Genomic DNA, 144,179 nt, shown 5'->3' on the forward strand with positions numbered 1-144,179 from the left:
TGTTAAGAATGTGTGGGCAACAGGTGCACCGGTAGGAGGATGCCCAGTTAAGGGGATTAATTGTGGTTCATCCTGGATATGGGGAAGGCCTAATACTAAGACAGTAGCAGTGGGGTAAATAAACAGGGACAGATTTACTAGCTATTAAGAATGTGTGGCTTTTTAATACCTTATAGTGATAAAGAATATATACATATATTTATAACTGAATCAATATGCTGTATACCAGAAACTAACACAACATTGTAAATCAACTATACTTCAATAAAAAAGACAAGAAAGAATGTATGGCTGTCTTGGGCCCATACAGCTCCTCTTGTCCTGCCCCTGACCCTACCCAGCTGTATTGCGTGATAAATCACTTCTCGGTCGTCAAGGGCTTTGTAGTTAACAGATACTGTTTAATAATCATTAGGACCTGGTGGACTCTCTGCTTTCTTAGTCCCCAAGTAATGCTGAAGACCTTCACTGACATATTCCCAGTGCCCAGGAGACTAGTTGCCCATCCACAAATCTTGACTTAGGAATGCACTTCCTGCTCCCAAACACCACTCCCATACCCTAGGTTAACTATAAAATTATCCCAATAGCCCCTCAGCCGTGTGGAGTGCGGCTGTGAAGGCTTCTGGATCATTGCCCTCCCCATCCCATCCTGTAAGTTACTGTATTATAAACTGATCCATTGATTATGTGGAGCTTCCTGCCTCATTTTCTCAGTCTCAAGATAACTTCTAAGTTTGATGGGCACTTTTCCTCACCCCTGTCCTCCACCAAAGAGGCAGCAACGTCAAGTCTTAGTGACTGGGGTGTATGTGTGTAGGGGGAGGGATCGAGTTATGAAGGAGGAGTTTCACGCAACTTACCTTGGTGCTAGGAGCAAGTTACGGAAAAGCCCTTAGAATAATGAGGTGAGAGGGGAGATAACTCCCGGGGAAGCTCCTCTGCACCCCCAGCCCATCCTCCTGGTAAGTAGCCCTGGAATAGCTAGGTGAATTTGAAAATGTCCTCCACAGATGGGTAACTAGGGACCCTCCCTCAACCTGGATTTCATTCTCCTAAGGATTTCCTGAGAACCTAATAAAATAGAGGCCCCTTTTTGGCCTAGCCGGTGAGAAGTACCTGACAGAAATCTGAAGAGAGGTCTCCAAGTGGGGAAGGAGGCACGCGGCAGATAACTACTAACACCATAGGATACTAATTACTGATGTCGAGGGATGGGGTATTGACTTAAAAAAAAAAAAAAAAACAAAAACTGCATTGAGCAGAATTTTAAAGTAAAGTAGAGCGGGTGGAGAACGAGCTGTTCAGTAAATTGATTCTTTCCTTTGCGAGGCTGGAAAATTCCTTTTAAAATATGGCCAGGCCGACCTGGGCACAGATTTGGAGGATAGGAGACTGGTGGCCGGGCTTACGGAGGAAAACCCAGAGGGGCGGGCGACCACGTCAACGCCTTCTCCCATCCAGCACTCCAGCAGCAGCGACAGACGCACGAAGAGCTGGAAGCCGGGTGTCTTCCTCGCCTTTCCTGACCGAGGACAGGGGCGCGGTTCCAGCCTTTGCGCTTGCGCAGCGCCAGACGGCGCGCCTGGGAGGGCCCCGGGAAGTTCCACGACTACCTCCTCAGACCCCGCCCCTTCCTCAGAATCAAGGGGGTGGAGTGTCGCGCGCTCTCTGAAGCCCCGCCCCCAACTCCTGCCTCTGGCTCTCTTCCATTGCTTCGCCCCACCCCACATACCTCTGCCCCGGACCCATTTCGGAGGCGCGGCCGACGCGCCGTGCAGTCTGGGCCACGAGTACGAGCGCGTGCGTACGACAGCGCGCGCCCGCCCAGTCGCGAGGACGCCCCGCCTTCCTGCCCCGCCCCCGCCGGCCTCCCTCCTCCGGCTACCTCCTGGTGCTGAGAATCCCGGCACCCGCGCCCGCTGTGTAGCCATGGAGGTCCCCGGTAGCCTGTGCAAGAAAGTCAAGCTGAGCAATAGCGCGCAGAACTGGGTGAGTCGGAGCAGAGGTGCGGAGGAGGCTCTGGGAGGCTTCGGCTGCGGCTCGTTTCAGAGCCGCTGCCTCCTTACCGCCTCCTCCGCATCCTCCCTGGAGAGCCGGGAGTGGTACCCGAGGCCGGGCGCCATCCAGCTGGGGCGGTGGGTGGTGCCGCGCGGAGTGGCCTGGAGGGGGCGGGGGTCTCGGGCTGGGTGCGGTCCGATCCACGGTCCGTGGGAAGAACGCCGCCTTCTCCAGCTCCTCGCCTGGATGAGACCTCGGGGAGGATCTTTCGGGAGTGAGCTGGCAGCTGCTGAAACCTGCACCGCCGAGGGGGAGCTGCCAGCATCCTCTGGAGTGGCCTGAAGATCTGCAGAGGAGGCAGAGACAGGCACCTTTGGTGCGTTACTGGCTTTTCTTGGCTCTGCCAGTGCTGTTAGCCCAGGTTTGGGTCCATCCCCATGCCTTTCCATTTCTGAGTTTCAGCGTGAAGGGAGAGTACCCAACAATGTGGCCATTCATGAGTTGAGACTGCCCTGAACTGAGGTTCTTTGTGACTCGGTGTTAAATTGGAATATCTAACAAATAACATGGAGACTAAAGTGTGGGAAAACTAATGTTTTATAACGTTTAGCAAGGACTGCCAGTTGGCTTTGATGGTTAAGTGTTGTGTCCTCAGAAGGTTGCTTCCTTCCTTAATTATTCTTTGGTAAGAAACAGCCTTAAGGTAAGATTTTGTAAGTTCAGAGAGGGGCGGAGTGGAGGAGGTGTTGTCCAGCTTTGGAGTCCAGAAGGCAGTGGTTTTACATTTGAATGGAAAATTTTATTTCACAGTACAAGATCATGAGGTTTAAATGTAGACTTGTAAATCATCATTCCCCTTGGTGAGTCGAAGAAAAATAAAGAAGCCATTTCAGGCAAATGTTCATTTCATGTCATTAATTTACCGTATCTGTTGTTACGAAGGATTCTCACCCGTTCCTTTCTCCTCTTAGTTATTTAACTCTTCCTTAGATGATAAGAAGAGAGAGGAGATAAAAGGTGAATTAGTACATTGGAAAGAGCACTGGACTACTGGCCTGATCTCTGGTTCCAGTTTTGCCAATTAGTAGCTGTGTGATCTTGAGGAAAAACAGTCTACTTCTTTAGACCTCAGTTGACTGAAAGGTGTAATAGTGTGTATTTCACTGGATTGTTTTGAAGGGTAAGGAAGATAATGAACTGGAAAGTGCAATGACACCTCTGCCAGGGAACTACTGATACTGTTCCTGTTACCTTGAGGTATTTTCTGGTTAGGGAAATAAGGTTGGCTAAATTAGAGTACTTACAGGTCATTTCAGCTACACTGTCTGTAACTCATTTGCCAAATAAGTGCATGTTCTTTGTAGGGGCACATGCTACTCATGGAGAATATGAGAAATGAGGGGCTCAGTGCTTGCCTTCCAGTTGCTCATGGCCTGGTTGGGGTTGTAATGGGCATTTGCCAGGTGATGAATATATCATTACAGACCCCAGTGAGTTGTGTACAACATTTGTTTTATCACAGTTTAGAGGAGAGATTAATTTAGCCTGTATGTTTTGGGGAGGGTTTTAGGACGAAAAATGTGCTCAGATTTCTGAGGCAGAGGGGATCTGTATGAATAAGGCCTAGGAATAAAAATAAAATAAAAATAAAAATAAATAATAATAATAATAATAATAATTTACTCCAGGAGTAATGAGAAGATCTATTTAACCACTCTAGGGGAGTTTTTGTTGGTTGGAGATAAGATTGAATAAACAGGATGGGGCTAGGTTATGCAGTTGTTAATGTTTGGCTGCTGAGTTGAGACTTTATATACTCTGGGAGATTTTTTTTAGGTTAAAAAATGGGTTTTTTTTTTGCATTCTTTAGTCAATTTCTGGTGTACAGCATAATGTTTCAGTCATAAATATACATACAGAACAGATAGGGTTATAGAGAGGTTTAAATGTATTAATAGAGTTGACGCTTGCTTGATACATGAGTTTTTCTTGTTGTTACTGTTATTAATTCATCTAGTGTGAGGGTGTGAAGTATGGGGTTAAGATGGTGCTGGGAACAGCGTAATAGATGCATTACAAGCATTCAAGGAAGAGTAAGAAGGACCTGACTTGAGTTAGGGGATGAAAGAGGGAGATGTGTTAATAATGATCCTGAGGTTTTAATACTGGGAAATGAGGAGAAAGGTTGTGAAATGCAGGGGAAATTGGGAAGTAGGTTGAGGGCTGGAGTGGGGGTGATAATAGTTAAACACCAAAGGAGAGTTTACTGTGTGCTAGGTACTATTTGAAATGTTTTCCCTAAATTAACTTACTGAATTTCTGTTACATTTTTGAGGTGGGTATCAGAGAGACAGCGGTTTCAAGTGAGGACTCTGGAACTGACTGCCTCTACTGGAACGTGGGCTCCACTATTTACTAACCATGTAACCTTTGGCTAGTCACTTAAATTCTCTGTGCCTTGGTTTACTCATCTATAAAATGGGAGTGATATCCTCACAGAGATATTGTAACGATTAAAGGAGTTAATATATGAAAAATACTTAGAACTATGTCTGGCCTATAGTATGTGTTGTGTCTGTGTTAGCTCTTATTAAGTATTGTGTGTCAGATCTTACTGTTATAGTTATCCTCTTTATTATAAATAGTAGCACCATTTTATAGATGAAGAAACTGAGACACAGAGATGTCACAGAGCCTGTGGGTAGTGGATCCAGTTTTAAGCATGCTGCATGTGAGGGATGGCTTTAGTAGAGGTAGTCTGTAGAGCAAGACTATCTAATAGAAATATAATGTGAGCCACATAATGTAATTTAAATTTTTCTAGAGGTCACATTAAAAAAAGTAAAAAGAAACAGATTGAAATGAATTTTAATAATTTATTTAACCCAGTATATCGAAAGTACTGTCATCTCAATATAAAAAAGAGTTCAGTACTATCATAATATAAAATTGTTAAGATTTTACCTAAGTGTATATTTTACACTTAGCACACATCTCAATTCAGACTCACCAAATTTTAAAAATTCAGCAGGAACATGTGGACAGCACAGCTATAGGGACTGAGTTAGGTTAAAGTTGGAAATAAAGATTTGATGGTTAAATTTCAGTTAGAGATTATAAAGAGAGAAAAATGAGAGACCAAGTACTAAGCAGACTTAGACCAAGTACTAACTAATGTCTCCTGTTAAGGAGCAGATCAAAGAAGTGGCTTCATGGGAGATACAGACAGGGAGATAGGAAAAGGTAGTGGCATGGCGCTGGGGAACGCTGTTCATTTCCGCAGTAGGGTGTCTCCATATTTCTACAAGAATAGTAAGGAAAATCAAGAATGAACATCGCCCTTTAGCCTCCTCTTCTCTCAGTCTGACAAAGCATCGGATGTAATGAATGTCATTCTCCATCTGACTGAACCTTTCTCCAGGGGTCCAGTTTCCGTCTGCCTTGGGAGTGTGTTAGTTGGACTCCGGGGAATATGGGGCGCTCAGTTCAGACCCAGGTGTCACTCATCCATTTAATAGAATCATGTTGGGCCGAATCCCTGGCTTGGACCCACTTTACAGTGGAGTTGATCCTGCTGAAATCTAGCGTGGTATTCAGAGGCGCAGACAGTCTCACTCTGGTTGGCCATTCCATTCCCCTCTCTCCTCCACTCCCCACATTTTCATAGCTCTGTATCTCCAGGCCCAACTTTCTTTCCAGACCTTACATGCTCAGGGTGTTACACAAGCCTTTCTTTCTGCCTAGGATGCCTTCTGCCTAGGATGCCTGTTCTCCTGACTTGCGGAGATCTTCAGAGTCTCGGGCCCCTTTACCATAGCAGTGTGGCCCTCCTGCGTCCACATGCTCACACGTGGGCTGAATTGTTTGTGCACCTCCATATTATGTTGCACTCTGCTGTTATATGTTGTGGAATCATATTTTATTATAGATGTTTTGTCTCTGCCCTGAGCGTCTCCTAATATAACAGGATGGGGATAGAGGGCAGGGTGCAGAGTAAGCTTGGGTACTTATGATATTAAAAGCCTTAAATAACTTACTATTAGCACAGCTTAAGAAGGAGAATAAGCTCCATATGTGGTAGGATTGAAATTACAATTTTATCACTTCCTGTGTGACCTTGGTCATGTTACCTAACTCCTCTGTGCCTCAGTGTCTTCAGATGCAATAATGTGGGTAATAAAACATACCTTGTAGTGAAGATAATAGTGTATACCTCATAGGGTTCTTGTGAGGTTTAAGTAAGTTAATATATTTAAAGCACTACAGTGTGGCACATGAGCACTCTAAAGTGTTCTTATTTACTAATTCATCAAATACTTAACAACAACTTTGTACCTTTGTTCCAGGTGCTGGGGATGCAGTGGTAAAAGGAAAGAAAAGGGTCCTGTGCTCATGGATGTTACATTCTATCTGGGAGAGCGTTAATTAAAAAGCAAATAAATGAATGAGATAATTTCCCATTTGTCAGTTCTACCTTTTCCGAACAGTTTGTCCCTCATACCGTTTGACCCCTTTCATAGAAGGCCAGCAGCGCATGGTGGATTTTGGGGAAGCCTGAGGTGGTACAAAAGTGAAACAAGCAGGCAGAAATGGAACACATGGTGTATGAAAAGCAGTATTTTCATTCATTCAGGGCATTGACCTGCCTGTGGGCAGGGGCAGGGTTTGAGTTTCTTACCTTAGAAGCTAGGGAGGTGCTGCTGGAAAAATTGCCCAAAGGAGAGGGAAAGCTGGAATTCTACCAAGAATGTACTCTTTAACATTGACAATGATAACGAGAAGGATGACAGCAGCGTCTAGATCTGCAGTGTCCAATTTGGATGTCCCTAGCCACCTGTGGTAACTTAAAGTTAGCTACAGTAAGATGAAAAATTCTGTTCCTTTGTTGCACTGGCCATGTTTCAAGTGTTACATGGCCACTGTATTGGACAGTGCAATATAGAACATTTTCATCATCTCAGAAAGTTCTTTTTTAAAAATTTTTATTTTTGGGGGGGTAGTAATTAGGTTTATTTATTTATTGTTATTTGTTATTTAACTGATGTGCTGGGGATCGGAACCCATGACCTCGTGCATGCGCACTACCACTGAGCTATATCCTCCCCCCCATCTCAGAAAGTTCTGTTGGACAGGGCAGGTCTAGTTGGTAACTTTGGGATGGCTGCTGACATTTGTTTCTACTTATCTGTGTACTTAGGTATTCATGTATTCGTTTTTACTTTCTTCCTTGGGGAAGAAAATGTCGAGAGATAGAGGCTATTTTGGAATCATGGTTTGGGGTGGTTGTGCAGCCCTGACTCTGGCAGGGTACCCAGCAATCAGTGTTAGGCTCCCCTGAGAAGAGCTGCTTCTCTAAAGTTGAAATGTGAAATAAGATTCCCCCGTGTGTCTCTTATTTTGACTTTTGAGGAGTAGTTTTTCTCCTCCAGTGGTTCTCAACCAGGTAAAAGTTTGCCACCGCCACCCCCAGCAAGGAGGCATGGTATTTGGCAATATCTGGAGAGATTTTTTTGGTTGTTATATTTGTATCTACTAGCCTGGAAGTTACCCATCTTTTGCTCTTTGATCGATCAAGTACCCATAGCATACCAACAACAAAACAGTAAAACTCCAACCCTGAATTGTTTTGAAAGCATATTATTACTAAGTAATTAGTTTAAATGAAGAGAGTAAGTTTTCTTTTTGGTGTTCAGCTAAGCAGTAATTATTTCTGTGAAATATCCTTTCCTAAGGACATGGTTCTTTACTAAGTAAGTTTTAACTGAGTAAAAGTAGTGGAACCATTCGACATTATGTATAGAAGTGCAGCTTCTAATTGTGGATGGATGCAGCATTGTTCTTCTCTCTAGTTTCTTTGATGCTTGCGTCCCTTTCCTCTTTCTCTCTCATGCTTAAATATTCAGTTTATTTTTTTTTTAGTATATTCAGTTTTTAAGAATTTTTTAAAAATTGAAGTATAGTTGATTCACAGTGTTAGTTTTAGCTGTATAGCAAAGTGATTGAGTTATATATATATATTTCAGATTCTTTTCCATTATAAGTTATTATATGGTTTTGAATATAGTTCTGTGCAATACAGTAGATCCTGTTGTTTATTTTTATATAGTAGTATGTATCTGTTAATCCCAAACTCCTAATTCCTTCCCCCTAGTATATTCGCAACTTACAACCATCACCAATATCTAATTTTAGAACACTTTCATCACTCCTGAAAGAAACCCTGTACCCATCAGCAGTCATTCCCTGTTCTTCCCCTTTCCATGTCTCTAGCCCCTGACAACAAATAATCTACTTTTTGTCTCTGAATTTCCCGATTCTAGACTTTCCTATAAATGGAATCATACAGTATATGGCCTTTAGTGTCTGGCGTCTTTAACTTAGCATAATTTTTCAAGGTTCATCCACTGTTGTAGCATGTATCAATGCATCATTCCTTTATATGGTTGAATAATATTCTATTTTATGTATATAACACATTTTGGTTCTCCATCAGTTGATGGACGTTTGAGTTGTTTCTACCCTTTGGCTGCTATGAATAATACTGCTATCAACATTCATGTTCAAGTGTTGTGTGTACTCTCATATGGTTTTAATAGTCAATTTCCACTTCTGAGGTGGACATTAGTGTATTTTTGGCTGCCTGCCTCTGAACTGCCTTCATACATGTAGCAAATGCCTGGCTGTCACCATGGTGGGAGGCATGGGCTTGTCCCAGTGTGAAGATTTATCTGTTGTTTGTCTCCTTCCCTGAAATGTTTTTGATCCGTTTTATCCCCCATGTCTAGGAGGGATTAGTCAACAAGTAATGAGTGAACAGGTAGTCTCAGACTCATTTCTGACTTCAAGGAATCTGTTGGCTGGGCTTCCCAACTGGAGGTCACACAGGGGACCTTCCATGAAAGGGTTGATAGTTTAAAGGGTGCATCAAATTTAAGGATTTAAATGCTCTTTAACCTTTAAAACAGAGTAGTTGGAGAGCCATAATGTATATGCAGAATGCATGCCAGTCAGTACCTTAGTTCTGATTCCGGACGTCTGGGGTAGGCCTGAGTCCCTGACAGGTAATCAGGTCATGGCCAGTGTCGCTGTGCACCATGCTTTGTAGCAGCAAGGTTTTACATTGTAGCCTTTTCAAGTGGTTTTCTTAATCCCCAGGAATGTATGAGCTTCCCTATGGCTGTTTGTCTTTGGCTTGTTAATGTTCAAAAGATTAATTTCAGTTACCAGTAACTCTGTGAACTAAAGCTTTCTTCTCATTGTACTCCACCATCTCTCCAGTTTATCCACAGTATGTCTTGTGACATAAAAGAAACGTGCCTGTTACCATTTCGGGTATTCTCTTCGGAGAAATACACTGTTTGACAGCCAGTTTAAGATGGGTGGTGATAGATGGGAAGTCCAGAATCATGCTTGATATTTGGTATATGCTCTGTGCCTTTGCAAATTTCACTTAAAAATGCAGAGTTCTTCATAAAATCATAATAAACCCACAAACTGTGGAATTCTTTAAATAGCATCGTAGGAGAAGTTAATTTGTGCCAAAGGGAAGTGGATAAAAGAACAAAACAGCCATGTGGAAATTAAGGTGGATCTCAAAAGGGACATAGGGCCGCTTGTGTGGGTGTTGAGAACAGCAGTTTGTAGAGTGTGTAGGAAATGTACACCACAAATATGAGAGGCCACCTGATGGTACCTGGTAACAGGACTGATAGTCATTTAGCCCCAGTCATAGGAAGCGAGTGAATTCCCTTGAAATGAATTGTCCCAGTTCTGCTAGACTTAAGATTTCTGAATGTCAGTCATTATTTCATTTGCAAATTATACAGAGAAAAGAAATCACACTTTATAATAAATGCCTTATATCTAATTTTTACTAAGCACTTACCAGGCACAAGAAAAGAGATCGAGTGTTGTGAAGAATGCAAAGAACAATAACTCATAGTGCTTGACCTACCCTCCCAATGAAGTCAAAATGTGTACATGCAAAAACATACCTCAAAGTATAAAATGGTCCATAAGTGACAGATGAATCATAAGAGCGGTAAATATTGCAAGGACTACCTGGTATATGTACATCAAGCCATGTATTTCTACAAACCACCCAGACTGTTAGGAAAGAATAAGCCTGATTTCACTGTTTCTGTGGACAGAAAGAAACTAGGCCATTGCAGACTCTGAGAATAGGAATGTAGAGTCGGATGGAAAAACTCTGTTGGCCCTTAGTCACTGCTGTCATGTTTTTCCAGCAGAATTACAGGAAAGATTCGGCTAGAGTGGGTGGTAACTGAAGATAAAGGGGCAAGGGGAACTAGAAAATTGCATGTAGAAGTCGCCTTTAGATTTTTAGTAAATTCAGGCATAACACCCACCACCTTGCAATTTACAATAGTTTTAAAATGTGCTCTTTGATTTACTCTGAAAATCTGGGAGGTTAGAGATTGTGGCAAAATTTTTTTTTAAGTTTGTTCTTCAATGTGAAAAATATCAATCATACATAAACAATAAGCCTTTTTATACCCAGACTTCCATATTTGCTGCCAGATTTTTTTTTTAATGTAGGAGGCAAGACCCCAAGGGAACACACTTTTCTAGTGATTAAAGCAGTCTGCTTATCCTAGATCATATCCTCAGCAGTTTATAGCTTCAGATAGTTTTTGTACATTCTCCTCAATTTAAAAAGAAAAGCAGCGGATAGTTTATGGTGCCAAAATGAATTAAAATTCATTAGATACGTGTTTCTTCTTGCACCAAAGCAAAGTAACTAGGAAAAAAATCCCAAAACCAAATGACCAAGTTAGACAGGTTCTACAGGTGTCAGCAGCTCACTTGTGTATTCCCCTTCCGGCCCCCTCAGCTCCCCTCTCCTCCCAGCTGGCCTGGTTCGAGCTGAAAATGGGAAGAAATTGAGAAGAAATGGGTTGGGAGACCCATATTAGAACTTTTCGTGGTTTTTGAACATATGAAAGCATGATTTTATTGGAAATACATCTGTTAATGATTTGGTTAGTGGGACAGGCATGCAGCTTTTTTGGTGCGCCTGTGGCAAGAATGGTCAGATGGTCCCTTCGGCTCCTGTGGATCCCTGCCTGCACCCCGTGCAGGGCAGTGAGTGATGGTCAGATGCAGGTGGGCAGAGACGCTTTCTCCTGTACTCTCAGAGTCTTGTGCAGGGGGAGGTGGGAAAAGAGGCGCTGAACCTCAGGCACCTTCTTGAGTGGACGTGTTTTAGAAAAGGGTACATCTGGAAGTTGAAGACCTGGATGGAAATACGTCCCTTTACAAAGTCCATATTTGCATTCTTATGAGGATATTTGTTCCCGTTTTGAAGACCTCTGGGCCAAACCACAGCCCTGGTTGAATCTGTCTCTGACTGTTCCATGCCTCAGCCGGAGCCACTCATGTGGCTGTGGAAAATACCGCTGGTCATACCAATGGCCACTGTTCTTGCTTTAAATGTGTGATTGTTGCCTCCAAATGGCTTGTTCGGACTGCCCAGCAGTCATTCTGGATTTCCCCAGTTCTTTTATCACTTTCCTTTGCACTCGCTGTTTCCTGTCTGGAAGGGGCTTCCCTCAGAGATCTTAAATGTCCTCTTTTTGGTGAAGCCTTCCCTGGACCCCCTGTCTAAACATCACCCCTAGTCGGATATTCAAATTTTTTGCTTTATTTACTTTTTCCACCTCTTTAGTACTTATTTCCAACTTACATAATTTCCTTTTTTATCTTGGTGTTTTCTTTTCCCTCCCCTGTTTCTCCAAGTACTCCAGTGCTTCTCAAACTTGAACTGGCATCTGAATCATTGGGAGGGCTTTAAAACACAGATTCTTGGGCTCCACCCTATAGTGTCTGCCTTAGTTGGCCCAGGGCAGGGCCTGATCACTGGCATTTCTAACAGTTCCCAGGAGATGCCAAAGCTGCTGGTTAGGGGCCACGCTTTGAGAACTGCTGCCCTGGGAGGGAGGACTAGAGAAGCCCCATGAGGACAGTGATTTTATTGGTATTGTGCACTTCTGTTTCATCAGCACCCAGGAGAATGTCAAGCATGTAGTGTGCATTCAGTAAATATTTTTGAATGAATGATGAATAAAACTGTCTTGAAAAATAAGAGCTGTAAGCAGTATCGAATACAAACACTATCAAAAGAATGCTGACACGTACCTATTTTATAAAGGTATACATTGTTGGAAAGAACCTAAATTATGTTTATGCTTCATAGGGAAAATAGAGGCTATATAGTTCATTATTTTAGAAAGAAGCTTTATTGAGATGATTTACATACCATTCAATTCACCCACTTAAAATGTACAATTTGGTCGTTTTTAGCATATTTACAGAATTGTGCAACCATCACTACTATTAATTTTAGAGCATTTTGATCACCCCCAAAAAAGAATTTCATAACCCATTAGTAGTCACTCCCCATAGATTTTCCTGTTCTGGACAGTTCATGTAAATGGAATTACACAGTATGTGGCCTTTGTGACTGGCTTCTTTACCTTAGCATAATGTTTTTGAGGTGATTCATCTGTGTTGTAGAATGTATCAGTGCTTCATTCCTTTTTATTACCAAATAATATTCCATTGTATGGGTATACCATACAGTTTAAAAAGTATTTTGTTTATCTGATTATCAGTTGATGGGCAGTTGGGTTGTTTCCACCTTTTGGCTTTCATGAATCATGCTGCTAGAACATACGGTTTTGTGTGGACATATTTTCATTTCTTGTGAGTATATGTCTAAGAGTATGAATCGTTTGGTCATATGATTACTCAATGTTTAACGTTTTGCAGAACTGCTGTTTTCCAAAGTGGCTGTCCTATTTTACGTTCATGTTAGCAAATGTATGGGATTTCAGTTTCTTTGTATCCTCAGTAACGCTTGTTATTGTCTGTCTATTTGGTTATAGCCATTCTAGTGGGTGTGCAGAGGTATCTCATGGTTTTGGTTTGCATTTCTCTGATGGCTAATGACATCCAGTGTCTTTTAATGTGCTCATTCTCCATTTATGTTTTTTCTTATAGAAATATTTATTCAGATCCTTTGAGGCCTATGTAATTTTGTGCTCTTTTTGTTTAAGAAGAACATTTGGGGGAACAACAGTTACATTCCACTTTTCTCACCATGCATTTCATGATACCCGCAGACATCCCTTCCACACTTCATTCAGGAACCTGCTCGGATGCCACTTTCTCAGAGTTTTTTTCTGATCATGCTGTCTAAAGAGGCACTTACCCCTCTCTCTCTTTCCAGTCATGCCGTGCTTTATTTTCACAGTGCACTTGTCACTCTCTGATTTAATAATTAAGTTTTATTGGTTTGTCTCCCCCAGTGGAATGGAAGCTCTGGGAGGGAAGACTGAGGGTAGGAGCCTTGTTTTACTCACTTGGTGTACTAGTAGGGCCTCAGGAACCACTGGTTGAATGAATGATTGAATGAATGAATGAATGAGAGAGAAGACTGGATTCTGGAGTCCACCACTCACTAGTTAATCGGAACTGGGGCAAGTTATTTAACTTCTCAGGTTTAACCTTCATCTGGCAATCACAGTAGTAAGAATTTGTGCAACCCTGGAGAGCTGTGCAGACTAAATTAATTGGTGCATGTAAAGAACTGAACACCGTACCAGGTACTCTAAAGGATGAAAAAGCTGTTTTAATCTTTCTCCTTGCTTTTAGCATGTTGCATGGAATAGTTACCATAAGTTTGCAAAGAATATGTGTTTACCTTTTAAGGGACTCAGATAAACTAGAATTCTTTCTTTTTTTTTCCAGGGGATGCAGAGAGCAACTAATGTCACCTATCAGGCTCACCATGTCAGCAGGAACAAGAGAGGTCAGGTGGTGGGGACCAGAGGTGGCTTTCGTGGTTGCACAGTTTGGCTAACAGGTATGGTCCAGAGAGCTAAACCAGTTTATTGGTTTAGCTTATTTATTTATTTCAAAAGCAGTGTTTATAGACAGCCCTGAACTAAGAGTAAGCATGTATAAATTATGAGCACTATTCTTTTATCTAGAGCATCATAACATGTAATTGACAAAGTTGCTTAATAATAACATAATAACATAATCCCTTTTGTTTGTTACAAAATTGCCTTAAAGGAGAAAAATTAGAATGCATCTAAAAACTACTTTCTAGTTGTTAACTACATTGCATTCTATAAACTTCTGCATGCAAGTAAGACATGGATTCTGCCTTCAACAACTAATAATGTAGACCATATGAAGGGAAAGAATGAGGATGAAGAATTTCACAGAATAAGTTTCTATCATTCTTCTTTTGCTTTGTCCTCTGATTGATTCTTGTGTTGATTCTCCCAGAGTCTCTCTTTGAGAAGGTTAATTGATCCAGGCTTGTAGTTTTAAAAATGATGGATCTTTTCACTTCTAGGAATTTTATTTAAAATTTTGATACATCTTGCCACATTACGCATGTTGGAGGATAGAGGGAATGAAAAATGCCCACCAAACTGAGAAGTTATCTTGAGACCAAAAAAATGAGGCAGGCAGCTCCATATAATCAATGGTTCATTTTATTGTAGAGTAAGTTACAAGGTGGAAGCGGTTGGACAATGATTTGAAAACATTTGTTGCTGCTCTCTGCACTGCCAGGGGTCCATTGGGACAATTTTGTAGTTAACCTAAGGGATGGGGTATGTGCCTGGAAATATTCCTGCGTCAAGTGCATTCCAAAGTCAAGATTTATGAATGGATAACTAGTCTTATGGGTGCTAAGAATACATCAGCAAAGGTCTTCATTGTTGTTTGGGGACTCACGGAGCATAGAGGACACCTGGACCTAACAATCATTAAACGGTGTCTGCTAACATCAAAGCCCTTGGTGACACAGAAGTGATTTACTGCACAGTGTAGTCCTGAGTAGGGTCAGTGGAAGGACTGGAGAAACTGTAAGGGCCCAAGATGGTGTCAATTATGCTAACACCCATACAGCCCACTACAGTTTATACCTATTTATTTTCCTATTGTGGGAGAGGATCCACTTCCAGTATCTTTGTCAACATGGATATTACCAATCCTTAACATTTTTGCTGATTGCCAAAAAACAGCATTCCCATTTTCTCTTTTTATAAATTAAATGTATCAACTGTAGATAGGTCTGTGTGTTTCTGTATGAAAGAAGACATCACTTTAACATTCTTCCCACCTCCTCGTTCTTCAGTCTATATTGATGTTAAATTGTTATGTTTACATTGTCTAGGCTTGACACACATTCTATTCTCAAGTCTTACATTTCCATAATTGTTTGTATTTGAGTTCTGTAAGTAAATTGATTCAGCCTTACCACCTCATATGTCAGTTCTTTTATTATGGCATGTCCACACATGGGCTCTTTCTTAGGGTCAAGTTTTAATGGTCTATATTTTTTATTAAGTGATTTTTATAAGATGGCTTTCTGTTGGTTCTGAATTCTCTGAGTTTTTATGTTTGAGAATGTTTTCCTACCTTTTACAACAACTTGGCTGGGTAAAATATATATTTGGTTCATACTTTCTTTGTCTTGGAATTCTTAACATTACTCCATTTTCTTCTGTGAAATGTTGTGAAGACTTGTGAGACTAATCATTTTTTTTTTCTCCTTAGGAGCTTTCCTTTATTCATCTGCATACCTGAAGAATTATTGCTTTTATTTTATTTTCCTTTAGAAGTTTTGCTTTTCTCATTTAGGCCCTTTATTCATCTGCAGTTGATTTTTATGTATAGTGTGAGGGTGAGATCCATTTTCTTTTTTTCCTGTATGGATAATGAGAGACTGTTGATGAGGGTGTCCTTTTTCTCTGGTCTCTGTGCCAGCTGTCACAGGTCAGGTTTCTGCTTACGTGTGTGTGTTCTAGGTGCTCTAATCTATCCCGCTGGTATACTTGTCTTTTCCTCTCTTATTGCTGCATTGTCTTAATTACTATACACTTATAAAGTCTTGAAATCCTGTGGAGTAAGTCCTTTTACCTTATTCTTCATTAGAAGTGTGTACATTTTTGGGGTTTTTTTGGCTCTTTATATTATTGTATAAATTTTGTTATCCATTTAAGCAATTCCTCCAAAAATCCTGTTGGGATTTGGTTTGGGGTTATATCTAAAGATCAGTTTTGGGGAGAACTGATCTTTTGAATAGTGGGTACTCTTTTTCTTGAACATGATATATTCCTTTTATTTTACCACTAATGAAGCTTATAAATACTGTTTATCAAATTTTTGGGCACTTTATGGTCTGGGATCTAATCAGATTCATAAATGTGAATTTTTTTTAATAGACTTTATTCTTTTAGAGCAGTTTCAGGTTCACAGCAGAATTGAGCAGAAAATACAGAGTTCGCATATATGTGTATTTGAAAAAAAATGTATTTCCCTGATGTGTACAATATTCTATATATGTTCACTCAATCAAGATTGTTAATTATGTTGTCTAATCTATAACAATCTTTTTTTGTGTGTATGATGATGTTGTTGGAAATGGAAGTCATGATTTCTTTCTTTTTCTTGCAACTCAGTAGCTTTACCAGATCTGTCCAGGTATAGAGTAGTTTGTATGCCATTTTCTTGGAATGCTGTCTTTTCTCAGATTTTATTTCAAATAAACTTTCTTATTTTGTATTTCTATGTTGGTTGGTATATTAATTTCCCAGGGCCACTGTAACAAATTACTACGAATTGGGTGGCTTCAAACAACAGAAATTTGTTCTCTTACAGTTCAGGAGGCTAAAAGACTGAAATCAAGGTTGATTCCCTCTGTCGGCTCTGAAGAAAAATCTGTTCCATGCCTCTCTCCTACTGTCCCGGCTTGCTGGCAATCCTTTGCGTTCCTCAGCTTTTAGACGTATTACTCCAGCCCCTGATTTCGCATTTACGTGGCCTTGTAATAACGACAACAGATTTAGTGCCTAACCTAGTCCCATGTGACCTCATTTTAATTTAACTAATTCAGTGCACAGAGACCTTGGTCACTTTCTGAGGTTCCAGGTGTACATGAATTTTGAGGGGACATTATTCTATCTAGTACTTTGATTTCTCTTTGGTATACCAGTTTTCCTTATCTTAGTTTTGGCTTATCTGTCTTGCGTTATCTATTGATTTTCTCTAGCTGCTTTGGCTTTCTTTCCTTTTTGCCTGTATTCACTGTAATCATCTCAGTGAAACTTTCTGTGTCAGTAATTCAGTTTTCAGCAGTGTCTAGTCTTTGTTTTCAAATTAAATATATACGTAAAACATATGTACACGTGTATGTATAAAGATACTTTAATTGTAATTAGGTTGTCTTTGTTGTATAAAAAGTTTGCGTTTTTAGGTTTTACCCCCCAATACCTAGTGTTCAGTGGGTAGTTAGAAACAACAATAACAAAGAATAGAAAAATGCAGTCTCCCCAGCCTCCATCTCTTTGTTCAGTTATTGTTGTGTAACAGATTACCCAAAACCTAGTGGTGTAAAACAACCATTTTAATTATTAACCACTTGTGGGTAAGGAATTCGGGAGGGCTTGGCTGGGCAGTTTCCCCTTGGGTCTTGCTTGGTTGCAGTCGTGCTGGCTTGGGCTACAGTCAACTGAAGCCACCACTGGCAGGGTGTCTGTGATAATTTCCTCAGTTGACACTGCTTATCAGCTGGGATCTTCGCTGGTTGAGGCTGTAGGCTGGAACGCCTACTTCTGATTTCTCCAGCATGGTGGGCTCAGGGTACTTAACAGCTGGCTTCTTCTGAATTAAATATCCAAAGAGAAGCTGCAGAGCCTTTCACAACCCAGCCTTGGAAAGCATACATTGCCGTTTTCACTGTATTCTTTTGGCTACAGGGGAGTCATATTCTAGCCCAGATTCAAGGGCAGGGAATTAAACTCTGCTTCTGGATGTGACAGTGGCAACATCTCAGTGTAAATGAGCTTCCAGGCCATCTTTGGAAAATATTACCTGCTCTACTCCTGTTAATGTACATTTTTAATGTAGAAGAGATCTAACACTATACTGATCCTCATCCTTTTTTCTATTTAATTTTCAGTTAGCTTCTGTCTAACATGTCAAGAGTATCAGTACATTAGACCAGTATTTTATCTCTTGCCTCATAGCCACCTCAAGTATTAGCGCCTAAATGTACCCTTTCCCTTTCCTTTATTCCTCATTGTTTAGTGACTAAACATCATAGGTAGAGGAAGGTGAATTGAAATAAGGATATTCTTTCAAGGTTAATTATATTATAAATTGGATTACCAGATACTTTTATCATGGTAACCTATGAGAGCTGTTGATCCTAGGATATAGAGGTAACTTTCTAATATTATTTCACTTAGTTTTGTCCTTTGTTTTTCTTCCCTCACCAGAAATCATTTGGGCATATAATTTTGTTTTAAAATTGGATATGAAAGTGAATATATGTATGTACATGCATGACTGGGACATTGTGCTGTACACCAGAGACTGACACATTGTAATTAACTGTACTTCAATGAAAAAAAATTGGCATGCCACTTTATAATAGTAGTAATGAGAAGACAAAGCGAGTATCTACCCAACCATGTCTAATATTAAAAGTGGCTAAGCCTTTGCAGCTCCATGATTTATAGGATACCTCTGGGCATAGATGGGAGTTATTAAAAACATAAATGTTTATTATATTTAAACTACAGATGTTTTTCTTGCTAAGAGGTAGTAAATCTCACAGAGAAATATTAGATAAGAATGTTACTAAGAGAATGCTCTGAGTAATGAATGTAATTAAGCCTGGACTAAAATTATTACTAAGTAGTTGTCCTTCTAACTTTATATATGGAATCTGGACTGTTCACTTTTAGGCTTATCTGGAGCAGGGAAGACCACCGTAAGCATGGCGTTGGAGGAGTACTTGGTTTGCCATGGTATTCCATGCTACACTTTGGATGGTGACAACATTCGTCAAGGCCTCAATAAAAATCTTGGCTTTAGTCCTGAAGACAGAGAAGAGAATGTTCGGCGCATTGCGGAAGTTGCTAAGCTGTTTGCAGATGCTGGCTTAGTGTGCATCACAAGTTTTATATCACCTTACACTCAGGTATGTGGCTTTTGTGCCATTGCTGTTCTAATTATGTGTATTGAGAATATGGTATCAGGAAAAGCAAATAATTTAAACATTGACATGTACTTTGAGGCTAAATCCAAATTAAACCAGTTAACTTACAGCATTTCTGAGTAAATTCACTTTTGAAAAGGCTGCTATAACCCACTCACCCCTGCCTCCCACCACGGCCAAAGTATAACCAAAGCTGTTGAACAGGCCAGTGGCCAACTTATTTCAAGTTTGACTTTTCAATTCAAAAACCTATAGTAAATGCTCAACATGTGTCAGACACCAGGGAAAATCTTAGGTTTCTTAACATGTGTCCTATCGTGGCTTCTTTGCTCACAATTCTTGAGTCTCATCTTTCATCACAGTGTTTCTTATTTTAGAGACCATAGCAGCACTAATTCACTTTCTTGTATTTCTCTGAAAAAAATCATGTTGTTTCTCATGATGAAATTTTTGTTTCATCTGCTTAGAAGGCACTCTTCTCTTTTCTCCTTGTCTCGTCTTGGCATCAGCTGACACCTGTTCATGCTTTGAGACTCAGGTATCTCCCCATCCTATGTCCCTCAGGCTTTGTTGGGTACCTGTCTTTGGTGCCCTTATAATTGTACCATAACGCATTGTTTTATTATAAATACTAGTTTTTTGATTGGTGGTGCTAATAGCAGCAGCAGTAATAATAATAATGATAATAGTAATAGCAGCTAACATTTATCGAACACTTACTGTGTACTGGTAACAGTTTTAAAGTACTTTAATATTAGCTCACTTAGTTCTCATCAGCCAATGAGGAAGATGGAGCTGAGAAAACAGGTGTAAATTACTCAAGCTCGTACACTATGTATTTGTGTGCACAGCAAGGGTTTGCACTCAGAGAGTGTCACCGGAACCCGTGCTCTCGCCCACTGTGCTTTGCTGTCTCTAAACCCCGCTGGCTCCTTGAAGGCTGGGACTACATCCTATTTATCTTTATAACCTTGATGGCCAAGCCCAGATCCTGGAACATAGCAGATATTTAGTATTTGTTAAATGTGATTGTATAGCCCCTTAGGAAGTCCAAATATAAAAGAACAGGCGAGTTAGTGTTGTGGTTAAAGAGCGGCCTTGAAGCCAGAAACAGGAGGCCAAAATCTTGACTCTGCTTGTTACTGTTAGGACCTTGGCCAATTTACTTCACCTTCCATGCTCAGATAATGCCTACCTCGTAGGGTTGCTCTGAGGATTAGGTAAGTCATGCATTCAAAGCTCACAGTGCCTGATGTGTGATAAGTATTCAGTACATCGAATAAATAATAACACAATTCTAATATTGTATCATAATTCTGGATGGTTACTTAGACTTTTTTATTAAAAAACGAAAACAAAATTTGAGCTGTAAGCTCTGTAGAGAAGTGTGAGAGTGTTAATATACAGGCTCATTTATTTGAACTCTGACAGGAGTCCTAAAAGATTCTTTGAGAACTAGCTACTTTTTATTCTCCTGAAACATTGGAATCAGTGTCAATACATCAGTTTAAAGTATCCTGGATAATGAAGTGTATAAGAGAATGAGAGCTGTTAGAGTTCCTGAATCCTTGGACATAAACATTTTTCACAGTAATATAATAACAGTGGTATTCTTTCACCTTTTGGGAATATTTGTAAAAAGAAAGTCATTAACACCTCATTTGGAGAGCTCGCAGCTGAGACCTGGGTATCTGAAAGTATATGCTGATCTGTTCTTTGGCTCCCTTGTTTTCATAGTGTAGAGCAATACTTCTGTTGATCTCACCCTGAAAGCACTAAGAATGAGGTTCAGACTATGCTTGGGGCATGTCACAATCCATGAAATATTTGGACCATATCATATAGGATGTGCGGTTTTTTTTTGGTTTATTGATAATTTTAATTTGATTCATTTAAACTGTCTCAATTACCCGTTATTTCAACATATTCTATTTCTTATATTTAAAAATAAAGAACAGAATATTAAAGCCTGAATCATTTCAATGAGATCAATACCAGAGTCTTAAAAATCTCATCGTATCATCCAGAATCATATAGAACAGATTTTAAAATATACAGTGGGATACTGAAAGTGCCAAATTGAAAACTAAAATACATATGAAGTTTAAACTCCTTTGAAAAGCAGATATGCAATTCTCAAAAATAGAATTTCCATGTCTCATTAATACATCTAAAATATTTCAATTTCTGACTACAAACCTTAACTTGAGAAAGCTGGTTTGAATACTCTCTACCATGTTATTTTGGATTTAAAAATACCTAAAAATTGAGGGCTGGGAGTAATTATAGTTAACATTTTTCCTTCATTCACTGGGCTTATGTGGTAAAGGTCTGGCAGTGAAAAGTATCTTTTCAACTGGGTAGATTAAAATATTAACAGCGCAACAAGAACCTGGGCTGGTAGATTGTCTGGTGGGAACATAGAGATGCGAACAGTTGCAGAATCTTAAGTCAGGTGGTTAGGTGCATGCATATAAAGGTGCTGTGGAGGATTCACAGAGGAGATCCTGTTTGAAATGAGTCATGAGGGATGAATCAGTATACCAGTCAGACCGGAGGGAGGAAGCTGTTTCAGTCAGAAGAGACATTACAGTAATTGCGAAAGTATGGAAATGTGAGGGAGTTAGGTCTTTGGGGGAACTGTAGGTTGTTTGTTTTGGCTGTTCTGCAGGATGAACGTGAGGGGAGATGAAGCTGGAGTGATTTGCAGAGGTCTCATGGTGAACTCCGACTGTTCGGGACTTTGCCCCTTGGGTGGTCGATAGTTTGAGATTGATTGTACTGGGGAATGGTGTCTCTGGGTTTGTGTTTTAGTGGGGTCACCCTTCAAGCCTGGAATGAGAATGGTCTGGAGATAGGAGACTATCTGGGGGCTTTTGGAGTGAACTCAAACAGTGGCCATGGGAGTAGAAAAGATGGGGCATGTTTGAGGGCTCTTGAGCCTGTAGCATCGGTAGGATATGGTGCCTGCGTTGATTGCTGGATTTGAGAGTGAACATGAAGGACGATGCTTTCTGAGTAGAAGATGGTATGATTGAGTTAGAAAATATAGGGTAGGAAGAGAGGAGAGGATTATTTTATTTTAGATGGGTTAGGTTTGAAATGCTAGTGGAGTGTCTAAATGGAGATGACCACTGGGTCATTGGGAAATTGGTTCTGGAGCTCAGGAACGTTGTATAGAATTGAGATAGAGATTTTGGGAATCATTAACTTGATTGGTTGAAACCTAGATGTAGTTGAGCATACAGAAGAGGGTATAGAATGAGAAGAGAGTCACTGATAGAAACTTGGGAACACCTTCATTTGAAAGGACCGTTGGACTAGTAGGATCACAACTTAATCGCTCTGCCAGATACTAAGGTTCTAAAGCTAAAGAAACTGGCTCAATGTATTGGGATAAGATCTGTGACAGAGGTCTGTAGTGGGTGTTCTGAGAACCCAGAGGCAGTGAGGCCCTCAGTCAGCCTGGGCTTGCCAGGTAGGCTTCCTGGAGGACTTACCGTGGAGCTGTGCTGTGAGGGAGCACATTGCTGTACCCAGAGGAGAGGGGTGGAGTGTTTTTGGGAGAGCATATGGGAAAGGGATGAGGCCCAAACAGCCTGGTAGACCAGGCGGGTATTAATTATTACTAGAACATCAAGTGCAGGACTGAGAATGGTGGGGCCAGGTAGGGAAGGCCTCAAGGGTCACACTTAGAAGCTTGCATTTTACCCTGATGCTGGTGGGGAGTCTCTGAAGAGTTTAGTGACGTGGTTGAATTTGCATTTTCTACTGTCCTGGGGACATTGCAGAGTATCACTTTGAGCAGATCAAAGCTGGAAGGCAGCAGACTGATTAAAAGGGTATTGCAGTTGTCCAGGCAGGAGAACTGAGATTGAACCAGGGAAGTAGGGAAGAAGCATGGGCTGGGTTAGTGTGATATTTATAGGTAGAATCTGATTCCACCTCCAATTTTTATCAAGCACTTGCTATGTGGTGTACATAGCATTAAATATTTTACAAGCATGAGCTCTTTGAATGTTATCCCATAATGTCTTATGTATAGCTCCATTACTGCCCTTGCCAAATTTAAAAAAAGATTGTCTGCTTAAATGGGTAGTGTAAGAACTTTGGGAATCTGGAGAAGGGGATGACCATGAACAGCTACAGTTGGGAGGACTGCTGTGTACAGTTGGCCACAGTGAGTTGGTCTCAGAGGATGAACACTGATGGAAGCCTACAGAGTGCAATTTTTTTTTTTAAATCAATTTCTTGAGAGACACACGCTTTCTAAAAATAATCTAATTTCTTTTTTTAAGCTTATTTTGCGGGGGGGTGGGTAATTAGACTTATCTTTCTTTTTTTTTAATGGAGGTACTGAGGATTGAACCCAGGACCTCTTGAATGCTAAGCATGCTGTCTACCACTGAGCTGTACCCTCTCCCCAAAGAGTGCAATGGTTTGAAGGGAACTTTGGGTGAAGGACTTTGTGACAAAATGCACAAGGTCGGGCAGCAAAAGGAAGGAACCAGAACAGCTCTGGGGTTCTGGGTAAATAGTATTATCATCCCTTGATTTGGACAGTACAGCTGGGAATGCAAGCTTGAGAGAAAAGAATGGGTTCAGTTTTGTATGTGTTAAGTTCAAGATAACCTGGAGGAAGTTGGAAGGGTGTGTGTAATTGCAGGAGAGAGGACAGAGTTCAGGCTTGAGTAAGGGTATCTGTGTTGTAATTCACACTGTGAAAGCAGATGAGAACAGTGCTCGGGGTGTGTGCAGCAGGCTTCCGCTGGAATTTTGGGCGATACCGGTGTTCAGGGATGGGGGAAGTGAGAGGAGCCCAGGGAGCTGCATGGGAGTGATCACTACTACCCTGTGTACCACTATTGGAGAACATAAGGTTAGTAGTGTGAAATGTGGCAAAAAGACTGGAAAGTCCTCATGATTAAGGGAATTTTTGTACAATTTGTTAGTTCACCTGTTCTTAAAGGGTGAGAGTCTTGTATTTGTTTGCTGCCAGGGGAGAAGGAAGAGGTTCAGGATTTCAGATGGAGCAGGGATAATGGGTTGAGCAAGGTCCTTTGGAGGCAAGGGGATTTGGCATCGTGTAGAGAGGAGTGACAAGAGGGAGGGAGACAGAGATTGGGATGTGGGTCTATTTATATGGCAGAGGAGAGATTGAGAGCATTTGTGCCTGGGGATTTTCTTTTTGAAATAAGAAGTGTGATCGTCTGGTATGAGTGGAAGCAGCATGGTTTGTTGGAGGGGTCCTAAGAAAGGTGGTGAATGAGAAAATGATCTCTGTGGGGCTAGGATGGAGGAAGTTGCAGGGACTAGCTTTGAAAATGTTGGCACTGCCTTGTGTACAGAGTGTGGATGTTGAGCCTACACTTGAGAACGGGAAGATGATGAATCCTTAAGGGAGAACCTGGTTTTAGTTAAGACCAGAAAGGAGTTGACTTATAAAGGGAACAGTGTTCCAGAGGACAGCGTGGAGAGCTTTTAGACTGAGTGGTGAAGGTATTACCAGAGTTGGGGGTTAGGAGCTGTGCAGAAAAATGAAGTTTTGGGACTGCTAGAGATATGAAGTGGCTGCAGGGGGTTGTATTTGGCAAGTGAATAAACTAGCCTGAGGGTTCTGAGTTGATCTCTTGTGAAGTTACTTTCATTCCAGCCCAGGCTCTGGTTAACCATGTTATTGAGAGAGCGGCCTGATGACATCTGCATTCGAGCTGGGCCAGGGCTCAGTTTCCTCATAAAATTTAGGTGAAAGTTTTTATGGGGCACCCGTTATTCTCCTTCCCGGAACTCTCCAGTATCTCAGATTTTTAGAAGAGTAGGCCTTTTAAAATTTTTAATGAAGAATGTGTGTGATAACCTAATTATTTCTTGGATTTATTTTTGTTTGTTTGTTTCAGTTTATATTTTCAAAACGTAAGTCAAACTTTGTCAAATATATCTTCCGCTAACTCAGCTGCAAAGCACTTTGACCCATCCTTGATGTTAAGATAAGACCCTTGAGTCACATGAGCACTTTTTATTGTTTCTGTACACATCTTTTTTTCTAAGGATCGCAATAATGCAAGGCGAATTCATGAGGGTGCAAGTTTACCTTTTTTTGAAGTATTTGTTGATGCTCCCCTGCATGTTTGTGAACAGAGGGATGTCAAAGGACTCTACAAAAAAGCACGGGCTGGAGAAATTAAGGGTGAGTAATATTTTTTTTCCTAGTTTCTCTTTCCATAGATGTTTCATCTTACTATATCTGAGACTGATAATCTTTTCTAAGAGATGGAAGTATTCAAACAACTTGGAGCTCCTGAGAAGAGACAGTGGGTCTTACGACAATGCTGTTATCTCTCAGTAGTATCTGACAGTGTGTACGCTCAACATCATTGACCAGGCTGCAATCCTACTCAGAAGACAGTTTGAGTATTGGGACTTTGGGAGCTGGTGGAAAGAAACCTGTTTGGTCTAATTAGGTGCCTAGCATTAGGTTGGCTATCAGTTGCTCATTGCTGCCACTTCTCTTTGTTCCAGTGAAAACATAGGGAATTCCATAGCTAATGGGAAAAATGTCTGAATTATAAGCATCTTGAGAGCAAGGGCAATGTCTCATTCTTCTTTATAATATCGTGCTTGGAAAGGTCTGACATTCATTCTGTGTATGTTTGTTGTACATATCTGTGATTTTATCAAAATACTTACAACTTGGTTTTTAGGTTTTTGGTCTGCTCCCAGGGTTTCAACTGTGATGAAAATTTGGACGTAGAAAGACATTTAGAACCTGTCTGCTGTGCTCTTTGATACCAATTATATCACTTATCTTCTAGACATCCTTTGATGTGAGCCCTGATCGATTATTATTAACAGTAACAGACGGCATGCCAGCATTGAAAAAAAAAGATCAAAGGTAGATTACTCAGGCAGCGTTGTTTAGGGATCAATTCATGCTGGTAACTTGTTTGCTTTCCCATCAGGCAATGTGATAGCCTGGGACTATCAGGAGCTCCCAGGAACTCTGTGAATTTGGCACCAGCTTGTGGCCCTGAAAAGGAAAAGGTGGAACAGAAAGGAAAATGCTTGTTATTCTGGGCTTTTCATATTTGGATTGGGAAGCCCATTAGCAGTTGGGACGTGTTTCACTGGCTGTAGTGAATCTGGTTCCTTGGGCAGGGCTCATGTGGTCTTGCCCCCGTGGAGACTCAGTTTCACCCATTAAGCCTGCACTTTCTTGACTCAGTAACAACAGGCTGCCTGACTTGGATAATTTATGAGAACAGGAGGGAAACCAGTGTAGCCATTTAACTTGTGGATCACTCTCTCTCTGTTGATGGCCAGTTTTCACTTCTTTTGTTTGTGTGTTTGTGTGTGTTTTTTTCTTTTTTTTTAATTAAAGTATAGTTGATTTATAATGTGTTAGTTTCAGGTGTACAACAAAGTGATTCTCTTATATGTATATATTCAGTTATATATATGTGTAAATATATATTTTCAGATTATTTTCCATTATAGATTATTCCAAGATACTGAATATAGTTCCCTGTGCTAAATAGTAAATCCTGTTGCTTATGTATTTTAAGGATAGTAGTTTGTATCTGTTAATCCCAAACTCCCAATTTATCCCTCCTCTTCACTTTTGTTTTTTGAAATAGAGATTTGGCAAAGAGAACTAAAATGTCTGGGATCCTGAAGTCTGAATCTTTTACTTATTTTAGCTGTAGTTGGTTTTGTTGTTTTGCAGGGATGGATTGGTGAGGGAGGTAGATTTGTCTGCCCAGCTAGAGTAAGCACCCTGAGAGCAGGGACAATATCTTTACCATTTTTTTTGTGTTTTTAGAATTTAGTACAGAGCATGGCTCAAAGCATGGTACTTGGCACACACACAGTAAATGCCTGCTGGATAGATTAGAAGCGGGAGTGGAAATCAGATGTTCAGCACATGATCAATGCTTTCTATTTGCAAGATTTGAGTTATTTCCTTTTTGTGGGGTGGGTAATGAGGTTTACTTATTTATTTTTGGAGGAGGTACTGAGGATTGAACCCAGGACCTTGTGTATGCCAAACATGTGCTCTACAACTTGAGCTATACCCTCCCCTATTTGCAAGGTTTATAATTGATACTGAGGATGCAAGGATGGATAATAAGACCACATTCACAATACCTTGAATCATTTACAGTTTGCTATATCTGGGAGTGTGTCTCTATCAGTTCAGTTTTCTGTGTGTTACTTGTTTGCCAAGTGTTTCTTAATGACTCTGAATAGACGTTGATAAAGTGTTCCTTAGATTAATGTATGACTGTGTGCATGTGTGTACACACATTTATTTATTTTAGGTTTGCCATGGTACTAGTGTTCCTGACTGTACAGTTTTTAAAAATCATTTACTCATTGTCAGAATGGTGCTTAAAAAGTTTCCTATTGATGCTGTTTCAGAGCCATGATGGTAAACATTCAAGGGCAGGTGACATTGCATACATTCAGCAGGCTTCAGGCTGTTACAGGCCTTTATATGGCACTTACTAAACTGTAAATGGATGCCTGCGTCAGCTGGTCTAATACTAGGTTATTTTCATGATTATTGTTCAAGTAGTTATTATCTACTTAAATATAAATATTTCACTTACAGTGTACATTTATTATAATCACTTAGGGGATAAACTAATTAGGAAGAGAATTCCTGGGCTTTTAAAATGTTAAACCAAGTCTTCTCCACAGTTGTCCTCAGGCTTTGCTGCACAAAAGTATTACCTGGGGAAACTTTAAAAAATCCAGTGCCAAGGCTGTAACCCGGACCAGTGAAATCAGGATCTCTTGAGGGTGGGACCCAGTGATTCCAACATAGCTACATTTGAGAATCAGAGCTTAAGAACTAGCATCTAACCAGATTTGTTTTTTACCCACCTATTTTATTGCGACTCATCACTAGAACTGTAGGAAATATTGGTAATGGGAAGTTTTTTCTTGGGTTCAGGACTTCATGTGATACTTAGAAATATGAAATAGGAAAAAAATGAAATCGGTGGGCTGTAGACTTATAGTGTTAAAGTTTTTTTGATACCTTTACCTCTTAACAGTAATGATTTCAAATTCATGCTTACCATTCTAACCTGGGGATGACTTGGCATTCCAATGCAGACGGGCTGTGAAGGACTTATGTACGGGATAATGTCCTCAGCTCAGCCAGCCCATTCTGTGGTGACGTCGTGTATTCTTTCTCCTGGCAGTTACACGGTAACCACATATATGGTAGGGAAAATCTAAATAGTAGTTAATATCTAAATTGATTATATTGGATTGTAGAACATCTTTGGTGATACAACAGGATTACCCTCCTTAGTTATGTTTTGCTTAAGCTAATAGTAGTTAATCTGTCTTGCCTGAACACTTAATCTGATGGCAGAAGAAGCCTGCAGAGCTTCAGCTTGGCTACAGATAATCCTGGTGAATATAATGGGCAGATGTACTTGCATCAGTTTTTGCATTGAGAGGAAGAAAAACCTTGTTGAGCTTGGTTTTATGCCCAGGGCGTAGGCATTGTATCCTGTATTCCTGTGGAGAAACTGAGATGCTCTGGATCACTTGGTATTCATGCCTGTTTCTTCACAGGTAGTTTAGGCATTTATGTATAAGAAAAAAGGAAGAGTGATGGAAGTATTGTCCATCCTTGTTATCTGAAGACTCCAGATTTACAGATGTGCCTGCTCAGTAAAATGTATTTGTAATCTCTATGTCAGTGTACCCATGGTACTTTGGTTGTCACTTGTGGACATGTGCAGAGCAGCAAAATTGTAGTCACCTGAAGTGCACATCCCTAGCTGAAGTTGAACAAGGCCTTTCAGTTCTCATGCTGTAAGTGTCCTTGTGATGGCCTATTTAGTGCCATGTTTGGGGGCATTTTTTAATTGTTTGCTTTTTGTTGGTGATTTTGCTGTTCACAGTGGCCCCAGGCAGAGTGCTGAAGTGCTTCTGGTGTTCCTAAGCACAGAAAGACTGACCTGCCTTGTGGAGAAAATAGACATGTTAGATAAGTGATGCTCAGATGTGAGTTCTCGTGTTCTTGGCCCTGAGTTCAGCATTAATGAATAAACAGTGCCTATAAAATAAGATCTTTAAACAGAAACACTCATAAAACAAAGTTATATATTAATCAATTGACAAAAATTTGGTGACAAGAGGCTCACAGGAACCCAACCCCACATTGCTCCTCTGAGCAGTGAGTGATTCAGGATTCACTAATTTCATGTTTGTGGCAACTTATTGAACATGACTTCCGCAGATAATGAGAATCGACTGTGTTCAAAAAAGAAACAAAAGTTTAATTAGAAATCCTCCAAGAAAGAAGTTTCTATATTGTAACCTTGTAACTTAGAAGGGGCAGCATAAATATGAACTTCAGCATAGCAGAGACTTGCACTGAAGGAACAAACCTATTTTAATTTTAATTTCTACCCCCTTTTATAGGTTTCACTGGAATTGATTCTGAGTATGAAAAACCAGAGGCCCCTGAACTGGTGCTGAAAACAGACTCCTGTGATGTAAACGACTGTGTCCAGCAGGTTGTGGAACTTCTCCAGGAGCGGGTAAGAGGAGGTCAAAGACGGACTCATCAGAGAATAATTATATCCATGTCACAACATTCCCCTCCCAAAAAAAAGGTGGTGCTAGTATAGAGAAACATTTGTGCTTCAAATTCTTTTTTTTCCTTCCAGTTTTATGGAGATATAATTGACAGACCACACTGTACAAGTTTAAGGTGCACAAGCATAATGACTTGACCTACATACATCATGAAATGATTATCATAGTAAGTTTAGTGAGCATCCATCATCTCATTTAGGAACAAAATTAAAGAAATAGAAAAAAGTTTGGTTTTTTTTTGTGATGAGAACTCTTAGGATTTACTCTCTTAATGACTTTCATATATAACATACTGCAGTGTTAATTATATTTAGCATGTTGTACATTACATCTCTAGTACTCACTTACAACTGGAAGTTTATACCTCTTGACTGCCTTCATCCAATTCACCCACCCCCTACCCATGCCTCTCGTAACCACAAGTCTGATCCCTTTTTCTATGAGTCTGTTTGTTTTTGAAGATAATGACCTGCAACACTATGTTCCTGTTACACAGTGTAGTGATATTTTTTCCTGTATATTTCAAAATGATCACAATGGTAAGTGTAGTTACGATGTCACCACAAAGATATTATTTAGTTATTGAGTATATTCCCCACACTGTATATTTCATACCCATACCTCATTTATTTTGCAACTGGGAGTTTGTATCTCTTATCTCACTAACCTATTTCTTTCCTCCCCCAACTCCCTCTCCTCTGGTAACGACCTTTGTGTTCTCTATATCTGTAACTCTCTGTTTTGCTGTTTGTTCATTTGTTTTGTTTTTTAGATTCCGCATATAAGTGAAAGCAAAAGCAGTGTTTGTTTTTCTCTTTCTGACTTACTTCACTTAGCATAATACTCTCTAGGTCCATTTGTGTTGTTGCAGATGGCAAGATTTCATTTCTTTTATGACTGAGTAATATTTCATCATATATATATATATATATCACATCTTCTTTAGCCATTTATCTATTGATGAGCACTTGGGTTGTAGCCATATCTTGGTTATTGTAAATAATGCTGCTATGAACATAGGGGTGCATATATCTTTTCTAATTAGTGTTTTTGTTTTCTTTGGATAAATACCCAGGCAAGGTATTGCTGGATTATATGGTAGTTCTATTTTTAATTTTATGAGCAATCTCCATACTCTTTTCCACGGTGGAAATTTACATTCCTACCAACAGTGCACAAAGGCTCCCTTTTCCACATATCCTTGATGATATTTGTTATTTGTTTTTTTTTCATAATAACCATTCTGTGAGGTGATACCATGTTGTGGTTTTGATTTGTATTTTCCTGATGATCAGTGATGTTGAGCACTTTTTCATGTGCCTTTTGGCCAACTGTATGTCTTCTTTGGAAGAATGTCTATTCAGACCCTCTGCCCATTTTTTAATATTTTTGTTTTTTTTTTTTAATATCAGTTGTATGAGTTCTTTGTATATTTTAGATGTTAACCCTTTGCCAGATATATCATTTGCAAATATATTTTCCCATTTAGTAGGTGGCCTTTTTTTTGTTGTTGTTGGTAGTTTGTTTTGCTGTGCAAAGGCTTTTTAGTTTGATGTAGTCCCGTTTGTTTACTTTTGCATTTGTTTCCCTTGCCTGAGGAGACATATCCCCTCAAAATATTGTTAAGACTGATGTCAAGGAGCATACTGCCTATGTTTTCTTATAGAAGTTTCATGGTTTCAGGTCTTACATTTAAATCTTCAACCTATTTTGAATTTATTTTTATGCATGTGTGAGACAGCAGTCCAGTTTGATTCTTTTGGATGTAGCTGTCCAGTTTTTCCAACCCATTTATTGAAGAGGCTGTCGTTTCCTTATTGTATATTCTTGCTTCCTTCGTTGTAGATTAATTGCTCATATAAGTGTGGGTTCATTTCTGGGCTCTCTGTTGTGTTCCATTGATCCATGTGTCTGTTTTTGTGCCAGTACCATACTGTTTTGATGAATGTAACTTTGTACTATAGTACTATAGTTTGAAATCTGGAAGTGTGATACCTTCAGGTTTGTACTTCTTTCTCAGATTGTTTTGGCTCTTTGGGATCTTTTGTGTTTCCATACAAATTTTGGAATTATTTGTTATAGTTTTGTGAAAAATGCCATTAGTATTTTGTTAGGGATTGCATTGAATCTGTAGATTGCCTTGGGTAGTATGTTGTTTTAACAATATTAATTCTTCTAGTCCATTAACATGGTACATCTTTTCATCTGTTTGTGTCATCTTCAATTTTTTTCATCAGTGTCTTACAGTTTTCTGAAGATAGATCTTTTACTTTCTTAGTTAGATTTATTCCTAGATATTTTATTCTTTTTGATGAGGTTGTAAATGAGATTTTTTTCTTACGGTCTCTTTTTGAGACTGTATAGATATGCAACAGAATTCTGTATATTAATTTTGTATCTTGCAACTTTACTGAATTCATTGATGAGCTGTAGTAGTTTTTTGGTAGTGTCTTGAGAATTTTCTATATATAGTATCATGTTATCTGCAGTGACAGTTTTACTTCTTCCTTTCCAATTTGGATGCCTTTTATTTCTTGTCTGATTGCTGTGACTAGAACTTCCAATACTGTGTTGGAGTGGTGAGAGTGTCTTGTTCCTGATTTTAGAGGAAATGCTTTCAGCTTTTCACTGTTCAGTGTGATATCAGCTGAGAGCTTATCATATGTGGCCTTTATTATGTCAAAATATGTTCCCTCTGTACCCACTTTGTTGGAGCTTTTATCATAAATGGATGTTGAATTTTGTTAGAAGCTTTTTCTGCATCTGTTGAGATAATCATGATTTTTATTCTTCAGTTTGTTAATGTGGTATCACATTGATTTATGAATATTGAAAAATCTTTGCATCCCTGGGATAAATCCCATTTGATCTAGGTGTATGATCCTTTTAATATATTATTGAATACATTAATCATATATATTGATTATTGGATACAATTTATTTTAAATTCTTTATGGTGCTAACAGCTTTCTGTGCATGTATGTCACTGTGTTAGGTGTTGTGGGGGCATCATATATGTACCACATATGAAATACCCCAGTCAGTGTAAACCACAGGAGGCTTCAGAGACAAATAATCTTCTAATAATTTTAACAGATCAATACATAATAGAGAAAATTCAACCTTGATTATTCAGCTCTACAACTTGGCATCAATATATTTTTAAGTTGAATTGTATAATGTTGTTAACTTTTCATAGAGACTGCACAGATTTTCCCTCTGATAACTTGATGACATCTTATGATTGAATTTTAGGGAGGGAAGGGTTCTGGGGCTAAGGACCTTTCTCTGGTTCCTTAGCAGATGGAAACATTAAAGAGGCATAATGTTACCCAGAGTACTCAGGCCCACTAGGTACATGAGTCTCTCAGAGTTTAGTTTAATCTGTTTTTAGAAGTTACTTTTCTTTCCTTCTTGGCTCCTTTTTCCATATGTCTCCTGTTCGTTCCAGTAGAGGGTCACTTGCTCACTTAGCTGGAGAGGATCTGGCCTTCATGTGGGTGAGTAGTTCTTCTCTCCCCATCATGGTGTCCCTCCCTTTGCTGATCAGTGCCATGCAGGGACTTCTGATACAGCAGTTACACCTTCAGTGATGCACTGGTGCTCCTAATTCTGTCCTAACTGTGACTTACAGTGTCCCAGCCTCCTCCTGATTTTTAAAATTCTAGTACCATAAACCCTTTTCATCTAGTATCTCTTACTGGATATATTAGACATACAGTTAAAAGAAAACCTATGTCTGAATATATTACAAATGTTTAGCCTTTGAATGTTTCCACATTATAAAATGTCTGCTGATAATTAACCTGGGACCCAACTTCTTAATTTATTTCCCTTATCTAAACCTTTTAACTCAACAAATAGAGATAAAATGAATTGATAACTACCCTGCTCTGATGTTTGTCTGTACTGATGTACTATCTGCAGGACGATAAGACCTCATCCCAGGAGGTTTTGTACTTCATCTTTCTGCTGTTCTTTTTTCTGTTGGTTAATAGGTTTTCTATTAACCAGCTTCTGAGCTCTTGTGCTAGTCCTGTTGCTCTGCCTCTGGCCTTCCTTCTCATCTGCTTTATCTGTTCTTTCATCATCCATTATCAATCAGACATCTGTTAAAAGCCCATGACTGTAGTTAGTCACAGTCCAGGGTACTGGCACTACAGAGATAACAAGCTGTGTTTGTCCTTGAGGGATTTAGGTTGTAGGTGATAGACACAGAAGTTAGAGTCTAAACTCCAAGAAGGTATCTTATAAACCAGATTCAGTGTGTACATAGCATACTGGGAGGCACAGATGATTGAGTTTGGAGAGGTTTTATATCAGATCTTTCTCATCTGTTTCTTTATTTTAAAAAGATATTTTCACTGTCATAGAATTCTGGATTGACAGGGTTTTTTTTCTTTTAGTACTTTAAAGGTGCTCCATAGTCCTTTTGTTTACATTGTTTCTGAAGAGAAGTCTGATTTAATTCTTTTTTTTTTTTGTCCCTCTCTTGTAGTGTTTTCTTTTTCTCTTTGTGACTTTTTCTTTCCTGCTTGACTTCAACATTTTCCCTTAATCTCTATTTTTTAGCAGTTTTAGTATAGATCTACATCTTTCAGAATATTTAGGTCTGTTTCTTTCAGTTTAGAGTTCTTTGATTTTCTTGGGTTGGTGGTTTGCTTTTTTATTGGTTTTTGAAAACTCTTGTCCGTTATCTCTTCAGATATTTCTTTTGCCCTGTTCTCCCTCCTTCTTCTGGAACTCCAGTTACATATATTCTAGACAATATAATATTGTCCCACAGCCAAAAGATACTTGTCCTTTCACTCTTTTTTGTTTTAACTTTTCAGCTTTAGTAATTTATCTTCACTTATTTTCAAGTTTACTGATTCCTAAGCTGCATCCAATATATTGATTTGCCCATGAGAGAGAATTTTAAAACTCTGATAATTAAAAAAATTCTATTACCATTTGGCTGACTTAAAAAATTTTAATATAGCGTCCACTTCTCTGTTGAAATCTTCTGTCTTTTCATGAACATTTTCCACTTTTGCGTTAGATCTCTTAACATAGTAATTGTAATTTTAAAGCCCTGACTGACACAGACAGTTCTTACCTCTGGGTCTTTTCTGGATCTTGCTGAATTTCTTAACAGTGGTGGTGTTTCTTGCTCTTTTTAGTATAATGTAATTTTTTTTTTTTGAATGCTGCATGTTGTGTCTGGACGAACAATAGAGATTTTTGAGGTAATTAGTAGTTATGCTTTGGGCATTTATTTTCTTTTTTTCTGTCATACTGTTAGTGTAATGAGTTAATTTAGTCAATAGCTTAGCTGGGTTTGGGTTTCCTTATTCTGTGGTTACTCTTCATGCACCGCCAGCTTCAAGCTTGTCCAGTGATGGGCTGTTCTACCTTGTGTTTAGTGTGGGATCTGCTGCTGGAGAGTTTTCCCCAGAGTTTCTACTCAGCCGTCAGCTGTCAGCTTTCCCTGCGTACCTGCCCTGTGGAAGGGATCTCTCTCCAGGCTCTTGCTCCTCTCTTGGCAGTGAACTGCTGTTGATTATTTGTTGGTGCTAGGCTCATGATGGGGGAGCAGTGGTGGTTCTCAGTTCTGCCAGTCCAGCTTGAAGCTTAGGAGGACCTAAGCTCCTGAGTCTTGATATGGTCTTTCTCAATGTCCCTTCCCCTCCCACATATTAGCCAGCCTCTGCTTGGATCCTGGGAGGTCTTGGAGGGTGAGTGTTTTTGCTCCTCACTTGTGCTAGCAGATCCTTGTTTTTGATCAGTTCAGAATCCTGGGCCAAGAGTGTTTCCTCCACCTTCCTTCGGCAGACCATATTTGCTTGTACCCTCTCCTCAGAGACAGTGGACTCTGGGAGGGGTTCCTGCCCTCCCCCAACAGCTTAAGGCTTAAGTGATGCAGAAAGTGGGCAGAGCTTTGAGCCTGTGCACCACCAAGGGAGTGCTCTCTGTAGTCCCTGGACCTGCTTCTGATCTTTCTTCTCCGTATCTGTTGTCGGCCTGCTTGTGAGTGTGTGCAGAACTCCTGTGTCTGGGTGCCAGTGATACTAACCTGTCACGCTAGTCCACACTCAGCCTGTAAGAGTTTCTTGCAAACTTTAAGGCAGTTTTCTTCTTCCTGCCTTTATTGTAGCCACCCTTTCCTCCCATGCTTTACTAAAGGGAAGTAGGTCATGTGTCTTGACTTCTCTTAGTGAGACTTGTCACTCTTTGGAAGCAGTTCATGTTACTTCTTTAGGACCTCAGCTCTGTGATGGGCTCAGGGAAGTTTGGTTTTCTAGATTCGCTGGACTTCCCTCTTGTTAGGTGGTGTTCTATTGTGGAATCCCTGTGTTTCATTTACAGTGAATTGTCTATCCTTACTCTGCTCTGTTGAAGTTGTTTAGTTTTCTCATGAATTTATATGAAATTAATAAATATTCTGTCACTTTCATTAAAACTGTGTTTTTAGTATTTTTCCTTTTAATTTTGATTGTAGTTCTGTTTGCATTTTTACTGCATTGAATGTATGTTTAATTAGAGATTTGTCATATCAATGGTAGAAAGTTATACATAGTTTTATTTTCTGTTAATTTGGATTATCTAATTTTATATCTAATTAGTGACTATACAAAACTCAGAAAAATACATATTCTCATATAATTTAAGGGTGCTCATGAATCTGAAGCCATTTATGGCTTTATGGATGACTCCATATGGTTCAGACACTTAGAAAAGACTGTTAAACTTAATGTGTAATAGGTATCCTCTCCTTCCCTTCCTTTTTCCTGCAATTTCTAACCACTTCTTTGGGGCTCAGAATAGCATCCTTTGGGTACGGCACTTTACCTGCATAGAGGATATTTTTAAATTTTTTATTTTATTTTGTTTTTTTTTTTTTTTGCAATGGTCAGGTGATTTTGTTGTTTTTTAAAAACATTTATTTTGAGAAAATTTCGCAACTCTTCTGTAAGTCTATGGTAGTACAGTGAGTTCTTGTCTTTCTTTCACCCAGCTTCCTCTTAGGTTAATAACTTACATGACCATAGACCATTTCTCAAAACTGAGAAACTAACCTTCGTACCAAATCACAATCTTACTTGGATTTCACAAGTTTTTCCACTAATGTCCTTTCCTGTTATAGGATCCCACATGGTATTTAGACTTGTTTTTAACCATGATTGTGTAAAATGAAAATACAGACTCATGTGGTGTCTGCTATGCACAGGACTTTGCTTTTTTCCCCACCTTGTAATGGTAAAAATTGAGAGTTGACCATCACTGTACAGTTTTAGACTCAAACTGCTCGACTGGTCACCGCATCTCTAGTTCTGTATGCCTTTTATTCCATTCCGTATTGTTGGCAGAATCATCTTTCTAAAGTGTAGTCTGGTTCTTTGCTTTTTTTTACTCTAAAACATTTATTGATTTTCCCATTGTTTATAGAATTAAGGTAATTTGTGTTCAAGGTTCTCTGTAGTTTGTTTCCAGGCTGCATTTTTTCTTATTATTGTCCTTATGTTTTTCACCATGGTGTTTGTTTGTTTTTTTAATGCTGTTACTTACCTAGTAGTCTCTGGCCTTAATTAATGCTTTGCTCCTAATTTGTTTGCTCCTAATTAATGATTATACCTATTATTCTTCCTTTTATACAGGTATTAGTCTGTGTTACACTTGCTAGACAATCTGATAATTAGACAATTTCATTCAGTGTTTTGAAAAAGAGATAGATAAAGAAACTAACATTTAGTGAATACTTACAAGGGACATATATGTGGGGCTTTGTGTCCTTTAAAATATTTGTTTTGATTGTTAGAACCGAGGGGCCAGTGGTCTTTCTCCTACTTTAGCTTCTAACCACCTCTCACTTGAATTACTATGGTAGCTTCCCCACTTGATCTTTGCGCTGAATACTTTATATGTATTGTCTCATTTTATTCACACAGTAAACCTACAAAGTATTTCAGAGATATTAGCTCACTTGCTCATGAACATATTGGATTCTATACCTAGGATTCTCCTCACACCCCAGGTACAATATAATTCAGTTTATAACCAGAAAGGTATTCTGGTTATATTAGTTTAAAAGAGAGAAATTTTCTTTTGAAAAATTATTTTTATCCTAAAGCTGGGTGGTGACAAAGAAATACAAACACCTCCTTAATGTGTTTGCTTTTTTGGGTACCACCTTTTTTTGGGGAAAAGATTTCAACTACATACTTTCCTAAGTAAGTGACTTCACTTCCCATTGAAAGTACATATTTCTGTGTTGTACTTGTATGATCCTGTTAGTTAATTTAACAGATACTTAGTGCCATACATACTAGGCACTGTTGTCAAACACTGTGGATGTGGCGGTGAATTAAACAATACAAATTCCTGCCTCATGGACCTTAATTTTTGATTCTTACTACCATTATTTATACTTATAGACTAGAATGACTATATAATTCATTTTTTAAATAACATGATGTGGAATTTAAAAATATAATTGAAGGAAGAAATACAAACACAACTACTTCTGTTCTGGCACTTATTCTCCTTTGATTGATTTTCTCACTAAGTTGAATCTCAGATGAGCATGGGGAGACCAGTGGCTACTTGATGTTCAGCTCAAAGTTCATGGTTACTTGGTGATACTTGGAGTTCCTTTGCCTGCTGCACCCTGGGCGCGAGGTGGCTTAGTGTAAAGTGCACTTTTCGTAATAAGCTCCTGCCTAGTGATCCAGTGCAGTTCAGCTTCATTGTCATCACAAAGGCGTTTGTTAGGTTTTCCAAAGGTGGTTATGTGAGCTCACATTGTAGAGCTAATCTCACAAACACAGAGTGAGGAGCGGTAACCACAGCTCCATTGCTTTGTAGTGTGTGTTTTGAGCAGGGATGTGAAGGGTGCAGGTTCCGAGCTGGCCAACATTCTGTGCCAGGGCACCTTAGTAAGTGTGGGGAGGGAGTGGCTGGGCACAGATGGAAACCTGCCACAAGAAGCCCGTCAGCTAGACTCTGACATGTGCAGTCTTTGGTAGTCACTTCAGTAGCATCTTTTCAGTTAATCCGTGTTAAAGTTCTGAGAAGTAATTATAATTTTCCTTACTTGACTGGTGAGGAAACAGATTCAGGGAAGTGAAGTTGTTTGTCTCAGGATAGTTGAGTCAAGGGTATTTAGACACAGTCTGCTGGATTCAACAGCCCACGTGCTCTCTTTATATGATACTGTCTTTCCTAACACCATCTAGATTCTATTTCTAGTTTATTTCTCAAAATTGAATCTTTGCTCTGACATGCTTTCACAATCCATGACCATTGTTTCCTAAGTGGAGTTGGGATTAACAAATCGAGAGGAATGGACCTTAAAGGTTTAGTATTTTTAGAACACTTCAGAACAGATCAAAGACAACACTGTCTGGACTGGAAAGAATGTTTACTGTAAAGAAATAAACTGCCCATGTCTGCCCCTGGTTAGTGTGAAATGTTCTTTGTAGTGTGTAATAAAAGTATGTGGAGGCTATCTAATTTACCTTGGAAGGCTGAGACACATTTTGCCAGATGAGCTATGATTTACTTAAGTTCTAAAACCTAAATCTAAGTGATAAGTGAGTGACTTGGGTTATTATGCCATCTATAATGGAAACTTTGTTTCTAAAATAATAAAGGTCAGTGAATTTTTTCTCTTCTTCAGGCTCAGTTTGTTAGACTTCTGAGGGTTTTTTCCTTACACCAACCAATTCTTTGATTCTCTGACACCGACTGGGTGTTCAGCAATTCAGTTCAGTTCTGACACTAACTATCCAGAAGTTGCTTACGCTCTGCAGGCTAGGGGCTTGGTCTCACAAGACTGCCTCGTCTTCAGATGCCAACTACAGACAGGGTGACCAGGCTACCTGTGTTTCTGTCTGGCTGACTGCAAGTTCAAGAATTCTCCCACCTCCCACCCCAGCGCAGGTTCAAGATTTCAGCTCACAGAAAGCACTGTACTTACAATTACCAGTTGTTTTTTTTATAAAGGATACAGCCCAGAAACAGCCAAGTGGAAGAGCTGTATGAGTGGGGAGGGATAGGGAGAGGCAGGGGCTCCCATGCCCTCTCTGAACACCCCATCCTCATCATATTCATCAACACAGAAGCACTCTGAACCTGTCCTTTGGGGGGGGTTTATGAAGGTTTTTATTGTGTAGGCAGGACTGATCAAATCTTTGATTCATGGTGATTGAGCTCCATTTCCAGCCCCTTCCCCAGCCTAGAGGTCTAGGGGTGGAACCAAAAGTTCCAACCCTCTAATTAAGGCTAGGTTTTTCTGGACAAGCCCCTAAGGCTGGAGTCATATCATTGTCAAACCAAAGATACTCTTATCACTCAGGAGATTCCAAGGGTTTAAGAGCTCTGGTTCCAGGAACCAGAGACAAAAACCAAATATGTACTTCCCATTGTACCACAGCTTTTTAATAGAGCAAAGGGAGAGTATGCTTTGGGACTTTCTAGAGTATGCAGGTGTTTGAGAAGTGCTGCTTCCATGGTAATAAATGGAATTTTTTCTGTCTGACGCTTGGTATTACTTTGGAGAGACTCTTTTGAAATGAATTATACCAGGTATTGATTCTTTAACATTCTTTACTGTTGACGAAAAAATTGACTGATAGGTCGATCTAAGAAAGAAATGGAAAATTTTTTGTGAGCCAAATTGAGGGTTATAGTCCAGGAACAGCCTTTCGGAAAGCTCTGAGGACTATTCGCTCTTGTTAAAGGTCAAAGCACAGTTACATAGTTTTTGAGATGGAAGCCTATACATTAAATCATGTAGAGAGTTTTCACAGTGCAGATCTTTACAAAGTGGTGGGTCGTCATGACCCCTTACAAGATTAAGAAGTTATCTTTTAAGGAGTTGTCTTGCTGATGCTAGGAGGATGTTGCTGTTTATGGTTGAGCAGGTGTTTATGAGGAAGGTTTGGTCGATGCATAAGGCAGATGCACAGTGAGCAGTAGAACAGAGAGGAGGCCAAAGGGCAGAGAAAAATTTTTATGTTTAAATTTTCCTTGACTTGCCCTAGAATTCTAATTTTTATTTCATCATTACTGAGATACAGAACTGGTTTTCACTGTACAAGAAAAAAATATTTTTAGTGTGCTCTGTCATGGGTGTTTTAGGATGATGGGTTTTTTTGATTCTGTCATCTCTGGATTGTCTTTTTTATCTAATTGCCAATGTGGTCATTTATATAAATACTTAATTTCTCAGTATTTTTTCAGAGTATGTTTATTTTCTTAAGGTGCTTCAGTTGGCACATTTTTGTTTGAGAAAATAGAAGACACTGGAGAGTATTGAGGATTTTTTGTTTTTAATTTAAGTTTTTTTCCTAACCCTTGAATGGTCACTAGATGGCCTGCTGGTATTACAGTTTAACTTGGCATGTTATGACATAAGGAAATAGGCTTCTTGCTGATGGTTTTAATCTAACGTGATATTTTAAATACTGTTTTAAAATCTACTAGGAACTCTAGATTTACTAGTGCTATAAATTATTTAAAGGTTTGTCTTTTTATGAAATGGTGGTTTAGTGCTCTAAATGGATTTTATACTGTACTTAAAACCAGACTTTGCAACTCAGTTTTTAAAGTGATGCCAGAATGTCATTTGGTGTTCATGCTTTGGATGCATGTCATTTAGATAATAGAAATTGAATAGTTACATAGAAATATGATTGAGCTCTGATGTTCAAATCTGTTGGGCAGATTTGGCTCAAGAAAAAAGTACAGAAAATACTTGAAGGAAAAAATTTTAATATGAAGTCACTATGTTAACATGTTCACAGTTCTTTAGGAAGGTTAAGAGAAGGCAAGAACTACTATTTTCAGGTAATGAATGTTGTTTGTTCTGCCTGCTAGTGTCAACTGAAATAAATTGCAGAACTCAAAGGCTGAGAGTTATATTTTATTCGGTGGACATTTCTGAGGACTTGAACCCCATGAGCCTGTGGTGACAGCCTCTCAGATCGCTCTGAGGGACTACTCCGAAGAGGTAGAGGAGGAGCCAGGATATACAGGAGCTGTACAACAAAAACCAGGTGTCGGAACATCAAAAGACAACTGTTAATTAAAGAAAACTAGACATCTCAAGTTGAAGAATTTAGCGTTTTTCTGTTTATGGGAAGGAGCAAATGTCTGGGCTCACTGAAATCATTCCATTGATAAGCACCTCGCTATCTAGGGCCAGTATCCTGTGCTTTCACATTATGAGTTCTCTCAGAGGGTAGCGTTGAGGGTGGCTGCAGAGGCTGGGCTGTCTGCCTACCTGCATCCTGAGCTCACGTTTGGTGGTGGCAGCAGCAGCTGATGACTTGATGGCTTCAGCATTCTTTGTTTACTGATATGGCTAGCAGTATTTTTCGTTTACACTAGTTCCCAGGAAAAAACAGTGGACTCTTTGAACAAAGGTATGGATACAACGCATGTTAGATCACAGTCAAGCAAAAAAAAAAAAAAAAAAAAAAAGTTTATCTGTGCTACATTTTAAAATTAAATTATTATTTGAATATTTCTAGACCTATGTCATTAATGGTAGCGTGTGAATTGTTTATTGATCGCCTATTCAGGAGAACTAGGAGCATCCCTGTTTCCCCTTTACTCTTTAAATTCTGGGTGATTTTGAAGGGCTTAAGATTGGAGGTGAGGGGGAGGGTACAGCTCAGTGATAGAGTATGTGCTTAGCATGCAAGAGGTCCTGGGTTCAATCCGCAGTAGCCCCATTAAAAAATAAATAAACCTAATTACCTCCCCCTCAAAAAAATTAATAAAAATATTGTAAGTGAAAGGTTAGGTATGTAAGCACTTGCTCCTGACCTGGCTTGTGATGCATTTTTGTTTTAAAGGAAATTTCCTGAAATACAGGGCTTTTTACATACTGGTTACAGAAGAGCACATTGTTTTCTAATAGCTGACTGTGTCTCTGGGAATCCTAATGAATCCCAAGTAAGATGCGTAGCTCGTATGGCAGGGACTTCACGTTCTGTTGTCCAGATATCTTGTCTCACTTTGAGGTGGTTTTGATCCTGATAGTTGTTCAGTAGTAGTTTTGGAAGCTAAATATATTTGTCAGTAGAATGTGCTAGGAATTGGCTCTGTCAGCATTTTACAAGTTCTTTCTGTCTTTATGATAGAGAGAGTTATCTTCTCTCTAGACAAAAAATCTACAGAGAACTCACTTCCTCTGAGCACATGCTTCATGTTCCTGTTGACTCATTTTAGGTTTGTGTTAATGTCAAAAATATTCACTTTATGTACCTTTTTAGGAGAGAAAAACAGTAGCGACCTCTTGAACCTTTATTTTGCCACTGGTTAGGCATCAGAAGTATTTTATGTCTAAGTTATGAGGCTAAAATTCGTTTTAAAATAATTGATATATATATTCAAAATATGTATATTCAATATATATATATATTCAAAAATAAATTTTGAAAAGGGAAGACTTCTGTGAAATGCTTTTAATGAAAAAAATTTATACTTAAATAATTTTAGTAAAATTTTAATTTTAAATATTGTAATTATTAAAATTTTAAATAATAAACAATTACTTTCTCAAAATAAGAAAAAAGTCCTCCTTTCTTGAAAAGAAAGTGATTATAGCCTCTATGTTCATGCATATAAAGCAGTACATGACTAAAAATGCATTTAGCCTAAAACGATGGCATTATTAGTGCACAAAACATTTAAAAAAATAATTTGATTGGGCTTACAGTATAGATACTACTCTTTCGTGTTCAAACTAGTTTTCTTGGAGACACTTAGATTTGCTCACAAATTGTACGTTTGGTTTTTAACTTAGAGTGTAGTGAGCAGGAACCTCTAGACATGATATATAGAAATATTTGTTGGTTCTCAGTTCTCACTTTGAACAAAGTCTTTTTAAGGGGGAGCAGATTTATACATCCGAGTAACCCGCCAGTGTGGTGGCATTCTGGAGAAGAGGGGGATTCCAGGGTGGAGACAAGGAGGGAACAGACCCCCCCTCCTTGTGCCTGGAGAGGCTCAGTGTGCACTGCTGCTCTTCATTAATATTTGGAGCTGACAATAGTGATGCTGGCTTAGGAAACCAGCTAAACATGCCCTGTTGAATCCATCCATCAGAGATCAAAAGACTTAGTCTGTTGGGTGCACTCCTCTGACCCTCTAAGATTGTTGACAACTATTAGCAGTAAGTGGTGGGAGGGAGGAGAGGAGTCAACACCCACCACAACACAAAAAAGACATCCCATCCTTGCAATAATATCTGCTTCAGAGATGGCAAAGGAAGTTTTATGTAGTTATTAACACAGAAAGATCGCATGCTGATGAGAAACCTGGGAATTGTAAATGTTTAATAAAATCATGAAAATAAAGTAATTTGCGTGACAGAATGTTTCATGACTTAGTTTTCATGGGAGAAACAGTAAAGATATTTGTGGGTTTTTTTTTTTTTTTGGAGAATAATAGTATTGGGACCTCAGTTGAATCCCAGTTCTGACACTTATCAATTAAGTATATGACCTTGGAAAAAATAACCTAATTTCTCTGGCTTTAATGCTCTCATCTGTGAAATGGGAATTAATAATAGTACCTGTCGCAGAATTGTACTGAGGATTCTATTAATATATGTAGAGTCCTTAGAATAGTTTCTGGCATGGAGCAAGCATACTAATTATTATTCATTGAATATTTATTGTGTTAAGTGCACTGGAAGACAGTATAGCAGGGATTTGGGGCAAGTTATTAACTCCTCCTGAGCCTCAATTTCCTCATCTGTTAAAGGAGAATAGAAATTGTTTCTTCTACCTTCATAGGTAGGATTGCATGAAGATTAAACGAACTAATTCATATGAAGTCCCTAGGACATTGCTGGTGGTGTTAGCATCCTGTAAATGTGAGCCCCCACAGTTCACATACTTTAAGTCATTTGTCACAACATTCCTGAACTATATATAGTTGTTGTTGTTGTTGTTGTTGTTGTTATTAAACGGCTGAGAAGGAGACAAGTTGCGAAATGTTAGGTAATCTGCTTGAGGTTGCATGGTTAGAATTGAACTCAGATCTTAGGTACAAAAATCAGAAATAACTGAGCTATAGACCTCTGTTGCTTTCCTATATCTCTTTTTGGGTTTAGGATATTGTGCCTTTAATATTTTGTGATTAATGTAAATATTTCAAGTGTGTTTTATGAAATTTTATCATACTCTTTCTCACAAAAGCACTAACGAATGCCTGAGTGTATGTGTAACTTAATTTTAGCGTTTGTTCCTAGAGTGGAGGGCTTACACATTTTTGCAGCTGCAAAATAATTTATGCCTCAAGGCACCTTTAAGAGCTTCACATGTCCAAGAAGCTAATTGAACATTTAGGGGGTGTGTTCAGTTCACATAATGCGCTTCATGTTGCTCTTCCAGAAAAGCTGATTCTGAATTTTTATTTTCTAGTTGATGGAGTAATAGGCTTTGTATAGGCTGCTGAAACTACCAGTTGCGCTGCAGTATGCCTATTGGTAAAGATATTTGTGGGTTGTCTTTTTTGGAAGGGAATATATAAAAATGACAGTGATAACCATATATAGTGTGATTTGTTTTTCTCACTTCCATATTCTCTTTACTGCTATTTTATAATTTAAAATAAATGTATTAAAAATAACTCCTAGAGTTAGAAGGCACAAAATGGGCTATCTTAAACTATTTCTTTTGCTAGATTTTAAGAAGAGTCTTCTATTATGTGATTTTTCTCTTTAGGTGCACAGTGAAATCAGGTATGATGTATGAATTATGTATGTTTATGTATCACCTCTTTGGCCCCCTTGGCAAAATTTAAGACATGCCCTCTTTAGCTTGGGTTTATGGGAAATAATCTGCCTCATTAATTCACGGTTATGTAGTATTTACATCTGCAAAGAGAAAAGAAAGGCAGCTGGTGGAAGCTGTCTCTCTTCCTTCACCATTTTTCTTTCATATCCTCATGTAGTGTTTATCATTAGTAAACACAACAAATAGCCTTTGGCTGTGGGTGCCTGCTGGATGTTTAGTTGGAGAGGGAGGTCTGGAAGGTTGATGAAATGCCCTGGGCTGTGCAGGGTTTGTGTTTGACACACGTGCTTCCCACTTTCCTGTGAGCCGTGGGACTTTCCTGTGAGCAGTGGGACAGCTCAAGGGACAAAGGGCCTCTAGAAAGTGCCCTTCACACCTTCCCTCCAGGGACAAGCTAGCTGAACTTGGTGTGGGAGCATGCAGTGTTGATTTCTTTTATGTCTTTTAATTTTATTATCTCTTTTTCCTTCATGTTTACTCTTATTTATTCTTGAGCATATCATGAGAGAAATCAAAGGCCTTGAATATACTGGTCGGAGGAGCCTTATTATGGTACATGATTTAGCCAGCGCTGTTCCATCTTTGAGGGAACAGAGTGTTGGAAAACTGTAGGAGAATAATTCTTTCTAGATTCTCAGAACCCAGAGGGGCTGCTTGAGTAGTGGCCCTCAGGCCTTTCATGAGATCATCTAACTTTGAGACACATATCTGACTCTGCTTTTTTCCTCTACTGAAGGTATTAATACAAGTCCAAATATAAGTTGAAGTGTCTTCCCAAACTTACTCCTCAGGAAAAATAGTAGGGAATGTCCTGGTTCTTCCATTAGTACTTCTTTTTAATTACCTTTTTTGTTTTGTTTTGTGTGTGTGTGTGTGTGTGTGTTTTAATGGACTTTATTTTTTAGAGCAGTTTAAAGTTCACAGCAAAACTGAGAGGAAAGTATGGAGAATGAACGCTCATATGCCCCCTGCTCCCCTCCCCACCACGCACAGCCTGTCCTACAGTCAACATCCATCAGCAGAGTGGTACATTTGTCATAATTGATGAACCTATATTGATATATCATTATCATCTATAATTCATAGTTTACATTAGGATTTTACCTTCTGTGGGTTTTGACAAATGTATAATAACATTTATACACCATTGTATCATACAGAGTAGTTTCATTGCCATAGAAAATCCCTGTGTTCTGCCTATTCTTCCTTGCTCTCCCACCACCCCACTCCTGGGCAACCACTGATGTTTTTACTGTGTTCATTAGTTTTGCCTTTTCAGAATGTCACATAGTTGGGATCATACAGTATGTAGCCTTTTCAGAGAATTTATTTTCAGTATCAAATTATTGCTTGGACTTGTATATGATCAGTGCCAGTTTTATATGCTTACAGAAGTTACTTGATATGACTTAAAAAAAGGTTAGTTTAAATACATTTAGTAATTATTCCTAGGTATATTGCGAGTGTTGTATACAGACTTTGTAAAGGTCACTTGATGGGCAGTGTGTAAAAACAGTGCATGAATCTGTGGTAATCACAAGTATATACTCTTAGAATAAATGAGAAAAAGCACCCAGTGTGATATAAGTAAGTATAATTTGGTAAAATTTGGTGAATTTGGATAAAATTTCCAAACTGCATTTCATATGGGATTAAAGAATGCCATTTCTCAAACCACAGTGGTGGGAGTAAAGTGGACATATTCTGAGAGTACTGTGTTGCATGACTGAAAAGGTGGCTTTAGTGACACTGATGATAAAGGGGCTTGGAAGCTGGAATAAAGTGGTTTCATGGTATCTTACAGATGATGTTTTGAGTGATTTTTGTTTGTTTATTTCCAAACTGTTTTTATCATTGTCTCTTACTTGAGGTCACCTCCTCTTTGCAGTTGCCTGATTTTGACATATATGGTACATTCTGGGAATTTCTTTCTCACTAGATATTAGGACATTAGGCTTAATGGTTTCTTGTATGTGGAGTGATAACTGCTTAAGGGTAGACCAGTTGTCATTAGGAGAATTGATTGAGGAGGCACAGCATCAAGTCCCTCTTTCATACTTCTTTTTAAAGTCTCATTTTGAAATGTTAATTTTCTTCATTAAGATATCCTTTGGAGAACTCTAAATTGTTGAATCAAACATTTAAATTGTACTTTTGTGAATGTATAGGATATTGTACCTGTGGATGCCTCTTATGAAGTAAAAGAACTGTATGTGCCAGAAAACAAACTTCATCTGGCAAAAACAGATGCAGAAACATTACCAGCATTGAAAATTAATAAGGTGAGTTCTTTGTTCCTTTTTGCACGGAGTGATTTAATCAATTTAAATATTCCGGTGGGATATGCTAGAAATCTTAAAGTTCAAGAAATAATACAATGTTTGTTAGATGAAGGGCACTTTGTCATTGGTGAGGGTTTTTTGGGGGGGGAATTGTTTTTATCTAAAGTTTGTTTTAGTTTAGGACAGTGGTTTTCAGAGTATAGTTTCCAGACCATCATTGTTAGCATTTTCTGGACACCTGTTAGAAATTCAAATCCTTGTGCCGTACCAACTAAACCAACTAAGTCAGAAACTGTAGGGTGGAGCAGTCTTCATTTAACAAGCCTTCCAGAAGTTTCTTAAACATATTAAAGTTTGAGGACTGCTGTTTTGGGAGATGCTATCCTTATTAGAAATGTTGGGAAGCCTAATGTTACTTAAATTTATTAAGAAAAATGCATATTTTCCTAGTGCTCTAATTGTTTATTAATTTGTTTAGTCTGTAATCATTCTTAAGAAGTTTGTTTTCATTGCTTTCAAAATTAAACTCCAAAAAGCCATTACTGCTTTTGTTCATAAGTACATGAAATTTTTCTTTACTGTCTCATTTACTAGGTGGATATGCAGTGGGTGCAGGTTTTGGCGGAAGGTTGGGCAACCCCGCTGAACGGCTTTATGAGAGAGAGGGAGTACTTGCAATGTCTTCATTTTGATTGTCTTCTGGATGGTAAGACATTTTATATTCAATAGTAATTGAGTGTAGAAGAGAAATTACACAGTTGCAGGAATTCATCACTATTTATAGAAAGTAGAGGTAACATCTTAATGGAGATAGCCTTTTAAGACTAAATTATATCAGTACTCAACATTTTAAATGTATTGTGAGATCTTTTTTCCAGTTTTAGTTTTCCTGATCATGATTTATTGCAGGGGGAGAAGGACAACCTGGGGATGAGGGCTGAAAATGGATTTAAAAAACAAATAAGTTCCCCTGTGACATATCCACCTATCACAGTAGAAAGTCTTTCCCTGGAAAGTGCACACACTTATTAAATTGTGCCATATTAAACTTGTGCTTGCTTAAGCTGAGCATTCTAACAAGGAATCAGGGAGTCCAAGTTAAGGAATCCTGAAATAGGTGGTTTAAAGGATGGTTATTCCTTTTCTTTTAAAACACTAAAAAAAAAAAATTGCCAAAGAAATTGATATTGAGTATATTATAATGACATTCCAACTACCTTAAACTTTCTATACTGTTAGTAAGATTAATTTATTATAATAAAGAAAATATTGCTAAATGTTAATGAACCCTAGTGCCATATGCTCCAGCAGTTCCACTTCTGGGTATTTACCTGAAGAAAACAAAAACACTAACTAGAAAAGATACATGCACCCCTATGTTGATTGCAGCATTATTTACAATAGCCAAGGTGAGGAAGCAACCTGAGTGCCCATCGATAAGTGAACAGATAAAGAAGATACACACACACACACACAAACACACAGAGAGGAATATTACTCAGCTATAAAAAATGAACTTTTGCCATTTGCTGCAATATGAATGGACCTGGAGGGTGTTAGGCTAAATGAAATAAGTCAGATAGAGAAAGACAGATATCATATGATTTCAGTTATATGTGATTTAAAAAACAAAACAGAAGAACAAACATTAACAAAATAGAAACAGACTCATAGAGACAGAGAACAAATTGGTGGTTGCCAGAAGGGAGAGGTGTGGGGATGGCTAAATAGGTGAAGGGGATTAAGAGGTACAAACTTACAGTTATAAAATAAGTCACAAGGATGTAATGTACAGCATAGAGTCAATAATACTGTAATATTAGTGTGTGGTGATAGTCACTAGATAGTCATCATGGTGATCATTTCATGATGTTTTTAAATACTGAATCACTATGTGGTACATCTGAAACTAACATAATACTGTACGTCAGCTATAATACTTGTCCCAGAACTCTATAGAATTGCTGCCACGTTCTTGTGTGTTATGACTTCTTTTAACTGAAGAGTAGAATAGATAGTAGAAAATGTAGTTCCTAGTCTTTGTTCTCAATAACCTTTGTCACAAGAACATAAGGATTAAATTTTACTTCCTGATTTTCTTCCTTGAAAGTAATGGTAAAGTCTTTGTGGATTGCCTTCTTAGTAATGATTTAGTCTTGGATATGGTGCAAATAAAACTATCCATTAATTTTCCACTTTGAGCTGTACCCTGTGGGGGTAATATTAAAACAGCCATGCAGTTATCATTGATTTGTTGACATCTTTTGCCCAAAGAAGGCATGCCATGATTTTCCTCAAAAAGTAAGGTTTCTTCTTGATGTGTAAATAATATCCGCATATGAATTTGAGATCACATTTTATTTTTCTAACCTGTGCATGATGAGTAGGAAAGAAAAAAACACATTTAGAGCTTGAAAGATTGGCAACTGAGAATGTGCCTTTAGTCTCATTGGCAATATGTTTTGGTTTAAATGGAGCCCCTGATGATTTATTTACTGCCTGTGTTTCTTGACCAGTGATAACTGCCAGTAGTTCCATTTTGATTAAAAACCAAGAAACGAAAACCTTTTTGGGTGTTTTTTTGTCTTCCTATCTCAAGGATACCTGGGTATACCAAGTATACTCAAGTGTTCTTAACCAACTTGCCACTCAAAATACAGTGATCAGCAAGGGTACATCTGGTACCTCTGAAACTAACGTAATACTGTACGTCAGCTATAATACTTGTCCCAGAACTCTACAGAACTGCTGCCACGTTCCATGTGTATTTTTCCCAAAAAGATCCTGAAGCATAATTCTTTGTCTTACTCATATATTTTTGTTGGTGTTTGGCTTAACCAACTGATCCTTCCTTGTTAAACTGTTTCTTTTACTTCTGTGTGTCTGTACCTAGGAACACCTTCTGTGATTTTTTTCCCCCTACAGACAGTTTCATGAATGGTTGTAAGAAGGCTTGCTACACACAGTGACACTGTTGATGTGCTTAATTTTTTCTGTTTCTCAAAATTTTTTAATTTTTAATGTCTGGGTTTGTTGCTTGTTCTCTCTCCTGATTTTCTGTGCCAGGTACCAGTGGAAACTGTCACTGGACCCATGCATCTTTTATTATTTGGCAAATGTCTACTGAAGTGTGAAAAGTAGATGTGAGACCTGTTGAGTAATCCAAGCTGTGTGCTTTATATTTTTCTGTGCCCTGCAGGGGGTGTCATTAACTTGTCAGTACCTATAGTTCTGACAGCTACTCAGGAAGATAAAGAGAGGCTGGATGGCTGTACAGCATTTGCTCTGATGTACGAGGGCCGCCGTGTGGCTATCCTTCGCAATCCAGAGTTTTTTGAGCACAGGAAGGAGGAGCGCTGTGCCAGACAGTGGGGAACAACATGCAAGAGCCACCCCTACATCAAGGTCCTGAATAAACCTTGCTGCATTTTATCTTGATTTGCCAATAATGTTTGTGCTGAAATATGGGGAATTACCTGTGTGTCTACTACTCCATTGGAACTGTTAGCATTTTGCAGAATCGAGACTGGAACTTATAGTAGTGTGATGAGCATATGGTCTTGTTGTCTTGGTCCAGATGAATATTTAGCAAATATCTTTTAAACATCTGCTTTACACCAGGCACTGAGCTCAGTGCCAGTGCTGGGAATACAGGGCTGATGTGCATGGCACGCACAGTCTTTATGTGCTTGGAGCTGACTCTCTAGTGGTGGAGCCGACATTAATCATGTCCTTGCAGGTAGGATGGGAGGGCAGGATGCTATGGGAGCCCACAGCAGGCTGGTTTTATCTAGTCTGGGCTTTTAATTGAACACTGTTCCTGATATGCATGCAATGAGAAGTATAATTAGTCTTCCCAAAGGGCCTCATGTATCTTATGTTTAATATGTGAAATGTTATCACTGAAGTCAAATTTCTGTCAGTTGTTTTACAGTAGACTTTGAACTTTAAAAGAAACTAAGTGAAATTTTAGTAGCTTTATTTATCTGGAAAATTTGTATAGCATTTGTTTAGATCATAGCAATGTGCTACATCTCATTTTGTTGTCTCAGGACAAAAAAGTGATAAACTTAAAAATAGGCAGATATGTTGTTTAATAAAATAAGGAGGTTGAACTAATGGTGGTGTCAGACATTCTTTGAGCATTAAAATTCTACAGTTATTAATAACAAGTAACAGAGTTTACAAGAATGCTTATGGAAATTCTTTGAACCACATAGCAAACCTGTAGGATGGCTGGCATTTCCATTTTACACATGGAGAAACTGAGACTTTATAGGGAATGTATGTCTTGACCCAAGTTATATAGCTTATAGGTGAGGTGAGAGGCTGCTTTGAATCCAAGACCTTGGGCTTGAAAGCTATCTTCCATAACTCATAACAGAGAGTCATTATTGGTGGACACAGAGCATCACGTACTATGTAACCCCTACCGCTAAAGAGTACCTTTTTATATGAATTCATTGGAGGAGACATTTTTTGATCACTCAACATATGTGAGTACTGTTTATGTTAGGTACCACTTTCATTTAGAGCAGTATGTAAGGCTTCTTAGACTAGTTAGTGCCTGGTATGCAGCTGTGAGGAACCAGTAAGATTTGGATAGGAGGGGACTGTAGGAAACGGCTTTTGAGGTGTGTGGAACAGGAGGATCCAAGACTCAGTGTGTGTGGGAGCTCCCTGGTTTGTCGTTGAGTGGGAGAGAGGACCTTGGGCTTAGCGATCTACTCTAAGCTGTTAAGATTTTGCTCAGTCATAATAACAATTTACATGTATCTGTGCTTTTCAAACCACATTTCTGTTTGTTGGTCCTTACGGTGACTCTTAGGAGTAGACAAGGTTATTTTCTTTATCCTGAGGAATCTTAGAGTGGATTCAGCCTGCCCAGAGCTGCAGAGACACTAGTGAGGAGTCAGGGTTAGAGTCTGTCTTAGGTCTTCTGAGTTCTTTGTACCGTGCTGCTCTGCCTTACTGGGCACAGAGACCACAGGCAGGTTTGACAGGGTCACAAACAGCGTGGTGCTTTAAGAAGTTAGCCCAGGAGTCTGGAGCAGAGTGTCCCTGTTCCAACCTCCACTCCCCTGGTACCGTCCATGCTCTCCCGGGCTGCAGCCTGGATGTGCCTGTCGTCTCCTGGCTAGACCCCTGCCTCCTCTCATACCCATTGCAGTCTGTTCTCCTTGGTGCAGCCAGAGTAAGTCTTCTAAAATATAAATCTGAGCATATCACTGCACCCTTTAAACTCTCCAGGGGCAGCTCACTGTAATAAGAATAAACCCAGATGCCTGTCTATGACTTGTCCCAGGGGTGGATCCTCTGGGCTCTGACGCTGCCGTCTTACTCCTGGGCTCTTCCTTGGCCGCTGCCCCTCTCCTTGCTCTGTCTTTCTGACCTTCTAGCCACACTGGCCTTCTTTCTGTTCCTCAAGGACAGAAGCCTGTTTCTATGCCAGGACTTAGTGCTTGTTGTCCCTCTGCCCGAAATACTTGACCTCCGTGACCTGTTCCTCTTCATCATCTCAGGTTAAACGTCACCCTCTTCAGAAGGGCATTTCCTGACTCCTTTCTCTTAAATGCCATCCACTCTGCTCCCTGGACAGTGTTCCATTGTCCTGTTTGTTTTCTCCATAATTTTAATCAGTTGCTGGAATCTCTCTGATTTCTCCTCCATCTCGCCCACTAGAATGTAAGCTCCATTAAAGTAAGATCTTTCCTTCTCTTTTCTGTTGTATTTCCCAATGCCTAGCACAGGCCCTGGCACGTATCAGGTCTTCAGTCAATATTTGTTGAGTGAATGGTTTGATGGATGGGGAGGGACCTCCTCGTGAGGGAGACAAGGCGGGGAGTGACTACACAGTCAAAGTGCACCTAAACTGATGCAGTGAGGGGAAGAGGGTGAATTTGAGCTGTATTGCAAAAATGAATGGGTCCTTGAGGGTAATATCACCTCCTCTCAGGGGCAGGGAAAGAAGACGAGCGAGGCTGAAGGAAATTTGAGGTGGTGTGGAGGTTGGAAGGCATGAATTTGTGTCCAGCTTCATCATCATTACTTTAATTGCTCAAAAGTTTAGGACTGGAGAACACAGAGGGTGAGGTGACCCAGGGTTACCCGTTTTTTTCTGTTAATCAATGTACAACAACAATGAAAAGAATGTTTTTGTTACTTAAAATGTCATAATTATTAATTGTGGCTTTGTTTGCCTTTCATATGCAAATGTAATAGCTGTGTTACCAGTCATTTGCAAAAGTAGGAAATGTATTCTAATTCTCTTGCATCTCTAATCCTAATTCAGTTGATAAGCCAAGCAGATTTACCATTGACCTTCAGATGAGAGTAGTTTACAGGTATATTTAGCTTGTATGAGAGAAATGTTCTTACTTATTTTGCTCTCAGTTTCTGTTGAAAAACAGTATTTTCTTTCTCTTGCCATTAGATGGTTATGGAACAAGGTGACTGGCTGATTGGAGGAGATCTTCAAGTCTTGGACCGAATTTACTGGAATGATGGTCTTGATCAGTATCGTTTTACTCCTACTGAGCTAAAGCAGAAGTTTAAAGATATGAATGCTGGTAAGACATGGACCTAAGTATCTAACAGGGGGCTACTTGGAGTAGCAATGGAATATGTAACGAAAGGTCGTCAACCTAAACCGACCAACAGAGTGCTTTAGATCCCACAGTGTCCTATGTGAGTGGAAAGTATCACTGCAGAAAATAATAGGACAGCAGTATCACGTTTGCTGTTCATTCATCAAGTGTTTGTCTTGCGTCTTGATATACCAGAGTGCCAAGTGCTGAGGATTCATAAATGAATAAGACAGGAGCTTGTGGTGTGGAAGAGACAGACAGTGAACAAATAACAGGAGAAGTTGCTGAAGAGCAGGTTCCTAATGATTTCAGATTTCTGGATTAGGATGAAATGGAGCAGTAGGAGTCGAGAGTCTGTAGAAGCTGTCCTTTGCAATACTGTCTTAGAAAATACCCAGGGTGGGTATTTTTATATTGGACACTTGCAATTAGCAGGTGTCTTACATGGAGGTAGGTAAATGGTGTCTTTACACTGTCACCCACACTTGCAAATTCTGGGTGCCATGTTAATGCCAGCAATTGCTGCAGAGCAGATCTGGGGAGGCTTTTTTAAGATCTGAAGAATTAAAAGCCTCCTACAATCATGCTACTAATTCTCACCCACTACAGAAATGGTTAAACCCAGTCATTGGTGCTACTTTTTAAAATATCTTCTGTGTAGAAATTGGGCAGATAGGGCTGAGAAAATTCAAGCGAATGTGGTTGTTTTGTAAGGAAATAGCTGCCCACCTGGCCATATGTGTTAACCAGAAGCCCGTCTCCCCAAGTGACTCTAGAGTCTGGGCAAGAGTACCCGTTTCATCCGTTGTGTTTAGCTTCTGTGAACCCCAGACCCTGGTAGTCATTCCCAGTCCTGTGTGCACACTGTCCCCCGTTTCACCACCTAGAAGTTAAGTGGTTGTGGGGAAAGTGGTTTCCTCTCTAAGGCTCAGTTCCCTGAGTCCTACAAATGAGGACAATGATGGTAGTGAAATGAGGTAAGATGGTGAGGCACCGTCATAGTACCTGGCACACAGTAAGAGGCTAAGGTGTCGTTTCTGTTATGTGAGTCTGAAGCTAGTTTACCTGTATATGTCTAAAGGGTAGAGAAAGAATATCTTGTTTATTCTTAGGTTCTACTGTAATTTGCCAATATTGGAAGTGATTAGAGATTAAAACCGATCGAGGACTGGAGGCCTCAGATGAGCACACGCTCTTCAGAGCGCCACAGTTCCCACCCAGCCCTCTCCGTTCACTCACACTTCTTGCTTGGCCCCTCTAGGGTATTTCAGTGTAGGACCCCATTCTTTTTTTCTGAATTTTATTCCACTCCTGAATTTGAAGCAAATATTTGGCTCAAGTTTATACTTGTGTAGGAATTTCTCTGACTATTATGCTTGATGCTTTCTTATGCAGCAGCTTGTTTTCTTTCTTGCTAACATGCTTTGGGCCGAGTCGTAAGGGTCTGTGTCACGACTGCTGTCAGTCAGTGATGGTGCCCAATTCTCTTTTGTCAGTGTGTGATTTAAGGGTCCATGAGGAAGTCAGTTTTGGCCTCTGAGATATAAGGAAGAGGGGCTTCTGGGAAAGGTTTTCCTTCCTGATAAGAAACTGGCTTAGGGCAAAAACATTTCCTTTTTCCATTCTTCCTTTTCTTCCTGCTTTGGATACTGTCTTCATGTAAGGGTGCAATGTTTGGAGCTCTTGCAGCCATTTTACATCCATGAGAATCCATGAGAATCTTATACTGTTTAATTTTCTTATCCAACCCTGGAGTCTTCTATATCCAGAGTTCTTATTTGAAGACCTAATGCTTATTTGGTGATACAGGACACTTCCAGTTGGGTTGTTTTTATTTGCAACCAGAAGCACCTGACAGTTTGATATATGCAGACTTCTTTTTTTTTTTCAGACTGGTGAACAGGAACATGTTTAACAGATGACTTGCTGAGACCATCTTGTTTACTTTAATTTTTCCCCCCAAATAATTCATATCTGGAATTCATGGTAGTAAATTAATCATTGGCACTGTTGAGGGGTCTTATCAAGAAATTATCATTCATAATCAGAGACTTTATATTACATCTGTTTTGCATTCTTCCTTGGGCACCAAACATTTTAAATCATTTAGAGCAGTTGTTGCATAATGAGTGATTGCAGCTTTGTTTAAAGTAGCTGAGAGCCAGGTATTAGCCTTTACATCAGGCAGAAGAGATGGTGGAGCATTATTTTGTTTACTTTTCCATTTTAGACTGAGGCAAATAAGCAAAGACTGAGGAGCTTCCTTCATAATTCTTGTTCACTCTTTTAGGAAGCCAGTAACGAGTCATCTACTGGCATGTACAAATCCTAGTTCAAGGAAGAGAAAACAGGTTTTTTTTTTTTGTTTCTTTCCTTACCTCTCCTTCCTTCTTCTTCTCTCATCTTAGAAGAGCTTTGGTTACCCTGTGTGCACTCCTGTCCTGTGCACAGTAGTATGCTCAGGTTTGCTGTCTCTAGACCGTTCTGTAGTTGGAGTGATTGAGAGGACTTTATTACCCAAGTCAGTGATTGCAAGGTGACACGGTTCCAGATGGCAGGTTCTTTGAACCTCTGATGGTTGACCACTATCCTGGAAGGGAAGAATGAATTTCACTTAAACCAAGTAAAAGCCAGTTAGTATTTATTACACACAGAGTGTTCGTGTCCTGCTGGGTTACAGAGGGAAAAGTTGACATACCTTCTTTCAAGCTAGTATGTGGTAGCACCCTGTTGAATAAATCTGAGAAAGCTTGTAGAGTTGTTGAACCACAAAGTGTGTTTTAAGTGCATGGATAGAGACAGTAGGTGGATGTCTTAGGCAAAGTTGGGAAGGATGCAGACATGAGAAGGCTGAGATGGAGACAGATGGTTTGGCTCTGAAAGCACTGGGATTTCTTGACCATAAATGGTGGTGAGTTGGAGATGCTGTCACCTGAGGGTGGGTGATGGATCCTCTGTCAGCCAGAGTAGGGCACACGCAGATGAGGCTGTGAACATTATCTGACAGTATTTAAAGAGGGGTGATCAGGGTTAAAGAAACCATCGAAAAGTGATGAGGCATCCAGGGACTAGCGAGTTGGGGTCGTTTTACCATTCATGAAGGGGTGTCATAAGGAAACATTGTTTCTGTAGTTGGGTAGGAGGAGCTGGAGCTGTGCGGAGGGGCTGCTGGGCAGAAGCTAGTTGTAGGGGGATGTGGGCATGGCTGACAGGATGCTACTGGTGCAGACTTTTTCTTCCTGCATCCTCTGGTTTCCTGCTAATGTCTCCCATAGGGAGGCGGGTGTACAGCGCTCCCCCACCCCCAGACACACACACACACACACACACACACACACACACACACACAGGCACACAGGCACAAGACAAAGAATGGATGAGAAGGGGAATGGAGAACAGGCAGCATGGTGTCCAACTGGCAGAAAGCATTGTATTCATCATTATTTTTCACTTTAATTTGAAAGCATTTCTAGTCTTGAGAAAGAAAAACAACTTGCTGCCGTACTTTGTGGGTATGAGAGTACCTGTTTGTGAAAAATTCTAGTCTAGTCATATTTACTCAAGTGGCCTCTCTCTCTCTTGTTGATTTTCCTCCCCTCCTCATGAACAGTTTAAGTAAAATATTGCTAATTTATGACAGTCCTGAGGGAAGGGCGGGAATCAAACTCTTACTTCCAGCTCCCTTCAGAAAGTTGCCACAAACACAGCGTGTGCGCACACCCCACTTAACAGCTCTAGAGCTGTTGTCGGGACTCTCTTGTTCAGCTGCTGTACTGATGTAGGGAAAGTCAGAAATACGTGTCCTTCGAGCTTTGGGGTAAAGTGGCAGATGACAGAGCTTGGGGAGGACTGGGAGAGAAGACCTGCTGATGACTGCTGTATGTAGGACAGTTTGCAGAGAAACTGAAGGAAGGAAGTGGGAGGATGTTGTAATTCTGGGTTTCGTGGTTGGGGTGCAGGCCAGGGCTCTGTCTGTGGGCCAGGCAGCGAAGCACAGTTCTGAGACGTCTGGGGGAAGGGTAGATGGGGTGGGAGCAGTTCCCTGCTCACTCGTTTATTTGTTGCTCGCCAGGACCCTCCTGGGGGACTGCAGTTGTCCCCAGGCCCCTGGCTGAGAAACTGCAGAGCAGGGGTCAAGCCCTGGTGTTTGTCCTCTGCCGCATCACTGTTGATGGCCGTGGTGCAGGATTATGCTGCAGTGTCCTGCACGGATCCAGGGGGTCAGTGCTCATCCTCCTCCCACCACCAGAGAATGCTGCTGGTTGCCACTCCTTCCCCATCACAAATCAGCACATCCTCAGAATAACCTTCTCCACTCTCTTCTTCCCTTTCTACCTGCTGGAAGGAAAGAGGTCAGACTGTACTTGTTAACATAGTGTGTTGGCTGCTGGACTGGAGAGTGCTGAATCCAGAGGAGAGGAGAGAAGCTGTACTGCTGGGCTCTTTCTTTACTTAGATGTAAAATATAAGAGAAGGAACAGGTTTGGGGAGCTGGACCAGCATTTGTCTTGGGATGTGACAGTCATAGTGAAGGTGGAGGAATTGAGGGGCTGGGAAATGTACTGAAATTGTTCTTAGGAATAAGTCTCTGTAACTGATGAGTTGGAAGGTCAGGACTTAGAGATGCAGCTAACAGAAGCCATCTGTATGCACATGGTAATTGAATCCAGGCTCAGGGTAGGTTTCCTGAATGATTATGTAGAGAAAGAATTTCCTAGGACCCAGCAATGAACCCTGTTGCTCCAAGAGGACTACAGGATGTCAGAAACAGGTGATTAGACAAGAATGGCCAAGCAGAGTCTATAGTGTCATACACATTTGATCACAACTGTGTAGAGATGTCTGCATAAGGGAAAAAGAAAAGGAGACTTGTAAAAAACCTAAAACAGTGATATTAAGATAGTGCATTTGGGGCGATTCCTGCCCCACAAATTTTCTTCAGTGTTTCCTGGTTTTTACTTAAGGAAAAAGGGAGTAAAGAGGCAGATGAAATAGAAAGCATGGTTAGCAGGCTTTGAAGCAGTAAAAACGGTGGTGTTGATTTTTCTTTTTTGGTCAGAGGCAACAGATGTCAGGGCCATTTAAAACAGGAAAATGCCTTTTGGATTTGGCAGGAGTTTCATACCCACTATGACAGAGCAGGCAGGAACTGGTTGAAGGAGTGACTCTAGTCCTGGTCTTGTCTTCCATTGCTTTATCCTTCATACCATCACCAGACTTACCGATCATGATCCTCTTGGAGTTGAAGGAAGGCTATTCCCTCTAACATGTATTTATTTTCTGATTACTGAATGTTTGTTTCTCCTCCTCTGACTAGACTGTAGGCTCCTGGGGGTTGGGGGGAGGGGAGCGGTGGGATCAGTTTCCCGGTTCCCCCAGGACAGCATAGTGGAAACAGAATTTTCATCCTGTCCCAAACTGCTTTCTTCCCTGCCTGCTTTGGCAGCTGGATGGAGGCTGGAAGTGGGAGAGAAAGACCAATTAGTAGATGAGTCTTGGGAAGCAGAGATGGAGGGCTGATGTGCGGGATGGTAGTGAAGAAAGCAGGGCTGGGAATGAGGTCTAGGGAGCAGAGCTCTGCGTTGCATGTGGAGGATGCATGGAGGAGGACCAGAGGTGCGCAGGGAGGCTGGCCAGGGGCAATTTAAGGTGCCTGTGTGTGCTAAGGCTGGTGGAGAGACGATCTGGAGCTTAGGGAAGTTAAAGTCAGAAGACATGAATCTGTGAGTCACCAACATCTACAGCCCTGCTCAATGGCCTCGGGCCCAGGGGAGCAGGTGGGAGGAGGTTTGAGGGAGAGGGTAGCACCTGTCTTCACTGTTGTCACGGTGTGACCCCATTCACCAGTTCGTCGGTTGTGGTCAGTCCGACGAGCCTGTCTGTATCCTGGGGGAGGAATAGATCGAGTGAGTGGAGAGAATGGAAGAGTTGGTGGGCGTTTATTTTATATGGAAACGTGGGAGCGTGTTCCTCCACAGCAGTCTTCTGATTTTGCTGTCTCCACTCTTCCCACTGACTCTGCTCTCCCCGACGTCAATCCTGCACAGTCCCACTAGGCGAATTTCCTGTGAAGTGTTACTGATGAACTCACTCTCCACCTCTGTTTGGAACAAAGTAGCCTTCCCAATCTGGCCTTCAAAATTCTACATGATAATCGTGTGCCAGGTTTTATATCCATCTTTGGCCAAATGGAGGATTCTGTGTCCTCAGACACATGCGTTTTCCTCCCTCCACAGATTTGCTCACACCAGTCGGCTTGGTTGTAACGCTCTTCTTACCCCCATCACCCGAATTCCATTTGTCTTTCAGAGGTGGGTGAACTGCAGCCTACAGGACAGATCTGGCCCACTGCCAGTTCTTATAAATAAAGTTTTATTGGGAAATACCCCCATCCACTCATTTCTGCATTGTCTGTGACTGTCTTTGTACTACTCCTGCAGGGTTGAGGGCTTGCAGCAGAAACCTCACAGTCTGCAAAGCTTAAAATATTCACTCTAGTTCTTTAAGGAAAAAAATTTGCTTTTGTGCGTGATGTCAGCAGCTCCACAGTTACTTTCTATAAATCAAGATTATAGAATTCCTGGTCCTTTCCCAGGAACCGGGGGACAGCAGGCTACAAGGAAATGGAAATTATTTAATAGTAAATTTCAGTCATCTGGTGGATCATAGCCCAATTTTAAACACAGGTGAGACCCTGATCCTAGATAAAGGAGTCTTCCACTAAGCCATAAGGAGATATAAGTGAAAAGGCAAATATTCTACACTGATCGTGGTGTGACAATAGGGAAATCACCATCCTTTAGAAAATGGGGATGAGAGTGAGAAATTAATGAAAGTTGCAGTAAGTATCCATGGCCCATTATTCTTTTTCCATCCTTGATAGAAAACTGATGGAGGAAATTTTAATGGTGATGCATATTGGGTTATGTTAGTTGGGACAATACCTTGGGAATGTCAGCTTCCAGTGGATCGGGTGCTCCTATTGCATTGTTCATCCACGTAAGTTCTCTGGTGGGAAAACCAGATGGTAAGGATGAAAACGCAGTCTGAAACTGCAGGCAGTTAAAAACATTTGTGTCATTCATTGATAAATAGTTACAAGGGATTGAAAAGACTGGAAGTTTAGGAAAGACTTGGTAGTATTGGCAAGAAAAATGGGCAGACAGATCAAATGATTGTTGGATTTCTGAATGGAACTGATAGTAAGGAAATAATGCTACCTGGGAGAAATTTTGGCAGTAAAATCCTTTATATGCTGCTAATGTAAACTTTTAAGAAGTCATTCATCTTAACTTTATCTGTTAAATGTCCAGTGTGGAGCAAGATTAATTCTTTTTGGAAGGAAACCTAGGTAGAATCTGTGAAATACATATATTTGAGACAGAATTTGTGTTTTATGTTTCCTTTTGCACATCCTGTCATATAAATAATCTGGCTAAATGGCGGTTTTACAAAATCAGATTTGACCTGATTGAAGTCTAGGAATGTAGTCATCATACACCTGAGATGCATTACCCAAGGGTCCTATTCATGGTCAGGCGCCTGTTCCTGATTAAGGAGGGTGAAGGCTGCATATTGCAGCACGGGACTAGCGCACCCTCGTCTTGGAAACACTCACTGGAGTGTCCGTTTGTACTGGACTAGGCTTTGAGCCACTTGTAGAACAAGGGGTTCAGTTTCCTGCTGGGAACTTTTAGATGTGGTGGGTTTTTTTTTAGAGTGAATTGTCTTAAGGAACTTAGATTTATTAAGTGACAGCATGCAATGTGCATCTCAGCATGCTGGGTACCTTATATTATTTTATTTTCAAAACACTAACTTTAGCATCATCCCCACTTCAGAAATGTATAAAGTGAAATTAAGTCCTTACACAGTCCATGGTTAGAAACTGGTAGACCTATGATTTGAACCCACAAATATCCTGTTTCAAAGCAGTGTTTCTTCTGGTACTTTACACGTATCTTCTCTTTTAAAAATTACTATGGAAAATTTCAAGTATATACTCCTTGTATTTATTAAGTAGAGATAATGGTATAGTGAATCACTGTGTGCTACTAACCCAGCTCTAGTAGTACCGGCTCTTGGCTAATCTTGTTTCACCTGTACCCCTGCCTGCCCCACCGCATCCCTGCGTGTTATTCTGAAGCAAGTCTCAAACCCCATGTCATTTCCATCTAAACAGTTAAGAAAGTATTTATTAAAGGTAAAGACTTTAAAAAATAGAACCATGGTATTATCACTATTGCACCTAAATAATAATAGTTTCTTAATACTATCAAATATCTAGTCAGTGTTTATATTTCTAATAATTTCATAGTAGTCACATTTCTTTTTTTTATTATTGAAGTACAGTCACAATGTGTCAATTTCTGGTGTATAGCATGTTTCAGTCATACATACATATACATGTATTCATTTTCATATTCTTTTTCATTATAGGTTACTACAAGATATTGAATATAGTTCTGTGTGCTATACAGAAAAACTTGTTTATCTGTTTTATATACAGTATATAAATAAATAAAATAAATATAAATAAATAAAATCCCCAATTGTAATCAGTTCATGTCTCTCATAATTTTTCACTTTGTTTTTTAGCTTTTTATTTTGAAATAATTTTAAATTGACAAAGTTTTAAGAATACTACCAAGAAATCCTATATCTTTTTTCCCCAGATTCCATAATTAACATTATATTTTATTTGCTTTCTTGTTCTCACTCTTTTTGAAAGCTGCAGACTTGTTGCCTCATTACCCCTTACTATTTCCACATGTATTTCCTGACAGCAAGGACAGTCTCCTTCCTAACCTCAGTGTGCTCATTAAACTTGGGAAATACCATTGATACAATACTGCCTACTCTCTATACTTCATTCACATCGTGACATTGTCCCAGTAATGTCCTTTATCACAAAACTGACAACAACAATAAAATCTTCTCCTGCCACCTTTCCTTCCTGGTTCAGGGTGTCAGTCATGTCTTTTTATTTTACTTCAGTCTGAACAGTTACTTAGTCTTTGCTGTGTCTTTCACAGCCTTGGCAGTTTTGAAGAGTACATACGTTTTGTTGACTGTCTCTCAGTTTGGGTTTATCTGTTTCCTCATGACTAGGTTTCATTTATACACTTTTGTCAGGAATCTTATGAGAAGCCTTGCTGAATTCTCAGTGCATCATGTTTGGTGGCTTATAAGTTTGATTTGTCTATTATAGATGAGGTTAACTTTTTTTAAACTTAACTTTTATCATTTAAGATCATCTTTGCCAGGTTTTTCTGCTGTAAAGTTAACAAATTATTTTGTACTTACTAACAAGTATTTTGGGGGAGAGATTTTGAGACTCCATAAATATCCCATTGTCATCAGACTTACCTGCTGGCTTTTGCACGGTGCAAATACTGCCAGGAGGTGATTTTTCTATTCCATCATTCCATCTATCTTTATTAGTTGACCTTTTACTGTAAGTTAGAGTTTCCACTTCTCCTCCATTGGTTTGTTCATTTATTTCATTCTTTCTGCACTCACAGATTCCTGTTTTACTCAGTGGGTTATAATCCCTTAATATCATTATTTACTTTGATATTTAGCTTGTCCCAGGTTGGCCTTTGGGCCCTGCTGGACTGCTTGCTATATCCATTCAATGTGCTCTCATCGTTCTCTGAGCACTTCCTTTCTCTATGACACAGAAAGACGTTCCAGCTCCTGTTGTACTTTTCATGCTCTGGCTGTAAAATTGGCCATTTTGCCAAGGAGCCATGGTTTATTTAAGTGGGGAGTACTATTTAAAATGCAAAATTTGGGCTTTAGTTTTGTTCATTGCCACTGGGTAGTCATTGCTTTTAGGGTCGTTCAGTGGACAGAACCAAAAAATGTGCATAGGCACATAAACACATAGACTCATCACATACGTTTATATCTGCTTCTGTGTCTGTTTGTCTATATAGCTGAAAACTGTAAGCTCACACTGCTACTTTCAGTCCTAATCTAATACCACATAGTCTTTTGTAGCCTTTCTTCTTTTTGGTATTTTTGTCTTTCTTCTCCTGCAGTGGGAATCCTGGCTCCCATTATCCTCAATATATTTGCTTCCATGCTCTTATCTCCCTGTGTGTACACAGTCTCCCAGTCAAAAGGGCTGTCTTCTTGGCCCTGGCCCTGTTGGTCCCAACCATGCAGGTGTCTCTGTGGCTTTGGTGCCGCAGACTTGTGCAAGGTCAGCATCCTTTCCTCCCTGTGGTGCAAGCCTGGAGCCACTCACCCCCAGCCTCCCCATCAGTGCAGTAATCACATCTGCCCAGGAGCAGGATGCATTAACGCTTAGTAAGTGTCTCTGTTGTGATTCAAGGCTATTTACAAAGAATGGGCATTACAAAGTGAAGGAAGAGAAGGAGAGAACCAAACCTCCTGATGAGATTTAGGACAGAATCAGGATGCAGATTAAATTCAGAAGCAATTTTAATGTCATGTTCGGGCGACATTCTTTATCAGTTCTTTTTTTTTTTTTTTTTTTTGGACTGGGATATAATAGAATCAGGAAGTAAAATTGCTCCTTGGTCTTGGTCTTGGGGAAAGGGAGTTCTGGAGTTCTACTTAATGGTTAAAAGAGATGTTTTGAAATCTTTTGCTTTCCATATATTATATCTAAAATTCTTTGAAGGAAGGAAAAACTTGCAGATCTGTATCCCTCCTCCCACTTCCTTCAAGCAGAGTAGTTTTAAATACTCACATGTTTGTATCAAGACTTCTTTTTGGTATGTTATGTCATTATCAGCTGTTTTCTGGGTGAAAACCAGCCTGGCGCATGTGTAAAAGATCACTTGAGAATTTCAGAGCATAGGGGTATTGCTCTAAATCTCAGAATATCACAGGATGTGTCCCCAAAAATCTCCTGGTCAAGTTTCTTTCTCTGCCTTTTGTCACGGTGAATAGAAGATGGTCAGAGTTGAGACTAGGCTGGAGATGTTGTACTGTTTGGCTTGAAGTTACTAGAAGAGGGGATGATGTTCTCTCTGAGTCGAGATCGGATCAACATGATTGGATCAGCCAGATCTTGTGAGGGATAAAACACAGAGCTCCTCTACCTGGGTTGTTGCTCTGTTCTGTGAAATTACTCTTTGATGCCAAGGAGCCACACCTTCTAAGAAAGGTCTCCTGATAGCAAGAGTAGGAATGAAGCCAGGGTTATAAGCAGTAGATACAGAGCTAACCAGTTTAATTAATCTAGAAGTTTTCATTATTTGAGTAATAGTAATATCCCTGTAAGGGATATTGTTTTTGCTAAACTATAATCCGAAGTCCAGACCTGGCATCACAGGACAACATAGTATTCCAGTCAAGGAAAGTAATCATTATAAATGGCCTAGTTGGATAGTAAGTAAATTAAAAAAAAAATTTAAACTCTACCTGTCTATCCTTCCTTAATAAAGGAGTATCTTAGGGCCAATGGAGGGATTGACCTGATGGGTAATTAAAGCACAGACAAAGAGTTTATATCCATTGCAAGCAGTTGCATTGAGCTGTTAGGACCAGGAAGTCTGATGATTATTCTCAGGTTGCCCATGAATGCAGAAAGTAATTATTATAGATCCATCACTATTATGTTGACACATCCTTAGGCTTCTAAGATTTGTAAAGTAAAAACTACTTTAACTCATGTTGCCTTGGAGTAAATGGTCAAAGCAGTCCGTGTTTTCCATCAGTTTCTGATTTTGAGCATGCATGTTTGCTTAATCCTAAGCATCGAGCTTCAAGAAGAACTGCTTATCCTTTGGAAGGTACTCTGTTAGAAATGGACTGTTCTCAACTCTGGAAATTCTTTTTCAGATGCTGTCTTCGCGTTTCAGTTACGGAACCCGGTGCACAATGGCCATGCCCTGCTAATGCAGGATACCCACAGGCAACTCCTCGAGAGGGGCTACCGGCGCCCTGTGCTCCTCCTTCACCCTCTTGGGGGCTGGACGAAGGATGATGATGTTCCTTTGATGTGGCGTATGAAGCAGCATGCTGCGGTGCTGGAGGAAGGAGTCCTGAATCCTGAAACAACAGTGGTGGCCATCTTCCCATCTCCCATGATGTATGCTGGACCAACCGAGGTAGATGGCTTTTATGACTGTCACTGCAGCAGTGTTGAAACCACTCTTACTAACACAGCTGATATCAACAGCACACTTACCTACAGATTTTTCTCTGATCTGTGGGTCTATTCTAGACATTAGTTGTGCCTGGAGTACTCTCCTGCTCTGTCGGGGGTGCTCTCTAGAGGTGGCCCCCAAGAGGCAAGCCTTCTTGGGAATGGGAGGGCAGAGAGGACTTCTCTTGGCTCTTATTGTGGTTCTTGGTCCCAGTTGTGAAGGAGGGAAAGTTCCTGCAGACAGAGGGCTGGGTGAGCTTGGGAAGGTATGGCACATGCTCCTGTCTGGCCCGTTGCACAGATCTGACATCACTCATCTTATCCCTTCAACCAGGGCCTGAGTCACTCTTCCCAAGGGACAGAGTTGGTCTGATTTTTTGCTTCTGAATTTTGGAAGGGCCAAAGATATTTCAGGGGGAAGAAAAGCATGCTATCTTTAAAAAAATGTTCCTAAGATATTCTTCACCTGTTCTTCATTGAGGGACTAATACAGTCAGGAAGTAACATTGCTTCTTGATACTGGTTGGGGGAGAACTCCAGAGTGCTAGTTAGTGGTCAAATGGGAGGTTTTGAGATCTTTTTTAAAACCATATATAGAGAAGAGGACTTTTGCTTCAAGGCAGAGTTGGCTTTCAAAAAATATTTGAATAAATGAATAAATCATTGAATGACCTAAAAAAACAGTGTGTGGGGAATTCCTTGCCAGCTTCTTGTTGCGTGTTCAGGATAAAGAATGGAATGCACATTATTATTTCATTCTTTTTCATCCCCACCTTAAAGGGAGATGAATTTACTTAAATTTATCTAGGAGGCAAACTCTTTCAGAAAGGATTAAATAATTTAGTTGTATATACTCTGTGATATCTTCCTTCAAAAAAAAAGTTTAAAAGGAAATATAAGCATGTTTGGCTATTCTTTGGAATCAAGTCTAAAAATTTTTATTGGAGCTTAGTTATGGGGTTATATAGTCTCTATCCAAGAAATACTGACAGACAAAAAACTATAATAGCAGTAACCTAAAAGGTTGCAATGTATTTGAGTCTTCTCTTAGATTTAGCCTAAGCAATGCATTGAAGCTTCCACATGAGGTTAAACTCACATTCTCCCTTCTTTGTCAGTATAAAGCATTCAGAAGAATTGGGCACCAAAAGCTCTTTTAGTTTCCTAGAGACTGTCGTGACCTGTAGTTCTTACTTACATCTCAAAGACAAACTAAATTGTTTTGGAAATAAAGTAACAACTTTGTTACAATAGTTTCCCATCTTCTTTTTTGGTGCAGTCTTCATCGTCATCATTTTAAGGGAATCATTTGGTCTGACTGACGTTCTTCAGAACTATAGGATGAATAGTTTTCAGTGTGGGAATGATCCAAGTGAGTTTAGGGGCAGGAATGAGTTTATCAATAACCTCATTTTATGAACCAGTGAGGAAAGTGAAGGAATCGACCTTCCCTATTGAGGACATACTTCATCCTCTTTGTGTTTCTTGTTCCCCATCTAAAAGGGGAAGAGACAGGACATTTTGTTAACTAAATAAACTAAAGAGCTGCTTTTAAGAAGGTGGGCGTGAGGGGATATATAAATAACAAAAACAGCCAGCTACAGTAAAAGAGAACATCCTTTCTTGAGAGAACACAAAGGATCCAGCATGCTGTTTTGTCTATATTAGGAAGATTTTTAAGTTTTCTGATTTCAGAGCCAGGTGTGTTTCTCAAGGAAGATTAAAAGGTGAAGATGCCTAAAGATCCTTGGGATGCTTGCATTTTGGCTCACCTCAGAGTCTTCCTCCTTGCAAGGCCAAGCTGACGGGGTGAGCTGGCTGCAGCAGGCCCCTCTCCAGCCTCAGATTTAACCCCCCCCCCCCCCCGGGGCTACCCACAAGAGCAGGGTCTGCTGAGAACAGTGCACACTCTTGTGGAGGCCTGTTTCACCACCAGCTGGTTTGAAGTCTCAGGTTAGGCTTCCGAGCTGTGTTTTAAGTGCATGGAAGAGGGTGACTTAAGGGATGCGCGAGAAGATGGGGCTAAGAATTCTTTAAGGTTCTGTCTCATTTGGATTGTGTTTTAGCTTGTCTTACTTTTTTTTAACTTCATATTGAAGTATAGGAAAGAGTGCACATTTCACAGGTGTACAATTAAATGAATTTCCCCCATTTGAGCACAGTCAGACAACCAGATAAAGAGATGAAAAGGCTATTACCAGCACCCTAGCTGGCCTCCTTCCTGCCCTCCCCACTGTCATCATCGCTGTCCTCACTTCTCGCATCATAGATCCAATTTGCTTGTGCTGAAGGTTGGATACGCTGGGAAGTGGACTCTCAAGAGGGAGATTAGCGTTCGGGAAATGTATTAGGGACTGCTCTTGGGATCAGCGCTTGTGAAAGAGAAGAGAGGGAGCAGGGTTGGGTAAGGGGAGAAGTGGAGCGGCAGTTTAGTCTTAGTGGAGGCCTCAGTTGACCCCATGTGCAGTTCTGGAAAGGCCCTCCAGAGATGTTCCGAGTTGCACAAGAAATGGACATTTGTACCTCTGTGTTGACCAGTGACTGGCTGCCCGGGGAAGGGGGCTTGCCTTTGGGCGCTGCTGCCTTTTTCCACAGAAGCAGGTTCTAAAGAGGGCCGATAGCTGCAGGGTGTGTGCTGGCAGTGCTGCTGACGCTGGGGGAGTAATCCTTCCTTCCTGGGGGACCTGGGCGTTGCATCATGGAATCCAGTCCAGACTGTCCTAATGCGTCTAATAACTGAAGTCGTACAGTGTATGCTCTTTTGCGTCTGGCTTCTTTCACTTCACATTATGTTGGTGCAACTCACCCTTACTGTTGCGTGTAGTTACTTGTAGGTTGGTTACTCTCAGTACTGTCAAATGTCCTGTTGTGTGACTGCGTCCAGCACTGTTGATGGGCGTTTGGGCATGCTTCAGTTTTTTGCTGTTAAGAATAGTGCTGATACGAAGATTTTGGAGCCTGACTTTTCGTGGGCATTTCTGTTGGTGATGTCCCTAGGAATTCTGTTCTAGGTATTCTAGGGGCATGCCTTTGTTCAGCTTTGGTAAATGCTGCCAGTCAGTTTTCCAGTGTGGGTGTACATTTTACAGTCTCATCAGCAGTGCATTTCTTCATTTGTGCTTGAGTACCTTTTTCATCTTGGACATTTTGGTCCCCTAGCCCTGACCATGTGGCCAAGCATTCTGTAATACTTTTACTATTTCTTAACTAACCTCAAATTTTTTTTTGTTGAAATTTCACTGAAGAGGAGATGCAGAAGCAGTAAATGAGTTGCACTTACACACAGTGATTGACAATATAAGAATAGCCCATTTTTATTTAGCTCTTACTGTATTTGCAGGGCAGCGTTCCAGGTGCTTTACATGGATGAGCTAACTTGATCCCTAGAACGACACTAGAAGGGTAGGAACTGTTATCCTCAATTCACAGAAGAGAACACTGAGGTGGAGGGGATATCCCAGTCAAGATCAGACAGTGGTGTGGACGTAGTCTGGCTCCAGAGCCATGTGCTCTAACTGCCACGGAATTTTTTTTGTCTTATTATATAATATTAAAATATGTGGCTACAGATTTTTTTGAAAACAGACTGGAAATAAATTCTTAAATTGTCTTGTAGGAGTTCCAGAACAGAGAATTAGGATGGCCTTGACTGACATTCATTAGCAGTGGAATCTCTAGTCCAGTGCCTTCCAAACTTTTATTTTGTTTATCACAGCCTGCCATTGTGGGTTGGGATCTTCTCTGTTTAATCTGTATTCCTGTCTTTGTATTGTTATGGTACCTGCCTCATGGTGGTGATATTGTCTGCCTGTGTTTTTGCCGTTGCTCTGAGGAGTGAATAGGATAAATGTGAATCACTTACATGGCCTGGTTTGTGACAATGCATGGTAATTAATATCAACTGTCTTAAAAAACAGTGACAAACTACGTTGCTGCGGGTTCTTAACATCCCGAGGGTTCTGTCCCTCTGTGTCCAGGCTGCCTGTCACTCTTTGTGAAGTCCCAGAATTCTGATGGTGGCAGAGAGCCTGGGATGACCTCCTTCCTAACAGACTCCGTGTCTGATCTGCAGTGTCCTTGGGTGTCTGGTAATATGTAAAGCTAAAGTAAAGAATATGAAAATAAATAATACAAAGACAAGTGAAAATAGCTGTTTTCTGAATGCCTGTGTACATGTCTGTCACACTGAGCGGATTCTTTGCACACATTATATAACCTCCTCCGCACAACAGCTCAGTGAGATTGGTTTTATTTTCATTTTGCAGACAAGGTTTCTGAAGCTCAGAGAAGCCAAGTAACTTAACTGTGGTCTGTCAGAGAAAACCAGAGCTGGATAGTAGTCAAAGCGGTAAAAACAGATTTTTATTCAGGAACTATTGCAATAGGGGAAAAGTGCCCTCGGCAGAGAACTGGGCTCAGTTGAGTACATCATGGTTGAGTGAGGATTTATAGCCAAGGAGCAGAGTGGGAGTCAGTGGATGGAAAACTACTAAGAGGAAACATCAGGAGCAACGGGCAAAGGATGATTCTGATTAAACAGACCTAGCAGGATCCTTGCTGAAGGCAGGGCAGCCTGATCAGATGTCACTTGGGGGATGGCGGGGGATGAAGAATTTGATTAGACATTGAGGATGGAGGCAGGGTAGTTTAGTTTGTCTCGGCAAGGTTCTTGCTACAGCTGGGTGATACAGGCCTTGCAAGCATGGAGATGTAAGGCTGAGGCCTGGGGGCCTTGGAGGAACCTAGGTAGAGTTGGGTCAAGCAGCAAGTCACAGTGCTGGGAGTGAAACTGAGGCCTGTCTGACTCCGAGGCCTGTGTGTTCCTTTCACCAGGCTCCTTGGTGCCTGGAAGCCTCTCAGGGGCTTTGGCAGTTGGTGGGAAGACAAAGAAGTGAAGTGTCCCCTATGCCTACACAGAGCTCCCAGGTGTCCCAGAAGGGCATAAAGGCACATTGAAGTAGCTTCTGCCTGTAGATGTCTGTCTGGAGTGTCAGTTACATACTGAGAGGTGGGGCTCTTGTCAGGAAGCACCGCATTTGGTGTCTGGGCAAACGGCAGTTTTTAACTTTGGAACTTTTGTAGGACAGACTTTAGAAATTCTGATAAACATCTTCATATTTTAAACCATTAAATATTTTAATGCTTATGACCTGGCAGGATTTAAACAGTTAGATTGAGTGGCTTTTGAAAATGATCCATTTATTTTTCTCAAGTGCCTCACTTGTGTGTTTGACTTACTTGGCTTATTCAAAGCCTCAAGTGAAGAATTTTTTTATAGTTAAAAAAAAAAACAAAAACCCCACTCATTTTTGTTGCTTTTCCAGTGACATCAGGAAAAAGTCTGCCAGTAATGCTTATTTGCCAACTAATAATAATAAAATAAAAACAATGACTCTTCCTTTCATCATTTTCTGTAGGTCATTTAGAAGGCATTGGTACCAGATTTGTTTCCCCAGCACAAATTTTTCTCAGAACAATGAGCAGCTGTTAGCCTACTTGGTTATCAACAGGATGTCCCTGATTTTCCAGTCTGTAAAGATTTAATGGCTTGATCCCTAAATTCCATTTTAGGAATTGGGTAGGTGGGGGCAGAGCAGCATGTGGTGGGAGAGTTACTTTTCTAATGCTGAAAATGTGTCATATGTGTACTTTTTTATTTTTGTGGGGCATTAATCGACTATGTAGAAAATTACCCCATCTCACTTAAACACTAAATCCATTTCTGGAAAGGACCGAAAAATGCTTTTAAGACCTGTTACATGACAGTGCTGAAAGCAAGATGTATCTTGGAATGTGGTTATTATGTACAAATAATAAGCTCTGTCTTGGGCTTAAGACATTTGAATGAACGTTACCAGTTGAAATTTGGAGGAAATGTGTTGTTGGAAGCTGGGATTTTTGTTTGCCCTAAAAGTTACCCATGCAGTTGGTAAATGACTCCTTAATAGCAGCAGATTCTGTGTAAGTGAGCAGATGTCCTTAGACAGGGACAGTAGAAATATGTTGCCATATGATGCTGGTATGTTTCTGTCATTAGTCCATGCTTTACACTAGTATTTGAACAGTAAATTGCATGTCTGTTAGGATATAAACCCTGTTCCTCCCCAGAAACACTTCCAAGAGCTTTAACAACCTAGAGGGACACCACTTCTTAGACTCTGAATCTAATTATAGGAGCCATAAACTCCCAAGTTTTAATTGTAACCTTTGGCCCTCTTTGAGGTCTTTGATAATTTTGTCTTCTGCTCATTTATTTTACTGATGTTTCTGCAGTAGTGCAGCACAAGTTCACAGTCTCCTATCCAAAATCCTTGGGGTCATGTATTACTTAATTCTCCTGGTGGGTCTGGGACATAAAGCACATTAATGTTTCAGTAGCAGAGTGAATAATTTTTCACATTAAGTGGGATCAGCAAAGGCCATAAATAAGTTCAAGTCAGTTCTGATCAGGGTTTACTAAGTTTTAGCTAAAAACTGGGTTTTTGGATTTCAGATGAACACGTTAACTAATCTTATTGTGGTAACCATTTGGCAGTATGGACGTATATCATCATGTTGTATACTTTAAACTTCCATAATATTATATGTCAGTTATATCTCAATAAAGCTGGAAAAAAATTGAACTTCAGATATTTGGGTAAGCAATGGTGGATTTTTGCCACAAAAATATTTAGATCCTGTTGGTTTATTTTAAAAATAATGTTGGGGATTCTTGTAGTCTGTTCTATATGCTTTTAGCTTATATGTGTCTTGAGAACTGAAATCACTCATTTAATTCAGAAACATTAGATGTTATAGGTGTTTTAATGCTTTTTATGGGAGAGGGGGGAATACCCTGTTTTTCTCCTGATTTTTCTATAGATGTTTCGCTCAGAATCTGTTTTTGTTTGTTTCTTACTCAAGCAGCAGCAAGTTCATATACTGTCTTCTAGTCTGGCTTTTCACATTTTCCTGCAGTTGTAATCTATGCTGTTTCTTCCCTAAATGTAGTACTAAGTTGTATTTTCTCTCCTGCTCTGATGTGTCATCTTGTAATGTGTGACACAGTGTAAGTAGCTCAGTGAGAATAGGTATGCAGGGCCTTTGGGGTCAGACAGACCCAGGTTCAAATACTCCATCTCTTAGTTGTTCATTTTGTGGCTTTGAATGTGTTATTGAAAGTTTTCTTGTTTGTAAAACAAATATTAACTATCCTATTGATTTGCTATAAACATCAAATGAGGTATTTATAAAACACTTTGTACAGTGACTGCTACATTAGAAAACTCAGTAACTGGTACCTGTTTTTTTCTTCTCTTACCCCTGTGAAGGATCCCATGTAATGTTTTCTGATGACATACCACCATGATTGTCTTCCTTTGATTCCTTTAAATAATAATCAGTGAGGAGGTAGAGAGGCAGAAGAAAATCAAGGACTTCTGGCTTTTATCAGTAGTGAATTTGGGACTCCTGGGCTTGGGAGGCAGGAAGAGGGAGGAGGATACTGGATTTACTCTCTGTTCCATGTCCATCTTCCTGCCTGCCGGGTGCCTGGCCTCAGCCAGGGCAAGGTAGTTTACAGGAATAAAATTAGTTTGGTTGCTGATGGTTCTGAACAAATACTTCTTTTACTTTTGAGGTGTATGGTATTCTGAACCCTGAGACAGCTGAGGTTTATTGTTGAAGACAAAGGAAATCTTTGGGGAAGTCTGTAATTTGTGTGTCAGGCCTTGGATTCCTGATGTGCAGAATGAAGGATTTGGGTTCCACAATCTAAACTCCCTTTCAACTCTTAGAATTGTGTGATGGGAGTAATTATAAGGTGTGTCTTAATTCTTTTCTACAAGCTGAAGAGTGGAGTATCCAAGTAGATTTCCTAGTTTTTGCATTGTAAGTCAGAAATATGACTCGTGACGACTGGATACTGTTCAGTGCCTGTACACAGTATAGAAATTGGTAGAAACATTTAGAATACTAGTTGTACAAAGAAGATTGAAGGTCGTAAGTAACCAGAACCTGCCTGAGGGGAAGGATGAACCTTGTCTTTCAATTGCCTCTCTAGATTCTTCTAGTCACCTTGAAGAGTTTAAAATGATTCATACCATTGAGAAATCAAGAGGCAGACCATTAAGATTTGAGAATTTCAAGAAAATAGGTTAATACTAGAGTGATGTGATAATGTACAACCAAGGTGTGGGGTATTTTAACGTGGAATACATGAGGTGAATGAAGATACAAATTTTTTTTACCCGATAAAAATAGGTAATAGATTTGACTTTTAAAGAATTTTTGTAACATTAAAACAAGGACTTTTTTTTTTTTTTGACAATTTGGAAAAGAAAATTTGCACATTTCAAAAAAAAAAGTCCCTGTTCCTGAAGTTCTTTCATAAACCAGTGGAGTGTATGAATTTGGCTTTATGGAATGTTGACTCTAATAAAATTCATTACATTTAAAGAAAATTTTGATGTGTAATGTATAAAGAAATAGGTCTTTGAGTGGGGACTTAAATAACTGTCCTAATTGTTATCTTTAGTATCTTTAAGAAAAATTGAAAATATTATATGCTTAATCTGCCAGACTTCTGGGACAGTGGAATTTCTCAGTTGTGGGGTGGGGAGAAGATGGTGTAGTACTAGTGGTGTTACCTGTAAGTGGTGTAGTTCAGTTTTATAATTTTATAATTAATTTTAAATTTGAAAAATAACTAGTTTATTTTTCTCTCAGAAACTGCTGAAAATAAAATTTACCAAAATCTTTGCTAGGTTTGAGAGTAGGAAGGTAGATGATAGATAGTATTTTTCTAATGGAGTCAGGGAGCAAGTGAGATTTTATGTTTATAAAATGGGGAAGAGACATTCTTCTAGGCAATATGCCATATTGGGGTGAATCAAGAACAATTCGAATTCTAAAGAATTTGCATTGTAAATACTATGTGTATGAAGATGGGTAATTTAGGTTCCTATATATTAATGATTTTTGGTTTGTTAGTCATACAATATCTTAATCTATTATAGATGGCGAGGAGAAGCCATTATAGGATTTGCAAATATAGATAAATCTCATTTCTTTAAGAGTTGATTATAATTTGAATGAACTACTCCCCTCTTAGCACTGTTGGGTAGGAAAACTTAATTCTTACTTGTATTATTCACGTTGTGGAAGTTAAGGTACAAGTAAACATTAGCTGCAAAAAGGTACTTGGAGGAAGTTTTGAAACAAATATTGATTTATTTCAATGATAGTTATTGATTCTGAGTAGTCATTATTCTGCCATGCATTTTATTTTATTTTACTATAGTTGATTTACAATATTGTGTTAGTTACAGGTGTACAATTTCAGATTCTTTTCCATTATAGATTATTACAAGATAGTAAATACAGTTCCCTGTACTATACAGTAAGTCCTTATTTATGTATTTTATATATAGTAATGTATATCTGTTAATCCCATATTCCTAATTTATCCCTCCCCCTCCTCTTTCCCCTTTGGTAACTGTAAGTTTCTTTTCTATGTCTGTGGGTCTGTTTCTGTTTGTAAATAAATTCATTTGTATTATATTTTAGATTCCACATATAAGTGATATCATTTGGTATTTATCTTTCTCTCTGTCTGATATCAACGACTCTGTGATAAATTCTGAAATGAACATCTTTGTATGCTTCTCTCAAGATAAGTCCTGGAATTGGAATTGCTTGGGTTTTTGACATGTTAATCACCAGGCCTTTCAGAAATTTTACACCAGTTTTCATTCACATAAGGAGAGGAAAGTGGTATAATATTTAATCATGTGATCAGCGCATACCTGAATGTCTGGTTTATCACTGACTTTGAATCTCTGGAACCCATGAAAGTTCTTTAATTGACATGATATACAGAGAAATGTATTTGTTGATCCAGGTTCTTTCTCTGTGATCTTATGTGTTTAAGTCCTAGATGCACCACAGTTTCCAAAAAATGCAACAATTATACTATTTTGGGTGGTAAGAGTGTTTTAAAGTTTTATTTTATAATTAATATTTATTATGTAAATTTTTAGGTTCATGATATATAGATTTTTCTTTCAGTGGGGTTGAGTTACTCCCAGCATATATAGATTTTTTTATATAGATTTTTCTTTCAATAGGGTTGAGTTATTCCCTGTGTATAAATTTATGTTAGTGGTTTTGATTATTCAAAAAAATGATAACCCACAGATCACTTTTTATTCTTTTGTTCATTTCTTTTCATCTGACTAACTTTATCATTAAAAACAGTTTGTAGGAGGTTGGAAGTATGAATAGGAAAATAGTTCTATTCTCTACCTATCTCCTTCAATCTACTTTAAAATGCAACTTGAGACTAAAGAAGTCACTGATTTCAGGTACTAAATGAACATCTTGGCTTTTGTCTAGTGACAAAAATGAATAATTTTAGTGAAGACATTTTTCCTTGTAATTCTTTACTTTGGCTTATTAAGTTATATAAATGAGTAAAGATCTGCAAATATATACCATGTTAATGCTTAGGATTATAATACAATCTATAAGTCTTTCCCCCCCCTCAGATTTTTCTTTCACTTGTTGTTTGTTTGTTTTGACAGTCATCTTTTAGGGAGCATGTTGTCTCTTTAAGACAATGAACAGGTTTCCTCAATCAAGAAATTGTAACTTGCAGAAGTGTGTCCTTCTAAAGAAGTATTTTCATAGTTTAGTAAGCCCAATAAAATATAAAAGGGAAGGAAAAACAAAACATTTTAAGTGAAATTTAAAAAATATGTCCAGAGTGTTGTGGAAATATTAGATCTTGTGAGCATTTCTGCAGTTTAACTATCCTTTAATTTTTCATCCATCTTGCATAATGAGTATAAAATCTTGTGGTCCACATACTTTGAAACACATTTAAGCAGTGTGAAGAAGGAACTCTATGAACCAGATTAGGTAAACTTTGAGCTACATTTTAAGAAATGTGTTTTCTTTTTTTTAGGTTTATTTTAAATGATGGATAAATATCATATCTACTTAATTTGGGGGGAAAATATGAACCATAATGGTTTTCTACCTTTTGCTTTGAAACATAGACATGGTGGGAGTATAAATTAATACTGATTTCTAAAACAATCTTGTGTGGACCTCAGATGCACAGAATTAGATTAATCACAATATGGTATATGGTGCACTGGTGTCATTGATCTGCGAATTACTCTTTTCAGTTTTGGTTGTTTTTATGTGTTATTTAAAAAAAAAATCACTGCATGAACAATTGTGAGTTGCTCTTGAGCTGAGAAGTATATAACTTAATCTCCCAGGTTCTCCTATCCATCCCATTCCTCTGCTGCCATTCTCCTCTCCAACCAGGAAATCACGGTCTTGATATTTGTATTTCTTTATTTATCTTAGCATGCAAACACAGTTTTGTCACAAGCGTGTACGCTTAAATGATATAAGATTTGTTGTACTTGTTTTCCAACTTTATTAAAAGAGTATAATACTTTATGTTGTCTTTGGGACTTGACTCCATTATTTTGGGTACACTTACGTTACTAAGATTCTTCCATGTGGGTTGTTTATGTAGCTATAGTTTATTCATTTCATGTATATAACATAGTGTTCCATTATGAGAATGTACCACAATTTACCTAATGTTTCCTGATATCGGTGTGGGACATTCATGTTTCCTTTTTGTTGCATGTGTTCTGATGTTTTTACTGTATATTATTTTTTACTGTTATGAACAGCACTGCTGTGATTTTTTGGTGCCTGTCTCCTGCATGTGTGCAAAAGTTTCTCTTAGAAGTAGAATTTCTGAATCCTATGAAATGCAAATATCCAGCTCTACATGGTAATGCAAAATTATTTTCAAAAATGTTTTACCAGTTTACATTCTCACACTCAGTGACATACAAAAGGGCCGAATAATCCACACACTCTTCAACTGGTATAACTTTTTTGGGAAGTGATTTAAAAATTTCTTGAAAGTCTTAACATTGCATGGATTTTGGCCCATCCATTCCTCTTCTTAAGGAAATAATCAGATCTCTAATTGTCTTAAAGCACAGTGTCTAATTCTCCTCTCCTCTGTATCTCTAGTTCACACCTCTTTTCTGAACTACAGACCTATATAACCAGCTGTTATGAATGGCTAACCAATAGCTCAAATTTAACGTATCTGAAGTGTTAACTATCTCATTTTACCTCCTTTGAATCTGCTTTATCCTTTGCTTCCCCATCTCAGTTGATCGCAGTTCATTCAAGAAATCTTGGAATCATCATTGACTCTTCTTTTTCTCTCATAGCCCATGTCTGGTCTGCCCACAAAAATGCTGTTCCCTCTACTTTCAGAATACATCTAGACTTCTGCTTTTAGTCATGATGGAGTAACTGGTACTGGGCTTGCCCTCCTGCACTGGACTTGCCCTCTTGCTGAAAAGTACTATAAAATTAAGTATGTGAAACACCTGTGTAAAAGCACTGGCAAACAGGCAGTGCAGGAATATGATCCGTGAAAGCTGGGAATCACCATGGACCTGTGTCTATCCTGGTTCTCTGCCCAGGGACAGTTTCCTGACCACAGCACAGACAGTGGGGACCCAAGTGAAACACAGTGGTCCTGTTGAGCTGAGGAGGCAGAGATTGGATTGGGGACTGCTGGAACAACTGAGACTTGCAAACTACTTACTGATGAGGAGGGTAATGCACGGCTAAGGCAGCAGACTCCTGTGAGGGTCTTCCCCAGGGTTCACTGGACTGCATTTGTGCAGCACGAAACTCTGAGGCCTGGTAAAGAGTGGCTGTGATAAGTTTGAGAGTGGATTGAAGATCCTAGAGGTTATTCTTTGTTGGAAGATGACATTCCAGCCCAGCTAGAGTGGAGAGACCTTGTTAGCATCCTAGGCATTCAACTAAGACACCAGAAACACTTGCTTTAGGAGTAAAGACCATGTCCTGGAGAAAGACTGTATCAGTCTGGGTGCAGTTGGGAGGTGGGAAATCCCCAAGAATTGGTCAGTGGAAGTTTAAAGAATTATTGAACTTTAATAGAGAAGTAACTATAGAAGTGCACAGTAAACTCTAAAGGGTACTGTGGGACTGAGGGAGATTACCCAAAGGAAGGACAGACTTAGAAAGGGGATCCCCTCCCCAAGGCTGGGCCTCAGATCTCATTGAAAAAGGTGTGGTTTCATCCCACTGGATGGTGAATTTCAGTGGATTCCTAGACCACACTGGTTCACAGATGCCAGAAAGCAGGAAACAACCCTCTGGTGCACAGGCTAGCTGATGCTGATAGTCTGGTGCTCAGGGGGCGTCAAGGCATTGGGAACCGGCTTGCTGCCAGAGTGCTGCACAGTGTGAGATACCTGTCATGGAATGAATGCAGGAAGCAACCCTTTGGGGCAAAGGGAACACAGGCTGGTGGGTGGGTGAGCAGAGGGAATTAGGGAGCTGCTGGTTGCAGTACGCTGGTATCTGCATTAGGAGGGCTGCAGCAGGGTGGTCACTGGACTCAGACTAGGGCTTTGAGGTTGTTGAAGGATTATGTACTTTGGTTTTGCTTCTGGACCAGAGTGCTACCAAATATCCCTGTACACAGGCACCACTTCACCCATTTCCTCCTACAGTGTCCTTCTAACTCTCTCTACTGATAAAACTTAACATTGTGCTCACTGTGAAGGAGAAATGCTTAGAGTTTTCAATCCATCATCTCAGTGCAAGTACTGACAGTGAATTTGGAGTTGAAAGCAGTGGATTGATAGTTGGCACAAAAAGCTAGATTGGACCTGCCCAACAAGACTTAAAACTGAGCCTCAAAAAGATATGGAGAGGTGCCAGTAAATTACTTGCCTTCTAGAATCAGGCTCTCAACATTCTAAAGGAAAATAACAAATCCTTAAAACAAATCATTCACCAGTCCAGTGTACAATAAGAAATTACTGGAGATAAGAAGCAAGAAACTGTGATTTATAATCCAGGATAAAAACTATCACTAGAAATATACCTTGGGATGATGCTGATGTTGGAATTAGCAAATAAGAATACTAAAGCTTCTTAAAGAGAAATATAGCCTTTGGATGGGGAATCTCAGAAAAGTGGAAATTATTTTAAAAAAAGGAAATTCAAGGACTAAAAAAGTATAGTGTCTATAATGAAAACATTCATTGGATGAACTTAAAAGCAGACTAGAGTTGGCAGAAGAAAAGTTCAGTGAGTTTTTTAAAAACACAGTTTCTATTATTTGAAAAAAGAAAATAAATGAGAAAAAAATGAGCAGAGCCTCAGTAACTTGTGGGCATATGTATAATGGAGTTATACAATATGTCAAGCCATCTAACATATGTATAATTGGAGTTCTGAAAGAAAAGAGAGAGAATGTGGCAGAAAAGTTTCTGAAAAAAATAATGGTTTGAAAGTTTTCCAAAATTGGTGGATACCATCAGCCTACAAATTCAAGAAGCCCAGTAAATATCAGAAAGAGTAAACGCAAAGAAGACCACACTTAGGCACATAGTAGTCAATCTGCTGAACATTTACGATAAAGAGGAACCTTGAAAGCAGAGACTTGGGAAGAAGGAGGGGGAACAGTAGAGAGATGATAGAAATGATGGCCAACTTCTCAAGAGCAACAAGAACTAGAAGCAATGGAGTAACATTTAAAAAAAAGTCTTAATCTAGAATTCTATAGTCAAGCAGAAATAAAGGTAAAGACATTTTCAGATAAATGAAAGTTGAGAATCTTCTTAGGGAGGAAAGGTTTTTCAGAGACCTTCCAGCAAACTTCCTCAGAGGTCCTGTTATTTGCCCAGATGCCCATGCTGTATGGCTGTGTGTCAAGGCAGGCTGAGAAGGCAAGGACCTGACATTTCCATTCTTTAGAGTGAGGTTTCTGTCACCAAGGAACAGGGAGATAGGGCAAAGAGAAATCAGTTATTGCCAGGCAACGAGCAGTGTTTGCCACACATGAATTAAATTAATTTTATAAACAGAAAGAAAATGACAAAGCTATATGTAATTTGCTGCACAGATGCAAGTAAAGCAGAAAAGAAGTCGTTTGTTGTTAGGTTGGCCATTTTCACATTCTTAGAGAACCTGTAGGCATCATCTTTCATTCCTTCTTCAATATGCATTCAATTTCTTGACAGCATGCTAGCTACTGGGCATAAAAAGATAAGTAATACATCTTAACCTCCATCTGCTGGATAGATAGACAGCTCTTACTGGTTTTTAGCAACCATCTTCTTGGCAGCATGTCATCTTTTTCAGAGAGTGGATGATTTTTCTTTAGAAACACTGATTAGGAAGCAATTAATTCAACTGTGATTGTCAGGAAATACTTCATAGTATTTGTGACTGTCCTTTATTGAGGGCCAGGTGCTGTCCTGAGTACTTTCAAATCTCCCATCAATCTTATGTGTTAAATATTATCATTCTTATTTTTATAAATTAGGGAACTGAGGCTTATATAAGGAAATTGCCTACAGGCATTCCATCAGTTAGGGGCAAAGTTAGGATTCAAATCTAGGACAGCCTGACTCTAAAGCCTGTGTTCTTAACCAGAAACTGATGGGTGTGGGCTGACTTGCATTCTCTTGATTAAAACATATTACCTTTTCAAGTTGACTCAGGAGGCATTCTTGGAAGAGTTACATGTGATTTACTTATTCATGGCTATTAAAATTTTAGAAATCTGCTCATAAGGGAACCATTCACTAAAATATATATCGAAATCATTCAGGTCACCTGCAGGAGAATGTTCTCTCCATGTTTGTTGTGTTTATGTTTAAATTACTCATATAACCTCTAAAAGAAATCAGAGAAGCAATTCCTGTAATTTTACAAGACGAAATTAGGACTGATCACTGTCACCAGTATGCTTTTGGTCAAAAAGTATTCCTAGTTTATTTAGCACTTGAATAATTTAAGCACGTAGACATAAATATTTAATGAGTAAAATCAGTTCATCCAGATTCAGAGAACTTAGACTGCCTTTTTAACTTAAGTCTGTAAGCAGTAGCTATTTTGCATGAGACAGAAGAGATTTTCCATTTAAGTGGAGTTACAAAGTAGTTAATTGATGATTTGATTCTGACTGACCCCTTGCTAAAAATTCTGAGTCTGAACTAGCAAAGGTGTTCAGTGTGTCTGCTATGAAGGGGCAGAGGGGAACGAGCAGAATTTTCATGAAGAGCTGAACCTGGGGTGGGTGGAGGAAAAGGTGGTATATACGGGGAACAAAGGTCTTCTAGCATTGTGCTTTGCCATCTTGTTAATACAGAATTATTGCCAATCAATGCAAGCAGAAATAATACTATAATTAAAAAAGAGGTAGTTACAGGACCGTGGAGTCCTTTCTGTTTGGCTGGCATATGGGGAAAGCAAACAGGAGGCTTTTTAATGGACTGTGTTTGGAAGTGGCACACATCACTTTGGCTCTCATTCCGTTGACCAGAACCCAGCCATATGGCCACGCTGCAAGGGAGACTGAAAATTATATTAAACTATGTGTTCAGGAAAAAGGATAATAAAGGTACATAGAAACACAGGTGTATGGAAAACTAAACAAGCAGAAAAAAATCAAGGGAATTATTAACTCTAGGAAAAACAAATAGTTGTACAAGGAAAGGAATAAGATAAAGGTGATAATAACAGCTAATTAACATTTACTGTATACTTACTCTGTACCAGGTCCTGTTCTAAGTCCTCACATGCTCCATCTGTAAATTTTCTTAAAAGTTGTTTGAGATATGTACTATTGTAATTCCCATTTTACAGATGAATGTTTATTTCACCAGAAGTGGAATGTGATAGTGAATGAGGATAGTGTAGTAAGAGTCAAATATCTTTTATAGTGAATGTGGAAATAAGTAATGTGGAAAGAACATCTGTATTACAGTTGACCCTTGAACAACACAAATTTGAACTGTGCAAGTTCACATGTACATGGAATTGGATACGGAGGGCCGACTGTGGGACTTGAGCATCCTCGGATACTGAGGGATAACTGTATATAGTATCTTAAGTTAAATTGTCAAGGCACAGCAGCATATGCATTCAATTTAGAAATATAAAGGTAAATATCAGTAGAAACAACTAAAAAAAGTTGAAATGCCTCAGGTGCAGTTCAAGTGTAGGATAAGGGACTGCCCCCATGCTATTGTGCTTTCTGAACTATGTTGATAAAAATAAAGTACTTGGTATAAGAGAAACTATTAAGAGAGGTAAAATGAATGTGATGTGTAGTGGTCATCATTTATACTTATTTTCATGTAGAACTGAGATGGTTTTGGTAAGTCACTCAATAATGGAGCCTTATACTGAAGGGGAGCTAAGACCAAATTTCTAGACCTGGGTTTGTTCTACACTATTGGCCAAGTCACTCAACCTTTGAGTTTAATGAGAATGATGACCTCTTACTTTAACTTCTAAAGTTCCACAGTTCTAGGTGTTAAACTGTAAGTCTTAATACGGAAGTGTAGGCCAAAAAGCTAGTAGTTTTGCATGCCACATGGCTGTTTCATCACAACCACACCTCGTTTTATTCTTACCTAGTATCCTGGGTAGTAGTCACTTAGCTAACAGGATTATCTCAGTACCAGTTTCTCAGTAAGTATTCATGTAATTTAAATCATTTTCATCAAGTTTTTTTTTAACTTACTAAAGTATAACTTAGAGAAAAGAGCACATAGCTCAAGTGTACGTACAGCTGAGTGAACTCTTACAGTGAGCATACTCTTGATTACCAGCACCAGGATTGGACTGTGGGTCAAGAAACAGAACATTGCCAGGATCTCCTAGAACTAACACCCAAGTGGATTAGGTATAAGGTTTTATTTCCAGGGTTGATCTGAAAGAGTATAGACTTTCAGTTATAAGATGAGTAAGTTCTGAGGCTCTCACATACAGCTTGTTGATTGGTTAATTATATTGTATTGTATACTTGAGATTTGCTGAGAGAGTAGATCTGAAGTGCTCTCACCATAGGTACAAAAAGGTAACTGTGTCATAGTGTGCGTGTTAATTAGCTTGATTATGGTAAATATTTCATAATGTATATGTATATCAAATCATCATGCTGTAGGCTTTAAATATGAACAGTTTATATTTGTCAGCTATGCTCAATAAAGCTGAGAAAAAAGAAGAACATTCTTATTATCCCAGGAGCCCCTTTCAGTTGCCTCTTTCAAAGGATCAATCACTAGCCTGATCTAACCAATAAATTAGATTTTGAACTATATATAAATGACATCTAGTAGTTGTGTAAAATCATACACATGGAGACATATATCTCTTACCAATAAAAAAAGTATATAAACACACACACACACACACACACACATACATATAAGCATCCATATACATTTATACTTTTAGAGTTTTTGGAAGGACATTGGTTTCCAGTTTTGTTTCTGGCTTCTCAAGAAGAACATTTAAATTTGTTGAGGTTTCCTACTGATAGATATTGATTGTATAAGAATTGTATGCATTTAATATCCACTTCCCATTTCTAAGTACTGGTCATAAAATCACGGTTATCTAATGTGAAAACTTTTATTCTAGGTTCAGTGGCATTGCAGAGCACGGATGGTTGCAGGAGCCAATTTTTACATCGTTGGACGAGACCCTGCTGGCATGCCTCATCCAGAAACAGGGAAGGATCTTTATGAACCAACTCATGGTGCCAAAGTGCTGACCATGGCCCCTGGCCTGATCACCTTGGAGATAGTTCCCTTTCGAGTTGCAGCTTACAACAAGAAAAAGAAGCGTATGGACTACTATGACGCTGAGCAGTAAGTTTTATTCTCTATACAAATCTCTGAAACACCCTGTGCTCTAAGCTGCTCCCAGGGCTTTAAGGTCTTGTTTTGTCTTTATACCAACTTCGCTGATGACAAGCTTTGTGGTACTCATTTCAGGCAAAGGCAAACCAAGGAAATGAATTTCTCAGTATTTCAGAAGTTAGAAGGAGAGATAAAAATTGAATCTGGTTTCTTGGTGCATGATTTCAGGAATTTTTTTATGAATTTCTTAAGGGTAGTATTGATGTTCTGTCTGCCATAATACTGAGCGTGTAGAAGTGGTCCAAGGGCTTAGAGATGATGATACTGGTAAGCCCAGGGGATCTCTGTAGTGAGAGAGAGTTTAATATTTGTGCAATCGTGGTGTGATAGGCACTATCCCAATTCCTTTACAGGTATTAAATTAATTAAATTAATAACCCTGTGAAGTGGGTGTTACTTTTTTCCCTGCTTTGTAGATGAGCAGTAAGCTGAGGCATATGTGGTTCAGATCACCTGCGTAAGGTTGCAGAGCCAGCAGACGGCAGCTCAGCGGCTGAGCCCAGGCAGCCATGGCCCAGAGCCTGCGCTCTTGACCACTCAGAGTGGTGAAGACTCCTTTCTTCTTTCTTCAAAGATCTTAGAAGGAGCAAAAAATGAATAACCTTTTAGTACAAATTATTGGTAGTACTGAGCATGTATCTATCTACATTTGACAAAATTGTATTAATTTTTATCTGCAGATAATATCAATACAGGCATACCTCAGAGATACCTTAGGCTCAGTTCCAGACCACTGTAATTAGAATGATTATCTCAACAAGTGAGTCACACAAAGTTTTTGGTTTCCTAGTGCATATAGAAGCTGTGTTTACATTATACTTTAGTCTAAGTGTGCAATAGCAGTATTTCTAAAAAAGCAATGTACATACCTTAATTAAAAATTGCTTTATTACTAAAAAATGCTAGCCATCATCTAAGCCTCCAGTGAGTTGTATGTAATGTTTTTGCTGATGGAGGGTCTTGCCTTGATATTAATGGCTGCTGACTGATGAAGGTGGTGGTTGCTGAAGGTTGGGCTGTGGTAATTTCTTAAAATAAGACAGCAGTGAAGTTTGCTACACTGATGGAATCTTCCTTTCATGACCTATCTCTCTGTAGCACTTCTGCTGTTTGATAGCATTTTACCCACAATAGAACTTCTTTCAAAATTGGGAGTCAAACTGCCACTGCTTTATCATCTAAAGTTTATGTACTATTCTAAATCCTTTGTTGTCATTTCAACGATCTTCACAGCATCTTCACCAGGAGTAGAATCCATCTGAAGAAACCACTTTCTTTGCTCACCCATTAGAATCAGCTCTTCATCCATTTAAGATCCATCATGAGATGCAGCAATTCAGTCACATCTTTAGGCTCCACTTCAAATTCTAGTTCTTTTGCTATTTCCACCACATCTGCAGTTATTTCCTCCATTGAAGTCTTGAACCACTCAAGTCATCCTTGAGGGTTGGAATCAACTTCTTCCAAATTCCTATTAGTGTGGATATTTTGACCTTTTCCCAAGAATCATGAATGTTCTTAACTTCATCTAGAATGATGAATCCTTTCAAAAAGACTTTCAATTGACTTTACCTAGAATCATCAGAGGAATCACTGTCTATGGCAGCTATAGCCTTTGAAGTGTATTTCTTAGATAATAAGACTTTAAAGTCAAAATTACTCCTTGATCCATGGGCTGCAGAATGGATGTTGTGTTAGCAGGCATGAAAACAGTATTAATCTCCTTGTACATCTCCATCAGAGCTTGGGTGACCAGGTGCATTGTCCATGAGCAGTCATATTTTGAATGGAATCTTTTTTTCCGAGCAGAAGTTCTCAACAGTGGGCTTAAATATTCAGTAAACCTTGTTGTAAACAGATGTGCTGTCACCTAGGCTTTGTTGTTCCATTTATGGAGGACAGGCAGAGTAGACTGAGCATCATTCTTAAAGACCCTAGGAATTTCAGAACTGTAAATGAGCATTGGCTTCAACTTCCAGTCACCAGCTGGCAATAGCCTCTAACAAGAGAGTGAGCCTGTCGTTTGGAACTTTGAAGCCAGGCATTGACTTTGCAACTTGGCTGTTTGGGGCAAGAGGCCTAGCTTTTGGCTTGTCTCAGTCACTAACATGCCTTCACATTAAGCTTAATCATTTCTAGCTTTTGATTTCAAGTGGGAGACGTGCAATTCTTCTCTTGACTTGAAATCTTAGAGACTATTGTAGGGTTATTCGTTGGCCTGATTTCAATATTGTTGCATCTCAGGGAATATGGGGGCCTGAGGAGAGAGAGAGAGAAGAGGGGAATGGCTGGTTGGTGGTGAACACACACACTTACTAAGTTCGCCATCTTATATTGGTATGATTTGTGGCCTCCCCAAAACAATTACAAGAGTAACAACAAGATCATAGATCACCATAACAAATATAATAATAATAAAAAGGTTTAAAATATAAATGTTTGAAATAAAATAGTAATGAAAAAGCTTGAAATATCTTCAGATGCTCAAGTCCCCTGTAGAAAATGGTGCAGTATTTGCATATCACCTACACACATTCTCCCTTGTACTTTATATTACCTCTAGATTACTTATAATACCTAATACAATGTAAATGCTATGTAGATAGTTGCAAATCCATTGTAAATGCTGTGTAAATAGTTCCCTGTTCCTGGCAAATTCAAGTTTTATTTTTTGGAACTTTCTGAAATTCTCTCCCTAAACACTCCACCCCCAAATGCTTTCAATCAGAGGTTGATTGAATCCTTTGATGTGGAAATCATGACTCTGGAGGGCTGGCTTTGTTTTTCATTTGTATTTTATCAGTTCCCTTCTACTGACAGGTGTTAACTGAAAATTGAGTCTAATAACTTCTAATCTGAGAGCTCTCATCTTTTTTTCATGATACTTTGCAGTTTGACTCTACATTCAAGAATAACGCTGACCCTCACCCTGTGTCCTCATTTGGTGTGGCTCGTTTTGTAATGGAAGGGACAAGAAGGGAAAAGAAACTTAAAAAAAAAAAAAATCGAAACATTCTCTTGTTTCTGAAGGGGGCGTAAAGTTTGGTGTCATTTAATTAAATGATAAATTGATGGATAAAGAAATACTGCTGTTAACAGTGGAGCTTGAGGGACTTGTTGGCTTCTCGTGTAACGCAAATAATTCTGGAGAAATTGCACAGGCTTTCTGAGCTAAAATTCAGGAAAATCTTATGAGTCGGTGAACAGAAAAGGCTTTTATGACTGGTTTGGAGAGATGTTAAAGAACTCCTAACAGTCCCCCACGGCCTTGGTGTGGGATTCAAGGCAGGACCCGCTCTAGACTGTGACATTCTGAAGATCAGAGTGTGGCTCAGGTACAATATACTTCCGAACCATACCACAAGAAGAAGTTGCAAGAAGCCAGAACATTTTTACTCTTGTACAATACCTAGAAAATAGTTCTAAATTGTGGCATATTTTGTTTGGCCTGAAAATAAATATGTATGTGTGCTTATGTATATGTATACATATGTGTGTGTATATATACTTATATACATACATACATACATACTACAACTGCATCGTCTTAAAAAAAGTACAGCTGTAAAAGTGATGTGCTGGAAGTTGTAAATGGACCTTTTCTACCAAAGATATGCCTTAGAAGCTTAAAAAAAATTTTTAAGAAAAATAAAAGCAATTATAGTAAACCTTGAACTATATTACTGTAAAAGGTGATTGAAACCAAAAACATAAATTAAATGTTAAGGAAAATAAAAAAGTTTCAAATATAGTTCTGTCCTTTCATGGTTCAGATTATGTCAGATTTTAATTTAGTCTGAGGAGGGGTCTACACATTGGCAATTCTTTTGAAAGCTCCTCCACTAAGAACCCCCATGGAGGGTAGCTTTGCCTTCCTATAAATTTATTAAAATATGTAGTGTCAGAAAAAATTATGTAGTGTCAGAGATGGAGTGCTGGCAGGGCAACCCTTTGCTTCTCACCTAGCATGCAATTTATTTGTGTAGTTTGTGTACAAGCTGCTATGAACATAACCTTGTTCTGAAAGTAATAGTCACATATAGAGTGAGGAGTGAGAAATAGAATCATTCCACTAGTTGCCAAATACTTAAAACTTAGGTCGGTTTCCATTTTAATGAGTTGAGGAAACAAAACTAAATAGAGTTGAGCTTTTCCTTTGCACTTCTTGTGCTGCTATGTTTCATTACTCTGGTTTCTTTGCATGATCAGCTGATTAAGTCACACAGGGACCCTAGAAGCCATCTGTCTGTGGTTGAATGATATGCTGGGAAGCCCTTGATAACTTTCATGTTTTGTTAAATCAGTGTAATATTGCTTTAAGTCTCTCTTTTAATCATTCAAAGGCTAAATAATTACATCAGTTCTCATAAGATTTTCCAGTGATGAATTGTGTATTAGTTGCATGAGTGGCTCATTTTCTTGGAATTTTTTTGAATTACCAAATCTTAATAAATTGTAACTTGGGAGGCTTTAAAACTGCCTTAGTTTTTTAGTTTCTGTGTTTGTGTTCAAATATAATTAAGTTGATGGGAATATGTTGGAAAGTGATTAAAATTTTGTGGAAAGTCGATAGTCTTTGATGTAGTGAGAAAACAGTTATTAATTATGCACATATGAGGTTGTCTTGTGTTTGATTAATGGATGTTATTCAATGCCAGCTTTTATGTAATTAATGATTTTGTAGCTTTTGATTTGACTAAATACCAGTATAAGACAAGGCTTAGGGAGAAAAAAACAAACTTCGTGAAGATTCAAGGCAAGATATGATTGATAAGAATTATGGTAAAAACCATCTGTTTATACTTAGGAAGTTAAGTAGGTTCATATTAGTGTAATAATGACTCAAGGAAATTTGGTTTTAAGACTACAAGATTAAAGCCCATTCTTTCAGATACTATGAACTTTTAGAGATAATTCAGTTGTTTGTAATTTTTCCTCCTTTATGCAGTAAATCTTCTTTGTATTTGGGTAGACAAATGCAAAATTATGGTTCAGATGATTGAAGTGGCAGCTCAGTAAAAAGAAAGCACAAGAGTGAGAGTGCCTTGTGGAAACAGGTAAGTGAAGGGACAGGTGGACATAAATGTTTGCTGGCTGGCTATTTCCATGTTGTCAATAGAGTATTTCTTTCATGTTTTTAATGCTGGAATATACCTTTAATCATTTACTATTTGTGTCATTTTTAAATAGTACTCTAAATAGAGGCATCCTTCAATACTTTTTCATATATTCTTCACTTCTTTTATATACTTTCCACAGGAAAGCTCATCTGTTCTACTGGTTTCTATGCAGTGACTCTGAAAGCTATACCTTGGTGTTTCCAAGTTGCTAATTGTCTTAGCTTTCTATTGCTGTGTAACAAATTAACATAAATTTAGTGGTGTAAAACATCCCCCATTTATCCCCTCACAGTTCTTTATGTCAGAAGTCTGGGTGGGCTGGACTGGACTCTGGCTAGGCTGGGCTCTTATCTGAAGGCTCTGGAAAGAATCAACTTCCAAGATGACCCTTGTCGGCAGAATTCATTTCCTTACGGTTATAGGACTGAGGTCCCCATCTCCTTACTGGCTGTTGGTGCGGGTTTCTCTCTGCAGCTAGAAGCCACATTTAGGTTCTTCCTTGTGGGCACTTTCATCTCAGCAGTAGAACCTCCCTCATGTAAAATCTCTCATGCTTCAGATCTCTGACTTCTGCTGTCATCTGAGAACATTCTTTGCTTTTGGAGGGCTTGAACGATTAAGTTAGGCCCATTCAGATAATTTCACTATTTTAGGTCAATTGATTAGTAACTTTAATTGCATTTGCAAAATTCCTTTTGCTGTAAAGGACATGTCATGGGAGTAACACTGTGGGGTGAAGGTCATGAAGGCTATCTTAGAATTCCATCTACCACACTAATGTGCATTTCTGCTTAGATTTCTTGGTATTACTTAAAATGCCCAGAAGCAACTTTACCTTTCCCCTCATGTATCTCCAAATCCTAAATTTCCTTAGTTATTTGTTCTTCCCATGATGTAGAATCTTGAAGTCCTTTATTCTTTCACCTCACTCTTTACATCCAAGTCTTGCTGTGTTGGCCCCTGAAATATTTCTTGTGTGAATTCTTTTCTTTCTCTTCCTGGCTCTGTAGTCTTTGTAGTCTTTGCCACACATAAATATTTCTGTTAGACTCCTGGGGAACTGTCTTTTCCATTAATTTCACGAAACACTTTGTTTTTATTAATTTTGATGTTTCTTCTAAAGACTTGTAGAAGTCTCACTGTAATTGCATGAATTTATTATCCTGTGCTTCTAGATTTTGCACATATTTTATTGCAGGGAGTTATTACATAACCATTAACAGATAAGATCTAATTTAAAATCTGTTGCATTGTCTTCTCTTACTATACATTTGAATCATAATTAGGTACATACTAGTATGTATATTTTTGAAAATCAAATCACGTGTTGTATTTTATATGTACTGTATCTTGTTTTAAAGTCAACATGTTACATTGAAATTAGTGTAATACTTTTCAACTTTGCTATGCTTCACCCATTTTTTAGCTGTTTATTGAGTTCTTCCTACATGCCATTGCCAAGGGTGGGCACTGTGCTTGGAAACAAGCAGATATTGTTATTGCCCTCATGATACAGGAAAAATGTGAGGTGTGAGGATGGCCATGTCCCAGGTCTCTGTTGAGTCCCTGGGATGTGCCCCACCAAGTGTGTGTCCTTGGCTTTGAGCAGGAAAGAATTGAAAAGTGAGCCACAGTTGAGTAAATGTGGATTCGTTCAGAGAGATACACACTCCGTAGAGTGCAGGCTGTCTCACTCAGAACAGAGAGCAGCCACAAGGCTTGAGGCTCAGTGCTGCTAATTTTATGGGCTGAGAAACTTCATAAGCTAACAAGTGGGAGGATTATTTCAACTACTTTGGGGAAGGGGGTGAGATTCCCAGGAACTGGGCCACCACCCACCCTTTGACCTTTTATGGTCAGCCTTAAAACTGTCCTGGTGCCTGTGGGAGTGCCATTTAGCATGCTGTTGTATTTCAGTGAGCATATATTGAAGCTCAACGTCTGTTGGGAGTTGATTCTTTTACCATCTTCTTGCTAACTGCTGTGTCATTCTTTTAATGGTTTTGCCCTACCCGCTTCCCTCTGTCTCATTCATAGAATTTACATTCTGGAGAAGACAGACAGGCAGTAATCCACTAACAACACAGTTAATTAAAGGTGGCATGTGCTTTGCCAGAAAACATGTGGAGAGCTCCACTAACACTTTTCTGACTAGTCAGAGTCTGGATTATCAGGGATGGGTTCCTGGAGCAAGTGACATTTGGGCTGAGCTCCAGAAGATAAGTAGACATTCCCTTGGTAAAGAAGGAGTTAATAGCATTCTGGACAAAGGGATAAGCACAGGCAAAGGTACTAAGGTGAGAAGACTCAGAGGGTTTGGGAAGAAGGCCAGGGTGGACTGGAAAAGCGTGAAAGGAGGATGAAGACATACGGACTAGATAAGGCAGTTCCTTAAAAGGTACAAACTGGAATAGATTTTAAAAGGATAGTGTTGTTACAGTAAACATTAGATACTAGGAAGTTCAGATTTTTAGTAATTAGGTAAGTGGGATTATATAGATTGATTTTCCCAAGAAATTAACAAAAAATTCTAATGAAAGGAAACATTTTCTTAAGAGTATTGTGGCACTGGTAAGAACTATAAGGCTAAACTATTAAGTAAAGACTAGGACTTCAGGTAAGCTGAGTGTTGAAGTTGCTTTTGTCCTGCGGGACTTAGCAAACTTGAGTACTAATTTCTGTGATCCTGACCTAGGTGGGGAGTCCAGCTGGAGACACTCCCATTAAGCTGAGGCTCCGTCCCACCTTAAGTGTTAAGGGAAAACCTGAAGTGAGCTCACTCCCCTTCCTCAGGGGACTGAGCAGACCACTGAGTTTTAGGCTCAGAAGCTCAGAACTGTTCAAATGGGCCAAACTCTTATTACCTGGGTTCTATCAAAATGAAAGTAATAAATAATCAAAAAGCCCTCAAGCCATGAAATTAGTTTTTGGTGGTTCTTAACTGGGCATGCCTCTAAATATTCAGCAGAAGCAAATATAGACTCTCTCTGGAGCATTATTTCTTTGTCCAAGGCCGCAACTTATTCCCATAATTATACAAGCTTGATGAATAGTTTAAGTCAAAAATGATAAAGTAGACAAGGAAACAAAGCACTAAAGCAAGAAAAAAAAAATAAAAGTAAACTACAGTTAGCAGAATAGACCTGCAGAGACATCACATACTAGAATTACCTAGACATGGATTACAAAGTAACTACACTTGCAGTGTTTATTAAAACAAAGACAAGCTTGAAACTACATGGCTCATAAGTATAGAAATGACCTAGCAGGATAGAAAAGAGCAAGATGGGAAGGGAGATCAGTGTGAAGGTGTGCGTTAGTACAGGCCAGAGTTAATGAAACGGTAGTTTAGGTTTTAGGTAGGTTGTCACAGGGGCATTGGAAGAAAAGAAGCAAGTGACATTTGGACTAAGCTCCAAAAGATGAGTAGGCGTTCCCTGGAAATGTGTTATTTGACTGAATGATAGGAGCTGTTCTCCAGCTTTTATTTATAAGACTTTTGAGGGGAGGAAAACATGATGAATTAAGGATTTTTGTAAATTAAATTAGCTCAAAATAATTAACATTTTTATGTATTTCAGTTGATGTTTGGTTTGGAAATAGAAAATGTTAAATTTGTCACGTATGATGCCAACCAGTGCTTTTTGGTTCTGAGAAAGAAAGCCATAAATAACTGTTTATCTAGTTTTGAAGAGATGACTTGTGTTTGAAGAGAATTCTTAGTGTTTTAGTGTATATTTATATATGAATTTCTTTTGAGTTAGAGAATAGTTAATTAGCCCCAAAGTACTTCATTAGATTCACTTATAAGTTAGTACCATTATTTTTTGTTCTGTGAGAGAAATTCCCTTTTGCTTCTCTGATGGCTTATCATCTAGTTAACATTTTTTGGTTAAAGCTGGTCTAATTGAATATGAACCATCGAAAGATACACTCAAAGGCCCACCTCCTGACCCCGGCTTCTTGTCTATTTGAACAGCTTGTGCTGGTGGCTCTGATGGCCACATCTGTGGACTGAGAGACGGCACATGGTTTTAAAGATTTAAAATCTTCAACAAGTGGCCACGAGTCATTGTACTTAGGAGTTAGTCAAGATGCTGGCCACATGTAGTTAGTGTGTCTCACATGGGATAAGATGCTGGTCCCACATGGTCTGCTAAATGGTGTGCTTTTTCTGTCCCTGCGTTCTAACCCTTCCCCGTCCCCTTTGGGATTTTTTGTTTTTTGGGGAGTTTTGTTGGCTTTTTTTTAAAAGAAGAGGCATTCTGTCAGCTGTGGATTATAAGAATCTGTGACCAAGTGGTTTCAAAAAGGAAGAAAACAGACTTGTGTTTCTTTTTTCTGGTGCCATAGGGATTGGTTAACGAGTGTTATTAGATGGCCTAACTAGACTTGCTTTGTAGTGAAAGCCTCAGGTCCTTTATTTAGTAGCCTTTCCTGCTTCTGGCAGATTCTTGATTACTCACAGGTAATGTTCAGAGCTAGTTTTAGATCATTCCTGGAATGCCTTGGTTTTTACCTAATTTAATTTTTTTCTGTGCAATGCTGGCCATTTAAAGATGTAACTGTGAGTAGATTACAGATAGCGGCTCTTCTTTGCACCTGACGTATGATAAAAAGTAAAATCCTCATGTGACAGAAGTACAAGCATGAGGCTGAGGAAAGTAAATATGTTTTCCGTAGCCAGGGTGGAGTGGAACCACCACCATGTGGAAGCAGAAACTCCCATTTCAAGTGATGAAGAAATGCTTGTGGCATGTGGGGCAGATGGAGTGTGAAATAGCGTCAGGAGAAGAGGTACCCAGGGACCTGAGTTTTAAAGTGCAATTTCAAAAGGAATGCAAGCAAACTTCTGGATTTCAGACAGTTTGGCATTCTGGGGAAAAGAAAGGACTTTAATGGGTCTGGCTTTTTTCCTTTAATCAAAAAGTCAGGGCAGAATCATCCAGCAAGCTGTTCCCTCACTTCTGTCTCATTGCCATCGAGAACAAATCTACTGTATGCACATGACACAGGGTTTCCTTTTTTGAAGTCAAAATTTAAAATTGACATTGCCAAAGAGATGTAGGGTCATAATTTTCATCAATGAGACTTATTTAGGGAATTGATAAATGAACATCTTAAGGAACTAAAACAGTTAATGTCTTGGCAATTGATTCTCAGCTGAACTAACCAGGTTTCCATCAGGTTGAGTGAGGGTTTTTTAGATACAACTGGAATGATCTGGACCCCTTCACACCCTTGACTTCCTTTGCTAAGCCCTGCCCTGACGAGTAACTTCTCTGGCCTGGAGATAAAAGTCAGCTAACTGTGTTGATGCTTTCTGTTATCAATTCATTCCCATACAGGTTCTGTTTACCCTCAGGAGGCAACTTGACATCTTTATTGAGATGGTGAGGACCAGACCATCTTGGATTAACCATGTCATCTTTTTCTAACTCCAAGTCATCACTATTCTTCTCTTCATTCTGGACCCTCCTCCTTTTCTCTGTGCTCTTTCATTCCAGACTGACTTCCCCATCTTTCATTTCTCTCCTGGTTTCCTGGTTCCCTTTCCTGGCTTTCATCCTCCTTCCTTTTCTCATTCTTGGCACTTATTTTCTTCTGCCACACACTTGCTAAGACCTCCCTTTTCCTTAAAAACAAAAGCAAAAACAAAAACAACACATCTTTTCTCCACTCTGTATCTCTGCCATTTTACCACTCCTTCTCTTTCCTTCATCATCCACTAAAGCTCCTTGATTAAAGAAAATTTAAATTCTGATTTGTATATCCAAGTTTTTCTTTGTTTTTGTTTTTTCCCTCGTGGTCGTCTTTTAAGCCTCTGTGGCCTTAACGTTTTACTCTTTCCATGGCCTGCATGTAATCATCGTGGTTTTCTTCCTACTCCCTTGACAGATGCTTTTACTCTTGGTGAGTCTTCTTTCTTTGGAGAGCTCATCCACTTTCTCAAACTCAATTTTTAAAACTACGTTTCTAACCCTAACCTTTCCAGAATTTTTTTAGAAATCTCTTCTCAGAGTCTTGCTTTTTTCCTAGGCCTGTCTGACATGCAGTCAATTTCTTTGTCTTCCTTCAAGTTGTAGCCACTTACATGGGAGAAAGATGATAGCTTACGTCATTTGTCACCTCTGGTAACCCGCCCATCTGCCTGGGCCAGTTTATTATAGTGGGTCTGACTTTTCTTGCACTTTGAACAGATGATAGAAGTGGGAGAGACTCCCTAGACTTAAACTACTTGAATGCGTCTTGCTTTGAAGCAATATCTGTTAACCTTTCCTTTTCATCAATCATCTTTGAAAATGTGTACAGACATTTAAAAGATGTTTTACCTAAGAAGATGAGAGCTATTGAAATACTGAAATGAATGTATTTCTTCCTGTCTTTCTGGTGGTGCAGGGACTAGAAGAGCAGACAGGTGACTAGGGGAAGATGTCACATGCCTGAGTTGAAGAAGCAATGCCTTCTGCTTAATAGTAAGAGATGAGATTATAAAGCATTAACATTGATTTGCCTGTGGCTGATTAAATGAGTTACACTATTTTATATTCATATGTTGTGTGTATAGCATTGCAGGGTAGAACTCTTAGACATGTTTCAAAGGGGAGTAGGACATCCATTAAAGTCTGGGTACCTCACTGGGGAGTTGGAAAGGCCAGAATCAGGGCCAGCAGCAAATGTAAGAGGGAGAACTACTAGATCCAGGACCAAGAGTCACATTGATCTTCGAAAGTAACAGTAGCGGGCAGGCATATGGACAGGCCAGATGCAAGAGGTGCGTGGAGATGGATGGTAATACAACCAAGCCCAAGGTTCAGAAGCCCAGTGAGCAGTCAGGTCATTGATCACACAGACAGTGAAAATTAGAAAAGGGGGAGAGGCCAGAAGCTGGTGTAAACTCTTGATCATTAAGGAAATCACAGTACTTCTTTCTTGGTCAGGAGCTCAGTCCTATTGAGTGGATGACCCGAGAGCTCATCGATAGACTGAGTGAACCAAGCTAGGAACAAGTTAGGTGTGTGGGTTCCCTGGCTGAAGTGGAGGTGAGCGAGGTCAGAAAGAAACCAGATCTGAAGATGACTGTTGAAGAGATCACCAATGGTGGGTAAAAATCTCCAGTGGGAACAATCCAGATTTAGAGAAGAAGGGACATACAGGGAGCTCAGATTAACCACAGCAGTCAGAAGCCCTATCTCCTCCTTTTTTTTTTTTTTTTTTTTTTTGCCAGAGGATGAAGTGTGGTGACTTATTTAAGACTCTGAGTGGTCCTGTATTAAACTGATAGAATTTTTCTGTGTGTATGCCTTTCTGTGCTTTCATATTTCACCAAATACTTGTTGAGTTCCTAGTTAGAAATCTAATCAAGTACCTGATCAGTGGTCAGTATTTATTGAATGTGTGTTGTGTCCCCAGCACTGTTGAGGTATACTTGTGCTGCTGGGGTCTGTCATTTAGGGGTGAATTAGTGGCCATTGTAACTCCCGTGGAGCCGGAATAGAGAAAGTCATGCTCTGTCCACATCCTGTTTACCTGCTCTCATCAGGGCAGTGTTCCAAATGATTGAAGTTTCAGATTAATTAAAGGTCATATTATTTAAAATTACTTAAAATCACCGTGGATAGAGATTTTAAAAGTAAGCTTTTATTGATAATAATTTGATATTTTAAATTTGATTTTGATATTGATCATTTAAATCATTGCAGAAAGCATCATGGACAAAATTAAAAGCACCTGTGATACCACTGCTTAGGAATAACCACCGTTAACATTTGGGTGCATTTCTTTATGGCCTTTTCCTCCACCCACCCCCTCATTTTAACAGAACTGCAATAGTATTCTATATACAGTTTGGGGCCCTGATTATTTCACTTCATTATGACATAATGAACATTTTATCCTATGCTGTAATTTATTTAGACCTTCGACTTTTAGATCATTTACATTTTACTGTCGAAAAACAACTTTCAGATAGCTGACTTTATGTATAGTATTTCCCTGCATCTCTCATTATTTCCTTTACACAGATTCCTAGAAAAGTGATTGTTAGTTAAAACATACCTGGCATACCTCTAGAAGCGAGGGCCACTTGGCAGTTTATGGTTTCACTTGATTCCCAGGTTAACTCTACAAATGTTGAAGTGGGAAAGGAACATATAGCCACTAACCAGGAATAAACAGGGCTTGTGATCTGGTGACCTGAGTGACCCAGAACTCTTACGGGTCCTGGTCTGCTATCTGGTTGGTTTCCTTGTTTGAGGGAAGGGGTTGAAATTACTAGTAGACAGTATGTGTCATAGCCACCAGTGCTCGGTGCTTAGTGGTCGAAGGGCCTGAGGGCTTCTGTGTGTTTTGTAGGTATGAGGATGAACAGAACACTACCTTTGTGTAATATCAGTGGAATAATATTAATTATTGCTACTTACTTGCTGCTATTGCTATTTTTAAAATTTCAGTTTTTGTTTTACTGTTCCAGCATGCATTTAGCCTCTCATATTCAAACTTCCTAAAAAGTTTCAATCTCTACTAGCTATATTAAATTTTTTGTTTTTTCAGGAAAAAAAAAATCCTATTCCTAAATGATTAGTTGCCAGGGGCTGAGAGGAGGGGGGTAGGGTGGGAAATGGGTATGGACATAAAAGGGCAACTCTGCGATCATTGTGGTTTTGGAACTATTCTGATTCTTGACTGTGGTGGATACATGAACCTACACATGTGATAAAATTGTACAGAACTGAGTAAACACACAGAGAAATAAGTATGAGTAAAACTAGGAAATCTGAGTAAGGTTGATGGGTTGTTTCCTGGCTGATATCCTAATAGTAATATTATGCTGTAGTTTTGCAAAATGTTACTATTGGGAGACCCTGGGCAAAGGACATATGGGATCTTGCTGCATCATTTCTTACAGTTGTGTTTGAATTTGAATCTACAATGGTCTCAGTAAAAATTTCAGTTAAAAAGTATTTTTCCCACTTCTAAAAATAAGTAATTTTTGATAGCGTAGTGTTTTGCTCAATGACAAACTTGAAATCAGGTTGATATTCCTAAGTACCACGTTTCATCCAGATTTTTTTTCTTATTAAGCTTGTCTACCATGAACAGAGGAACAAATATTTTAAAAAATTTCACTATAACTGAGTTTTTTAAAATGTGAAATTCTCTTTTTTCTCTCCCTCTCAGCCATGAAGACTTTGAATTTATTTCAGGAACACGAATGCGCAAACTTGCCCGAGAAGGCCAGAAACCTCCTGAAGGCTTCATGGCTCCCAAGGCCTGGACCGTACTGGTGGAATACTACAAATCCCTGGAGAAAGCTTAAGCTGTCACCCCAGTCACTTCACTTCTGACATCTCGCTAAGTAACAAGAAGGGACCACGTACTTACTGTTGGTATTTCTTTGTGGTGGTGTCTGGACATGCTTCCTAAAAACAGGCCCTTTTCCTTAACTAGCATCAGTTTTGGTCTGCCTTATGAGTTCTGTTCTGAACCAGTGTAACACACTCCTGGTTTTAATGTATCTTTTCCACTTATTATAGTTAATATTCCTGCAATACAATTTTAAAACCTAGTCTTTTTGTATTCTATTTATGCTTCTGTCTGATGATTTTTTCAAGCTGTTATATTAGTTTGTAACCAGTAGTATACCCATCGAATCTCACTTTTGATTTCTTGCAAAAAGAAAAAAAAATCACTGAACAATAAACTTGGCTAGACCTTGTTTTGGGAATTTTACAAGACATCTGTAGCAATTAGATTTTTTTTCTACATTGAAAGTATAAACTGCTTTCTTTCTTCTTCCTATTAGCTATTGATCTCTCAGCTGTTACAAAGTATATTAATATCTGTGTAAACCATGAATGAACTTTCTTTATTCAATAAAATTAAACTTTTGGCTTCTTATGTATGTGAATTTTTAAAATTGTTTTGCTTACATGTACCTTATCCTTCTTGTGAAAAAGTTTCTGAGAGGAGGGAAAATACAGGCATCTTCCCTTACTGTAATCAAATATTCAGTTCTGAGCACTGTTTCATAGTGATATTTTAAGTGGGAAAATAATCATGCAGTCTCAATCCATCCGAAAATTCAACCCATTTCCTCAAATTTCTGTAACATTTAAAAATACCTAAGATAGTGGTACCAGTGATAGAGACATGATAGAGGGAGGTATGGGAATCCCAATTAGTTCATTTGCTGGGGTGGGGGGGGGAGTGGAAGCAACCTATCAAGTTTGCTTTTGCAGAATATCCTTAAGTAGAATATTCAAGTGGAGATGCTTATTTAGGATCTGGATATACAATTTTGGTTGAGATGCGCGCATTTTTTATTTGCAATTATAATTCCTATGATGAAATAATTTTGTATGATCTGGCCTTGAAAATCCAGCATTATGAAGAGATAGCAGATTATGCATGGAGATAGTGGATAGTCACTATACACTAAGGCAAATGGTAATAAAATAGAATTAGGAGAAGAAATAGAAGGAAAAAAGATTTTTAAATAAAAACAGGTCATTGAGGGACTCCATTAGTGAGAAAGTTGATAGGTAGAAAAAGATGGAGAATATGTAGATATTTTCTAGTGGATTGATTTATTCACTAGTGGATACTGAATGGAAATACTCATGAGTAGGTTACGTAAAAAGTATATGGATGGATATGTTGATGGGAAAAATTAGAGCTGATGGTTGATACTACTTTTTTAGTTCCATATTAGCTAGACCTTTTTTGGGGAGAACTCCTTTATGTAAATCCACAAAGGTTGAAGGGCACCATAGATTATCCCTCTCCAGCCACAAACAGCTAAGGTGTGACTCAGCAACTAATTCAGGAACTCCCACCTCAAGTGCTGAAAATGTAGGAAGTGATGTAAAGATGTAGGGACAGAATGAATCTTGGTTTCACGGTGGCAGTGACAGAGTTGAGATTCTGGGGGCAGTGAGTATCCAGTGGAGGTGGCGCCTATGGCACCGGGGTCTCCTGTGCAGAAGTAGTATCTTATCTCGAATATTCCAGTGGTGTGGCCTTGGCTGAGGCCTCTGCAACCTCCTTTTGTTCCTGACCGTTTTCTAAGCCTCACCCTTGCATTTTCCATCAGTGCTGTAACATACCCAACAGCTTTCCCATATATTCCTTTGCTGCCTAAATTATCTGAAGTTTGAATTGTTTGCCAAGAACCCTGATCATAACAGGTGGCGTGTGAAAAAAAATGTCTACTTCACATTAAAATCTTAATACTGCTAAATTCAAGGTGATTTTTACTATTAGCTTATTTTAAAAGTTAAAAGTAGAGAAAATTTTTTTTTAATACTTGACACTCAGAAGACTTACTCTTTTAAAGTTACAAAAATTTACTCATAAAATCGAGATGAGAACATGAAGAGCAGAAATCAAGGTTAACATCATTAGGGTGAAATGTGGTCTGAAAAGTAACTGTGTTCTATCATGTGGTTATCCTTTCTAAGTCGCACCGTGCCCCCTCACCTCCAACCCACCGGAGAGGGACATGATTCCAGGCCGCTGTACTCTTGGAATTGGCCACCCTCTCTGTGTTCCAGAGTGATGGAAAAGAAAAGCACCTAATGATTTCTTCCAGTCCATGGGTTAGTATGTGTGTCTTTAATCTACAAATATGATATATGCAGGAATTTTATATTTTTCCTCTCCAGTTCATAAAAATGAGCTCAAGCCAATATTTAAAACCTTCAACCCTTACACCAAACCTCTCCTGCCAAGTGGTCTTGGAAATCTCAATGCCATTTTTATCTATCCATCAGCTGGAAAGGTGAATGGAAAAATAATTTTCTTTAAAGGAAGGAGGGAAAAAAAGTGCAATCATCTTGGCAGAAATATAATGTTTTAAATCTGTCAATTCTCTTTTCCACTCTGATAATCAAGACCACATATTTGAATTTCACTTCCATCCAAGAGGGGAACAATTATGTCATCTCTTGAAAGTTTACATTTAAATACTTTATCAGGAAAAATTCGGAAGTCATGCTTCCCACATATGGTATATTTTTATTAGCACATATGTATCCAGGGGTGAGTTGGCTCACGATGTGAGGAAGCATTTGCCCACTGGGCTGCTTTTACGTGTGGGCTACATTTCTTGCAGGGCCCATAAGCCTCTTTGTATTTCTGCGGATTTCACGTCCTCCACGCAGTCTTGTCCTGAATGTAATTATATGTCAAGTTGTGCAAAACACATTCTGCCCACTTAACTCCCAGTCAGTCTTTTCAGGACTGAGGTAAAAGCTGGCCTCCCTCAAGATTGTATACTTGAGAACTATGATTGAGCAGAGGGGGGTGTTAAGATTGAACCCTCTTTTTCCTGACCCCCTGTTTCACCAGATTCCTGAGGAAAATGGAACCAGAGTTTAGGGCCTAGATTTGAGGAACTGACATTGGAAACATGGAAAATTCCATCATGGACCTTTATCACCCTGACCTGTACCAGCTCTGAATATCTAAAATGATCTGCCTTTGTTAAGAATAGGAAAACATCACCACTGAAATGGATTAGGAGACCGACTCCCTCTCTGCTTGCCTTCTAGCAGCTCTGGCTTGTCTTTGAGAAATGTTCGTCCTCTCCAAGAGCATAACCACTTCTGTTGCCCAAAAGAAAGTAAGTGTCTGCTAAAAGCAAACATTCTGGGATGTTGCCACATGATCAGGCCTCTAAGAAAAAACAGCCAAGTCGAAGGGGATACTGACATGTGCCTGGTTCACCGCCTGGCTTCCTGGAGCCTGCACTAAATGACTTTGAACTTCAGTGTGTGTCTCATGCTATTTTGTGTGGCCTAGAGGCACATATTTATGTTCTACATGGGTGCAGGTATAGCAATTTGACTTTTGGTATGTTGTGGGCAATTCCAGTGGGCTGGCTATTCACTGGCATCTGTTAGAGAATTTTGAGTAAAAAATAAGTTAAAGGTTTAGTTACCCAGGAGATGTTTTGACTTAAGCAGAGGCACAAGCTTAAAAGAGAGTATAGTTTTGTGGTTAAGCATTCAGGCTCTGAAGGCAAACTGGACCAGATCTTTGCTGGTTGTGTGCAAAAGTGAACGTTCTCATGGGATCCCTAGCTTCTGTGCCCTGACCACATGCACGACATTCTGTCAGCACTACACATTTGGTGTTCCTGCTGATAAACCGGACCTTTCCATCACCAACCATTGTGAATCTGTAATTGCCTGAGCAGTCATTTCTTCCAGTAATGGGAACTAAACATTTGTAAATACAAATAATTAGATATGCAGAGAATAAACATATAGATTTTTAATAAGCAATAATTCCAATAGTGGTTCTTTCACTTTTACACTTACAGTGACTGTCCAGGCAATTACAGATTCATCAGATTCCGTGAGAACATTCACTTTTGCATTTCCTGACTTTACGTTTTAATTTGTATCCTGTACATTATAGTAACATTTTTCTTTGCATTTAGTTTCCTTTTAAAAAATGAGAATAAAGGAAAAAATTTAATGTCCTAATCTCTCAGGGAAACCACTACATAGCCCATAATAGCTGCATTGGGGGTTCTTAAGTTTTTATATTTTTAAATCTTTGGAGCAATAGGAAAGGGATTTGGTTTGTTTTATTCACATCTCAAAGTTTGCATAAAATATTTTCTTTTACTGCCAGAAATAAACAAAAGAGAACAAAGAACCTCAAGAAAAAAATATAGCTTAGAGACAAACTTGAAAACTCAGTTTTGAGTTATTAAAATATATTAAATGGAAACGTTTAAAAGGCAGTCTTTTTAGAAAAGGGTCTGGAGTGATGACGTCGTTTATGGTGATGACTCTGAAAGAGGGCACAGGTGATGTGGTAAAAAGTCAAGAGCTCTGTTTACAGGAGAGTTTGGGGTATTATGTTAAATGAGATTTTTTTAAAATGTGGAAGTACCTGTTCCCAGGACTTTCTATATAGCAGGTATTCAACGTATGTTTGTTTCCTCCCCTTGGAGGTACGCTCTAGGTGCTGTCTAGTCTTCCTTCCATTTCCTTAGACAGGATCCTGATTGTGTTGATGTAGGCAGTGTGCCCAGCTCTAAGGGGATGGGTGATGCGGTGCTGGACATCCTGTTCCCAGCCTTCCCAGCCTCCCTCGTAGCTGTCATTGGCCATGGGACCAACTTGGGCCAAGGAGACCTAAGAGGAATTCTCTTGGGGTGGGGACTTGGCTTTTCTTACAAAAGAGAGAGGATACAGCTAGCCATATGACATTTCCTTTTTCTCTGTCTGGTAGGCAGACTTAAAAATGCTTCCTTGGCAAGCTCTGTACCAAGATGTGATGCATGGTATTTAGCAATTTCTGTTGCATTTGAAAAAAGTTTAAAGAAATGTTTTTCAAGTTGTGGCCTTGACCCAATTGTTAAAGTCACCTGGGTTGCTATCTCTGGTTTGAAGCCAGGATGTTCTTTGTGTCACACATCCTAAAGTTTGGTATCTGGTAGTGTAAAGTCTGAGGTAGATAGTTCTTTTGAATTGGTTTGTTTAAAAAGTTGTAATGTGTTTTGATTTGGATATGCATTCCAATTAAAGACTTTAATAAGCTTTGGACTTGCCTATCAGCTCAGAAAGGGAGGTTTATGGAGAAGTTATTGTTTAGACCCACTTAGTAAAGCTCTGCTCCTTTGAACATTTCAAGAAATACTCAGGTTGAGAATTTGCAGCTAGAGACAGAGGTGGAACAGGATGGTCCTCTCTTGGACTAGGGCTTTGATAAGTCTTTCCTCCTTTGCTAAGAGGTTAAAACTTATTTGCTCTCCCATAAACTATTGCCAGGGATTCCTGAAATACGAAGGGCCCCATATAATCTCTTTTAGAAACAGAACAAGACCACTGCTAACAATAACAATTATTTTTAAATATTTTTCCCCCTAGAGCCTCGGTTACCTCTTCAGGTGTTTGCAATTTGCTTTGTTCGAGACTCCATCCAGGAAATGACAAAACAGTCCCTAGATAGCCCAGTCTCCTTAGTTGAAAGTCTTATAATCAATCACACGGTATTTTAACTTCTAAGAAGGAAAAGTTTACAGGCATTATGAGGTTTCTGTAGACATCTCCATGTCCCCCTGAGTTGATCCTGCCTTAGGAGACCCTCCAACACCAGGCAGCTGGGCCGATGTGGCCCCCTGCAGTGTGAGGCTTCCTGCTGCCCTTTCTCCTGAGGTTTTGGGGACTTGACACAGGCATTTTTCCCTTTGTGGCCAAGCCAGTTTCCCATTGTCTCAGTACCTCCTCCTCTTTTTCTCCAAGGCCATCCTACCACACTGGAAAGGTTTCGAACAAGAGAAGAAAGAACACTTTTGTCTCAGAAAAATGCTTAGCACCAAAGGCCTCTAGGCAAGCTTTTCAATGTTTACAGTTTTGGTTTTTTTTTTTTTTCAAGTGTTCTTAATACTCTGAGGAATGCGAAGCAACCTTCTCACACCTCATGCAGTCTGGGAATCTTCTTCCCAGGAGAGACATCTCCCTGCCACTTCAGCTGCCAAGAACCCCTTGTGGCAGATCCCCACTGCCCAGTCCTGCAGTGAGCCGCAGGGTGTGGCTGTGGGGGCGCTTGATCATGGGATGCGACTACAGGAGATTCCCAGAATCATCCAGGCAAGTCCACTTTTTATGATAACCAGGGCTTCTGGCCCTGGGAAATTACTTAAAAATGAAACAAATTGAAAAGTCTTAGACAAAATCTTGTCACAAAAAATAAACATAGCCAGCAGAAAAATACAAAAATGAGAAAATGTTCAGCTAAGCTAGATTTTTAAAAAATTTCTTCCTGAAGATTTTAGTATTTTTTTCTTTTAAAGATTTTTTTCCTTATAGTTTTATTGAGCTATAATTGACATACAGAACTGTATAAGTTTAAGGTGTACAACATAATGATTTACTTATCTGCATCATGAAATGATGACCACAATAAATTTAGTGAATATCCATCATCTCATATAGACACAAAATTAAAGAAATAAAATTTTTTTTTCCTTGTGATAAGAACTGTTAGGATTTACTCTTAACAACTTTCATATATAACATACAGCAGTGTTAATTATATTTAGCATGTTGTACATTACATCCCTAGTACTTATTTATCTTAAAACTAGAGTTTTGTGCCTTTTGACCACTTTTATCCAATTCTCACTCCCTCCTCTCCCTGCCTCTGGTAACCACAAGTCTGATCTCTTTCTATGAATTTGTTTCTTAAGTATAATTGCCCTATGACGCTATGTCAGTTCCTGATACAAAATATAGTGATTCTCTATTTCTATACATGACCAAAAGTTTGCCTCAGTCAGTCTAGTTTCTATATGCCACCCTAGAGACATTACATAATTGTTGATTATATTCTCACACTGTACATTTCATACCCATGACTAGATTTCTTATTAATGCAAATTAAAAAAACCTGAAGTGTCTTGTTTTATTCTGGCTAGGAGGCTTTGAAATTAGCTGTAAAGTGTGAGGGCCCAGGGGAATTTTGCTGACTCCAAACCGTGTCACCAGTCCCCTGAATGTTCTGGAGAGTGTCACCCTGACCCACTCTCTGCAGCTGGGGATTACTGATATTCTTAATGAGGAGAATATCCTGCATGTGGAGGGGTGAAGCCAACTGTAGTAAGAATGAAGCATTTGTTTATTTACATTTTTTTTCTAATGTTTTTTGGGGGGTGGCAGGGGAGGTAATTAGGTTTATTTACTTATTTTAATGGAGGTACTAGGTATCGAATCCAGGACCTCGTGCATGCTAAGCACACGCTCTACCACCGAGCTAACCCCTCCCCCAATGAAACATTTACATTAGACCCAATAGGACCAGCGACTGTAGGTTTTCACCCAGGATTGTGACATGAGGCAAGCAGGGGACTTAGGTAAGTAACTCTGGCCACAAAGTGCTGAGTAGGGAGTAGGAACCGCACAAGGATCAGTACAAAGTGTTGTGCTTATTCAGACAGAGGGCTGGAAGGGGTTGGCTTAGGTGTTGAAAGAAGCAATGGAGAAGAGAGGATGGCTTTATCATCTTTGCAAGTAACTCCTGGGCCTCATAGCTCTGTCTGGCCTCTCTTGGTGGCCACATAAGCTTTGACATCATTTGTTCACTCATAGGTGAACTTTTGACAATATGTGTTCAAGTTTATTCCTGTTGTGGCAGCTCCAAATACCAGATGTGTCTGTGCCTTGGGAAAACCTCTGGGGGCCCCTCTTCTTCCACATCCCTGGGAGCCCTCTTTCTAATCATTCCATCAGTGTTGTCAGGTTATGGGATACCCACTGTATATACAAAGAACACCTGTGATGCCACCTAACCATTGTGCTTCTAGATTGTTTCTTGGAAAACCACAGATGTTTCTTCCTAATTGGAATTTCAGGACGCATGAAGAAGAGCCCTGAGGAAATAATGCTAATAGGTAATGTTTGCTGTGGGTTACAATGCACCAGGCATTGGGTAAAAGACTTTACATACATTAACTTTTCTAGTCTTCACAACCCCATGGTATAAGGTGACACTTCTGTCCCTGTTTCACAGTTGCAAAAACTGAGACTTAGGTTAAGTCTCAAGGTCATATGTTATTAAGGGTTGGAGGTGGGGACAGGAACCAAAGTATGACTGATGTCAGAGCCTGACTTTGTGTGAGACAGGGTATTCACTGAGGGATTTAGAGGTGTCCAGAAATGCAAATTAGCTCTTTGGGAGGAGGAGGTACTTAAAGATAACAATATAACAATGAGTCAAGAATAATAAATAGTTGAACATCTATTGTGCACCACGTTCTGTGTTGAGTGCTTTATACGACTTATCTCATTTAATTTTTGCAGTAGACTAAAGACGTAGGTAAAATTCCTATTTTACAGACAGGCAAACTGAAGCTCAGAGAGGATAGGGGAATTACTCAAGATCACAAATCTAGTAAAATGCAAAGTCAGGCTTAGACTCAAACTCAGGAATTCTGCAAAGGTGGCACACATTTTAGACTATGAGTGAACACTCGTTCACACGTATTTTCTGATTCTTACAATATGCCTAGAGTTGAGGATGCTCTGTAATCAAGACAGGTTTATCTAAAGTGTTTTCTGAAGACTTCCTGAGTCAGAATTGCTTCTGATGCTTGATAAAAATGTAGATCTCTGGACCCAATGAATCAGAATCTCAGGGGAAAAGGGCTCAGAGACCTGTATTTCTAAGAAGCCCCTGCTTGATTACTGGGTGACTGAGTTCCAAGAGCAAAAAGTGGAAGCATGTGATGTTTAGAGGCCCAGACTTGAAACTTGTACCCTGGTGTCCTGCCACATTCCATTGGCCAAAACAAGTGGCAAGGCTGCCCAGATTCAAGGGGAGAGGAAATAGTCTATCATTTGATGGAAGAAGCTCCAAAGTCAAATTGGAAGGTCACATTGCAAAGCATAGGAGGAGAAAGACAGTATCTTGTGGCCGTTTTTGTATTTTATTACCAGTGGGAATTCCACCAAGCAGTGGGCTGGACAACACGCCTCACTCTTTTACTTACTATAATCCTATCCTGAATATTGCCTTTTCCATGATACAGAGGGTGCTGATGCACTTAGTTTTACAGAAACAAAATAAAATAATGGATTTTGTAATGAGATGGAAAGAGACTGTGGAATCTTTTGTACTGTAACAGTTTCACCACATATCTCATGGAGAAGTACTAAAGAGTTGTTTAACTTAAAAATGTATTTTGCATTTTTAAACAAAAAGGCAAGTGTTCCAAATTTGCTATCCTCTTCTGTGATGACAAGTGGCTGTCAGTAGTATGCTACCCAGCAGATATTTTTTGGAAAATATAAACACAATCTATCCCATAAGTTTAAAGTGATGTTTTAATAGTAAAAGAGAAAGTAATTGCTTTTCAAAAGAAACTCCTGCTGTGAACAAAGCATTTTGAAGTTGGATGTTTTGAAGTATTTCCATTGTTATTTTATCATCAAAAACAACATAAATGTGTCATGTACAAATTTTGTCATATCTAAACTGTTAGAAAATTGGAAACTAAATTTTCTGTTCAAAAACATCCTTCAAATAGAGAGCTTTAGTGAATTCTGAAATTATTTGTTAATAATACAAATGTAATACTTTCCGATTCACTTATGAGGAAACAGACTTAGCAGAAAAAAGAAAATTTACTAGTGGTATTTTAACATAAAAATATTGAGAAACGGTAGAAGAAATAGAAAAGTAAACTCCGGTATTGACAACCAGGGATAGTTTTTCCATGTGGCTCTAGGTATCTGCGCAAGGGACTTTTTGCTGTTGACAGCCGTTAAAACTCAGTGACATCACAAAATGTTGAATTAAGGTTTTAAAACCCACCCTCCTGAGACGGTCCCCAACAAGGATCCTCCTACTTGGTGTCATTTGAGCCAATAGAATGAGACTGAGTTTGGTTCAGGAGCAAAGGAAGCCTTTATTCTTTGATCAGAGAATTGGAGAAGCGTGAGCTTTTGCGCTTTACAGTAGGCTGGCCAGGCTGTGAGCGGGGCGGCTTTATCGGTCCTCCGTGAGTGGGGGAGTTCTCGCGATGAGGAGCGGCTGTGTCGCTCACGCGGGAGTGCCAGGCGCAGCGTCTCTGCACACAGCCCCGCCATCTTGAATCGCAGTGGTGTGCTGCAGTGCTTCTGTGGCCGCAAAGCTGAGGCGTTTGGTGCAGCCGTTTCTCGGGAATAACTCCCTTCTGAAGTGCTCATTGCACAGCCTTTGTACTCAGCATCCAAGAGCAAGTGAAACCAGACTAAGCCAAAGGAAAAAAAGGTTAGACTTTATTTTATTACCCAGCTTCTTTTTTTCCCTCAGGATTTGTTCGTGGACTTTGCCAGTGACGGTATAATCACTTTGTGCTCATCAAAATCATGAATGTTAGTGTTAAAGTTTTAGTATAAGCACAAGGTTCTGAGGAAAATTAATTAAAAAAATTTAAATTTATTTAAAAATATAGATTGTATTATCTGTCTTTTTAAAATATGATTTTCCATTTTTACCTTCCATAAGTAACAAAGAATAGTAGTGCAGTAGACAGACATATAAAAGGAAATATCACATAAGTTAAGTTGGCTACTATCATAAAAACAGAAAATGTAAAGTGTTGGTGAGGATGTAGAGAAATTGCGGCCCCGGTGCACTCTTGGCTGGAATGCAGCGTGCTGCAACAGCTGTGGAAAGTGGTGTGGTGGTTCCTCAGAAAGTTAAACATAGAATTACCATATAATCCAGCACTCAGTTTCTAGGTGCACCCTGAAAAGAACTGAAAACAAGGACTCAGATACTTGTGCACCAGTGTTGGGAATTCCTGCCAGAACAGAAAACATGACTTTGCGCTTAATAACTTGTCCGTTTGTATAATTTGCTAAAGATTCGAAAATAATTTTTTTCTACCTTTTGTTTCCCAGTCTTAAAAGGTAGAATAATGTGAATTTTCTTACTACATAATCAAGATAAGCAATGCTAACTGCTATAAAAATAATCTCCAAATCTTGTTGGCTTAATACAAAAACAGTTCATTTCCTGCACTTATCACAGTCTGTAGGTAGATGTAGATCACTCCATTTTTTGATTTCATTACTTGTAATCTGTGGATTCCTTGATCACTGTGGAAGAGCAGAGAGAGTGGGGATGACCGTGCAAGGGTGTTAGGGCCAGACCTTGAACGTGGCCTTTTTCTCGTGCTATCTTCATTCCCCTGACCAGGACTGGTTACATGATTCCAAACTAACTGCATGGAATGCCAGGAAATGTAGTTTCCCTGGATTCTCAGGAAGAGTTAATGGGATTATTGAGCATTTAGCTAGTTTCTGTCACAATGTTAAAAATTTTTTCTTGATTTTTTTTTTCGAAAAGATTTAAGCTATGTTACAGAATTCAAATGAGAAAACATGGTAAAATAATAATTGAATGAGGAAGTTAGGACAATGAGAAAAAGAAAGTGACAGATTATTTTGTACTAAGCATTTATGTTTTATGAGCTTGAAACCCTTTTCTTATTTATCATACCACTGTAGTTGCTATTTCTTTCTTCTTTGTGCCAGCTCAGAATTCATACTCTAAAACAATTTTCCTATGTCAGAGTCAAACAAGACATCAAGATGAAAATTCTGTTTAATTAGCCTTACCTACATAACTTAGTTTTGCTCTTGATATAAGCCTAAAAAGTAGGAAAGAGTCTGATACTGCCTTCCTCATTTTATATAAAACAAAGGCATAGAAACCTCAGCTTAGACTGTCATGCAAGCAATTGTCATAATGCTTAAGTTTCTAAGACAGATGGAGGATGGGTCTGGGAGGGATCCACCTGGCAAAGCTTTGTTGAGGGATCCTGAGTTTAAGCTTGTAAACTGAGGGTCCTTGATTGTGTGTCATGGTTGAGTGTGGTTAGAAAGCTTACATCAGAACAACTCTGAGCCAAATGCTCTATTTCTCTGATGAGAGCCGAGGCCATTGTATCCTTGGGAAAGTCATTTGACTTCTCTGAGCCTCTAGGTGACTTCTCTTGCCTATAAAACAAGGGTCTCACAGGGATTTGGGATTTGGTAAGATAAAAGATTTGAAAGCAGTTAACTCAGAGTTCCTGGCACTTAGGGATTCATAAATGTTCCTTCTGGGTTTTACTGTACTCGTTCCATATTGTCTAGTCAGAGCTTGCATCCCCATCTGATGTGGCACTGGGGCAGGCAAGGAGGAGATAGATTATGGCTGCAGAGGGAACAGACATCAGTTTAAGCACTGCAGCCTGGTCCTCCAACTCTGCCGCAGCACATGGAAGTCAGCTTGTTCTGTAACGTGTGAGAGTCCAGATATTTATATTTATAACTTAAGCATTACCAAGTTTTGAGTGAATTTTCCAGTATTGTGGAGTTGAGAGGGGGAGGAATGGCGGGATGGGGGGGGCGGGTAACATAAATAGGCTTATAGTCATAATCCAATGAGTATGTTTTGGAATATGGAGCTAGGATGAGGGAATATGGAGCTAGGATGAGAGAATATGGCCAAACGTGTGTGAATGATGACCTGGCGCAGTGTGATGGGCTGGGAGCTTCCTGGCACGCACGGCATGGAGCATGTCAGGGCCCTGAGGGTCTCTTTTGTTCTCTCCTTCAAGTATCTCAGATCCACTTGCCAGGGAAGATCTGAGCAAGATAGGTTGGTCTCATGCCTGGAGCTGTCTCATTAGCTTTGTATTACTATATTTCCATTTTCACCCATCTGGGTCCAGGACTCTGTTCAGGGAAGAAATAATTGCAAGTCTTGAGCCTCCCTTTTATACAATATACAGGGGCAATAGGGATTTATCCACTGGCCTTGAGTTCTTTGTAAGACTTCTGCTTTTCTGGGTGTGGGAAGGAAAGGTTATCTGCCATCCTTGAAAACTTCACAGTGGACAACGAGTGGTGCTAATTCTACTGTCTTTGTTCTTTGTTGTGGATTTTATTGAAGCTTGAGGAGAAAAAAAAGCTTGTCCTAAACACTTCTTTCTACTTAATTAACCTCTGTTTTTCCCAGCCATTTTTGATACTTAGTTCTAGTTCATTGCTCTCTTGAAATCATATTCATGTAGGTGGGGGTTAAAAGCAGGCTTCATAGATTTTTATGAATTAAATGGGAGAAAGACCCTGCATATGTATGTATGTGTGCTTTTTGGGGGTGGGTGTGGTGGTGGTGGTGCTTTTAGCAGATCCTTGCAGGCATCTGTATCTCCACCCACCCCAAACTTTGAGAATCACTGGTTAACATGATATCTGCCTGGTAATCTGGATCTCACTATTGGACATTGCTACTATATTTTTTAGGGAGAATTAGTTACTGTTATTCTTATTTATAGATAATCATACTTTTGTAACCCTACCTATATGTATGGTATAATTTAATACATTTCAGAATTTTGAATTAAGAAGAATGGGTTCAAATTCTGGCTCTCCTTCTTTATGTGGCTTAGGTCAAGTTATTCAAGCTCCATGTGCCTCTATTTCTGCAGTTGACCAAGGAATGATAATCCTTTACAAGGTTCCTAGGAGGCTCTGAAAAATTAAGATGTTTCAAACTCCAACATATTGCACAGAGAAATATAAGTAAGTCAAGTCATGATTGTATAAAAGTTTCCCCCAAACTGGAAAGAAGTTTATTTAAAAAACTTTTAAATTAATAAGTGCTAATTAGAGGAAGATAGAGAAATCAGATAAAACATGAAGAAAAAGTCAGCTATAATCCCACTACTCAAACTAACTTTTAACATTTTATTGTGTCTTTTAAGTCTTGTTTCCATAGATAGAACTTTTTAAAAACACAGTCATAATTATACCACATGTATTATTAGATCAAATCGTTTATAAGCATAATTTAAGCCATTTTCTTTATTTCTGGATTTTAGTAGTAATTTTCCAAAGTAGTGATAATTTTTCAGTGAATATCATCAGGAATAAGACATTTTAAAGAGATTATCTCTATAAATTAGATTTCCAAATGTGAAATTCAAGCACCAGAAGTACTAGCCTTTTCTTAAAGGCTCTTAAAATATAATTGGATTCACAAATTATGTTTTTTCCAACGAAACACATTTATAGAAGAGTACACACACTCACAAGCACAGTTCATTTCTCATCTATTCATTGCAAAGCAAACACCAGTTTTCTTTTACTGCCATTGGCCCAGAAATATCCTCCATGCCCTGTCTCAGTCATTATTTCCTACTTTCTCCACAAAGGAAACCACAGTCTTTTTTGGGAAGTCATTTCCTTACTTTCATTTATAGTTTTATCATTGAAGCATTTATCCCTAAATATCAGAGGTTGGTTTTGCCTGCTTTTAAAACTTGGTATGTGTGTCATCATACACTATGTATTCTTTTGTCTGGGTTCTAATATTTGGTTTTATGTTTGTGAGATTCACTCTTATTACATGTAGCTAGTAAACTGTTCATTTTCTTTGCCATAATGTCTCCCTATCTGTGTAACAGTTATGAATTGTGGTCTACCCTCATTACATTACAATACCTGAAGGGATTTTATATTTTTATATTTCTTTATAAAGAAAGGAAAGAAACAAACACTGGAGTATCTAGTTTAGACACCACAAATCTGAATGTTTGTGGAAGAAGAAGTTGAGTGTGCTACATGTGTGCGCTCCAGTTTTTATATGTGGAATTTTCAATAAGGGAAATAACTTATATGGAAAAAAAAATTTATGTTCTAAATCTTTGCTCCTTGGCTTACAACACAAGATCATACTGATATATGGGGGTTGTGTGTGTATGTGTTTGCTTTTATAACTACGAAAACCTCTTTTTTCCCAAGGAAAGAAAAAATATATTTCTTTCAGAGAGTAGATTGTCAGCCCCTTTTTAAAGTGTGATGAATGTTTCTATATTTAGATACCTTAATGTATTGACAGGACAGGTAGGAATTTACTTTGCGTTGTTACAAATTTAGACCAACAATTGTAATCTCTCCTCCTCATGAACAGATTATAGATGATAAAATTTTTGATAAAATCTGTTGCATTGTATATATTGATTTAAAAAGAAACACACAACTCTCACATTTATAAAGTACAGAGATTCTGAAGCAGATGCCTTCCTTATCCTCTACATGTCTTAAGCAGATTCATCTTTATGTACTGATTCATTTAAAAATAAACCTTTCTCTAGCTCACACTTTTGCAAATGGAGACATGACGGATTGTAAGCAATAGCAGCACTTCCACCATCATTCTCTCTTTATCTGTGAAGGATGATCATTTTCACATCTTTGACAGCATCAAGGTCTAAATTAGAAGTGTCATCAAACAAGGTCCCAGCAACTTTGATTACATTTCTGTGCTCAGAGTTCACAAAAGTGAACTTATTTATCCTCAAAGTGGTGACTGTACAAAGAAGGTTTCACAGACTCTGCATCAGGCACTTTGCTCACTTCTGAAAAGCTGTCCTGGTTTCTGTGTCCACTTTTGACTCCTGGAAAAGGGGAATCAGTACTTTAAGTTTATTACCTGTATTTAAACAATCAGGACAGTCCCAGTACCTAGAGATCACTAAGTAAATATTCAGAAGTTGTTACTCTAGGTTGCTGAATCCTGGCAGCCAGCATCTGTGCTGACGACATTTGCTGCAGCCTCCATAACCTTCCACAAGAGTTTGGCAACATCACAAAGGCCTTCCTGCCACCACAGTGTTCGCTGACACGAAGAGAAAAACCAATCAGTCTTCTGACTTTGTTAATTCTTTGATGCTCATGATTCCAATGGAATCAAGTCCCAAGATGAGGTAGCAATTAAAGTGTCCTGATTTCCAGAGAATAAGAAAGGAAATGATGGATATTTTGTGTTCTTCTGAGACAGGGTGATCAGTGCATCTTCGCTGCCACCTGAGTTATTGAAATACAATTACACATAACCTTCTTAATATCAGAAATTCTTTTGTGAAACTCAGATGTTCTGTGCAACAAAAAGCTGACTTTCGGCTTGTTCCCTATTTAAAATAGAAAAAGTAAGTATGCTACACCATTCCCTCCCCACCAATTTCCTTTAATGGAGCCAATACAGTAATTATGTATATTACTTACATACGTAAGTAATAATTGTAATATGCTTGCAATATTGCTTCTTAATCCCCAAACAGTAAAAATAGTGGTTATAAATAGTTGTTTTGCATGCAGTAACACATTGCACTTCCCCTCTGTTAGCACTCTTCAGCTTTTAAAAAAGTCTGCATAGAGTCTGACATTTCAGCAATTGCATTTGGAATCACAGAATTTTCCTATACGTCATTTGGTTTAATATGTGGTAATGAGTGTGATGGTTAATTTTGTCTGTCAACTTGACTGGGTTAAGGGATGCCCAAATGGCTGGTAAAACATATGATTTTTGGGTGTGTCTGTGAGCATGTTTCTGGAAGACGGTAGAATTTTGAATTGTTAACCCTAGTAAAGATGATCACTTCAGCAATGCAAGAGGTCATCATCTAATCTCTTGAGGCCCTGAATAGAACAAAACAGCAGAGGAAAGGTATATTTGCTCTGTTTGAGCTGAAACATCCATATTCTTGTGCCCTCTGACATCAGCTATACTGGTTCTCTGGCCTTTGGACTTGGACCAGAGCTTATGTCATCAGCTCCCTGATTCTCAAGACTTTGGACCTGGACTTACACCATCGTCTTCCCTGGTTATCAGGCCTTCATTCTCAGACTGAACACCACCAGCTTTCCTGGGTCTCCAGGGTGCAGACAGCAGATCATGAGAGTTCTTGTTTCCCATAATCACATGAGCTAATTCCTGTAATAAATCTCCTCTTATATATATCTGTATATATCCTTTTAATTCTGTTTCTCTGGAGAATCCTATTAATACAATGAGTCTTAGGGATTTAATTATAAATCCTTTCAATGTAAACATCAGCCAAAATAAGTTGTGCTGAAAGATACCTATGTTCCATGAAGGTTGGGTATTGAAAACCAAAAAATGTCCTGCCATAAAACATTAGCTAAGGAGATATTCTGTGGGGTGTGACTGTACAAGACTGCATTAAGTGCACAGTCATTAATGGATTTAATTCTGATACCTGGGTGTTCACAATCATTGAGTGGTCTATTGGGACAGCCCCTCCATACTGCAGAGAGGCAGGTTCCGTTTTGTCATGAAGGTAGTTCCTTTTCTATTCCTGTTCTCTCTAATCTCCTGAGTCCTCTGGCCTATCCACAAAATAGGAGTAGTGCATCTTGAGATTTTGTTACTTTTACCTACATATAAGTAAATGGTGAGAGTTGAGCACATAACTATAAGGAGGAAGGATGGGACCAGGAATTGGCATTGATAATGTTTCTCACAGGTTTTCAGAAACAAACCTCTATTTGACTGATATTAGCAGAACACACATCAACATTTCCTAGTGTACAGCATTTCTGGTGTACAGCACCATGTCCCAGTCATGCATATACATACATATACTTGTTTTCACATTCTTTCTCATTAGAGGTTATTACAAGATATTGAATATAGTTCCCTGTGCTATACAGAAGAAACTTGTTTGTTTTTAACTCTATTTTTATATATGATGGCTAACATTTGCAAGTCTCAAACTCCCAGACTTATCCCTTCCCACCCACTTTTCCTGGTAACCATAGTATTGTTTACTGTGCCTGTGAGCCTGTTTTGTAGATGAGTTCATAGTGTCCTTTTTTCCTCTTTTTTTAGATTCCACGTATAAGTGATATCATATGGTATTTTTCTTTCTCTTTTTGGCTTACTTCACTTAGAACAACAATCTCTAAGTCCATCCAAGTTGCTACAAATGGCATGCTTTTGTTATTTTTATGGCTGAATAGTATTCCATTGTACAAATATACCACAACTTCTTTATCCAGTCATCAGTTGTTGTGACATTTAGGTTGTTTCCATGTCTTGGCTATTGTATATATTGCTTCTGTGAACATTGAGGTGCATATATCTTTTTGCATTAGAGTTCCCTCCAGATATATGCCCAGGAGTGGGATTGCTGGATCATATGGTAAGTCTATTTTTAGTTTTTTGAGGAATCTTAGTACTGTTTTCCATAATGGCTGCACCAAACCCATTCTTACCAGCAGTGTAGGAGAGTTCCCTTTTCTCCACACCCTTTCCAGCATTTACCATTTGTGGACTTTTTAATGATGGCCATTCTGACTGGTATAAGGTGATACTTCATTGTAGTTTTATTTTGCACTTCTCTGATAATTAGTAGTATTGAGCATTTTTTCATGTGCCTATTGGCCATTTGTATGTCTTCATTGGAGAAATGCTTGTTTAGGTCTTCTGCCCATTTTTGGATTGGGTTGTTTTTTTTTTGTTATTACATTATATGAGCTGTTTATATATTCTGGAAACTAAACCTTTGTCAGTTTCATCATTTGAAAATATTTTCTCCCATTCCGTAGGTGGTTGTTTTGTTTTGCTTATGGTTTCCTTTACTAAAAAGCACTATTTCTGAAGCCAAACAGATTTGTTTTCAAATCTCAGTTCCCCCACTTACCTATGTGACCTTCAGCAAGTTACTGAATCTCTAAGATTCATTTTCTTCATCTATTAAATGCTTACTTCAGAGGGTTATGATGATGATTGAATGACACAGTGAAATTCTTAAAAATCTGTAAAAACTCATCCCATAATAAACTGTGATGGTTCATTTTATGTGTCAACTTGGAGAGTGTTTTGATGAGATCAACACTGAAATCAGAGAATTTAGAATAAGCAGATTGTCCTCCATAATGTGAGTGGGACTCATTCAATCAGCCAAAGGCCTGAATAAAACAGAAGACCAGCCTCCCCAAGCAAGAGGGAATATTCCAGAAGACTGTCTTTGGGCTTCATCTGCATCATCCATTCTGCTGGGCCTCTAGCCTGCTGGCCCAAACTGCAGATTTAGGCTTTCCAGTCTCCATAATTGCATGAACCAGTTCTTATAATAAATCTCTTTCTTCATATATTCATCCCATGAGTTCTATTTTCTGGAGAACTCTGACTAATACATAGACCCATAATAAACTAAGAGGTCAAACATGGTAGTTATCCAAGGTTATGTTCTACATGTCTGTGCCATTAAGTCACCAACCATTATCAACAAACACTCACTGGTTTGAGAGTACAAGATACCATTAAGCAAGAATAAATTCTACAAATTCATAAACCATTAAATTAACACCAAGATGCACTAAAATAGCTTTCCTTCTATTTAATGCAGTTCTTCTTCAGATTACAGCAGACAATAATGTTTTCAGTAAGGTTAGAGATCTGAATGACTGGTTTTTAAGAGTAGATACTTTTAATGTAGAAGGATAGCATTTCTTGAAAGACTGCTGAACTCATTGGAGCTGAAGAGTGTCATATTATTTTTGTAACTTCATAGGCTGATGACAATGCCTGATGTATAGCATCCATCTCCTAAATCTTTTAAGAATTAATAAAAGAAGATCTAGAGGAAGTGGAGGTCACCTGGCCAACAATGTGTGATAGAACTTATTTATCTACCTACTGAGTGAAAGCCTGGCTCTTTAGAGTCAAAAATGTGTTCCCTAGGAATGGGGCTGCTATAGTAAATTGTTGCATATTTAGGAGGAACGGGATGGTGGTGGTGGGCAGGGGGAAATCTGAATTGTGAAATCTTAGCATTATAGAATTATATGAGAAATGAATTTTTCTTACATTCAAGAGTAGTTAGGAAGCCAATGAAGTACCAGAAAGGAAAGTAAAAAAAAAAGCAATTTCTTTAAAAATTGCATAAAAATACTTAGGAGTAAATCTGACCAAGGAGGTAAAAGACCTGTGTGCTTAGAACTGTAAAACAATAAAGGAGACTGAAGATGATTTCAAGAAATGGAAAGATATTCCATGCTCTTGGATTAGAAGAATTAACAATGATGAAGTGACCATTACTACCCAAAGCAATCTATAGACTTAATATAATCCCTATCAAATCACCCATGACCCATTTTTCACAGAACTAGAACAAATACTCCTAAAATTGTTAAGGAATCACAAGAGAGCTAGAATTGCCAAAGCAATCCTGAGGAAAAAGAACAAATCTGGAGGCATAACCCTCCCAGACTTCAGACAATACTACAAGGCTACAGTAATCAAAACAGCATGGTAGTGGCACAAAAACCAGACATATGGCTCAGTGGAACAGAATGGAGAGCCCAGAAACAGACCTACACACCTACTGTCAATTAATCTTCAACAAAGGAGGCAAGAATATACAATGGAGAAAAGACAGTATTCAGCAATGGTGTTGGGGAAGTTGGACAGCTGCCTGTAAATTAATGAAATCAGAACACTCCCTCACACTATACAAAAAAGTAAACTCAAAATGGCTTATAGACTTAAAAATACGACAGAGCACCATGAAACTCCTAGGAGAGAACACAGGCAAAACTTTCTCCAACATAAATTGTAGCAGTGTTTTTCTAGGTCAGTCTATCAAGATAATAGAAATAAATACAAAAGTAAACAAATGGGACCTCAAACTTACAAGTTTTTGCACAGCAAAGGAAACCATAAACAAGACAAAAAGAAAACCTACAGACTGGGAGAAAATATTTGCAAATGATGGGACTGACAAATGATTGATTTCCAGACTATACAAACAGCTTATACAACTCAATAACAAAAAACAAACAATCCAATCCAAAAATGGGCAGAAGACCTAAATACACATTTCTCCAACAAAGATATACAGATGGCCAATAGGCACATGAAAATATAACAACAACAACAACAACAACAAGATAATAATCACTAATTATTAGAGAAATGCAAATCAAAACTACAATGGGGTTATCACGTCACACCAGTCAAAATGACCATCATTAAAAACTCCACAAACAATAAATGCTAGAGAGGGTATTGAGGAAAGGGAACCCTTGTACAGAGTTGGGAATGTTAATTGGAGCATCCACTATGGAAAACAGTATAGAGGTTCCTTAAGAAACCAAAAACAGAATTACCACATGATCCAGCAATCCCACTCCTGGGCATATATTTGGAAAAGACAAAAACTCCAATTCAAAAAGATACATGCACCCCAATGTTCAAAGCAGCACTATTCACAATAGCCAAATAAGGAAGCAACCTAAATGTCCGTTGACAGATAGCTGGATAAAGAAGCTGTGGTATATTTATACAATAGAATACTACTCAGTCATAAAAAAGAACAAAATAATGCCTTTTGCAGCAACCTGGATGAACCTAGAGATTATCATACTAAGTGAAGTAATTTGGGGAGAGAAAGACAAATGTTATATGATATCACATATATGTGGAATCTAAAATATGATGCAAATGAACTTAGTTACAAAACAGAAACAGACTCACAGATGTAGAAAACAAATTTATGCTTACCAAAGGGGAAAGGGGAGGGGGAGGGGTAAATTAAGAGTCTGAGACTAGCAGATATGAACTACTATATATAAAATAGATAAACAACAAGGACCTACTGTATAGCACAGGAGCTGCATTCAATATCCTGTAATAACCTATAACAAAAAAGAATATGAAAAAGAATATACATACATACATAAAACTGGATTACTTTGCTGTACACCTGAAACTAACACAACATTGTAAATCAGCTATATTTCAATAAAAATAGAAGATATATATCTATTTAAAAAAAAAAAGGAAGCATCCTCCCTGAAGCTTCCTGCTAATAGGTGGTGGTGGGAAGTGGAACTCAGGAGACTCAGTCTGTTTCTATGACCCCTTTGGTGCTGCTGATCAACAGGGGAAACTGCCTTGTAATACACCATGGAGGAGCAGTCCCCATTCTTCTCCAATAATCATCCTTAATCTTCATCAGAGCCTCCCCAGAATAAGGCCATTACCCTCCTTTCCTCCAATACGTTCTGACTTACTAGTCTTCTCCATACCAAATGTGTGATGAACTGTAAGGATGATATAAAAAGTGATTTCACTAAAGGGTCAGCTGTACCTCAGAAGAGGTTCAGTGAAGAGAGAACCAAGGAATTGAGTGTCCCTGTACTACACAAAGCCTTAGAGATTTAGGCATTCAAAAGAAGACCAACCTTGTGAGCTTTCTCATTCTCCCCACACCTCCCCCCACCTGCCACCCCCAACCTCACTTGCTCTCTCCTCCTTGCAGTTTCAGCCCTCAAGTCCTGATACGTTTTCTTTGCTCTGGAAACGTCTCCCATTCTTACAAGGTTTTGCAAACTCCAGTGGTTTTGGTTTTGGCTTTGGTTTTGGCTAAGTGCTCATAGATATTCTCCTCTGGCCAGACTTGGCTGATTTGAAAGAGAAGAGGAAGTTCCTGGAGATGAGAGCAAAAGGATAGCCTGGGCTAAGCCTCCTGCTTTGGAAGATGCTGTTTATCGCAAATACACACACACGGAACAAATTATTACAGAGTGAATGGACATCTCTGTCCCTCGAATTCTGGAGCTCACTGCAATTACAGCATGACCCATGGCCAGTGAAATGCTTCTGTACATCTCTTGCCCTCTGTCCTCCAAACAAAAGTGACAGTGTGTGCATGCCATATGGGTGGTGCTGCTGATCATGACCAGAGATACAAAGTACTTCACCACACAGGAAGATTTGGATGGTCAAAACACTTAGGTTAGAGAAAAGACAAATCAGTTAACTCATCAAACTCTTCCTCCTCAAAATCAGTCTTTCAGACAGCGTAAACACAAAGCTTCTTGTGTGACAAAGTATCCATTTCCCAGTAGTGCTGACAGTCCATTTTCTTCTCTTCATGCTTCAATCTGTGGACCCAGAGATACTTATAAATTAGCAAGGTGTTTCCAACAGTTTGTACATGGTTTCTTAAGATCACTTTTCAACATTTAGAATGCTATCACTTACATTTTATGTATGTAAGTCCAGATGTAATATTGATGAAGAGTAATAGCAATTCTTTACATTGGCAACCAGGTGGATAGTGAATGCTAGAGTAGCAAACAATTTGATTTTTATAAATATATTTAATAAGATTTACTTATATTTTTAAAATATTAAATAAAATTTTATTTTTTATATGATTTTATTTGATACTTTGATATTCCATAATAATTTTTTATTTTGGCTTTTGAGTTCTATAATAATTTTAAAGAATATGTTAGAAGAAATTATATTATATTAGAAGAAAATCATTGTTTTTAAAAAAATATACAAATAATTTTAATCAAAACTTTTATATTTCATCTGTTTTTGATGAAGATATATCTAAATTTTATATATTTTGAATATCATTACATTTCACTTTAAATTTATTAGATCATTATTATTGGTAAAACACAAATTATGTAGAAATCCTTTGCTCTAATGACATAATGAGTGATTTTGCTGAAATTCAAGCAAGAAAATTTAATGAAATGACTACATAGCAATTTATGAACCAGAGAGGATCTTTTATTATTCATACAAACATCACTGGCTCATCAACAGAACATTCAGACATGCAGAATATTTATTAAATTCAGTCTCTTAAAATATTTTGCCAACTTTCAGTCATATAAAAACCATGTTGCTACATAGTCTTTTCAGTTTTGTTGGTATGAACGTATTTGTCAAGGAAAGAGGATAAAACATACTTCATTCAACAGTCAGGTTGTTTCTTAACTTCTGAAGACTTAATAAATGATGTGTGGGTGCCCCTCTGTCCTGAGAAGGAGGAAAGCTGCCCCAGACATCTGAAAGCTGGTTTCAGGTAGCTAGGCGCTTATCAGTGCTTGCAGCTAGGCAATGGTGGTCTCTGTGGAACTTGGAAAATTTCACAGAAAATTTCACCATCATCAGACAAGGTCAGTCAGTGACCATGATGGGGCAAGATGCAAACAGGACCACTCTGGAATCATGTTCTGAGTACAAGAACATTTTCCAAACCAAAAATGGCCAGATCTCCCCCTCTCCTGGTTATTGTGAGACTGCTACCTTATTATGCGTATAACTTAGTTTCCACTCTCTTCTTATTTTTTAGATAAGAATTATTAAGATTCCCAAACATAAAATTAACCTGTTTCCTGACAGGATCTGATCCTATGCAAAATCTCACTTCCTTATACTCTTCTCAGAAATCACTTAACATAGTTCAAATCCTGCAAGTACCTTCTAATACCCTCTTAATAAGAAAGCCCATGTTCCCCACACTACAGAGGCCTTCCTGGTGGCCTTTTGCTGGAAGGCTTTCCCAATACTGTTGTTCTAGGTCCTGCAAATGTCAAGTGAGGTTCTGCCTGGAATGTGGATTCAGATCCCAGTACAGCTTCCCCACTAGCTGGAGTTGTTGCTGCTGCACTAGTGACCAACCACCAAACGTATCTCTAAGGTCATGATTAATCCCTCTCTAGGAAGCAGAGGAGAGGAAATTCCTCTTTTAAAGTCACTTAACCTTGTTCCTTGTGAAATGATAAAGCTGATGATACCTAATAATTCATGGAAGAAATCAGTAAATATTTATTAAGCACCAGTTATGTGCTAGTCACTGCAAGTTGGTGAGGACATAGCAGTGAATAAATGGACAAAAATCCCTGTGTTCATGGCACTTATGTACCATGGAGCATTATGACTCCTTGTGTTTGGTTTATATTAACAGAGTGTCTACATTGGATGCAAATGGCTCTTTCTTTGTTATTCTGGATGGGTTACATCAACTAAATGAGAAACTTTTTGATGACCAGTCTTAACTCTTGTCTACCCCATCCCCCTCCCCTCTGTTTCCCAACTCCCTTATTGAAGATGGGGGGAAGAGGATTTTATTTTCAAAACACATAAAATTGAGGGCTAAATTCTCTCAGTGTTAGTCTGTTTTGATAGCTTAGTTATTTGTTATCAGCAACATGCATTTGTACACAAATACTTTATTAAATTAAAAAAATTTGATTTCCAATTAAATATGCCCATTCTCATCTTTAGCATCATGCTGGCATCACTTAAGGCAATCAGAGCTTTTTTTTCTGTAGTTAGAAAAGATAACCTTAATTCTAGTGCTGGTGAGGTTATCACAAAATCTGAAATAATGAGGTCCAGTTTAATTTAATGCCACAAATTTCTGTTGACTACCTTCTATGGGAAAGGGTCTTTCTTTTATATCTTTCTTTTATGAAGGTTAAAATTCTTTGCAAATGATGGTGGACATTTTCAAGATAAGGCCTAGATCTGATCTGATATATATATATATATATACTTACTACATATATAAAGCAACATTTTTGGTAATGACTCATATAATAGTGTCTGCAATGTGGTTTCCATTATAACTCTAGTCCTCATCTTCTAGTAACTTTCTCCACATTTAATCTTTTGGGTTGAAATTTTCCATGCCTGGTTTAAGCTCAAAGGTATTTAAAAAAAATATTTTTTAAAGTTGTAGGGCAATTCCTTTGGCTATCATATATACCTCTTCTAATTTTCAATGAAGGCAAGAGGAAAAAATAAAAAGGAGAGATTTGAGTATATGGGTATTTGTGTGTTCTGCTAGAACCATAAAGAGGCCTTTATAGCCCAGACCTAAGATCATTTCACTCAGCTCACTTCCTGAAGTAACTGGAGCAGGCTTGCTGTTACCTGGTATGCCTTTGTCACTGCAGGACTATTCCTCTCATGGAAACAGTGGCTAAAAGGATCCTTACAGATTAGATTCCCATGGTATTTAAATATGTATGTTAAGTTGTTTATTGTGATGAATTGCACACAATTCCTTGTCTCTAAGGCTCCTGGGATGGGAGTTCAGGCCTCCATCATGTCTTTTACCCCCATTCCCTGTTCCATGTAACAAAGATGTTATTTAGTAAATCAAAAGTGGCTTCTCATCAGAAAATATGGATGATTATAATCTTTTTAGGTGTTTATAGTGAAAAGATGTCTCTTTGGTTTTAATTCTGATAGCCACATTGCCAAACTTGGAACTGTTCTGCAGACATTATTTTTGTTCTAGGATATCTATGAATGTAGCTATAAGTACACCCTCCCCACTCATCCAAAAATAAAGAATAAGCATTCAGCCCTCAAAGGGTCTTTGGTGTTCCAGGCTTATAGGTGCATGAGGATAAACAGCATTCTTGAGGACAGAAAAAATGAGTGGAGGCACAGGCAGGAATTCCTTTTGGGCCTGAGAAAAAATGAAATACCCTGTATCGTACATTCTCATGTGTCTTAAATCTTCACCTTATGCTTGATTTAAACTTTATTCTCATCTTAAATGTTATTAGAGAGTCATCACTTTTGAAATTGTGTAACTTGATCTTTACCTAAAAAAATCCAATTGCCCCAAAGGCATTTAAAAAGATGACATGTTAAGTATCCTCTTTCTAAAGACATACCCGTCTGTGTGTGTGTATATATTTGCATAACTGATTTGTGTGCCTAACTGTCTATTCTCTCTCTTTAGCTCTCCCATGTAGACGTATACATATACATCCATGTAGATTCAGAATTTTCCACAAGGAACAAAGGGAATCTCATAATGAAAAACAACATTTTTTATGGATCCATGCCAAGGTACCGGATCCTTGTTCTTTTCCAGTTGATTTATCTTAATGACTCTGTCAGGCAAAAAGCCTTTATGAATTCTGCATAATGTCCTATTCAATTACAGCAGCATGCTTGCCTCAGCTTTGCAAGGCTAAGCTTGAGATGATTTTTTCCTCTAAGAATCTCCCCATATTCAGGAACAAAATGAGACCAGTTACAGCTAGAGAAACATGATTAACAAAAAGGTTTTCTGTTTTTTAAGACTTATACTTACAAAAATTAAACCTGGACAAGTTTTACCAATCTTGCTTTATATTTGAATTTAGTTTTTCATTTCTTTCCTCAGTTCAGTTAGAACTATGCTTTGAATTGGTTTTAAGTATAACTAGATTGAATGTGTTGTCAAAATGTTCCCTCTCAGCCTCATCCTTCTTTAGGGAGGCATGGACAGAGCTCTGGGTTACTCTAATAGTGCTGTCTGATAGAACTTTCTGTGAAAATAGAAGTGTTCTATAATCTGCTCTATACTTTAATATGGGAACCATTGGCCACTTGTGGCTGTTGAGCATTGGAAGTGCCTAGTGTGATAGAGAAATTGAATTTTAAATGTTATTTAAATTTAATTAATTCAAATTTAAATAGCTTCCTATGGCTAGGGGCTACTCTCACAACACAGATCCATATAATTTAAGTATTGAAAATTGCACCAAGATTTTGTCAAAATGCTATTCCTGTAACAAATCGTCCCAAACTTAATGCCTTAAAACAACCATTTATTATTATCTCTTATGACTCAGTGGGTTGACTACTCAGCTGGATAGTTCTCACTTGGGGTTTCTCATGTGGTAATGGTAAGTGTCTTATGGGGTTGGAGTCATTTGAAGGTTCAACTGGACTAGTGTCCAGTATGGCTTCCCATTCCTTGCTTGGAGTGGTCTGGAACAGCTGGGAACTGACCATGGAGCTGCTCCCAGTGGTGAGCCTTGGTTTTCTCACAGCATGGTAGTCTCAGGAACTTTTTGCAGTGTCTGGCTTCCTCTAGAGTGAGTGTTTGAAGAGACTTAAAGTGTTTAAAGAGAGTTAAAGAAGTAGGTGCTTCCATGTTCTTCCAGCATGGGCACTGGCCCAACATTGCTTCTTCTGTGACCTATTGGTCAAAGCAATCACAGAGCCTTCCCACACCACAGACACTACCTTTGGATGGGAAGGAGGTAAAAAAACCTGTGCCTATGTTTAGTTCTTCACAGCTGTTCTGTGAAGTGACACGGTCTCCTAAGTTGGAACAGCAGAGAATGTGAAGGCAAACGCATGTACTTTCCTTCTCTGCCTGACCAGTAATGTAATTTCAACTGCCTGTTTCAAGGCCAAGAAATGACAAGAGCAAAGAATTTTGTGCTTTTGATGGAGGCTTTTGATGATGTCTAAACTGAACTGGGGACCTCAGATGAGAGGAGAGTGATTTTATTCTAACTTAGGACTCAACTTCCTGAGAAGAGCAAGCACCATTGGCTGAGGTAATTTTCACAGTTTTAAAATGATTGCAAACACCAAATTCTAGCTAAAAGTCCTTTCCACACTGCCTGCATGTAAGTGCCGTTTTTATCTGTGAATATGTAATGATTATATTAAATTTTTTTTGTTGTTACTGCAGCTTTAGTGGTTGAGGTTGTCTATTTATTAATATTTTTTTTTGCCACATTCAGCATCAAGTTGATCTTTTCTTATGAAAGTTTAATAATCTGATAGTAACAAACTGATCAGTTTCTCTAAGTGCATAAGCTTGGTGTATCTCTGGATTTCTCATGTTACTCTGCAGACATGGTTGTTCATTTGATTTGTGCTTCATTGTGCATTCAAAGCATTTCTTCAGTTTAACATCAACTTTCTTCAACTTTAAAACATGTGCATGGATACCCTTTTGTCAGTCAGCTTCCACCCGTCTTGTCCAAGAATATTATGTTCAGGTGAATGTTGCTTCTCTCCTTAAAAGCTGACTGCATTCCAGGGCTGCCGTCAATAATTTCATCTTGCAGGTCAGCATTAATCAATGATGTTCACATGACACCATGTGATGACCTGGGTCTAGGTCTCTGTGTCATATGGAGGATCAGTAATTCCATCAAATGTAAGGCCTTTGGTTTGTTTTGGGAGTGCTCCCATATCCAGCGACTACATTGTCAAATGGTCTTCTGGAGGACCTTCTTGTGCTTTTATTTCGTTTTCTGCTCTTTGTTTCTTAGATCTTTATAACAGAAAGTGTTTCTTAGATAATCAATTCAGCAAGGCTTTAAGATCTCTCTTACAGTAGGTAATCTGGCTGTGTAGGGCTTCCTTGATGCACACCACACGGATCAAAGGAGTGCTCTTCTCATCACTCTCTGGGGCCAGATTAAGGCATGACTGGTGATTCTTTGTTCCATCCATTCCTTGCCTCTCCTCTGCTGTCATCTCCATTCTGATCCCATAATAAGTCACATAACCCTATTCCTTTAGGCCTTGCATTAGTCTGTTTCAGTTTCATTTGCTCTGGCAGTTACAGCTAAAGTTATGGTCCTTTTTATTATCAACAGCCATGGCTTCTGGTACCTGGCAGCACCTTCTTAGCAAGGAAAGAAAGGGATGAATAATGAGTATAGTTCTGGGGCTGGAGATACTTGGCAGAGTGGGGAAACCAGTGCCTGGGAACTGAAATGCCACCTGTCACTCCCATACCCCAGGGGATTTCAGCTTCTCTCCATCCTCACAACTACCATCTCTTACAGGCCACCAGCAACTCACCCACTCTTCCCCCCTCCCTCTTCTCCCCATCTACTGCCTGAACCACCGTCTGAAAATATGTATCTGGTTGAGTCACTCTCATCCTCCCATTATTTCCCGTTGCCTTTAGCATAAAGTCAAATACCCTTACCATGATCAGAACACTGCCCACTTGTCCAGACTCCTCTCTCACCATCTCTCTCACACAAACTCAGCCCCAGCCACACTGAAAACTTGGAAACGACTTGAACTCACATTCTGTTTCTACTCAGGGCTTTTTTTCCATGGACACGGTCCTTCTTCCAGTGAAATGCTTCTCGCCACTCTTCTAGCCTACTCCCACATTTCTGTCCCTGGTAAGTCTTAGTTTAAATACCACTTTCTTCAAGATATCATCTTTTCTGGCTCCGTGGACTAGATTAGGCCCAACTCTTATACACCTTTTTCTTTATCATGCTCAGTGCACTCAACACCATTGATTCTGTTTTTGTTTTTTCCTAGAGTGTAAGTTTTGTGCAGGTAAGGACCATGTCTAATTTATCCACTGTCACGTCCTCAGAACATAATGTAGTGCCTGGACCAGAATAATGAAAAGTTGAATAATTATGCATGATAGAAACATCTCTGATAAAAACTTACTGTTAATACTTACCTGGCAGGGTAGATGCCTGATCACGAAGGTGGTTATCCCAGGGTGAGGCTCATCCATTGCACTCTGGATGTGCTAACCCCTGCTATTTCCTCAAATGTGGGGAACTCTACTGCATGATTTGTGGTAGTGCGGGACTGTGTTTGAGCTTTCCCCTGGAAAAAAAATCTTACTGTTGAGCATTACTCTCAAATAAGAAACTATAATGCAAGTAACTGTCAACCTGACACTCTTTGTAAGAGATTTCATTTTTATCAACAATAAAAAAAATGTAAAAAATAAAAAAATAAAACTTTTCCAAAAAAAGAGTTAATCATATTCCCTGCCTTCAGGTTCAATGCTTGCAATAAAGAGTAATCTTTGAAATACAGTTTATAAATTCACAGTAGTGACACTGCCTGAGATATTTTTAGATAATCGTAGTAACCCAGGTACAGAGAAGGTCATAAGTCAAAAGTGACAAAGAAAAAAGAACTCTTCTTTTGTAGGAAGCCTTGATCCTCATTTTGCTTTGCTGGACTTTGCTATGTACGCATTGCGCCTGGCCAACCCCAGCTTTACATGAAAGGGCTTCATCAGCTTTTAAAAAACCATATGGTAAAAACATTTACACACATTTCTTCTGATACCTTCAGGCACTGCTGAGCAGCTGGTATTAATGAATAAGAATGGCCAGTGAAATCATGGTATGTTGTTGCTAGGAAGGAACAGTTTATAGCCAGGAGAATTATAGATTACTAGGCAAGAACACACAGGAATAGAAGGGATGTGTGATTTCTGCATTTCATCTATTTTTGGCCACCTGTACTGCTTAAGGCAATACAATGCTGGGCTGATTAGCGAGTATTAATTCTGTTCCTACTGATGGTGGTCCTGGGAGATGGGACCAATATCTTCAATACTTACTGAAAGTATTTCAGAGCCAATCAGAGCCAATGTCCCAAACTGAAGCCACTGAGGGAGCTATGAAAAGAGACCCCTGATTAAACAACATTTTATACTGTTGTTTCTTTAGATTTTCCGTCTTTCCTTGCAGAAAACATATTTATTTCCTCCCATTTATATATATTAAAATTTTTTATTACATTGAGACACAATTCCTCCTATAATCTTTTAAGAGACTCAGTTCCTACCATAACCCAGATGTAGGAATTTCCCCCTGTCTGCATGGGATCCTTTCCAGCTTCATACAGACTTTGATGCAAAACTCAGTCCTTTCACCAGGTTCCACAAAAAAAAAAAATCCAAGCATACTTTTGGGTAGTTTTGGTAGTTTTCATATTATTCTGCATTTCCCTTTGCAACCACCTGATTAATATAGTCCAAGTGTTTCCTTCAGAGCCCTGGCCTCCAGCTCCATCTCCCTTATCCTTTGCCTGGGCAGTGCTTAGTCCCTCCAACTCCTCTTTTTCTCCTCTGTATTATTCACAGCAGCGTCCATTTGAAGAAGGAAACCTGGCTGAATTTGACCCATAGGCTTTTAAAAAAGAGTTTTTACAGCAGATGTTGTTGATCAACAATAGATATGATAAAATTTTCACTAATCTGTATACTAGACTATGTTGGAGTTGGTGTCTTCTCTTCCATGTGCTACTTTGTCTCTTTTTTCCCTATCTCCTACTTGCTGACAATTTGATTTAAAAACAAACAATTTGGCTTGGATGATTTGATTCAGGTTTCAGAAATAATAAAAAATTCCCTAAAGGGAATTTGAGTGTGAAGCTTTTCCTTCTTAATACTGTTCTTTTTGTATGGTTGGCAAAAATTATAGTATAAAGCAATTAAAGTACTTAAGCTGGTTCTATACACACATGGCTGTGGGAGTGTTCCCCTGGTCCTTCCATCCAGCTGTCTGTCAAGAGTTTTTCCTTCTTCTTTGGAACTTAGGCTGTTCTAGAATATTGCAAAAAGATTATCGAAAATGGACAGAAACGACAGGAACCAAACACATTCTTAGAATTTGGACAGATAGAAATTTCACTGGGCAATTTTCAACCTAAGTTCCGCATGTTGCTGCAGGGAATTTTTTAATCAGATATGGATGGAAAGGATAGTTATCTTGGCTTTTGATAGAGGCTATAAAATGTGCTATACACGTTTTAGATTTTATTATTACTGTTATTATAAAACGCAATAAAAGAATTTTTGAACACACGTTTTAGATTTTATTATTACTGTTATTATAAAACGCAATAAAAGAATTTTTGAACAAACAACCAAGCCAGAACCCAAAAGAGGTTCCAGAAAGTGAGGTTTGTGGAAACTGAAATCAACTTGGATGATGGCATTATGGAAAGTAGATATAGATTTCAATGGCTAACACTTAGGATTTTGATGTCTGCTGAGAAAGAGAAGGCTATGTTGAAGGCCCTATGGGAATGAGAGTTAGAGTTGAGTATATTAAATATATAATAACAATCGTCAACATTTATTGAGTACCTACTAGGTACCAGGAAAATTTTGAAACAGTATTACTGTTTGAAACTCCTAATATTTAAAAAATTATTTATTTATTAATTTATTATTTTATTTATTAAACTATAGTTAACTTACAATATTGTGTTGGTTTCAGGTGTACAGCTTCAGATTCTTTTCCATTATAGAGTATTACAAGATAGTGAATATAATTCCCTGTGCTATACAGTAAATCCTTATTGCTTATCTATTTTATGTATAGTAGCTTGTATCTGACTCATATACCTATTTTTGTGCCATTGCCATGCTATTTTGATTACTGTGGCTCTGTACTTTTGTTTGAAGTCTGGGAGGCTTATGCCTCCAGCTTGTTCTTTTTTGTTTTTTTAAATATATTTTTATTGGAGTATAGTCAGTTTACAATGTTGTGTCAATTTCTGGGATAGCACAATACATCAGTCATATAAGAACATACATATATTCTTTCTCATATTCTTTTTCACCATAAGTTACTACAAGATATTGAATATAGTTCCCTCTGCTATAACCTCTGGCTTTGTTCTTTTTCCTCATTGTTGCTTTGGCAGTTATGGGTCTTTTATGGTTCCATATAAATTTTAGGATTATTTGTTTTAGTTCTGTGAAAAATGTTACGGGCATTTTGATAGGGACTGCATTAGATCTATAGATTGCTTTGGGTAGTATGCCCATTTTATCAATGCTAATTCTTCCACTCCAAGAGCATGGGATATCTGTCCATTTCTTTGAATTATCGTCAGTTTCCTTTATCACTGTTTTATAGTTCTCAGCATATAAATCTTTCACCCCTTTGGTCAGGTTTACTCCTAAGTATTTTATTTTTTTTTTGATGCAATTTTAAATAGGATTTTTAAAAAAATTTCCCTTTCTGAAAGTTAATTATTCATTTATAGAAAAGCAACAGATTTCTGTGTATTACTCTTATATCCTGCAACTTTGCGAAATTTATTTATTAGTTCTACTAGTTTTTGTTTGGATACTTTAGGGTTCTGTATAAAATATCATGTCATCTGCATATAGTGACAATTCTACTTCTTCCCTTCCAATTCGGATGCCCACCCCCCCCTTTTTTTTGTCAACTGCTGTGCTTAGGACTTCGAACACAATGTTAAATAGAAGTGATGAGAATGGACATCCATGTCTTGCTCCTAAATTAGAGGATAGGCTTTCAGCTTTTCAGTGTTGAGTATGATGTTAGCTGTGGGTTTGTCATGAATGGTCTTTATTATGTTGAGATGTTTCTTCTATAACCTACTTTGGTTAGTGTTTTTATCATGAATGGATGTTGAATTTTGTTAAATGCTTTTTCTGTGTCTATTGAGGTGATCATGTGGTATTTTGATTTTGTTAATGTGGTATATCACATTGCAAATACTAAACCATTCTTGGGTCCCTGGAATAAACCCAACTTGATCATAGTGCATGATCCTTTTTATATATTGTTCAATTCAGATTGCTAATATTTGTTGAGGATTTTTGTATCTATACTTATCAAAGATATTGGTGTGTAATTTTCTTTTTTTTTTGTGTAGTGTCTTTGGTTTTGGTATCAGGGTAATGATGGCCTCAGAGAATGAATTTGGGAGTGTTCTATCCTCTTCAATATTTTGGCATAGTTTGGGAAGGACAGGTGTTAGTTCTTCTGTACAGGTTTGGTAGAATTCCCCTTTGAAGCTGTCCAGTCCTGTACATTTGTTTGCTGAGAGTTTTTTCATTACTAATTCAGTTTCACTACTAGTGATTAATCTGTTCAAACTATTTGTTTCTTCTTGATATAGTCTTGGCATGTTGTATGTTTCAAAAATTTGTCCATTTCTTCTTGGTGGCATATAACTATTCATAATATTATCTTATTTTTTTTATATCTTTGTGGTATCAGTTATTTTCTCTCCTCTTTCTTTTCTTTGTTTGGGTCCTTTCTCATTTCTTCTCAATTAGCCTGACTAAACGTTAACCGATTTTGTTTAGCTTTACAAAAAAACCAACTCTTGGTTTCATAGATCTTTTCTGTTGTTTTTTTAATCTCTCTTTATTTTTCTCTCTGGCATATATTATTTTCTTCCTTCTGCTGATTTTGGGCTTTGTTTGTTCTTCTTTTTCTAATTTTTTTAGGTGATAAGTTAGGGTGTTTGAGATTTTTCTTATTTTTTGAAAAAGGCTTGTATTGCTATGAACTTCTCTCTAAGGACTGCTTTTGCTGCATCTCAGATTTTATATGGTTGTGTTTTCATTGTCATTTGTCTCAAAGCATTTTTTAATTTTTTGATTTCATCATTGACCCACTGGTTTTTAAGCAGCATGTTTTTTAATGTCCATGTAATTGTTTTTTTCTCATTTCTTTTTCTTGTGATTGAGTTCTAGTTTCATGCCGTTGTGGTCAGAAAAGATATTTGAAATAATTTCTGTCCTCTTAACTTTGTTGAGGCTTGTTTTGTGTCCTAGTGTGTGATCTGTCCTAGAGAATGTTCGATGTGCTCTTGAAAAAAATGTGTATTCTGTTTTTTTTTTTTTTTGATGTACTGTCTGAAAATATTAATTAAGTCTAAATATTCTATTGTGTCATTTAGATCTCTGTTGTCTTATTGATTTTTCTGTCTGGAGATCTGTCCACTGATGTCAATGGGTATTCATCCATGTCTCTTTAATTTTTCATTTGTATTTGCATAAGTGTTATATCATTTAAAAATGTTTATTTTCTATCTCTTTTTTCTCTGTGTAATATTCTCAGATAAATCTTGCAATTCATTCATTCTACTTTCAATTGTATTTAGTCTAATATTTAGCTCTCTCATGGAGATTTCTTTCCCAAATTATTCTTTCATAACTCCTGGATTTCTAAGATAATAACAATATGTACTTCATACTTCATAGGTATGTACTTTAAAGTATTTAGAGTTTTACAGACATATAGATCAATAGAACAGAATAGAGAGACCAGAAATAAACCCACACACCTGCAGTAAATTAATCTTCAAAAAAGGAGGCAGGAATATACAATGGAGAAAAGACAGTCTTCAGCAATGGTGTTGGGAAAGTTGAACAGCCGCATGTAAATCAATGATGTTAGAACACTCCCTCACTCTATATAAAATGTAAACTCAAAATGGCTTATAGACTTAAAAATAAGACAAGTCACCATGAAACTCCTAGGAGAGAATATAGGCAAAACATTCTCTGACATAAGTTGTATTAATGTCTTCCTAGGTCACTCTTCCAAGACAATAGAAATAAAAACAAAAATAAACAAATGGGACCTAATCAAACTTATAAGTTTTTGCATAGCAAAGGAAACCATAAACAAAACAAAAAGACAACTTACAGACTGGGAGAAAATATTTGGAAATGATGGGACTGACAAGGGATTAATTTCCAGAATATACAAACAGCTCATACAACTCAATATCAAAAAAAAAAAAAACCCCAAACCAAAAACAAACAACTCAATCAAGAAAAGGGAAGAAGACCTAAATAGACATTTTTCCGATGAAGACTTATAGGTGCCCATCAGGCACATGAAAAGATGCTCAACATTGCTAATTATTAGAGAAATGGAAATCAAAACTGCTATGAGATATCACCTCACACCAGTCAGAATGGCCATCATTAGAAAGGCTACAAATAGCAAATGCTGGAGAGAGTGTGGAGAAAAGGGAACCCTCTTAACACTTGGTAAGAATGTAAATTGGTGCAGTAAATTGGTGCAGTTGTTCCAACCCAACACCAATGGAAAATAGTATGGAGATTACTTAAAAAACTAAAAATACAGTTACCATATGATCCAGCACTCCCACTTCTGGGCATATATCCAGAAAAGATGAAACCTCTAGTTCAAAAAGATAAATACACCCCAGTGTCCATAGCAGCACTATTAGCAATAGCCAAGAATGGAAGCAACCTAAATGTCCATCAATAGGTGACTGGATAAAGATGTTGTATGTATACATATACATGCAATGAAATATTACTTAACCATCAAAAAGAATGAAATGTTGCTGTTTGTAGCAACATGGATGGACATAGAGATTATAATACTAAGTGAAGTAAGTCAGAAAGATAAAGACAAATATCATATGATTCACTTACATATGGGATCTAAAAATGATATAAATGAACTTATTTATAAAACAGAAACAGACTCACAGACATAGAAAGCAAACTTATGGTTACTAAAGGGGAAGGAGGAGGGATAAATTAAGAGTTTGGGACTAGCAAATACAAACTACTATATGTAAAATAGATAAACAGTAATATCTTACTGTATAGTGCAAGGAACCATATTCAGTATCCTTCAATAAACCATAATGGAAAAGAAGATGAAAAAGAATATGTAGTATGTATAGTTGAATCCCTTTGCTGTACACCAGAAACTAACACAATATTGTAAATCAACTATACTTCAATTAAATATTAAAAAGAGAGAGAGACATGGAAGGTAGAGCCCAATATATGTATAATATGGGTTCTGAAAGGAGGGAAGAGAGAAATAAAAGGGAGGAAATATTTAAAGGGATAAGAGAGAGTTTTGGTTGGCTCTCAGATGATGATGACCACCAAAATCCAGACCTGTCCACAAACTGTCCCCTAAAACTGTAAAATAAAAATGGAACACAATGGAACCATAAATGACCCATGCCACTAGTATTTCTGGGAGACAGAGAGTATCACAAACTTCAAAATACCTTATAAGTAGAGTAATAACTACCAATTCAAGGAGAGCTACCACTGCCTTGGCTAGTCTGTAGGTACCCAGGGTGGGACACAGGACACAGGAGTGTGGTGGCCATAGATGTAGTATAGGTTAAAAAAAATTTCCATCAATGAGTCTGATAATGAGGGTTACAATGTTGAACTAAGTTCTAAGACTCAGTTTATAGCAGCAGACGTAAAGAGGGGGCTTGAATGTGAATGAAACTGGAGGTAACAGCCTTATAGAAACATTGCTTTTGGATAAAAAGAGGTAAATAGAGAAAATGTGGCTTCCCCTGAAGGGATAGCAGAGAAAGAAAAGGAAGTAAGAGGGAAGAATTAAGAATCACACAGAAATTAAAAGAAAAAGAAAATACACCAACTCCTTTCTTTCAGCCTAGCAGTCTTGTTATACACTGAAGTAACTGCACTTCATTCTACTGAAAGAGGAAGGTGATCTTGAACAGGTTAATCATAATGCCTAACACAGAAAAAATCAGGCTAACTCCATAGTCAAGTATTGTAAGAAGAAAATATAAGTGAAAATCAAAATATTTCAACTGATTGAAAATTTCCCCAAAGAATCAATCAGTAAATAAGAGAAAACTATAATATAATACTCCACACAGAATTTAATATCAAGCAAGCATTTGGAGCAATTAAAAACCAAGTTACAACAAAAATTTATGTAATAAGAACAGAAATGATGAAAAATGTAAGAAATATAATGAGGGTTGATTGAAACTGGGAAAGAAAAAAAGGAAAAAAAAAAAGATTAAATTACAAGGCCCAATGGAGAATAGGCTTAAATGACAATTTAATAAGAGACGTTTTTAACAGGTGGGAAAACAGCCAAGAGAAACAATATAAAGAAAAAAGTAAAAGGATCAACAAAAGTGATTAAATTAAAAGACAATGAAAATCCAAATCAAGTATAATTGGAGTTACTGGAAAAATAAAATAAAACATAGCAATTAAACAAAACTAGAATTTTAAATTTTAATCCAAGAAAACTCTATGAAAATTAGGGAAATCCTAAATTTAATATTGAAAGGGCCCAGGGTGAATCTGTGAAAGTGACTTGAAACAATGAACTCTGTGACTTTAGTAAAATTGCTAGACTATAAAGACAAATTAAAAATCATTAAGTACAAATTATTTATAAATATAGGAAAGTTAAATTGACATTAGATTTATTAAAACTTATTAAGGTATAGTTGAGCAGCATTTTCAAGAAACTCAGGAAAAGAAAATGAGAGACAAGTATTTTTCTATCCAGTTGAGTTATATCTTAAGTACTATACTATTTTCTTATGGATGCTTTAACAAATTACTGAAAACTTGGTGGTTGAAAATAACAGAAATTTATTCTCTTAGAGTTCTAGAGGTCAGCAGTCTGAAAATTAATGTTTTGGGTCGACCATGATGTCTGTGTAGTCTTGAGAGAAGGATCCTTCCTGCCACTCCTAGTTTCTGGTGGCACTTGGCATTCCTTGGATTGTAGCTGCATCATTTCAATCTCTGCCTCTGTTTTCACCTGGCCTTTTTTCCCTGTGTCTCTCCGTATTTCTGTGTCCAAATGTACTTTTCTTTTCTCTTACAAAGACACGAGTTACTAGATTTAGAGCCTACTCTAAATCCAGGATTATTTCATTTGGAGATCTTTGACTAATTATATCTGCAAAGACCCTGTTTACAAACTGGGTCATATCCATAGGAACACAGTGCCAGGACTTGAGCGTCTCTTGTTGGGGACCACAACTCAATCCACTACAAGTGCTAAGGCAAAAAAATAATAAGACATTTCAATATACCACTCAGAATACAAGATTGATCAAATGTACAAAAAAGGGTAAGAATGTAAAGAGTTAAAGAACGTAATCAATGAGGCAGATCTTTTGGGTATACATCAAACATTACATGCTGGTAATAGAGAGTAAGTAAATTTATCGAAATTAATCCCAAGAGAAAAAGAAAGTTTATATTTATAGGAGAAATAGAGAAAGTTATCATGGAACTAATGTATGTATAAGAAAACACCAGGCCCAAAACTTTGTTCAAAGGGAAAATGCATTAAACCTTAAGGTCCCCATGATACTCAAATTGTTTTAGAGTATAGAAGATAAAGAAAATAAGGAAAATATTCAAATTCTTTCTGTGAATTTGGTATAACATTGATACCTAAGTTTGATAAAGATAGTGTTACTGTATCAACCATGAACATTGATGCAAAAATCCTTAATAAATCATTAGCAAATACTCCATCACTACATTAAAGAAACAGCAAGCCATGACCAAATGTGATTTATATCAGTAATTGAAAGATGATTCAGTATTAGAAAATCTTTTAATATGATTCTCTGTATAATAGGTCTCAGGAGAAAAAAAATATATGGATAGTCCTATAGATGCTAAAAAAAGGACTTTAACACAATTCCATCTTAATAAAAACACTTGAGAAAATAGGAATAAATGGGCACTTCCTTAATAAGATAAAAAAATCTACACTTAAATTCTAAAATTGGCATTCCCACAGAGGCCAGCAACATGACTGGTAAGCCCACCACCTCCAGTATTATTTGACACTGTGTTAGATGTATAAACTGATATAATTGGACAAAGAAAAACAGTCAGGGATATAAGAATTGGAAAAGAGGAAACAACTATTTGCAGATGGTATATTTAAAAAACTTAGGGAATCAGCAATAAACTAACTTAAGCATTAAAAGAATTTAACCAGGTAACAAGATATGAAATTAACAGGCTAAAAGAAATAGCTTTTGTATACACAAATAACATTATTTTGGAATTATAATGGAAGAGAAAACCCATTTATATTAGCACCCCCTCCAAAAAAAAGATAAAATGCTTAGTTAGGAATAGCTTAAGAAATGTGCAAAACTTATATGGAAATTATAGAGTACTTCTAAATAATATAAATGGAACATCTTTGGTTTTGGATAAAACATCTCAGTATCATTTTCCTGAAGTTAACTTATACATTGGTGATTCCAACAAACTTGGGATCCCACCAAGCTGTTTAGCTGGAGGTAATCAAGTTGATCCTAAAATATATTTGAAAAAAGAGACATAATCATAGCCAATAAACATTGTAGAGGAAGTGCTATGGCTTAAGGATGGGAGGGACTACAAATGATTCTGTATAAAAAATGTTTTTAATAATTAAGATAATAATTAAAAAAGTAAGGTACAGGTGCATAAAAATTCAGATCAGTGAAATATAATAGAAATTTCAAAATAGATCCAAGTACACATAGAAATTTATCGTAGGATAAAGAGTATCTAAAATCACTGGGGCAGGGATGAAGTTTTAAATAAATGTTACTGAGACAACTGGTTAGTCATTTGGAAAAAAATTTGTTTGATCTATTACCTAAAGCATACAAAAGACTCAAATGGATCAGAGATATAAATGTAAAAAATGAAACCAGAAGAAAACGGTGAATTCCTCTATAACCCATACATAGGGGGGAATTTCCTAAATATGTCTTAAAATCCTTATGCAATTAAATTGATTAATTTTACAAAATTATAAGAAACATTTTTCATGGAATGAAAGCACCATTAATAAAATCAAACGATAAGTGACAACTTGTGAAAAAAAAATCTGCAATATCTATCACAGATAAACTGTTGCCACCACTAATACATTTAAAAATAACAGTTGAGGGAAAAAGACAAGATATTCAATTGAAAAATGAGCAAGAGACATGACCTGACAATGCACAAAAATGGTATAAGATGGCTCTTAAACATATGAAACTATATTCAACTTTGCTCATAATAAGAGAAATGCAAATCAAAAGTGTGCTCAGATAAATTTCTCACCGAGTAGGTTGACAAAAATTTAAAAGCTTAACAACATACTCTGTTAGCCAGACTGTGAAGATAACAGCCACTTTCATTTATTGCAGATGAGAATGCAAAAACAGTACATTTTTTATGGAGAAGAATTTGCCAATATATAACAAAACTGCATATGCATTTCCTCTTCGACTAGCAACCCCACTTCTAGGAATTTATCTTAAAGATATACCTCCCAAAATTGAAAATCTATTATGCATTAAAGCATAATTTTGCCCATACATTAGAGACTGGATGAATAAATTTGGTATATTTATACAATAGAGTACATATAGCTATAAGAAAAGATAAAGAGCAAACCTGTTAACTCATATAGTATACTTTTTAGGATATATTGTTAAATGAAAAAAATCAAAGCACAAAAAGCATGTGTGTATATATATATGTATATATACATACATATATATAAAATCTTTTGTGTAAGAGAAAAGGGAAATAAGAAAAAAATACATGCTTGTGTACGCAAAAAGAAATACAGAAGAGATAAGGCAGAAACTAATAAATTGCTTGCATATTGAGTGTGAGGAGTGTCATAAATAATAGACCAACAAGGCAAAATTTAACAGGTATTTAGAAAATTTTAATGATGTACTTAAGTTGATTTAGATATGACTGAGCTTAAAGATTAGATAACACATACTTTTTTCCAAGAATGACTTAGAACATTAATAACAATTGCCCAATTCGTAAAGATCATATTCCCTGTCCAAAATACCCATAGATTAAAAATCAACAATAAAAAAATTTAAAAACTATTCTTATGTATTTGGAACTTAGGAAATGTAATTCTAAGTAAACTAAGCATTAAAAAGAAAAAGTAAATTGTAATTTTGAAATATATGACAATAAAACTAATGCATATGAAAATTACTGAGATGCAGCTATAGCAGGACTCAGAGGAAGATTTATAGCCTAATATGTCTTTCCTAAAAATTAGCATAAAATATTAAGATTTAACACATAAAGCTAGGAAAATAACATGGAAGAAATACAAAAATAATAGAAGAAAGGAAATAACAAATATGACATTAAAAGCAAGCAAACAAACAAAAACCAACAGAGATGATTATCAAAACAGGATTATACTCTATAGCACAGGGAAATATATACAAGATCTTGTGGTAGCTCACAGTGAAAAAGAATGTGACAATGAATATATGTATGTTCATGTATAACTGAAAAATTGTGCTCTATGCTGGAAATTGACACAACATTGTAAACTGTCTATAACTCAATAAAAAAAATGTAAAAAAACCTCTGAAATCTGACTGTTTGAAGGCTTTAATAACATAATAACTTTCGTAACACAGACAGGTTCCTGGAAAGACTGACCATGAAAAATAAGCAGAAGGAATAAATCAGTAGTATAAGAACACCACCCCAAGAGGGCTCCAACTGCCATGCGGGAAGGAATGATGATGTGGTTATGGAGCAGAGGTCATGTTTAGTATTCACTCAAATGCAGCCCAGATGCTGACTCTGCTTTCATAGTGGGTCCTGCATTTCTGTCTCTGGGTCTTTTAGGTCCAGCCTCTTAGTCTGATCACTCTCCTCACTATTTACATATCTTCCATTTCCTTACTCAGAGCTGTAGAAACCCACAGATTCAAACTCCAACCCTCAACCCATTTTTCTTTTCTCTGGATTCTCCTGCATTCATTGTTTTTGAAACACAAAGCCAAGTAGATCCTCCGTTTGAATCCCTTCTACTCTGTTTTTTCCCTTTCCTCTGCAACAAACACAGGAAAGCATTGTTCTAAAATGTGCTTTGGGAGGGAAAAAAGTAAATCTCTAAGAAAAATATTAGTTAAGATCTAAAAATATTATTTACCACATATGTTTTGTACATGTGGATAACTGACTAATGATAATGCAATAGTTACCTTAGGTGCTGAAGCTCAGCCGGGGGCAGAAGGCAAATATTATTTATCTTATTAATTATTTATCTGAAACTCCTATTTCAGAATAATTTTTTTTAATAATTACGCATTTGGGTTGTTAGCTTAAGCTGGAATACAGTAAGGGATTATATTAGGCCCCTGGCAGAAATGATAAGTGCAGATACCTAAAGGTGATGTTCACATTCTTAACATGTAGATATTAACATATAGGTAAGTTAGCAAGCCAGCTAGAGTAAAGTTAGCTTGTTTTTCTCTATCTGGTGACTTTTTCTTTCCAATATTTCAACTTGGTAAACTTTCAATGTGTCTCATTAGACACTTTTGCCTGTAGTTCTTTAAAACCATGTGTGACTTAATCCATATGCTTTTCATTCATTTACAATCAAGTCATCAAAATACAGCCTTTAAAGAGCTATTTGATTTCAAAGAACATTTTTAATAAGCATTTAAAGCCCTTTGAGAATAAAAGCGGGATGCCACATTTTTCCAAGAGTAAACACAGCACAACCAAAAACATACTCAAGCCACAGAAATCCAAGCTTCTGAATTTTAATTCATTTCCATTCTTGACTAAATGAGTCATCTCCTATCTCCCTTTAACTCCTGGTGAAGCATGAAGTGTTTTGAGATGAGGAGGTAGTATTTTTCAAATTACTATTTTAAAACTATTTAGCTACTATTTGTGCAGATTCTGTTAAGAACTTCTGCTTCAGTTTGCCTCAGTTGTTCTAGAGCAGCAGTTTTGAAAGGGTAGTTTTGAGGCCAGCAACATTAGCAACATCATGGAACTTTCTGGAAATGTAAATTCTTTAGCTTCATAGTCGATGTACTGAATCAGTAATGGGGGCAGAGCCCAGCAGTCTGTTTAACAAGTTCTTCAGGTAATTCTGATAGACACTCAAGTTTGAGAACCCTGTTCTAAGGTCCTGTTTTATTTTTCCATCTCAAGGACATGTTTTCAGGAAAGTTACAAGCTCTGTCATTCACATCTTAGTTTGAATGATTATATATATCATTTAAATGATTATATATATGTGTGTATATATATATATATAAAACTTGTTTTGTAGCTATATTAAAGAATTAAAGGATTAAAGATATTTTAGTTATCATGAGGAGAAAGTTTTTGTTGTTAGTTTTCCTCTTTCCTTCCTTTCTTCTGGGATACATGTATGGTCAGACCTCTGAAGGTGGCTGTTCTCTTGCTCTCTGTACATAGTCTGCTTGACCAGTGCCTACTTCACCTACACCTACTCATATGACTGACCTTCCTACATACTTGCCCCAGCTAATGATTTTTCCAGCCTTAGATAAGAACATCTCCACTATGATAGCATATCAAAGGGGCTTTGAGGGGCATGCCACTCTGCTGATTTCCCTGGTAACCAACAGAAGAACCAGGCTAATGTCAAGCTCCCCTATAATTGGTAACTTCCCTTTGCCCCCACTGGGAGTGAAGCCTGCCACCATGTCTTTCCTGTGTGTCTACTGTACATGGTAGGGTGCTGCTCCAGGAC

General features: G+C 38.4%; 1 protein-coding gene and 1 non-coding gene across 4 annotated transcripts; both read left to right on the forward strand.

Moving 5' to 3' along the window:
* The first annotated feature begins 942 nt into the window (after window positions 1-942).
* Window positions 943-100,272, forward strand: PAPSS1 (3'-phosphoadenosine 5'-phosphosulfate synthase 1). Of its 3 annotated transcripts, none has more exons than XM_064484347.1 (12): window positions 943-965; window positions 13,774-13,888; window positions 18,795-19,030; window positions 25,097-25,235; window positions 29,495-29,613; window positions 47,634-47,747; window positions 48,342-48,453; window positions 50,947-51,152; window positions 54,181-54,316; window positions 66,155-66,423; window positions 84,972-85,201; window positions 99,553-100,272. In XM_064484347.1, exons 2-12 carry the CDS (start codon window positions 13,777-13,779, stop codon window positions 99,689-99,691), a joined length of 1,812 nt encoding a protein of 603 aa, XP_064340417.1. In that variant the 5' UTR covers window positions 943-965; window positions 13,774-13,776; the 3' UTR covers window positions 99,692-100,272. The 3 variants fall into 3 exon arrangements, with proteins under 3 accessions (XP_064340417.1, XP_010997358.3, XP_064340409.1); XM_010999056.3 differs by lacking the exon at window positions 943-965 and adding an exon at window positions 1,592-1,992; XM_064484339.1 differs by lacking the exon at window positions 943-965 and adding an exon at window positions 2,292-2,377.
* A 29,459-nt stretch (window positions 100,273-129,731) lies between these two features.
* Window positions 129,732-129,894, forward strand: LOC116149064 (U1 spliceosomal RNA). The gene has a single exon (XR_004132693.1). It is a non-coding gene; the product is annotated as a U1 spliceosomal RNA (small nuclear RNA).
* Window positions 129,895-144,179: the final 14,285 nt, after the last annotated feature.

The sequence above is a fragment of the Camelus dromedarius genome, chromosome 1, assembly GCF_036321535.1.
Source record: "Camelus dromedarius isolate mCamDro1 chromosome 1, mCamDro1.pat, whole genome shotgun sequence".
Classification (NCBI taxonomy): Eukaryota; Metazoa; Chordata; class Mammalia; order Artiodactyla; family Camelidae; genus Camelus; species Camelus dromedarius.

What these genes read in the sequence shown, in the direction of transcription:
- PAPSS1 (XM_010999056.3), top strand. Translation starts at nt 1,933, where the DNA reads ATGGAGGTCCCCGGTAGCCTGTGCAAGAAAGTCAAGCTGAGCAATAGC. An exon ending in GCAATAGCGCGCAGAACTGG is followed by an intron (nt 1,993 to 13,773) that starts GTGAGTCGGAGC and finishes TTTTTTTTCCAG; the next exon opens with GGGATGCAGAGAGCAACTAA. An exon ending in TGTATGCTGGACCAACCGAG is followed by an intron (nt 66,424 to 84,971) that starts GTAGATGGCTTT and finishes CTTTTATTCTAG; the next exon opens with GTTCAGTGGCATTGCAGAGC.